Source organism: Clarias gariepinus, chromosome 13, assembly GCF_024256425.1.
Source record: "Clarias gariepinus isolate MV-2021 ecotype Netherlands chromosome 13, CGAR_prim_01v2, whole genome shotgun sequence".
NCBI lineage: Eukaryota > Metazoa > Chordata > Actinopteri > Siluriformes > Clariidae > Clarias > Clarias gariepinus.
Window position 1 is genome coordinate 12,303,847 of NC_071112.1, and position 104,815 is coordinate 12,408,661.

The 104,815-nt window shown below is 40.9% G+C and overlaps 1 protein-coding gene across 10 annotated transcripts; it reads left to right on the forward strand.

The window, feature by feature from the left end:
• The first annotated feature begins 24,585 nt into the window (after positions 1-24,585).
• Positions 24,586-94,521, forward strand: meis2a (Meis homeobox 2a). 10 transcript variants are annotated; one of them, XM_053509439.1, is made up of 14 exons: positions 24,586-24,738; positions 27,673-28,131; positions 28,617-28,849; positions 29,573-29,714; positions 30,083-30,133; positions 30,676-30,726; positions 31,276-31,425; positions 38,118-38,274; positions 54,490-54,635; positions 72,412-72,488; positions 88,245-88,303; positions 89,511-89,621; positions 89,944-90,041; positions 92,718-92,857. In XM_053509439.1, exons 2-13 carry the CDS (start codon positions 28,120-28,122, stop codon positions 90,000-90,002), a joined length of 1,248 nt encoding a protein of 415 aa, XP_053365414.1. In that variant the 5' UTR covers positions 24,586-24,738; positions 27,673-28,119; the 3' UTR covers positions 90,003-90,041; positions 92,718-92,857. The 10 variants fall into 10 exon arrangements, with proteins under 10 accessions (XP_053365414.1, XP_053365413.1, XP_053365415.1 ...); XM_053509438.1 differs by lacking the exon at positions 24,586-24,738 and adding an exon at positions 26,856-27,028 and having other exon boundaries at positions 27,313-28,131; XM_053509440.1 differs by lacking the exon at positions 24,586-24,738 and adding an exon at positions 26,856-27,028.
• Positions 94,522-104,815: the final 10,294 nt, after the last annotated feature.

Genomic DNA, 104,815 nt, shown 5'->3' on the forward strand with positions numbered 1-104,815 from the left:
TGGCAGACATTTATCCAAATTGACTTTGCTTGTAACCTCTATCAAAAACACATTCTCATCTTAGTTCACTAGAACAGACTTTAAGAGCACTATCAGTCTAGGAGAAGAATTCTTGGAGATTAATACAGTATGAAAAACACATAATAGTATTAGTGTTAAAAAGTGTTTTCATTGCAATGCTTGATAAAGGGGCAGTCAAGCAAAAAAATAAAAAATTAAAAGGATATTAAAAACTCAGTGCTGCTAACCATAAACCTTATAACTTCATACAGTTATACATACAGTACGCAAATCTTATCTAAACATTTGTACTCAATTTTCATTTTAGTTTCCCGGATAGAGTCAGCAATGAAATGTCTATTCCATAACTCACGTTCATCGAGATGGCTAAGTGAACACAGCATGAGCAAATTTGAACAACTTTCCTATAATCCGAATACAGATGTTTGAGTGACATTGAGGTATGATTATATATCATACATTTATTCTATAAAAACTACAAACATTATGGGTAGTTTTTTTCTACTTGGTTTTATTCTTAGCTTGTTGTTTGTTCGCAGTTTCCCATGTTCTCCATATGTCCACTTTCCTCTTCGTTCTACGGTTTCCTCTCACCTCACAGGTAGTCAAATTGTCTACTCTAAATTGCCCCAAGGTGTGAATCAATGTGTGAACGTGTGTCTAATGGTGATGCTGTACCTAAGATATGTTCATATCCGCAGCCATTGTTCCAGACATAGGCTTTTATAAAGATAAAACTTAAACAATTTGAAACAGCTGTAGCAGTCATTATAATAGAAGTATAATTACATCAGTATGTAAGACAGCACATTTTGTTTTACTTTCTTTCGCTTTGAGTTCAGTAACAGCTTATTTAGGAGATGTAAACTAAAATAATTTAGTCATCATTCAGAAAGCTGGAAGTATGTTAAATACACAACAGATAATAAGAAGTAAAGAAATAAAAAAAGTGTGTGCTAATCACTGAGTATGCCGTTTCTACCTTTTTAATATTTTGGTTTGCCATCTAATTAAGTTAATGAAATCAAGAAAAGAAATCAAGTAGCATGCCAATTTATCATCAGTAGTGACTTCCTCGGGCTACGTGATGTACAGAAGTTAGCACCTTAGTTATCCATGTGCACCAGACTGTAATATGAAACTTAAAAATGAGCCCTACCTCAGTGAAATTTCCCAAAATTCATCATATAAAATGATATGTCTCCTGTGTGTCCCTAGTAAACACAAATTCCATCTTAAACATGTTAAGGTAAGCTTTGCTAATTCACTTATGTTGATTGGTTAAACTTAGCCTGTTTTCTTTGCCAGCTTAGATTAGCATTACTTTTAGTAACATAACCACTTCAAGCTAATAGTTATTTATTAGCAAGCTAATTAGCTAATTCCAGCAAATAGTAAATATATGTTAATTAAAGAACATTTTATTTCTAGTTAATTAGCTAGCAAAATACTTGATCAGCAAACTTGCAAAGATTTTTTGTGGCTCATAACAGTTTTTGTTTTTCTTGTGAAAAGATAACAGTATTCATTTCATCAGATGAACAGGTACAGTACATGCCACTTTTTACTTCTTGTGTAGGTTTAAAAGAAGTTACTTTTTAAAATTAGCTTGAGTACATTTTTGGCAGCACACCTCCTTGTTTACTCTCTTTGATTTTGACATATTTCCTTATGCTTTAAATAAGTAAAAGTCATTTTCCACCCTTGTTTGTCTCAGGATGGATGACTGTCATCAGTTTTGGTTATCCTATTAAAATATGGTCACATCATATCCTAAATGGCTTTGACCATTATAAATATAAATGCCTGAAACGACAAGGGGATTACATTCTCTATTCAGTATGGTCTTATTACAGTAGCTTATTATTAGCTACTGTAGTTTATTAGCTGTTTATAGACTATCATATGAAAGAATCCTAGTATCTATCTACTATTGTAATTAGGCTGAATGAAACTATGATTAAGGGATATTGTTTGTTCCACATATTCACAATTGTGCCACATATTCGTAGCATCTCCCTAACACAAATCTTATACAATATTCCAGAAACCTTTACTCTCTCTCTCTCTCTCTCTCTTTCTCTCTCCATTAGTCCAGTTTAGTGTCCTGCAGCGCCATGGCAGAGTTGTCAAAAAGCGAAATAACGTACTTCACCCCAAAGTATTGTAAAGTGTACTCCTGCCTATAATAGCAGTGAAAATAATGGCAGTTTTCCTCGCTGCACAGTTTGCAACAGTGATTTTTCTATTGGTCATTGTGGGCTTAACAGTGAGTTTAACAGCCTCATTTGTTCATTAGTATTTGATAGCCGAAATTATTTGAACTAACTGGATAGCTGCTTCTTGAGACCCTATGTGATGAGGTCAAACTTCCTTTATACTCGGTTAAAGTTTTAATAGAATATAAAAATGACCCCATGAGTGGACTGATGTTAAGAATAGACTAGCCTAGGCTAGAACAGAACAGAACAGAAAAAAAATAGAATAGAATAGAATAGATTTTTTTTTTTTTACATTTTCTGCCTATAACCAAAGGAGTTTACATATTATTATCACAAAAAAAGATCATGCAATAGTATAAAGATAACATCAGTAAACACCATACTGTATGTGTTTATTTCTTTTAGGAAGTGTTTTACAAAACAAACTGTTCAGGAGGTTCATCACAGGAAAAGCTGCTAATTTTTTTTTTTTTTTTTTTTTTTTAAAAGCTCTTTTCAACCGATGGGCAAAAGCTTCACCGACAGGTCTCAACAGCTGATGTGTGCTTTCGTTCCTTTAATGTAGAACACAACCTGCCATTCCAGGTGTTTAACTTATACAACTATTAAGGATATCGATTTCTGTATTCTGATGGATGTCTATGATCATGACAGATTGAAGACTAAGCCTTTATATGAACTTATATAATTATTATAAAGATTCAGTTGCAGTACTGAAGCTCACTCTTAAGCTTGCTTGTGTACAAATTAAAGAAGTTTTGTGCCTTGTGCTTGCGCACTGTTGTATACAATGCTATATATACATCATCTAGAGAGAAGAAATTGCATTAAATGATTGCTTGACTGTGGTTCATGCTTTTGAACAATGTTCACCATAAACACACAAAAAAATATGAAATTTAAGCTCTTTTTAATATTTTTACAATCCACCAGAAATGAGAATGGCTCATTAGACAAGAAAAATAAAACAGCAAAATAAATAATTTAACCTGACTAATTATGTTTAATGAAAAAGAAAGTGTCACACAAGTCATTGTGGTGCACAGGCATTTAGAAAGGTTGTTGCTACCCAATTTAAATAACCAAAAATTTGTAAATTGTGAATTTGCAAGATTAGAAAAATGCTTAGTGAGCGTTTAACACATTATTGTTAATATATTTTTTGTACACTAGTTTAAGCAGCAATGTAATGTTGTGTCTTAAGCTTAACAGTGCCATCTTTCAATTTAATTGTGAAAGATTGGTAGTTGTGTGGTAAGCACACTGTTTCCACAAGGCACAATGCTCCTGTAAAAAATCACTTGTTATAAAGTACAAAAGCTCTGTGAGGCAGTTAGACTTTAAGAATACATTTTTTTATTAAATAAAATAAAGTAAAGAAATACATCAAACATTGCATACATCATGAAACCTGATGTTTAAATAAAAAGCAGTTTACTTATGTAAAATGACTGAAAAACAGGACAAACTCTGCATTGTTCAGATGCATATGTGCAAGTTTTTATTAACAGAGAATTACACAGGATATACCGTTTATCATGAATTATTTCCATAACTTCCCTAAACTCTCACCAAACACTGATGCTGAGGTGTCATGTGATGTCATGGCCTCAGTTTTCATGCCTGTCAAAATATAATACAAATTTGGATGATGTGACAATTTTATTTGGTTTAACTGTAGAAAATATGGAGTGCTTTACTGTAAACAATTTTTATTTTTTAAAATTATTTTTCCTCTTGAGGCAAAAGAGGGCGACTTTATACCTGCCCGGTGCATGTCCATGGTCTGAGGAAATTTCCTGGGGTAAATTCAGTCAACTTTTAAAAAATGGAATTTTATTTATTTTTTCATTTATTAATTTATTTTTATGTCAACACCATTGGTGGGATCATCATTTATTATATTATATTATTTCCTGAGCATTGCAAGTGATTAACTAAAAAAAAAAGACAACAATAACAATGTACTTTGTTAATGTTTGACAACTATGTTGTGCTTGTAATGTTAATATATTCAGTAATGCATTCTTATGTAAGTAGTCTTAGTTGGTGTACCTCCTAGTAGGATGTACACTGGGTGTAGGAATAGTGAATGATAGTGAGAAACTATTAAAGAGTGGCAAACATTGGTTATCATACATATCAATCATCGGTTTACTCAAATCATTGATCAATTATGGAATGGTAACTGACTCCCATCAGTAGTAAACACTATCCTCAAAACATCTGGTAGATGAATATACTGAGAAAGATATCTATTTTAGATATAATTGCATTTACACACACACACACACAAATACATTTGTCTGGTACTCTCAGGCTGTCGTCTTTTTTCTTAAACAAACAATAACATTTTATTGGACAAATTGCACATCCTGCCATACTCATTCACTTGTAACAAACAGACGACAAATTCTAAATTAATTAATTATATAATTTTTATTAATGAATTATAAAAAAAATTTCCTGAGCTCTAGATGTAAATCAGGTTAAATTGACCTTGCTGATTGTTGCTGAATATTTAAAAAAAATGTGTTAAGCCAGTTATGGCAGGATATGTGGCAGCAATGTTTCATCTGAGTGATGCCCAGACTGGAGGATGGAATGGATATAGGCATGAAAAGATACTGAGAGAACAGAGAAGAAGTGAGGCACAGATGTGGCTGAGCCCCAGGCGAAAAGAGTCATTATTGGGCAAATTGCTCCAGTGGATATGTAGGGAGAGGGGTCCTTATGCTGGGGTGTCACTGATATCCTGAAAAAAGAAAGGAGAACATCTGGATATGTGCCACTCTCTTCCTCGACAACAACCCACCCAAGCTGGGCTTCGCCTTTAACTAACTAGCTTCGGCACACTCCATTCTGCACTGTTGAGGAAGATAAAGAGGGATAAGGCATGCTCTCTAAATTATGCTCTCTGTAGGATTAAGTGCTTAAGTAAACAGTGAATATGCAGAGTTAAAACAGAGGCTGCTAAATGCACACGGCTCATCTTTATTCTCCCTATCATTGCCTCACAGTTGCTGGATTTACCGAACAGTGAACAAATTGGAGGATTTCATGCAACTTTGCAGTGACAAAACAAACAAAATCAGTAGCATGCCACCCTTTCTGTGTCAGCGGTTATTTAAAGAATATTTTGGGCAGTCTCTTTTTAAGCTTCTTCATATAATGTGAAATATAAAATTGCGGAGTAACTGAAGCTTAACAAGAACTTAAAAGTAAAAGCAAAGGGCTACAATTAGGGGCTGAGGATTTAGATTGCCGAATACATGGTAGAATTTCTTGCTGACATTTAGCATTAAAAAACAATTAACAACAAATCAACGAAGAACAATCAGGAAATGCAAATGTCTAATCTGAATTTATTGTACATGAAGGCAAAAGCAGTGCTTTGGAATTGGTCTCTATCATACATTAATGGTTATTATCTGTTATGAGGGGGAAAAAAATTGTGGGTGCTAAGTATCAACCATCTGGCACCAACCCAAGCTAGCGTGCCACAGAACAAATGCATTCATTAGGTTAATTTATCATGGTGGTAAGCTCAATTTACTTTTGCCTCTGTGAGACTAACTCATTAAGATTCTGCGCGGCATTTCCTCAGGCCCACTTGTGATCATTCACACTAAGTTCAAGCTTAAGGATCCATAGATAGGAGGCAGTCAGTGGGTTATCTGCCTGTTCTAAACTCTCTAAATGGAGGAAGCAAAAAAAAAAAATGGGACGGATTACAGCAGTAAATGAGTGAGAACAAGAGATTTTAAAATGCCCTTGGAGGAAGAGAGGAGAAAGAGAGAGTAAAAGAGAGAGAGGAGCAGGCTCCCAGCTGACATAATAGAGGAGCAGGGGCCGAGCCGAGGGGCACGTGACTAAATGTATTCTGATAACAGAGCAGCAGATGTCTTGCACGGAGGCCCTTTGTTGCCTGAGCAGCAGGAACCTGCACTTCTGTGGGTTCACTTCACACTGAATTCATTTGCCTGCCAGCTGCCAATTTAGACAGAGCGCACAGCGACTTCCCGGCCGCTCCTTCGGCATGTCTCGGAAAATCCCAGGAAAGGCTGTAGTCTTCGCGCTGCACAACTCATCTTAAAGTAAATAGGGAAGGGACTAAAAGTTCACCAATTGTCTTTTCCAGGTTAAAATAACCTGCAGTTATGAGTCTCATACAATAATGGTTTATAAAGTTCATATAAAAGCAAGTGTAGATTAAATGCTGGAAAATGTGCGACTTTTGCTTCAGAAAATGCTTTTTTTTTTGCATAGTCTTAAAGTTTGGCTTGTTTTATCATTTTATATAATGATAGTAAAGTTACTGACACGCATCCCTTTTTATTTTAGTGATTTTAACCTACACACCTCTTAGTATAGTCTGATATTCTGCTCTTTTCTATTATTCTTCTGATATTAGTCCAAAATATGACAGATTCATTGCGATCAATAGCAGTCATATAGGGCCAAAATTAAAATTTTTTGCAATCATTTTTTGGCATTCAACCATGTTTGGCAGAAAAACAACTTAAAGTGTAGCTCATACAGTCATGCATATTGGACAGCCCCTGTCTTTGCATCAAGTTGAGCTCTGAACTCGCTGCCATCGTTTCATTAACACCTTAATGGAAATAAATTCCCACCCCAGTGGTAGTCTGTTAGCTGGCTTAACATAGCATGCTGAATCTATAAACGTCCTCCTGTAGCTCAACTCTGCCCTAATATTCACAATAAAACGATAACAACAAGCTTAGATTGGAAGATATATCAGACATATCAGGACTAGAGAACAGAAACAAACACACACTAATAAAGTTCATAAAGTTCAGTAAACACTTGACTTGGGTCAACTTATTTTGCATTCTTTAACAATTGCGAAAAGGCCCTACATTGACATTGCAGACTCTTTACCCAGTGAAAAAGTTTTGTTTAATTTTTTTAGCATGTTTCTTCAATTAGCCCAATTTCTCACAGCATGCTGGGAAAATTGACTGGAGTGTAAGGGCATTTGCGAGGAGTCAGGAGCTCATTACTGTGCTTGTGTAACACATCAAGATGGGGGCTTTGTTCGTTTCAGAAGGAGAGGATAATACTTGTAACGGCAGAGATGAGCTGACTTTGCTAAATTGTTCTGGTTTTTCCAGAACAAAAGCAAAAGCATACCCCTCCATCTCATTTTGACATGCAAGCAGAGAATATGAATATCCCATTTTGCAAGTTGGTGAATGATAAAAAAAGTTTTTGATTAAGGCGAGGGATGTTCTATTTCTCACACATGCGAAAGCAGTGCATGGAGGGCAATGGGATTAATCTTAAGGCATTCTTTTTACTGCCGCTCAGTGCTGCTGTCTTCCTCGCGCCTTGTGAATAAGTGGTGCCCTGTGAATAATGGTGTGTCCATCAGACAGGAGCCCAGATGCAGATTGGGATTTTCGTGGGGGATAATGCAAGCAAGGGACAATGGATGATTCATAATGTACAGTTTTAGCCAAGCAATTTTAGTTCTTGTAAGACGATGGGTATTAGAGCAATCCCGTACCGCAGCACAGGGACATGACAGCAGCCATTGTCACACCGAGTCTCTGAGGAGAGCTATCCTCAGGTTATAAATAAACGCACAATGACTTTGAGACGCCTTATGTTCAAACACTTACATCAGGATTTCAGAAGTAGTTTTCATGCCATGAATTACATATTTGACTAAATTTCCATTTTGTTAACATATTGCTGGAATTTTTTGTTCATGTACGGTAAATTGTCTGACTGTGTCTGGAGTTCTTCTTAGTCAGGGATTCTGTGTTTTAGTGTCTGTGTGTATGTGGTTTTGTGATAGCATAACTGTGCTGAACAGATAACACCGCCACTGACAGAGTTGTCTGGTTTGCAGTCATGTGAGCAGCGTTTGTCTGTGTGGAATCTTGGGATTTAATGTTGGGCGTCATCCATCAATGGTTCAATTTGATATTTAATTTAGACTTTTATGGGCTTTGGTGTGACTGATACCGGTTCTCAGTCTACCATCAGTCCATAGGGAAGAAGCATAAATTCTCCCTGATTGTAGCGCAGGAATAATCTGGATCTAGAGAGCATACTGGACACTGGGCTTAATCCTGACTTGGCCTATGTTGACAGCTCAGTTTTCATTCAAATATCAACTTGTCTTTTTGGCATATAATGAAACTTGATTAAAAAAGCTCCAAGGTATGTCTGGCTTGAGAGATATTTCCTTCATTTAACAACTAGTCCTAAAACTTACCACAGGTTATAGTGTGTTTAGGGCTGAACTCATAAACACCATCCTCATGAATGTCATCATGAATAACAAAAAGTTAGCTCAATCAATTAACCTGAACTTAATCATACGCTCCGGAAATATTATGCGAAATCATTTTGATGTCCATAATTTATAGTTATAGAAAGATCTGCAATATTCACTAAGGGTAATTTTCAAAGATCAGCACATAGCTTTATAAACTAATAATCTCCTAATAGTACCTTTTAGTGTAATTTATAGGCTCTTGCATTAGCCTTTTTGTATTAGTAATTATTTCTAAAATACCAAAGAGCCATCTTTTCCTTCTTGGTCTTTCTTTACTGCTGATTTATAGCTCGTTTTTTGGCCTGGTACTGTCTTGTCGAGGTGTGACATTTCGAAATATTTATAGCGCTGGAACATTAAAGGCCTGACTCTGAAGGTGACCGGCTCCTCTTTCTTGGCTCCTTAATTAATGGAATCCACTGCTTGCGCTTCCTGCCTTATTTACCCGCTCACAACTATTAGATGGGGTGACAGACTTGCTGTTAGCCACAGATGCCTCAAAAACACACAAGTTTGCCATGCAGCAGGCTACTAGAGCCGATTCCACACTGAAGTACCCGAGCTTTAATATTTTATTGATCCGAACTAAGGCTTCTGCCCAAAGTGGCAATTAAATTTCAATTAAACTGACTGAAAGCATCATATTAAATTTTAGCTCTTTACGAGCTCCCAGAAAAATGCTGCAGGACAAATTTCAAATATAATCACACCCTTTTCAAATGACATCTTTCCAGTTCAGTCTCCATAAAAGTGACACATTTAGGTATACTTCCAATATTTTTAAGTATAACCTTCTAATGAACAAAGTTTATAGCCTTTAAATCAATTATTATTGAATTTTTAGCACAAGCCTTTGCTTTACATACTGGAATAGGATTTATTAATATTTTGTGCCTTCACTCATTTCCTATTCACAGAAAACTACACTCTCATGAAGAGTTGGCACGGACTGTACTTGCAGTGGCACAACTTACTGTAGGTACTCAAACTGTGTAAAGAAAGTGACTATTAATATTTACCTTTGCTTGGGGATATTTCAGTATATTCTGTTTCACCTGTGTATCCAGTAAATTAAATCTACACTCGAGTGTCTTCATTAAAGTGTCAGGTTACAATCTGATATTAATATGAAAATGATATACAATCACTGATTCGTTTTCAAAGCCTGTGAGTCACTGAGGTTAATGCACCTTTCAGGTTTTCTCAAAACTCATTTTCAGTGGTCTGTAGAGGCCTGTGTTAATTTTGTGTAATTACAAAATAATTCATGAAGCTCTTGATATTTCCTTTACCAAGGGGCAGCATGAACGCGAATGTATAATCATAATATTCCAAACATGACATATAATCATGCTCTGATAACATGTTTTGACAGATGATGTCAAAATTTGATGTTTATTTCTCCAGGTCAATACCCTGTTCAAACCAAGTGATCAAAACAGTATCGGAATTCTAAAGGTGTTTGTATTGTATCCCTGCTGCTACTCTCCATTCTGGAGTTATATGTAGTGTATATTCTACTTAACATGTTAAGGTGAGAGGTCATAATTAAGAACCACTCTCTCAGTGTTCCAGATCCATATGTAATACCCAGTCATTTTCCAGCTCCTCCAGCAGTTCATGGCACCATAAACACATCCATTTATTTTATATACAAATATGGCAGCCTTGTTTAACTTGGTGTCTAGTAATTTATTGCAGAACATGGGACGTTTGAACAGAAAACTAACAGATATATTATATCTGAGTGCTACTGAAATATCAAATCTGATTAGTCAGAAGGTGTGCATAATTTTTTGTGTGACCATCTGGCTCGGACTGTAAATCCAGTTGTATATGAAGGACAGTTTTATGTTTATGTGCTTGCTCCAATACAGTATTATTTCTATAGTAACAGCTCATACACAGGGGCTTGTATGCCAAACACACCACCTAAGCAAAGACTGATAATTAACTCATTAAATTCTCTTGATTAATAATAAAAAAAAAAAAATAGATTGTTAATGTGGGGAAGATTTTTTTGTTAGGAGACATTTTTCTTAAAACATTTTATAAAAGGAGCCTCAGGTGTCAGAGAATTGTTATAGACATGATTTTCACTGTGGTATAAATGGATTCCACATTTTTTTTGTGCTGGGCTTTTTATCTAGTCAAAGAAAGTGTTTATTGTTTATTATCCTACTATGTATGGTGTTATTTATAGTCTGACACTCTTTTGGTTTTCAAGTCATTGTAGTGTTCATTTATCCACCCATTCTTCCTTCCACCGACTCGGGCACAAGGCAGGGTACACCATGGATGAGTGTGTAGTGTTAATCATTTACAGTATCTAAATGCACAATGTTTAATGTTCTCATGTATGACAAAGTTGTTTTAATGTCATTATAGTCATCATATTATCAGTTTGTGCTACCTGTAACTGAAACAAACCATATTTGCACTGAACAGTAGCATGGTGGCATAGTGGTTATCACTGTGGCTTTGCACCTCCACTGTCGAGGGTTTGTCTCTCGCCTTGGGTCTGTGTTCGTAGAGTTTGCGTGTTCTTCCCATGCTTGGTTTGTTACTTCTGGGTACTCTGGTTTTCTCCTATAGTTCAAAGACAAACAGGTAGGCTAATTGGCATTTCCACGTTGCCTGTAGTGTGAGAGTATGAGTGCTGTTAAAATCAATTTCAATCAACAAATGAACATTGCTTAAGTCTGTGAACAGTTCATCTTAAATTTAATGACAACTAACTGGATCAGCTCACATTAACATTGTCATGAACAACAAGTGGGCAGGGTAGCTTAGTGGTTAAGGTGTTGGCTAAGGTCTCAGGTTCAAACCCCAGCAGCGCCCAACTACCACCATTGGGCCCTTAACTCACAAATGCTCAGATGTACAGTATAATGAGATGAAATCGTAAGTTGCTCTGGATGAAGGCGTTTGCCAAATGGCGTAAATGTAAGTGTCACTTAGGAAAATAAATATTATTTCATTATTGCATTTCATGCCTAAACTTGATATCTAGTAAAGTTGAAGTTTGGTGGTTTGTCTTTCAGTGTAATGAGTCTAGGCATTTATATTAAGTCATTGTAGTAACGTAATTAATTACCAGCTTCAACTGGAGCAGTTTTTTCTTTTTTTTGTTTTTACAGTTTGGGTTTTACAAGTATCTAAAACATACAAAGAATCTAATAATCTTTTATTTTATTTTACTCACAGAGGTTTTTTTTTTCAGTAGTACACACTGGTGGAATAATCAGGACTTGACTTTAGAGAGGTGTGTATAAAAAGCTTGGCATGGAACATTATCACAGCCTTCCTTTAGGCAGCCAGGCTTTGGCACCTCCTCTCAGGCATCTTAATGGTTAAAAGGGTGAAATGAGATGTGTGCAGCTTCTTGTTCCCCTCGTCACATATCTAGCCCTGTCTCTATCTCCTCTCCCTTTAATTTTGTTTGAGTATATGGCTCAGTCATCTTGGGTTTTATTGACTCAATCTCAGGGAGCACTGTCGCTCTCTATAATGCAGTCACCGCGGCTGCACATCAGGCGAGTTCTTGATTCTGTACTCAGTAATTTAAAGCCTTTATGGAATTGCAATTTCAGGGCTCAGTGCTTGTTTTTCTAAAATGTACGCAAGGAATTAGTTAGTCCAGCCACAAATCAGCTGAATTTATGCACAGTTGTAACACAGACTATGGCCTTGTGGTACATCGCTTCAAAAACAGCAGATGTGAAATTATGATAAATATAACGAGGGATTTTTTTCCCCTCTTCCTGGATGATCTGGTGAAGTAGAAAGGGTCATGGAGCGTGTTTACTTACCCTGTACAATACATTTAATGTCTCAGTCAGGGCCGCTGACAAAACCTGATTAATGCCTTTCTCCCTTTCATTACAGATAAGAGTGGGACTGGAGTCAGGAGATAGAAAGCATGCCATAAATCTTGGCTAAAATGAGCAGTCAAATGATCACTCATCAGAAATGAAATCTACATACATTAACACTAACAGCCAGCCTGGTGTGGTCATAAACACGAGAGGTGAGTCTAATGTAGCGGGTGTGTGTATGGGGAGGGGGGGTGTTCTAGCATGTTGGAGGAGAGGTGGGGGCATTTTCAGATGTGTGCATGTGTGTGTGTTGGGGGGGGGGGTCTCCTTTAACCTGGGGAGGGCATGCACATGTTCCCTGCTCACCAGACGGCCCATCATTACTATAAGAACGATGAGCTGGGTGGAGGGGCAAAGACAATTAAGAGGCACCATGGAAGGACATAATGTTGATCCATTCGTACAATTAATCAATGCATGTATTAGACAGCGGTGGCTGAAAACCACGTGTCTCTGACAAAATGATATTTCATTGCGTGTTTGGGAGCAGTAATATGCCTCAGAGGCTGTGCCTCAGAACCCTGTCATTTATTCTGTCTGGGGATTTGACAGCCTCCAACCTGGCCTCAGTGAAGCAGGAACATTATCTGTGCTCCTGAGTCGTTTTGCACCAGGGCTAAGCTTATGAATGACGATAATAGGCAGGCAGAAATGTAAGACTATGATAATGTTCTTGGTCTCTCTCTCTCTCTCTCTCTCTCTCTTTCTCTCCATCTTACTCTCTCAGCAACAGCATCCCTTTCTTTTTCTTCTCCATTCTTATGAAAGCATATGCTGAGATAAAAACATGCATGGGAAATTAAAAATAAACACATAGTTTGATTGCTCTTTGTTTTGGAGCTAAGGGGGAACAATTATATCTTCATAATGCAATGAAGCATTTTAAACAGATTTTTTTCCTGTTTCTCTCTTCCTCTCACAGCTTGGCATATGGCAAGAACAGGATGAGCAGTCATCTTTGAAACGGAAATGAGACAGGATTTGAATTCTCTATAAAAATACACATTTATACCACACTCAAGATGGACGAGCCTTCAACTACCAGAAAGACAAAAAAAGCACAAAGATTTCAGCTCTATTTTGTCCTTTCTTTCATTTTTTCATCTTTTTTTCAGATGTAGACTAATTTAAAAATGAGAGTATATAAATTCATGCAATTTATGTTCATTTCGTGAGATCACTGTTTCTTACACACGAGGTCCAAATGCAATACACGCTCCACCTCTGCAGTCAGTCTGTCATTAAGACGTCTGATCCAGCTGTGCTGTGTCCAGTTGCACGGAAGAGGTACTACTGTCCTGATTTTGAGTGAAGGCACAATATGTTCACTGTTATTCTGGGATCATTTGCATGCAGACCTTCGCAATGAAATCACCAGCTTTGGCTAAAGCTCATTTGCTCTCAATATGCTCTCATATTCTTTCTGATCACAACCAGAAACTATAGCAAAGTAATGATTATTATGGACACCTTATGGAGAAACGAGTCATTAGTAGATTTGTCTCAATAACATTTTTGGGCTTTTTAAACACAGGACTCATAGAAGTTTGAAAATTGAATGGGGAAATTGGCTCTACGCCTCATCGAAAATAGAAGGTGCTGGATGATCCTATGATTCCGAAGCAGCAGTGATTTTACGCTGCGTTGATTCTGAGGAAAAATACATGAATAAAAGTGGGGAAATGCCTTGCTCTGTTACTTGGCTGCTATGACAGAAAATTAATTTACAAATGCATAGCACATCTTTAGTTGATGGTTATTATATGAAGATTGGCTGTGGGACTATGGGACAATTTTGACTAGAGTTCCAGGAAGCAGGAAAATGAATGTACTGAAGATAAAAGTGCAACATGGGAAAACAGTAAAGGTGATAGAGAGCAAAACATTTCACATAGTACTGATGGAGTTGATCATGTTTACGTCCTCTGACCCAAACTCTAACATTGTTGGGCAGGGTAGCTCAGTGGTTAAGATGTTAGACGACTGGTCCCAAGTTCAAACCCCAGTGCCATTAAGTTGCCACTGTTGGGTCCTTGAACAAGCCCCTTAAGCTTTAAATGTGAAACGAGATAAAATGTAAGTTGCTTTGGATAAGAGTGGCTGGCAAATTCCATAATGTAAATGTTGTGAACCTAGTAATTTCCGCTCACTGTTTCTGTTTATCAGCACATGATAACTATTGAATTTGACATTATGACTTTAAACTGAAAGATGTTTGGCAAGAGTAATATACATTGATCCTCAAATAAGGACCTTGTAAGGATGTTCTTATTTAAAGATAATGGGGTCACAAAAGATTAATGTAGGAGCTTAATATACAGCTATATTTGTCAACTGTATAAGTGTCAACTTTTATTAAACTATTTTTTTTGCTTTTCCCCCAGAGTTGAGGACCTGAAATACATACAAACTATTATATAATTATATATTATATCATAAAAAGATTTCTTAAGATATCATTTAAACTACTGTATTTTGCATTAAAACGTTAAATAAACTGTGGACTTCAATGATTTGCTCAGTGTCTTCCAAACTAGTGCACAAATTATGTTTTTATGTCATTCCCTGATTTGGGACCACTAAACAGTGTTATGGGAAATTACATATGATTATGAGATTTGTAAAGTAAATCAAGTGCATATTTGCAATGCTGTTCTTTACTATGAGTGCGCAAAAATTGTCAAGCATGCCCAGGAAAATGTATAATTTTATTTGTTTGTTTGTTTGTTTTTTTGTTTGTTTAATTAGTATCCTGGTGTTAGAGACAAGGAGTACATAAATTGTTAATATTGCTCTCACATATATTGATGCTAATAATGCAAATATGAATATTAAGGTATTTTTATAGATGATCACTGGTAGCATTTCCCAACAGCAGCAATTAAAATTGTGGCTGATAAAACAGATCTGGTTCCTCAAACTTAGTCTATTCACATGCATGCATTTCCCTCGTTTCAAGATAGTGTTACCTGACCTAAATGACTAAATTTGTCATCTTTGTATAGATTGCAAGACAGAGCTGAGAAAGAGAGAGAGAAGAAGAGAAATCTTTGAGGTTCAAGGGAGTTACGTCACGCCACTAAAGCACCTTGAGGAAAGACATGTTGTCAGAGTGCATTAATCTTTCCACCATCTAATAGAGTTTCCTTTCATAAGCAATTTCACTCATTAGGGAGAGTGTGCACACAGAGAGGCAACCACAAATTAACAAGGTGAAAATATTCAAAGTTCATAGTAGATTAAAGACAGACACCTCCATCCTACTTTACACCACACTGCACCCGAGTGAGTGTTTACATCACCTGTAGATTATATCACATTAGATTACATGTTTATAACATATTATATATTTATAATTTATTTTTTGCTCCTAATGAATTTGCCATGCTTGCTAGCTGACTGTAAATGTGAATATCTTAATCATTTCGTACAAATAGCCTAAAGGATGAGCTATTCTCTGTCACAGAGAGGTTGAAATACTGCTGCATTATTTACTTGCAGTATTTTAACCTCTATGTCTATTTATTTATCATAATATTTGTCAATATAACCGTTGTAACAGTATTTGAAAATACAAATTTGCAAAAATCAAAATGATTAACAAACATACTATCAATGACTTTTGGTTAAAACTAATGCTAACTTTCAAATAATATATTATAATTACATTTATGCCACTTTTATAATTTACTTATTTTTTGTATTTTTACTTTTATGTAGATTTTTATTTGGTACCAATTGCTATTTTCCTATTTAATTTTTGTTTTGTTTGTTTGTTTTGCATGAACGATCTTACATTACTATTCAATACTTAGATTAGATTCATTATGTACATATTTATATTTATAAATTCAAATTATTCTGCAGATTTCTGATAAACCTTTCTTCATCTTGTAGATTAAAAAATCTACAAGATGAAGCCTTCATGGTATTTTTCTATTCTTATTTTTATTCTTCTTGTTATTATTAAATATTCTATTTTCTGAATATAATAGATTTATTTATTCAAAATGTATTTGTATTTTTTGCCTTTTTTAGAACATTACCAGAAACCTGGTATTATGAAACAATAAAAGGCTCAAGGTTCTTCTGTCTATCATAACTGTATAACCTGAGCAGGAGGTCAGCATGCTCTGTGGTTTCTTATAAAGGCCAGGTGTGTGTTGGGGTTACTCCAAGGGACTCGTTAGATCACCTAGGCATTTGAAGCCATTTATTCTGCCGCTGGCTGTGCCCTTTTTGAAGAGAGGTGCAGGCCAGTGGAGGGTCACAAACAAAACATTTTACACCTTCAGTGTTGAAGAAATGCAGCACACTGAAGAAACAGGGCCTGCCTCTGAAAGCAGTTCCATGACCACAGAGGAAGTATCAAGGTTAGTGTCTGGTTTACAGCGTTTGCTCAAAGCAAAACCAGTGTCTCTGTGGAGAAATTGAGAAACTGACTACATGTGCATGATCCTTTTTTTTTCTTGTGCCATCTCCTCTCCGCAGATTTCCCCAACCTGCTCACCCACGAGAAGTCATTTTGCAGTTCAATCAGGCTTTCTAATAAACTGACCTGTGCTTTAATGACTAATTCATTGTCTCCTTTATTACCTTCATGGGCATAAACTGGATTAATGGCTTGAGCAAGGTTAAAAACAGAACCACTCTGCTTTTTCTCCATCCATTATCAATCATTCTTTAGCTTCTTCAAAGGAAAAGAGCAGCAGAAATTGAAAGAAAATTATTCAGCTCCTTGATAGAGTTAGGTGTGTGAATATCCTGTAGATATAGAGAATATACCCATGGGTTTTACCATGGATTAAGCCAATAAGCAGCTTTTTTTTTTTTTTTTTTTTTTTCAGAATATTGAGCTTGTAACTGCAGGTCAGAAAGAGATTATCAATGTACAATGGCCATTTTAAAACCTGCCACATGTGACAAAAAATGTATTTGGAATAGCTATACAATCTTCAAATTCTCATTCAATGTCAGCAAATGACAATTAGAATATGCCTGTTCAGTACTGTTTAGCTGAATATATGACATGCAGGACATCAAACCTTTCCAAGAGCAGACCAAAAAAAGCAAAAACTTTTTTAAAGCTAGAATTTCATTCCAACCTGAAAGGAATGCCAGCTTGCAAGAGCACAAAGTTTTCTTCTCTTTAAATCCACAACAAGACAGGGATAGAGACCTGAATTTAATATTTCATCTCAACTTTTTATCTCAGTGTTTGACAGTTACTGTAGTGTCCTCTCAGTATCTGGCAACTCTAGTATTTTATTCATCAATTCCTAGGAGGGAGCGAGGCACAGGAAGAGGAGAGAAGTAAGGAGAGAGAAGTGAAAAAGGCTAAGCCCAACTTCTTTGTTTACAATTTTGTGCACTTCCCCGACATACACACCTCACACTGACTTGTATGCACTATATATATATATATATATATATATATATATATACAGTGTATACTGCACAATCCATGGGCTTCATCACTACGCACAGTCAATTCTGACACAGTTAATGATTTACTGTACGGCATGCCATGCCAGATGATTGGTGACAAGTAGGATGGCTGAATAGGGGAGCACCAGGCAGCTTTCTGAGGGGAGTGTCTGGGATTCCGCAACGCCTTGAAGATAGAAATTCATTATATTTAAGACAGGTATGACATCCTTCTTCAAGGAAACAGCACCCATACGTATCGAAACAGGGTGATTTTTTGTGGTCATAGCAAGGAGGTAGGGGAGTACAAAGGAATGCCTGGCTGTTTTTTGGAGATGACATAAAGATAGGAAGGCAGGGAAATGGTGGCGGGAGGCTGCAAAATAATGGGTAATGGAAGAATTTAGCCTGAGGCTATATGCCTGCTTTGCCTACTTCTGTATAACTAGTATATTTATAATTCAAATACATACCTTTAATAATTAACAAACCATTGAATATTAAAGGAGAATACAAGATATCACGAAGAGACATAGTTGGGAGAGAATGCATTAAATTTAAATTCGGACTGCATGAAGGAACAAAGAGATAACGGGGCGCAAAAGTTGACAACTGTTTTCGCCAATTTTACACTCTCAGGCAGGACGGACAAGCAGAAAATCATATGGCCTACAATTATTCTGAGCTATGCCATTTAAAATGAGGATTCACTATCATGGCACTATGCGATATGACAGCACACTGACATGCTTGTTTAATTTTGCACCATTTTTATGGCGCTATTAGCATTCGCTGGACACTGTATTTCTGATGAGTGGTATGCTTGAGCTCAGCTTGCTACACAATGGATAAGCAACAAATCGACATTAAATAAAGTTTTTATTTTAGCTCAATATTTAAAAAAAATGTTTCATTATTTATTTCTTAGTCCATAAATCACTCAGTGTTCATAGCTTCCCAAGAGGCCTGGTCTACACTGGATTCATGATCTTATAACATTTCTAAGATGTGAAAGTTAGTAATGAACGGGTGTTAACTGAGTGTTTGCTATCCGTACAGGTAACAGTTTACTAAGTCAAAGTAATTGAACAATTTTTCTAACCATGACTTTTTTTGTTTTACCCAAAAAAAGGTGATGTATTTTAAATCTGATATTTTAGGATATAATCTGATGCAATCCACACAAAGCCTATCTGTCAGACATGAGTGGTTTAGGGTTGCTAATTCTTTCCAATCCCACGTGCTTCCTGCGGGTTTTGCAAATGAATTTAAATTGAAGAGACAGTGAAATTTTGAGCATGCAGTGAGAAAGACATGGATATGTTTCCCTGTAAGAAGGAATCATATAGATCATGTTTACTTTTTTTTTTTCAAAACCAATGTCTAAATTTTACCTTGTACTAGTTTTCTTGACATGTAATTATATCTACAGTTTAGTGTAGGCTTTGCACATATCTTATCCTTCCAGATTGCTTCTCACAACAAAATAAACTTTCACTTATTAATCCAGATGCAGCATATTCCATTTCTAAATCTGTGATATGGAAAAACTGAGAATGACTTCTACAATATGTTTTCATTTGCTTAGTACAGGACCATACTTTTTACTGTGTGTAGAAGGCTCTGATTTTAAAAAGGCTTTTTACGAACGGTCCCAAGATGATACTACAAACTGCAGAATCTTCATTACAAAATTCATTTTCCATGATCAAATGATTTCAGACTGCATCAATTGTCATATGGTTAATAAAAAAGCAAAGCATGTCTGTATAGGCTACATGGCATGCTCATCTTTTTTCTGAAAAATCATGATAATTGTTTGTTCCATATAGAGTCCACATTTGTTTTACATCTTTCAGTGTAGTTTTGTATGCCATTTTGATATATGGTATTTCTTTTTTTCTTAGCATATGTCAAAAAATCTCCTACTTTTTTGTACATATATAATGAAAAATTCATCAACATAATATCATTCATAAAGTGAATACACAGATACATTTAATGCATAAAAATGTTTTATTTTATTTTGAACATGCATCCATTTTTGTCCAGGGCAATCATTTAATTTGCATTTAGATTATGAGCCTACCTGTATCAAGACTCTTAGAAACTTTGCATTCAATAATTTGGTTAAAAAAGGAAAGTAAAAAAAAAAACGTACACTTCAGGGGAATTTTTTTTGCATGAGATTCCACATTTCTTAGTTCTTGCCAGCCAGTTCTTTCATTTGTCGGCATTGTTACATCTAAAGCACAGCTCTCATTTACGGGACATTCCATTCACACCAGTGCATGAGTGCACTCCTTCAAGGGCTGATCCACTGTCAGGCTCCACGGCACACCCGGAAGTCAAACTTCTTGTGCTCTTAAGTGCCACCTTTCTAGTGTCTCCACTTGAGTCCTATCACCTTGTGACAACCTGTCAAGAGCTCAGCCACAGGCCATAATGTAACAAAGACGATGGGTGCCAGAATGCTGCCTGGCTGGCCAAACATGGGGAAAGTTCAGCTCTAAACTTTTGACAAGTATGAAAGATTATCAAGTATTTTGGCCATATAGATTCATATATCCCATAGATACATATAGACGTCAATGCCAGGCTTTAGTCTCTGAATACTCAATGTCATCCATTGAAGTAAATGTTTTATTCATGTTCACTCTTGTTATGTCTGTAATACCAATATTAACAGGTATTTCAAGTCCACCTTAAACATTAATACATTTTATTTTTTAATCAGTCAAGGCACAGTTTTCAAAATGCATAGTAGTATTTGGTAGAAAGAACAAAATGAAATGTTGTGTGTGTGTGTGTATATATATATATATATATATATATATATATAATATTTAACAAATGATGATTAATAAACAAATAAAAAAATATCATGGTTTAGGAGAATTGACATATAGAAGAAAAAATATATTTTATGTTTTAATTATCATTATCATCATCAACAACAACAATAATAACATCGATGCTGTGACCTTTTTATAGACAGAATCCATTTTGTTAAGACTAGTAAATAGGTGAAAAAATGTGTGACAAAATGCTAACAATATGTGCAAATCTACGTCTGGCTATCAGAACAAATTTCCACCTCTCGTTAAAGTGTGACCTTGATCAAAACTGATCTTTAGTCTAGCACTAACCCTGATCTGTGATCAGAAAACCAGAAACACAAATGATATTCCGCTGACTATCCACCATTTTGTTTCCTCCTAGCTAATTTCCAGACCATCTGAAGAATAGATTTCCGCCTTCGAGTTCATCCTCAGCCTCATCTAATGAGATATCAGATGCATGTTTAACACTGAAGTATTACACTTCTTTATGACTTTCAATAATTCATGATCTGGCTATTTCTAAGAGAATATTTACATGTAAAATAGTCCGTGGAGCTGTCTGTAAGCTTGAGGAAGGGGAAATTGTATTTATAATGCTAAATTCTTACACATTTTTGGAGGCCAAATTTTGCCTCCAACCATTTCACACACCAACGGCGAGTGTATTTCTTTCGTTGCATCATTATCTTACATCTTATCTAAAGATCAACAAGATCAACCTAGTTATAGCTCATATTTCTGCATCTAAGTAAATATTTTAAATTTAGATAGTGGAAATAATGATGTGTCTTCATTCCCCCCCCAAAAGAAGTAGATCTTTGAGGAAATTAAACTCAGCAAAGAATGATAAATTTCCAATTTCTTCAAGAATACATTTTACTCTATCATAAGATATCAGGGAGAAAACTATTAACAGGAAAAAGGCATCAAAATGGGTGCATAATCCTGAACATCATACTTAGTGCCATATACTCACTTCAATTCTAGTATAATAGTTTGGTAAGTTTTCGTAGCGGTCTTCATCTGAAAATATGACTAATTTTAATAATCACAACACACTACTTTTAAATTAGAACATAGCCGATGTCTTTTCCTTAACTGCTTTATGTGCAATATATGAATACATTTTATTCATCAGTATTTTTTTTCCCAATGCTGTATACAAGCTGAGGTGAGACATTGAGCCTGTGTAAGTGTGGTGCAATGCTTCTGTGTGCAAAATATTGTGGCGTGTAATATACGTAGTAAGAAGTCTGAGCGTGTTGTTATCAGAGGCTGTGTGAGTGTCCCTGTGGCAGTCGTCTCGTTGCTGTCTCCTGTGTGGATAAGTGCCAGGCTGCAATGGGAGCCCTTTTCTTTGATATTTCACTCCTCATTTAAATCAGTAGTCCCTTTATTGTGCCTTTATTTGACAATGTACAGTAATTACCTGGGTACCTTGCTTGATCGTGCGAAAACTTCCAGAACCGAGGGGGAAATGCTGAGACAGGAAGAAACAGGGAAAACAAAACACAAACAAACATAGCAACAGCATTTGTTTGGATAAATTTCAAATGAGCGTGTGGGACTGGAGCCTTTATTTTGATCTGTATGAAACAAAGACAATCACATGTGTTCAGATGTTAAAATGTGACTTGAAATCTTGCACTAAGGGCTGTTTGTTTAATAAATAGGGAGGTCAGGAAACATAATGGGAGGTGATGGGAGTCAGGCTCTTGTATTGACTGACCAGATCTGGATGTTGCAAATGAAATTTCTGTCCATTAAAAAGTGAGGGGATGTAATATAATACTTGATCTTCTTCTTGGTCTTTTTATATGATTTTGTTCTGCATTTTGCATTGGCTTTTGTCATACTATTTTGTATAGGCTACTAACGGTTTTCTATTATACTATTTAAATGCGGTACTTCAGGTGATTATATTCGGTAAACATTTTCTTAGACCCCACGTTTTCATTTTTTCCCTTCTTTTTTTTCTTTTACAGTTGCCAAAACAAAACCACTTTTCTTAGCAGTAAATGACCTGGAAAAGCAAAAAAAAAAAAAATCTGTCTATCTAAAGAACTTTTTATTGATAAAACATGTTTAAATATAATTTGCAAATGTAAATGTTTATTATAATCTAATACTACTTATATAATCTATTAAACAGAGAATATAATCTCAGAATGTCGCATAGCGATGCCTGTGCGGATCCTCACGTGCACGCTCGTGTTTCGAAAAGAAAAAAATAATTTCAATAGTGTCCATTTCGAGTGTAAGAGGAGAGCGCAGTTAACAGGGCGCACTGAGCCGCTGATGAAAAGGCTTTAAGCGCACACGGGCTCAGTGTTTTGCTCTGATCAGCGGGGGAGGAACACTTTACCGAGTCGGAATTCTGACGCAAAAAAAAATCCGCATTAAGGTCACCGATGCGCAGCTCAGTTCTAATGTGGGCTAGATAAGGAGCAAGGTGCTGTGGAATAATCGCGGGCTGATATTGCTGCTTTAAACACCGTCAGCTCAGTAAATGCTGGGCGACAGAAAGGGTCACCGCTGTGATGTGCTCCCTATCCCGACCCCGCTCACACACTCCGGCCAATTACACGCAGTAAAGAGGGAATGCGCTCAGACAAAATGCCTGATAATACTCCATCCAGCCCAATAAGGGGTTTATAGCCACTTGTTTTCACAAATCATCTAATATTTATTTACAGATGGTTCAGCTATTACAAAAACTTATTATGCGCAACATATCTGACCAAATTGCGCTAAAATCACCAAATGAACATTAGATTTTCAAATCAAAAGCTGATTGTGTGCGATTATCGCCACTGAAGTTCGTTTGCTTGCCATTTTTCCTGAACCCTAAGGACCAAATAAATGTAATCCATTAAACGGTTTAAAGCGCTTTATAGAAATTCACTAAGCGTGGCCTAATTTAAATCAATTTTTTGCTTCCACCGTGAGAATTTAGCTCATTTTTGGTTAAGAAAGAAACATTACAATATTAAAAAAGATTTTAGAATGTTTTTAATTTAAAAATTAAAATGTATTTACAAAATCAATGTATTTATTATTGTTATTGTTATTTATAATAATAATAATAATGTGTTTTATAATACTACTGCTAATAATAATAATAATAATAATAATAATAATAATAATAATCGCTTGTGATTTTGTGAGCACTAGTGTAAAACAGATGCACTAAATTCAGAAACACTTATTTACTTTTAAAGAATTTAAATAAAATGTATTCCCCTCCAAATTGTAAAATTATCTTAGGTTTAAAATAGTACAATCAAAGTGTTATATTTAGTATTTCTGCAAAAGGAAATGTACGGTTTCTAGGAGAAGTTTAATTATGCGCTTCGTTTTCTTATAAAATAACTAAAACTAAGGAATTCTTGAGCGCAGCTATTGTACATTTTTATTGTACAAAATAACAAACAACAGAAGCGGTTTTTGCCGGCCCTCACGATTTAAAGAATTCTTCGTGAATATCACGTAGAGATTTATTATTGCAATATCCCTTGGACAATGAAAAGGATTTTCATTTTTTATGTTGCTTACATTTATATTACTTAATTATTTAATTAAGTATTTTATCGTCTCAATCTGACTGGAACTTATGATGAAGAATTAGATTAAACTCTGATTTTAAACGTTTGCAAATAAACCAGTCGGGTATATGGAGGCCGCTGCAAACCGCCAGATGGCGCTAACGAGTTGCATATTTTAGACAGCAGGCCAGGCAAAAGACAAAAAGATCTTTAACATTTCCATGGGAATGCCTAGGTTACAGTTTTCGCCCCATCCTACCTCAGACCCCCCCCCCCCCCCCCCCCCCCCCACACACACACACACACACACACACAGACACACACATACTTTACCAATCCATACAGGACGAGAGAAGGGAAAATACTCCATTCAGGCTGAAGAATTTACAGTTAGCCGCGAAACTTTTACAAGTATTTGAGTTGCACAGTCTACTTGCAGAGAAACGAGCCACATTTCACTTGAGGTCAGAGAAAGTTCAGCTTAATGAGGTAATTTAGATTATTGCATGATGTAAAATTAAACACTAAATAAAAACAATAAATACAAATAATAATAAAATAATAAAGTCATTTGTAGATTTATAATACTTCATAAATGTTTGATACTTTGATACACTATATCTATCGATCTATCTATTTACATATATAATACTGCGGATATACTGCGAATCCCGCTTAATCTATGTGTATCCCTATATTTGAGCAGTACAGATTATCAAATAAAAAGTTCTCAGATTTAAATGTTACTGACAAATCATCTGATATCTAAATTAATTGATTAAACTAATTGTGGTTATAATTAACACACTTTGACTAGCCTATATTTATCTCCAAAAGTTCAATCATATGACTGGAATTATTGAAAAAGTTTTTAAAACAAAATATCTGATCGTGAAGTTGTGACTTTGAGGCTTATTGGGAAGTACAGTTGTTTGTTAGAATCGGGAACACATGCAGGATATGAGCGGTTCCGTAGGCTTGTGATTGTCTTACTGTTTTGCTTGAAATGGATCCCATGCCCCTTAATGAATCCAAACGCAGCTGGCCATGTCCCACACGGACACCGATAGCTTTAACCCTAAACTGACCTCAATTTGACACCACGAGATGAACATTTACCGCCCGGTAATGTCCTCTTCTGCAGGCTTACAATCTGCATGTTTTCCCGTCAAACTGCACATGTTTGTTTTAGCTCTCTCAAGTGTTTTACTCTACTGTAGCTCAGAAAGACAGCATAAATAACAAATTCGTGGTGATCTCCAAAAAACTTGAAAAATCACCTTGCAACAGTATGACAATTATTGCAATTGAAAACTATTTTGTCTAAGACTATATGAAAATAAAAATCACTTTTATCCTTAATTATTATTATTATTATTATTATTATTTCTATGTTGTTTAGGAAGTACCTATTATAATCTATTTGACCCAGATGATTTGTTTAGAAAGTTAAAATACCGTATATAGTTTCGTTTTTAATTGCTTCCAGGAGACAAGTTCTAAACAAAATCTTAACAGGCTAATTTAATTATCCGTATATTTTCTACATTTACCTATTTAGGGTGGAGAGAATATTGTGTGCAGTCTGAGTCTGTAAACGCTTTAAAATAATTTAAGTAAAAGTCATCAAATCAGCAAGCATCCCAAAAATGTTCTGCATGCTCACATCCGATCAAAGTAGGTTTTCAATTGTTTAGCAAACAAATAGTGTTGTGACTTGGCTCGCCTCACCTGGCATCGAACGCGCTGATCATCCTAATCTCACGCTTTCCTCCTGTGGTACGCTAGCATAAGCGAAGAGAAGGGATATGCACTCACCAAATGTGTCTCCGGGAAAAGCCCGACAGGCGTGTGTGAGCGAGTGAGGAGAGAGTGGGGAGAGAGTGGGAGTCGGCATGCTGCCCGCTGTGTGCGCTGCACTGCTCTGAGCGCGGTGTGCAGGCAGAGGGCTGGTCGCTGGAGTTTTCCCCTGCCTTTGAGATCCACACAGCCGACCAGCTTCCACTTTTCTCCTTGCTCTTCTCTCATCTTTATATTTCAAACATTTTTTTTTTTTTGGTTTAGTTTTGTCGAGAAAACTTAGCTCTCTGGCAGTCCCACAGCAAATGAAAAGCACACAACTGATGCGTCTTTGGGGTATTTTATTGACGGTTGTTAACTGAATTCATCCTACACTCCTAGATGTGTGTCTCTCTCTAGAAGCGGTGAAATTGTTAATTCAGAAACAAAACAGGTCACGGAGCTTTAAATGTAGCCGCTTAGATGCAAAAGCCCCTATCAATAAGGCGATGATGTCACGCGCGCGGCGGTGTGTAGGCTATTGTCACTGATGTGGCTAAATATTAAAAAGGGATGGATGACCTCTTTGGGTTTTGAGCTTGGCATTAGGGAAAAGGGCCAGCAGTATTGCAATCGATGGCCCAGTCATTGCTCCTCCTCTAAACTTTCAAGCTTGCCTCGTGATTGATGATCTTTGGGGCGCTTTGATAATTGACTACTCCGAGGTAAGGCACAGATTTCTATCTTGAGATGTGATTGGACGAAAGACACATTTAAACACTTTCCCTATAAAAACATTTTTTTCCTGCTTGGGAAAGTTCATTTTACTCAAAAAGGGGTGCTCAGTGTGTCCTAACAAACAAATACCTCATACTTAGGAGAGTAACTGTATATTAGGCATTGCAACAAAGTCATTTACATTGACTGGACAACAGAAGTTATTTTGGAAGAAACCTGGCGGATAGACTCGGCATTAGAGGGCAATGTTTGCGTTGGATTTGTAAGTTACATTTTTAATTTTTAGTTTTCTTTAATGCAACTTGGATAATTAAACTGGATATGGACGGCTGTGTAGTCAAATGCACAGCGTTTATTAATACGTTAAATAAATAAAAATATTTTATCATTAGTGCAACACGTCTTTTGGCCTATAATGATAATCTTCTAATTTCACATTTCTATTCTGTAGTCTAACCAGATGCCAGAGAAGTGTGGGTAAAATGCAATGCAGATTAACGCGCAAAACGAGTTTGAGTGCTTTTTTCTTCTTTCTTTTCTTCCCAGATACTTCAGTCCTGTGTGACTGTGTGCGTGTGTGCTGTTGTTGTTTGGCTCCCCCCGTGCGGAGTTGAAGCCGTCCTCTCTTGCGCGCGCTGCGTAGTGCAGGGTTTGGTCTGTTCTCTGTGTGCGCCGCGGGACTGGCTGTGGCCGCGCTACTTCCGGGTTCCGTCATTCCACTGCGCGCCGCTCAGCGCTGTGAACTCACTCTGTTCTATAAGCGCGCCAGCAGCCAACCTGCCAACACTCGCTGACACTCACTCATCTCAGACCGCGCCATAGACGAATACCTGCCGGGGAAGGGGAGATCTGCAATGGCAATCTTTTAATTTTGTCGCTGTTTTCCGTCTTCCCTTTTTTCCACAGCACTCATAAAACAAGAAAACGAAGCGGAGGCGTGGAGGAGACGCGGAGTTGCTGGATGAAAACGGACTAAAAAAGATTTCGTCCTCTCTTGAACATCATCACCGACCATCATTCATTCATTACCTTGACAACCTCTGGCTTTGATTGACAGCCGGAGTGGCAAAAAGCCATGAGACACGACAGTTTAGTTACATGCAGGTTGTTGATGGGCCGATTGTAACCTTCAGTTTGCTTCTTGACATTTTTTATACTTTTGGGGGGCAAGGAGGAAAACAAGAAAAATTGCCAAACTCTTCCCGATGCCTGTGCTCGGTCTGAACTATATTGGAGAATAGGCGAATTTCCGAAGTTGGTCTAAAAAAAGGAATCTTACCACTAAATCACGTTCTTACAGGACTGGGATATTAAATATACGACACGTCCCGGAGTTTATTGGAGCGCAGCCTGATGGCGCAGAGGGTAGGTTTTAAATCTCTAACACTTACCTATACACATTCACTACAGTAAGGGCCGCGTGTATCGCTCTCTTCGCAACTCTGACGGTTAATTTACAAACTGCTGCTATATAAGGACACATATTTGACATTTTCCCCGAATCTCTACTACTCTCCCGGTGTGCCAGCCCCGCGGTGTAGCTGCGAGCTCGCGAGCTTTCTGCAGCGGTTGTGAAGTCAGCTTTAACCCAAAGCTTCTACCACAAAGAGGCTCGACAACACTGAACTTTAGCATGTTTTTGGTAATTTACTTATAATTTTAGCAGCATTTTACACTATGGGCGCAATCTCTACAAAACACTTTTTCCAACAACACTCAGCAATACGAGCAGAAATTCTTCTAGAACAGGCGTTCTTTCACTTTGCTCTTATATTTACACATTCTTGTTTTGCTTTAAGTTGTGTATTTGCATATTCTTTGCACATGACTATCTTATGTTTTCATTGTAGTACGATGAGGTGGCCCATTACGGCGGCATGGACGGGGTCGGAGTTCCGGCGTCCATGTACGTGGACCCGCACGCGCCTCGGCCGCTGACCCAGGTGCACCATCTGAACCACGGGCCGCCGCTGCATGCGAGCCAGCACTACGGCGCACATGCCCCGCATCCCAACGTAATGCCCACCAGCATGGGCTCAGCTGTCAACGACGTTTTAAAGCGGGATAAAGATCAAATTTATGGGTGAGTGAAATATTATGATCACACATTAGCCGGTGATTATTTGGCTGCTGCTGATCGGAGTTAATAAAGCAAAGTCGTTGTATTTTAGTCAAATGTGCTAAACAACGAAACTTGAACAGGCACATATTACTATCGCCTTTACTTCAGTTTAAGGCAGAATTGACTGTAAGATATATTTAAATAATAATAAAATTTTAATGTATGTATTATTTTGCCTAAATGTAAAACAAACTAATGACAATAATTACAACCGCGATAAAAAAATAAAATTTAAAAGTTGCTAAAATTACATTTCGATATTTTATGTAGTAATGATTACTTTTGTACTTAATAAAATGAACTCTGGCTAAAATAACATAAAAAACTAAATAAAATATTTTTTTAAAGTTTCAAAACTCATGAACATTATATCGTGGATTATAGATGAACAAAACACTCGACAGTACAAAGATATAAACAAAGAAGCGCACTGGTGAAGAACAGATTAACTTCGGCGTCTGTTTGTATCTTTGCACAATCCTGACAAGAGTTTATAGGCTATTGCTCACCAGCGCGCTTCATAGCAAACCTTAAAGGCCGAATAATAGCTACAAGTACACGTTTAAGCGCCAGTGTAAACAGCCAGGAAAACACGGGGAAAACTTTATCACAGCCGGTTGCGGGCAGTTACTTTGAGGGATTCTGTTTAGACTTGTATTTACGCTCGTTTTCCCCTCTTGGCAGTCACCCGCTTTTCCCTCTGCTCGCGCTGGTGTTTGAGAAGTGCGAGCTCGCGACGTGCACGCCCAGAGAGCCCGGGGTGGCGGGAGGCGATGTGTGCTCCTCCGACTCCTTCAACGAGGACATTGCCGTCTTCGCCAAACAGGTCACTCATCAACACCCGTATCTAACCGGTTTCTTTACTTTGTCTCACCTGTCAATGAGTTTAAAAATAATGTAAAAGAAAAAAAAATATCCCCGACTAAAAGGTAACACGGGATAGAACTGAATTAATCATGGAGCAAGTGTAGAACCATATGATATTTTTTCTTTATTATATTGCATGGATTTGCACCGCACTGGTGAACCAGTTTTACAATAAAATAGTGCATGTTATGTGATCATGATCTTGTAAAATAATTAACAGTCGACAGCTGGCAACTTGGTGTCTACTATGAAAATTAGTGTTTAATATGTTTATTTATTTTAAAGTCAACGCTGGCATGCAATTAATTGTGATTCTAATGATTATAGGTTCGCGCGGAAAAACCTTTATTTTCTTCAAATCCAGAGCTGGACAATTTGGTAAGCTCGTCTCGTGAACTGTTATTGTTTTCTAGTTAGCCGTTTGTTTGCTGATGTGGTGAAGAGTCCCCTAGCTATTTATGTGCAGGTTAGCAAAGTAAATACGAGGGGGATTTTGATTCAAAAGCACAACCCTGATGCTGGACAGCTTTCTTTGAAGTGAATAAGAGGGAAGCTCCAAGAGGTCTCGAGTGGCAGAGCATTAGGCTACCACAGGAGGCCGTGAAGGAAATCACTGATTATGCGCCACGACTCCACACTGATTCTACCAAAAGCCTAATCACGATTATCTGAAGTGGAGTGTAATTTGCTGCTATAGACTGTTGCCCTCATATCAAGAACTCAGACGTTTAACAGTGAACGAGGGCATAGCACAGCATACTCATGCATTTGGAATTATTATCTTTAATTTATTAGGACTTTATTAAGATTATTGTGTTAGTATAATTTTCGCACAGTTAGCCTAATAAAATTGTTATTATTAAAACAATAATGCATATTTAGTTTAGAGAAAAACATAATATATTTTTCTATTTTCGCAGATGATACAGGCTATCCAAGTTTTACGGTTTCATCTTTTGGAGTTAGAAAAGGTAATTTCTGCTTTTTTAAATGCATTTGCATTTATAAGCTGACTTCTGATTCGAGCGTTTAATTTAATGTAAATTATTAATTTAGTTTGGTGGACAGTTTTTTTGTTGTTGTTTTTTGTGAGAAAAATATGGTTGTGTCCATACTAAAAAGGCGCAATGTCATATAATAATAATGCTCTATATTATGTTATTTGCAACTTTTAGATGATAAAAAATAATGCACGGCGGCAGATCAAATTCATATTTTAGTCTACAGCCCATATGTTCCTTCTTTTATTAATGCATTTGTTATATTATATTATATTATATTATATTATATTATATTATATTATATTATATTATATTATATTATTTTAACTTGTTGCTGTGGTCCCCATGAGAATAATAAGCGCTGCAACAATATTTCACTATTGTTTCCTTGTCTTGGCGCGAGCGTTGCCCTTACTGGAAGTTATTTTTATATTGCCTGTTAAGTTTTCTCATTCTATTATAAAGGAGAAAAAACGACATTTAAACACTAAAAAATATATCGGTTCCTCTCTGCTTTAGGTGCATGAGCTCTGCGACAATTTTTGCCATCGGTACATCAGTTGCTTGAAAGGAAAAATGCCCATAGATTTGGTCATAGACGAGCGGGACGGCAGCTCAAAATCGGACCACGAGGAGCTTTCGGGATCTTCCACCAATTTAGCCGATCATGTAAGTAACATGGTTTTTATTTTGCCCTCGTCGGTGTTACCGCGTAGGGATAAAGCGCTGGAGTGCCCTTCACTGCCCTGTCCCTATAAAACGGTGCTGTCTAAGCCCAACCGGCTGCTCGAAAATGCCCTGAACTAATATGGAGCCAAGTTGTTATTGTCTGACGCGGTGTCTGAACTTTCCTTCACCTTTTCCTGTGAATAATAGTACGGTCAGAACATAGAGATATTTTCTTGACGCTGGAGTGTTCGTTAGAGTAATGCGCGTATGTACAGCCTATATTTTATATGGAAGGAAGTTTGCTTGGGCCTGCTTGAAGAATCCTGCTGGCCAAAGGGAAGCTGTGTTGTGCATTGTTAGTGTTATTATTTGGATAGTAATGTTGCATGGTTAAATGACATGCGCGGTTGCACAGATAGAGAAATTATTTTTAAACATCGCGCGTGCTTGCCCGAATTATTGCATGATCCAAGAGGGCAAAGTTTAAAAAAAAAAAAAATTGTGTGTGAGTGTGTGTGAACGAGTACATGTTCCCATGGCCACACTGCCCATCAGGTTCATAATGTTTGATCTGCTTCATGGTTTGGCAGCGCTCTTGATGGTAATGTCTTTAATTGTTTTTTATTGATCGCCTTGTGGTTTCCTCTCACGCTCGCGCCCAGTTTACGGCCTTTAGGCTGCGCTATATCCTGACTCCATTTACGTGCACCTGAAGTGTAGTAGCTTTGAATTTGGAAATCGATGTCGTGGTTTAAGCGCGTTTATTTGGCTGTAATAAACGCAGCGCGGTGAGAAATGGTTCGTGGTGTTTGAATGCACCCGCGTTAATGCGTTTTATGCCTTCAGTACAATGAAGCAAAGTAAAGTTGCCGCATCGAGGGAATGCTTAATATGTAGCTATCAGCAGCACCGGCACAAGCCTATTAGCAGCTAAAGCAGATTGTGTGTGTGTGTGTGTGTGTGTGTGTGTGTTGTAAAGTCAGTGCACTGCATCTGTCGGGGTTCAGCGTCATTTCTTTAAATATACTATACACCGCTTACTCGCGGTTGTCTGAGGGAAAAGTCGGAAGAATAGTGAGAGTTCTGGGATGCGATTAAAAAAAAAGCACGATTTGTAAAACTTACTTGGAGAAGAAGAAGAAGAAGTGCAGAAATGAGGCATGCTGCTGTTTAGACTGAGGAGATTAGATAAACTAGCCGCTTTAGCTTCACGGCGGCAGATGGCTGATATACACACACACACTCTCTCTCTCACACACACACACACACACTCACACACGCAGCCTGTGGCACTGGACTACTTATTAAGGATATACTTTTATAATTAGGAACATAGGTTTATAAGACAGATCACTCAGTCTGTGGTCATTTACACCGACCACCTCATTAGCTGTTTTAGTTCTGAGCGATTTATTTCTTTCCTTTGGCACAAGTGACATTTTACAACTCCTAAATTGACCGCTTGGTACTATTAAATCTGAAGTTTTCATTGTGTTAATAAGTTCTTTTTTTTTCTAAGACAGTCATAATACTATAAAACTAGTATATAAGTTCGGTTCGTTTTATAACACGTTCTAATTCTATGTGTAATCTAGGCCTATTTTGGTATGCTAATATAAACACTGATTAGCATGCATAATTTGTGAGTAAGATATAATTCTTTAATCTGAGCACAATTATATATATATATATATATATATATATATATATATATATAAAACAAAATTAATAGTTAATTAATAATAATAATAATAATAATAATAACAACACGCGGACCATTTTAAATAAACTTAAAAAAAAGTACCTAATTTTTTTCTTTATTTATTAAGTTTATTTAAAATGGTCCGCGTGTTATTATTATTATTATTATTATTATTATTCACCTCTTTTTTTAACTGATAATTTTATAGTTAGATATGCTAATTTATTTAGGTAGGATCTCTCACGTCCATTTTTCTTTGCTTTGCTATGCATTTTTAATACGTAGCCCAAGGCTACATCTCATTTGGCAAAAGCTGGTTGCTGGGGATGATGAGGCTCTTCACCATGAAGAAGACAGCCCGTTCTATTAGTCGCACGCCTTCTGCAGCTCTCTCGCTCTCCCATCTACCTGACACAGGCACTAATAAGCACACTATTTTTCACACCGCAGCCCTGCACTATTGTTCTGCTCAGTGAATTGTAGTGTTGTTAGCACAGATAAGGGCCCATGTTAATTTCTTCAGCTTGCTTTCTGTTACTGTCCACTCTCTAAACCACCCTGAGCTACCTTCCTAGTGCCCGAACTTGGTTTCGCACAAGAAAAAGTAATGTAGTCTGTTCTACAGCGTACGTGAAAAGCAAATCCCCGTGAAAGGGGTAAGCCGTCTCCATCAGTATTCTGACTGCTGCTATCAGTCACCAGACTTTGTGTTTTAATTAATACAATGTAATTCCACTCTTCTGTATAATACGTCTAATTAATATGGATGAAATGCACTAATGCTTGCTAAGTATAATCTGTGCTAATTAATTTGTCTTTCTGTCTGCTGCTAAAATTTCTTTATTATTATTATTAGTAGTAGTAGTAGTAGTATTTTCCATTGCTCCTGAATTTATTTCATTACTAGTGTGTAGTTAGAGATTGCTGTATAGAAAAATATTTTGTTAAAGTGTTTTTTTGCCACTTAGATATTCACTTGTGCTTGTCAGTTCCTCTGTGGTCGTAGTATGTCTCAACCCTGAAAACAACTCCTTTCACATTCCTTAACATCTGCATTTTCCTCATGTGTACTGGAGTGAATTATGTGTGGAGCAATAATATTTCAGCTTATCTCATGCAGTGAATTCCAATCAATTCATAAATCAATTAAAAGTGCCATACCTCTCTTTTATGGATGCTATTTACATGGTCCTTGCTCTGTGATCGACTACTTCAGGCCTCTGTGTTTGCATACATATAGCCTACAGGGCTTCTAAAGCCACTGAACCGTGCATTTACTTAGTTCTGGGGGTCTCCTAAATTAAGCAGCACGCGCAGACGTACTCCGATAGGATTTCCCCTTTCAAGTAACATGTTGCACGATAGCATTCACCACCCCTCACAATTGTTTTGTGATGGGATGATGTCTGGCTCTACATATCCTATTTGATTAGTGTTAGAGAGCTCAGGCCTGTTGGCAGGCCTCCCCTATGAGAAGAGAGGGTTGCGTTTAACTTGTTGCTGTGTAACCTAGAATGCTACAGTCTCCTGCTTTTCAAAGAGCTGTGTGTGTGTGCAGTATAAACAATTTCTACAGGATTGCAAATCACTCCCTAAACTGTTGTTTTAAAATTCATGCTTATTATTGTGTAATTTAAAATTGCTTCTGTTAATGAGTATGGCTTTTGGTTTGGTGTTTGCACATTTAGCTTCAAATCACTGAATCTGTAGACTTGATCTAACGTTTATAGTCGAGTTTATCGATGGCTCAGATGAAGACCATGCAAATAGTCTCTAATGAACTATTAGCTGTCAATTATTTGATGTTGAATTGATACTTTATTTTTATATGTGGCAGATAATTGATGGTCTTGTAAATACACCATGGTTGCAGTCAACCAGTTCTTTAACATCTTTTAAAGCACCTATGTAATTATGTGTTAAATTCTACAAAAGCTTGCTAGGGGTTTTATGCGTAAGATGCATTTGGAAATGTCAGGACCGGAGGATTTATGGGGTGATATGTTTCGTGTGTGTCAGCATGCTCGGTGATGTAGTTGTGATTTCTTTCAGCAATAGCGTGCGTCCTTTAACATAGCACTCGCGGTTCTCAGCCTGTCTCCTGTCTCTACATGCATTTTTCTGTAAGTACACCAGGTTTCCTAGGAATCGCCTCACAGTCCAGTGACAGTGCTAAATCATTTTTATTTGAAATTTTAAGGGATATTGGGAGAAAATGGTGGGGGAAAGCCTGCAGAGTGAGTTGATAGGCAGGGCAGGTGTGTGTCAGGGAAAAACAGCAGATAGCGACGGTATCAGACGTTCTCCTGCGGCCTGTGCCTCTACAAGCTTTCCCCCATATTGTCTCCAGCTTTTATATTAATTACATGTTGCATTATCAGCTATGAGTCGGTAACCCTGGCAAATAGAAAAGGCCGCCCCCAGAGACGGGCCGTCCTTGTATCTTATTTTCCATCTACTCCTATTGTGCTGCACCTCTGTGTTTGCTGGCTGCTGCACTTCTCCTCCTGGTAACAGTGATCTTTAACACAATTAGGGAAAAGCATGGAGTGAACCACGTTTGACTCCTAATTATCCCAAACTACAGGGAATAGTCACATGAGCAGATTTTTTTTCTCTAAAAGATGGAGGGGTGGGGGTGGGGGGTGTACCGTAGTGAGATTGACGAGGGCCGTTTGGGTGATGCTTTCACTCTCTCTTGCTCTCTCTTCTTTTTTTTTTTTTTTACAGCTTGTTTGAACTTTAATGGACTCTGGGGAGTCCTGACAACTGTTTTGTTGTGTTTCGAAGCCTGTATCTGTCGAGCAGCCCTCTGACTGTGGCACAAACAGAGAGAGAGAGAGAGAGAGAGAGAGACCACTGCATTATTTATACCAGGGGAAAAAGACTGTTGCTTTAGTTCCAGAGATGAATGAAGAAAGTTAACGCTGCTTTGTATGACTGTTGTGATATTGGTTGTGTTTTTCAGGACACGCATGGAGGAAATGTGTCTGTCTTGTTTGTTTGGGTAAAAGACCATGTGCTGTCTGTGTATTGAAAACTGTTTCGTGCGCTGCTTGTTGTCTTCCTTAATTTAGTGATTTAAAACAGGACCAAGATCCTCGACTCTGTTGAACTCTTAATTATGAAAGCATCATGATGCACAATTTAGCAAAGTGTGCTTGTTGAACTCTTTAGTTATTTAGAAAATGTAACGTCTCAGTTGTTTATGCAACTGACGTTGCATGGTTTGGAGCGTATTTTTGAGGCCTGTCTTGCCGACAGTGGGTGTTTCACCATGAGGAAGTGGAACCCAGTCATTTTCTTTCCTTAAAACAACAAGGTCCATTCTAAGTACATAAGTCTGGCTCAGCTGAACTACGTTGATTTTTTTTTTCAGCCTTTACTGTCTCTCCCTTTTTTTTTTTCCATTTTATGGGATTTGCTCTTGAGACATGATGGAAATATTATGACCAAATGAATGCCATTTTTCCTGCTGGGATGTTGCTGAGAATGTCTGAAAGGGTGACTTAGAATAAAGCCAACAATTGTAGAACAGTTGCATAAAGAAAATTATGAGAATTAGATAGAATTTTAGTTTTTTGTCTTTTATGAGCAAAATGCGGCTGCAATAGATGGTTTCGCGTCTTTTGTAAAAGTCTGAGCACTTCCAGGCTAACAGCCGATGTGCCAAAACCCTGGCATGCACAGGGTGATGTACAGTGCAGCTAGAAAACAACATGAGGAACTGCTGGTCAAACAAACACCTTAGCTCTTCTCTCTGTATGTGTTTCACATTTGTGCAGTCAGCTAGACACACGCTTGATCACTCTCAGATTAAGAGTTCAGCTGCGACTATAATGAGCTTACACCACATGGCAGCTCTGTATCTGCAGACACTTTACAGAAATGTTTTTATTGCTGAAGAGTATGTATCTCTAGGGCTGCGTGTGCATGCAAAGGAGTGACACATGGGATAAAAGCGAGCAGAAGAGTGGGCTGAGGTTTGCGGGAAGCCTTGATGCAGGCCCGAGTTTGTTTGGCTTGGGTTCTTTTCAAGCGGGCTGCTCTGTGGCGCGCAGAAACGAAGTCAGACTAGCTCTCTGACTGTTTAGTTCATGCACTGCAGGTGATGTGTTGGCTGCAAATTAATCCGTGTGATGTTTTTGTGTGTGTGTGTGTGCGTGTGTGTATAGTGTCGGTGTATGTGTGTGTGGATGGGGTGACGTGGTCAGCTAGTCCTTCCCCGGTTTGAGTGGCAGAGGAAATTCCACCTCTGGCCTGCCTTCGTTTTTGTACAGATAAAGCTTTTCCTGTACAGTACAAATCCTGTTTCCCTGTGCCGAGCACTCAGGCAATGAGAACGACCAGGAAGGGTGAGAAGGAGAGGCCACTCAGAAATGACAAACTCGCCATTTTACTCATTCCTCCACCTCTCACTGTGTGTATGTGTCTGTGCATCTTTGTCCAGTCTTGGCAGATTAGAGAAAGACCTCCTCTCATATCTTATTTTCGCTTCTGTCAGTGCTAAAGATAGATGACGCTCGTGGTGTACATTGACTTTTTAGCCCTATATATTTCTCACTTGACACGGAAGTCTCAATTGATTACGGTATAAACTAACTTGACATTTTTCCGCCACATGTGTTTAGACAGTTCTTCTGAGCTTGCTCAGGCTACGACGCTACATTAAATACAGTAGTGATGGACTCTTAGGCTGTAATTAAGCTGTTAGGCTTGTAGTGTTTGGAGTGTGTGCCTGCCAGGGTAGGACAGAAGTAAATATCAGCACGGAGCTGTCGTTTTGGCGCGTTTGTCTGAGCTCGGTGCTTGTCGAGAGCAAAGGAGAGCTAAAACAGGCAGACCAGAGATCCGTACAGCACTCCAGAGTCTCACTCATGTCCCTCTCACATTTCCAGTGTGTTCATGTGGTTTTTCTCTCTCCCTCTCTCTCTCTCTCTTCTTTCCTTCTCCATTCATTCCTGTGCTCTGCTCCTGGTTTGCGGTTTGGATGGGGAACGTGGATGGATGGATCCCTTCTCTCGGACCCCAGAACCCAGCTTCCTGGAGAGACCACGATGACGCCACCTCTACACACTCGGCAGGCACGCCAGGGCCCTCCAGCGGAGGACATGCCTCACAGAGCGGAGACAACAGCAGCGAACAAGGTGTGCAGCACATCAATGTATATATATATATATATATATATATAGTGTGAAGGATAAACACAAATACATAACAGCATGCATATAGGCTTGTTAATTAGTTATTAAAAAATATATATGGATATACTTTATATAACTAATTAAACACAATCACATGTATATGCTATTTACACAAATACAAAGCTGTTAATTTACAAGCTGTTTTTTTTTATATTAATAAATAAGTGAAAGGTGATTAATCCTAAACAGTTTAAAATAAGGCCAGAGTATTAATTTGATTTCCTCATGATGAATTTTTTAGCGTTTTAAAGGATCACGTTCATTCTGGATTTTATTTACTTCGACTGCTTTAATAATTTATATTCATAATTATGGGATTTACTAGAAAATAAATTTTAACACTTAGCATTTACACCCACTCAGCCGCACAGCAACAGTACACATCCACGAACTAGAGCGTGTAAGAAGCTTGAACCTGTAACTGTTCTGAAGCACAGTGTAACCCTTATGATTAATTGCATTTTTCTGCCAGCTCTTAGTAACGTGTAAAACATATTAACTCTGCTTAGCTCAGGAGGAGTAACAGACACGCTTGTGTTTTCATTAAGCACTGGACTGCCAGAGTCAGAGCGAGCATTCAGATGACTTTATAGCTGCTCTTTCCTCCTGTCTTACACATTGCACTCAACCTAAACGCCAGCACTAACTGGATATAAACAGTTCTCTTTTCGTCTGTTCTTCATCTTAAAAAGTGTTTTTTTAAAAACTCTTTCTAGAAACTTCTAGCAATTTAATGTTTTAAACAACCAATCACTCCTTGTCAGCGTTGGTCAGCTGTCTGGCGTTCACACAGAATTTTATCACACACGTCCGAGATCTTTACGGAGCCCGACACCAATTTCACATCCGATCACAGTCAGTGACAGGTGGGCACGATATTGATAGACTTCTTCTACTTCTTCAGTACAGTGTAGTGTCCGGAGGGATGACCGGTTTAAAATCGACCCCAAACCACAGTGCCATGTTCACTACAGCTCTTTGTGGTTCTCCCGTGTCAGGAGCTGTTTCATCACTCCTTAACCGTCTTGCTCATCAATGATGCAGCTTTAACATGTTTACCACATACTTCTGGAGGAACGGCTAATACTGCACCACCATCAGGAGTTAATCAGATATGTCTAAACATTGCACTTTTATATATACCGTCATATGGCTAAGTGTTCAGCACAGGTCTTGTAAGCTAATAAGCGAATATATCAGAATGCAAATAGCATAGTGCTGTAATGTAAGAGCAAATATTGGTCTTCCTATTTTTTTTTTTTCTCAGGCAGGGCAGGGAAGGGAGCAGGGAAAGGAAAAGCAAAGAGGAGGAGAGAAATGCACTGCCTATTGATTATCTTACACACATAAGTACAAGTGACCTGTAATCCACAGAGCACTTATCGACTCTCGTGCACCAGATCCAGTAACGGCTGATCGATAAAGGCCAAGATGGCTGCAGTACAGTGTAAAGTGCTCAGGCCAGACTCGACCCAGCCGAGCCCAAAGGCACTTCAGCATGAAAGCACACCTTCTTTTCTTCTGAATAATAGAAAAAAAGGAGAAAAAGAGAGCGAGGGGGGGGTGGGTGAGAGAGGAGAGGGCAGCTGATTTACTGCTCTAATGAGGCTGTCCCTGCAGCCAGTTGTTTTGTGTGAGGCTCGCTATGACCTTTCGCTCTGCTCAGGAGCCCTGCCGCCTCATTTTTCACATTCTTGCAATTACGTTAACGCTTGAAGCACTCACTGACTCCCAGCTCCTGCCCGGGCCTGGCTGGACGTAGCTCCACTGCACTAAACGGCTCCGGCTGCTTCCCAACGGCCCGTGCTGCTCATCAGTGAACTGAAGAGTTTCCACACTCCACTGAAAACAGGCCGATTGTGGATTAGCAGAATGAAAGTAAAGAGAAATAGAGAGGAGAAAAAAAAAAGAAATGAAATATGTTCATTTAAAAAAAAAAGGCTGTAAAACTGTAAAAAAAAAAGCACTTAGTTCTTAGGAATGGGTAAAGATGATACTGTAGAGGCTGACAAGTAGATGCTCCAATGCTTCTTTGACATCTGGATTATTTCCATCAAACATTCGTCAATTTAATGAAGAGTGTATATTTCAGTTTAGACACAGTTCACACAATAATGGGCAAAAAATTTAGGGATTACAATAAAAAAAAAAAGACATTTTAGATTTCCAACAAAACTAATTGTTACAGAAAAAAACTGTTAGTGAGTTAGTAAAAATAGAAAAAATTTAATATTCACTAAAAAGAAGGATGCTTGCTGTTAGGGATTACTTGCTGAATCAGAGGCGAGTGTGACAGTTAAAATAGTAAGTAGTAATGCTTACAGAAGCTTACAGGAAAGCTAAAAATGCACCTGAGCCTACTGATCATTTTTTAAAGATAATCGTGAATCGTTCTGTTTTAGTTTAATGGCATTTACTGCTTTTTATAGAAGTTTTTTTTAATAGAATTTTTTATTGCATTATTTGTCATGGAGTCTTTACTTTTGCACAGTACTGTATAATTCATACACACACACACACACACACACACACACTATGCATGTCCATGAAGGAGGATAGCTAACGAATTTGATATTCTCTGGTTGTAATCAGTTCCTCTGTGTGCTATACAATATTTTAAACATAATTTCATTATTTTTTTTTTAAAGAAAAAAATGATAATAACTTGATTTTAGGGCCACCCGCTGACTCGCTTGCTTTCTGCTCGCTCTCCTGAGCAGGGAAAGATATGAAACAGATTAAAGTAGCCTAAAAGTTTAGTTTTTCTATTCAGAGTAATTGCCATTAACTCGTTCATTCGTTCTGAACATTTCTGGGAAAAGTTACCAGAAATTTACTTTTCCTTTAGTTCAGATCTTCACTTTGCTGTAGCAGGAAATCAGTTTATAGCCTCAACCTCTTGAAAGCACCAGCCAGCCAGTTTCTACTGTAGTTTTTAGATATAAATAAATAAACATAAATAGAAGCACACTTTGCTGATTTCTTTTCAGCAATTGTGCATCCCTGATGACACGGCGAGAGCACGGAGTGTAGAAGCGATGTGTGGGTGCACGATTCCACTTGGGCCACTGAGTGCGTGGCAGGCCTCTCCTGGCCTAAGGCCCCTCTCAGCAGGGTCAAAGTTTCTTATAAGTTGTTATTCCTGATGAGGGCACAACTCCCAGCGTGAAAAGGGCCTGTTGACTCGGCCTGTTTCTGGATATAGAGTGCACTTGCCCTGTTTTCTTTCGCATCGTGCATACAGGGTCTGTGCCACAGAATGTAAGAGGGCAGAAAAAGAAGAGGAAAACACAGAAAGGATTCCAGCTTCATTAAAAATCAAGATGGAGACCGTGTTGTGTGTTTGTTGTTGCCCCTGGCTCACAGTGAAATCTGTTAGGTGTGTGTGTGTGTGTGTGTGTGTGTGTGTGTAGAGGTGGTGGGGGGGGGCGGGATTGGGAGTTGCTGTCTGTCTCTCCTTGCTTGTTAGGAGTATAATTTAGAGGAATAATTAAAACCGAATACTGCCCCATAAACAAAAGATAAACTATAAAGTGGCAACATTGCCTGCTGTTTCATGGCCGTCACTCCCAGCTGTTGGAGGACTGATGGTTTTTACACAGTGCCCAGGCTCAGTACAGCCCAGTGGTCCAGCAAAGACAACAGCCCTGATCATGGTGTGCAATACCCTGCTAGGGCAATAGACACTCTCTTCTGCACAAAAGGGCTTTAGATGGAACAGGTGACTGGAGAACAGCTTACATTTGAGATTCCTGGCCGTTGAGTTGTATGTCCATAAGCAAGACAGTGTCCTGAAGAACAATGAGTATGGATGGGCTGGTGGTGGTGGTGGTGGTGCTGGGGGAAACAACATAGCGGATACTTTCAGACTCCCATTAGCATAAAACTGAGTAAATTATTCATGATGAATGCTTAATCTTAAGGGAAAGCTCTAGTTAATGTAGATAGTGCTCTGAGAGTGTGTTTCTTGCTGGATTCAGCATTCACAGGCGCTTACGGGAAAAGGCCTCGCCACTCAGTCCTCTCTGTTCCGAGCCGTTTCAAGGGGTTGTGTTCTGAGGCTCTCTCTCCTGTTCCCACTTACACTCTCTAATCTGTTTCTTCTTTTCTTCTCTCTCTCTCTCTCTCTCCCTCTCTCTCTAATAGACTCTGGCCTTTTTCCAGAGAGCGATTAAATGGAATGATCATCTCTCTCTCTGTCTTTCTCTCTCTCTGTCTCTCTCTCTTGCTCACTCTACATGTATGTCTGATTAGTGTATTAGAAGAAAAACACATTAAAGGCAAAGAAAGCAGAGCACTGTTAATGCTATCCAGTAAGTTAGTGAGAGTATTTCTTCTCCACCCACTTTACCTTTGTCACACCCTGCCTTGTCTTTTTTTTTTTACCCTCAGGCTCTCTCACGTTCTCACCATCTCTCTCTCTTTCTCTCACTCTCACTGTGTTTGGAAGATCCTAATCATGGCCTGATCAGTCCAGAGTGCATGAAAAAGTAGCTGAATTATTTATAGCTATGCATGAATGATTGTTCTGCAATATTAGAAAGTTTTCATCCCGACGTTTTTAAAATGTAAAGATTTGTCAGGGCAGGATAACAATCATGAACTACACACAGCTAAGTGATTTTGAGAAGAGGACAAGAAGAACGTAAATGGAAAAACAAGGGAAAAAAAGTGTAACTGAACAAGGAGAGCGGAGAGCTGGTATATGAAGAGCTTGCACTCTTTAACCCCTTTCATGTCCTGCTGGTGAATTTGAACATACAGGACCTGATGTAATATGGCTAAGAGGGATTTGAGACACCCCCCCCCCCCTCCTCCCGGGGGCTCCGTGTGCTCCTTTAAAGCCACTGTATTTTTACAAGCATGACAATGCGCTGGCCCTTTAAAAAGACACCAGTTTGCACTGGAATTTTTTCAGTCTTGTTTTGGCAAGCCATGCCTGAGGGGGTCAGCTAAGAAGTCATTCGTAAGGGGTAATAATCCGATCACTCCTGTCTCAACCAGATTTTGTTTCTCGCTGACTGCAGGTGTTTTGTTTTTTTTCTTTCTCTTGCTGCTCTGTGTAAGTTTTCATCAAAAGTAGGGCCGAGAAGAGACAAGGGAAGAGACAGAAGTCGCTGCAGTTGTTTTGGTTTCGACCCGGGTTTGTTGCTGCGTTTCCATTAGAGGTTAGAGGGGCCATTGAACTCAAAGACACACCTGCAGGGAAACTGCAAAGCTGTGCCTAACTGCTCATCCAGGCCATTTAAGGTGGACTTATTTGGGAATTAAGACTGACTCCACAGCCCCCTCCCAACAACACTATTGTGTTTGTCCGATGGGCCTTACTCTCATTCCACTTTCTTCTTTTTTTCTGCCTCCCTTGGCTTTCTAATCCACCCAGACCTCTTTCCCCTATGCCTCTGCCGACTGTCCCAGTCGCAGGCTGGCTTCCTGTAAGAAAGTGAAAGTTGTTGTCGGTAAAGGGATGGTGTGGAGGAGCTAGTGCTAAGCGGAACAGCCATACCCTACAGGTGCCTGTCAAACTGAACAGCTCACGTCCAAGAGAGTGGGAGGATAAGAACGAGAGCATGGGCAGATTTGAGTTTTGTCTCTCCCCCGCCTGCTTCCATCGGCACAGCTAACACATTTATGCAAATCTTTTTGGGCATTATTACAGATAAGCTCATTTTATAGCCTGATTTCCACTCTCCTGTGTGCTATAATGAGTCTCTGAGCGTGGGGGTGCTTGTTTGGGGAAGAATACCGGCCTCGTGCCCTGCAGTCTGCACACAGTGGAGAGCTTTTGTTTTTCCATTTGAAGAGAGAGGGACGGAGGAGGTGTTGAATTTGACAGTAGTTAGTGCCATTAGCTCTTGTTATTGGAGGCAGCAGTCTAATAATTTCTAATTACCCCAAGGAGGTATTAGGAGTGTTAGGAAGCAAGGATAATTTCTTATTTACACGCCTCAAGCAGTGAGCACTCTTAAAGAACGGAGGGTAATGTGAAACAAAACAAATCAACATGCCAAACAGGGCTACAGCCTGGGGGGAGATAATGTTCATTATGCATTACGATAATTCATTTAGAAGGTTATCAATTTCAGAATAGAGGGGGCTGTTTTGAGGAGTGGAAAAAGCACACACATGCACGCATGATTTCAAAGAAAAGAGATGAAGAAAACAGAAGGATAGTATTCAGAAATGGCCTGGCTGCTGAATTTCTAAAGGCTTGTTGCAATTACAGTTTCCATGTTTCCAGGCAAAACATGTTTCTTTAAATGCACCCAGTCTTTTCTGCGTTTTTATCCCTGGCATTGTTTTACTGACTCAACATACAGAAGCTTGATTTGCCTTTAATGAAAGCCGCTTGGCTAAAGAATAAGCTTTTGATGCCATTTGTTCTGACTTAACCTAGACGTAGCAATGTTCTTTTTAAAACGCTGTAACTGCTGGTAAAGTGGCTTCAGCAATAAACTGGATATCGCGTGTTCTACAAGTGCCATGTTTTGACTTTAGGGTCCTGAGAATGTATGTTACCGCTATCCCTTTTTCCAAACCCATCTTTCCTTGGACAGTGAAACAGGAATGAGTAAGGCTCTATTGGAACAATTGCAGGAAGCTTAGGAAAAGATGAGTAGTAAAGAAAGACAGAAACGAATGCCTGGAGCTAACCATCTCCACAAGTCTCCTCTGTCGATTCCACAAAGCAAAACAAACATATTAAGATACTTTATTTAATTGTAGATACTGAAAAGGAAAGCAGACAAAAATCTCTCTTACTCAGGGTAGAACTGCATTGTTTGGGCCGAATACTTACTCTCTGGGATGCAGTCCTCAGACAACTGCCTGTCTGGTGGAGACATCTGTGGAGGCTGACCCCCTGACCCCAAAAAAGAATGCTGTGAAGGTGGGGGAATGCTGACTTTACCCCTCACATGGCCCGGAGGACAGCCGAGCGGCGCATGAGAACAAACTCCGCAACTATTAAAAACTACACAAAGAAAAACTGAGGGAGAGAGAAAGAGCGAGAGAGAGGGAGATAACAAAAAAAGAAAAGGCTAGATCAGGCCAAAGCATATAGGACTGGTCTTTTTTTCTGCCCCAAAGGCCTCGCTGCTACTGCTCCTCCTTGGACCCCCATGAGATCATTTTCATCCTTTATGAGTAAAGATGAGCCGGGTGGAGACGGAGAGCAGGAGAGGTTATGTAGCCAAAGAGCTCCGGTTTGGTGGGGAGCTACTCCCTGCTGCCATGGCCGCCCGCTATTCAGTGCACCTGCCATTGTGTGGGCATCCATCCAGCTCCATTGTTGTAACAGAAAATGAGTCGTGCTCCCTGTGGCTCTGGAGGCATGCAGGAGCAGTTACGGCCACCGCTGCTCTCATTCCCACAATCCGCCACATCTGTACTCGTCTTCCTCCCCATTTCATGCGCTGCTCACTTTTTTGCTCACTCTTGGATATTGGCTCTGAGATAAGTGTTTGTCAGGCTGTCTTCCTGTCTGTCTCTCTGTCTGGATCAAGGAACATTCAGAGGTACACTCTCTGCGCATGAGCTTCAGGCGACTTCCTCAGCTCCTGCTTCAGAGGTCTGATGGGAAAGGAAAAATTAGAAAGTCAATAGTCAGGACGAGAAAAAGGAAGAAAGAACCAGAACATACACAAAAGAAGAAAGGAAGAAAAAAAGATTAAAGCAAAGAAAATAATGGTATCGAAGAGTTATAATAGTGGTGAATCATATGTTTTCTGAACATGCTAGTATTTTATAGATGCCTGTTAATGTCATCGTTAACAACGTGGCCCATTATAATGATATCTTAGGGAACAGGTTCAAGATATTATAGCCAATTCTCCATAAGTTACAGTGCCAAAGCACACTTACGATCTGACTGTCATCATCCACAACTCCATTTTTAATACAGACTCTTTTTTTTTTTTCTCCCTGAGGAAAAGCCTGGGTTCTCCAACTCTTAATGTCAGGCAGCTAATTAAGGAAACACGCAAGTAATGTGTGGGATAATTCATTTGGGCAGGTCAAGGTGTTAGAGTGGCAATAATTGGAGCCCTGGACTTCCAAACTCTTATTTCTCACCGTGGTAATAAGCACCTCGCCATCTTAGCTATGGCCCGAGTGCAATTTTTACTGTCAAGAGCTTTCAAGGCTCTAAAGTCAGACAGAGTGCCAGCACTGGACTGTAATGAAATGACCTGCTGATCTTACCTTGCGGACTATAGATGCTGGGAGCTCATCAAAAGCTGGCAGCTGCCTCCATTAAAACATGAAAATTGTCTTATGTCGAGGCATTAAGCCAACTGTGTTACATGGTTCTGTTGTGATATTTCCATCTTAATGAATTCATTTACAGTTTAAATTCCTGTTATGTTCTTCTTATATTTAAGCATTCCTGAGAGCAGTGAGGGAATTCTGGAGAGGGTTTTCCCTTTAAGTAAAAAGAGAATAAAAGAGTACAGCCTTTTTTTTTGGAAATGATAATTACAGGCAGGAATGTCTATGGGGAGGACAGCAGGCCATGGTTATTGACTTGTAAAGGAGCCGGTAGGTGAGTCTTGACAAGACGCGAGCAGACCCGAATCTTGTAAAGAAGTATCTGATTTCTCTGCTAGTTGGGTCCCTAGAGAGGCCGCCGTTCTGTATCTCGCTGTGTTGATCGTGTGCTCACTGCTGTATGGTTAAAAAAAAAGGGCAGATGAAAAGGAATGCAAAGTGACTTTTTTTTGGGAGAGAAGTGTTCTTCTCTTCTACAAGGTATGTTGAGGTGAAGAAGGGAAAGTCACTGTATGTCTGCGAATGTGTTAGTGAGACAGCAGAAAAGGTCAAGCGGTAAAGAGAAGCGAGTCAGCAAGAGGGAAGACAAAAGTGGTGATCCGCTAACATGGCTGCTCACAGGCCTGACTAATTTATGAAGGCAAACTGTGCAAGAGAGGCAGGTGGAATTGAAAGAAGAAGTTTATACTGACTCCGTTGAGCAGACACGGCCCTGACCCAGGGGGGGACTCTTCTCGGTTTGAACTTTATCAGGGGCTACGCTTAATCAATAAACTATTGGAAAAAGAATTAATTACTAAAGCAGAATAAAACAGCTGCATTTTAAACCGAGGATTCATCAATTCAGTAATCTCTCAGTTTCAACTCGGGTGCCAGGAGGATCATTCTGACTTCATGTAATGAGGAACAGTGGGAGTTTAGCTCCTCTGCAACACCCTTTTTTCTCAAACACACACACATACACACACTCCCACCATGCTGTCTTCCTTTCCTCCCGCCATGCCTGATGGTTGAGGAATTCACAGTCGTTTTTCCCTCAGCTGTTTGTCATCACTGTCGAATCTTCCTGACTGAGAGAACCTCCTCTCCCTGTCCTTGCCTCCATTTGGTGTCCAGTGGCTCCCACTCCCCCGCCTGCTCTTCTGCCACATTCCCTTCCTACCAAATTCCTGTCTTCCCAGGGATGGCGAAAGGGTATTAATCTGAAAGGCTCTGACGCTGGGGCCAGCGGAGCGCGTTTGTCCCTCCGAGGGAGAAGCGGACATTCCTGAACGCAGGGACACCCCCGCCCGTCACCCCAGCAGGACCCACCTCTCTTCTGAACCCAGTGTAGTGAATTTCAAGGAGGGTTGAAAAAGGGTTATGGGTGATGAATTGGGTTTTTAGTGAGCTCATTAGGAAGCCAAACAGAGTTTAGCCGGTGGAGCGGAGTGGAGTGGGGCCGCGGCGCAGTAATCAGTTCTGCTCGCTTTGTTCCCTGCCTCCAGGACATTTTCAGAGCAAAAACTTCATGGCAGTGAGCTGATGAGAGGGTCGACCAAGCAGAGGCTACAATCTGATGGTTGACTTGTTGATTTATAAACCTTTTAATTCATTTACTCTCCCGTCTCTTTCGTCTTGTGCGTCACAACGTGCAAGGCAAAAAGAAATCTTGCCTCCGTGAGCACCTTTTTTGATGGAAATGTCCGGTGCCGTGTCATGGACTTGCCTTTAAAAACCACAAGGTTTCGCATGTATTTGTTTTAGTTTGATGTGTAATTCAGGGTTTAAAAAAAATCACCATAAACAACATTATTTGCTGGAGCGATGTGTAAAGTCTGAGTCTTAGCACTGAAATGAGGAAGCCTCTCTCTCTCTCTACTCTCTCTCTCTCTCTCCCTTTGCAGCTTTTCTTCCTTTTCTGAAGAGGACTTTGATATTCCCTTACCAGGAATTAATAAAGCCATATTGCCGTTAGCAGCCAAATCCACACTTCTTTTCTCTCCTCCTCTGTTTTCTTTCAAATCACACTCTCTCTTGCTCTCTTGGCTCTTGGTGTTTTTCACAGTTTTCCCCCTCAGCATTTGCGCAGCATATGAATCCTGTTTTGGTGAGAATTTATGTAATTTGCTCTGCTAATTATTGCCGTAATTAACACTTTAATTACTGCAGTGTGAAACTGCTCTGCTCCGCAGGTCTCCGCCTCCACCGACAGCAAGAGCTTCAGACACAGGCAATCAGGCACGCAGGCTCAGTCGTTATTTGTTTTCCATAATAATGCAGCCATCAGAGTATACAGGGACAGAAAGCTAAAGATGGAGAGGTAGAGAGAGAGAGAGAGAGGGAGAGAGAGAGCGAGCTGAGAGGCTGGGTGCACCTCGATAACCTCTGGGACCAATTAGTACAATTTGATTTAGAAAAAAAACGGGGAGGAAGAGGCTTGGGCTGTGTGCTTGGTTTAGGGAATGGGGAATGGGGTGGAGTTGTCAGAGAGTCAGTGAGTGTGAAATCTTTGGTCTAGACCCAAGGCCCTTCATTAGGCTCTGATCCCTGTCTCTGGAGCGAGAGGCAGTCATGGGCATCACAGCGCCTTTTAGTTCTTCCCAAAAGGAGTGTGAGAGGAGGTGGGGTGTGTGTGTGTGTGTGTGTATGTATGTGTGTGTGTGTGTCTATATACTGTATACTGTTGCTCTCTCATCCTCAGCAATTTATCCTTTTACAATTCATGCAAATTGGAGCCTGACATCTGCAACAGCCTGATTGTTTCCTAGTGTCTCTCACTCTCTTTCTCTCTCACACATCTTTATTGCGTTTCTTTGTCTTTTTTGAACTCATCTAAATGAACTTTCCTGTTTCGCTGCACCCCTCCTTTCCTCCACAGACACTCCTCAGCGCCTTACACAGTTCTGCTGAAGGCGACGTTCCGTATACTTCGCGCACATGTTTGCTATCTCGGTCAATGCAGATCATTTTTTGGCATCTTAAAATAAAACATTTTAGTGTCATTTTAGTTTCCTCACGAAAAACCCTTGCGGCAGTCGCGAGGACTTCTGCGCTCGGAGACCGGTAATTTAAGCACGCGTGTAGCGATGATCTAAATGAAAGGTTTCGTGACTTATGAAATCATCAGCGGTGCTGAGTGATTAACAGGCTAATGAGTGGCAGAAGGGAGGGGAAGGGGGGGTGGAAAATCAGGGGCGCAATCAGAGGCCGGGAGCAGCCATTGTGGGCCTCTCAAAGGCCCTATTTATGATGTAATTAGATAATTGTTGTTACAGGTAGCAGGTTAATTACACTTGTAATTATCCAGCCCAGAGCCTTTGATAATATACATAGCTGGGCTTCGCCAAACATCAAGGTTATTGGCGGATGATTATCACTTTGAACTAATGACGAGAATGATGCTGCCTTTCTGATTCCTTCTCCCGTTTCTGAGTATTAAAGTAAGAAAGAAAGGATGGGTGTAAAGATAAGACAGATATGATTGTGAGCTGCACTGGCTCAGCTTTTCCCCTTGTCCTGGGTTTGAGAGATTTCGTGCTGCAGGGTTACGGCAGTGCCTGAGCAGAGAGGTGATAGTTATCTACAGCATTCCTGGGATGTTAGAAAGTTATCTTTCTGATGGCAGGCCTTTGGGGCCTCTGGTATGTATGTGTGCTCATACCCCCCTTAAACACACTGCATCCTCTGAGTGCAAAAGAGACATCTCATTAAACCTCTTATTCCACTTCATTTACGAGCAGGCCTAACTATGTGTTCTTCAGCACAAACAACCACAAATTAGTGCTGCAGTTAAAAAAAAAAACAATGCACAGATAGAGATTAACGCTGAGAGAGGATGCAGCTGTGTGTAAAGGCAACACAAGTTTCTGTAGAGTTCTGTGTGTGTGTGTGTGTAGGGGAAGTGTTCTCCTAGTTTACACTAAATTGCCTGTGTGCGAAAAAACGGGGAAGAAAAAAGTTTCATAGAGCTGCTAATGGCTTGCAGTGTCTCTCTTCTAATTTGTTAGCACAGTGCAGTGTTTACCAAGCTGTTGTTTTACAGGCTAGCATGCACACTGCTGCTCAGGAAATAATTGCCATAAAACATCGGTCCTCTGGGGCAATCCTATCCCGCGCTCTGTATTCTTTTCACCTGAGCCGGACTGAACCGTGGCCTGCACCAGCGAGCACAGTCAAATCCAGCCTTTAGAGAGTGCTAAACTGCCGATGCAGCAGTGGACGAGTGTGTGTTTTGTGAGTGCGCGCCTGTTGGAGTGTGAATGGAAGTGCTCTGTGTCAGGACCATGTGGCCCTGGTGCAAGTGAGGGTCCCTGCATGAATCCTGAGTAAATAAAAAAAAAATAAAAAAAAGAGGAGGAGGAGGGGGACAGTGGACAAAGAAAGCAGAGCCCCTGCTACAGCCCACATTGGCAGCCATTTGGGCTCTTGAATGTGCTAAATGCCGCTTATGCCGACTGAAAGGTTCTGGAGAAAAGGAGGGAAAAATAGGCTTAAAAATCCCTCCCTTTTTTCCTCCCTTTCTCAGTGAGGGAGCCTTGAAGGAGAATCAGCAAAAGGGAGGAGGGAGCTGTAGGGGCAGCGCTACAGGCTGAGGTGAAGAGATGGCGTAACAAGACGGGGCCCTGTGTTGTTCCCTCTGCCTTTGAGGGCTCGAGGGTGAGCACTACGGCTTGGGTCACTGCTCTCTAGCATGCACACCTCTGCTTCCCTGTTTAAAACACAGAGGCCGAGGCATCACGCATTTGCTTTCCTGCGGAATATATCGGCGTCTTCTTGAACGTGGCTGAGCACCATAACCCAGCGGTGAGGTGGGGCTTTAGCTCTAGTGGGGTCTAAATTAGACACTTTAAGCACAGCCTCTGGAAGGCACTGCCTCCACATTCATGCTCCATTACCCTGAAACAAATGCCCAAGCCAAGCGAAACTAAGCTATATATATACAGCATGCATTTATATATATATATATATATATATATATATATATATATATAGGAAGTTTTTCCATCCCTTCCAAAGTGCCAAAACAACTTCACATTTTACTTTTAAATGTCGTTTGCATTTGGAAACAATCCATTTTTGTCATATTTGCATGACATAACTATGAATGTTGTTTGGCAGTCGGTCTTTAAAAAATTTCCGAAAAAAGTTCAGTTCGATGGCCTTAGCGTCAACCGTGGAGTGTTTTATGCCCCCTAGCCATGTAACCAACACATTCATATCCGCAGGACTTATTTGTCCTGTGCATCCTGCAGGCAAACATAGTCTCTATACACTTCTCTTACGATCGAGGACACACTAACATCACTGGTCGGTATGTCCACAGGCAGACAACATCAATGACAAATCTATTAAAATTCCGTAATCATGAGAGGACAATATTTACTGACGTTCCAGACTTTTAATGAGGCATAAGTATAATTACACATGCAAATATGAGGGCAAAAGATTAAAATCTCATTAATAATCTATTTTTTGGGGAGGAAAATTAGGGTTATAGGATCAGCTTTACTGTGCATACATGCGTGCTTACATCATGGACACATTTCGTTGAGATGACACAAAGAGGGATGGAGTGAGGAGAAATAGGGAATAAAGAAGAAGGGCAATAGGGCCTGGCTTTTTTCATCCTTCAAGGGCATTGCTTTTCCACAAGTGCCTGAGGCTACACTCCAGCACCTCTCCTCCCCGAGGCCTTTCGCCTGCCTCCTAATAGCCATCCCCATCTGTGTCACACAGGCAGATGATGGGATGCTTCCCCTTCCCTTTTTTTCCGCTCTCTCCCTCTCTCTCTCCGTCTCTCTTTTTTAGCAGATTGCACATCCACACAGGTTAAAATGCCAGAGTTGCCAGGGAACAGTCAGAAGCCATTAGTGTTTGGGACAATTTGCCCTGCAGCACTTCTTCTTTGGCTCATAAGAAAGGAGTGGGGGCGGATGTAAATCAGCAACTCGCCTTTAGATGTAATGAGGGTGTGCAAGTTTGTCCTCCTTTACTTTTCTTTTTTCTTTCTTTCCTTCTTTCTTTCTCTCTTTTTTTCTTCGCACATTGGTATCACTTGGACTGCATGCAAATGCACACTCGTTTTCTCCCATACATATAGCTGTAGCTGAGACGCAGTTTGCATCATACTGTGTAAAGTGCAGGAAGACATGCACGTGTGTTTGTGTGCGAGTTGAGATAGAGACTTGGTGAAAGCCTGGGAGTCTGATTTCACCCTGCTGGGGAGGCAGGCTGAGCCTACTGGAGCGGCCAGAGCTGGAGGGTAATGAAGTGACAGGTCAGTCTGTAAATACGCATGGGTCGGCCCGGCCCCAGCGAGGGGGAGGCTATCGCGTTGCAGTGAAAATGGAAACGTCAATAAAATTAATCTGCCATCCTTTTGGCCAGGGCCACTCAGCCTTTCTGTGTCTGGACTCAACCAAGTGGCCGTGTGGCCAACAGCAGGCGCAGCTTATGACACCACCACAACAACACAAGTTTGTATTGCTACACCCAAAAACGACATGTGTAAACCCCCCCAAACACCCCCTCCTCTCCACACACACACACACACACACACACACACACACACAAGCTTCTCCTCTCCTTGGGTGATGTTATTATTATTGAAGTGGAGAGCAAACTGCAGAATTAGCACGCCGTCTGGGTCGCATTTCTCAGGAAGCCACACACGGTCAGGCTGAGGCTACGGCTTGGCTCCAGTTTATTGTTTTAGGCTTTCCTGAACAAGGGTTTTTACTTAGCTTGGGATTTATGGCATTTGCCGCTAATGAATGCCCATTCTACAATTACAACGCTCACAGACCCCGTACGCAATTCCCACGTGTGGGTCTGCCGCGGCAGTTTCTGTAAACCCGGGCATAGAGCACAGGCTCCGTGTGCCCTCTGTTTCACTCTCGTGTGTCTTTGCACTAATGATATGAAAGGGATATACAGCACTCAGTAGAGAAAAGGGGAAAGAGAGTAAAGAAGAAGAAAGATGTTGAGACGGGGGGGACGTCTGCACTGTCCTTGTACACTTCATGTATTTTGCATGTGATTACTCCTCCAGTCGGATCCTTTTTCTTTCCCCGGTTTTAATGTTATTACTTCAAATATTTATGTGAGATTATGGCTTGTGTAGGTGCATGTGATTGATGTTTCCCCAAAAACAGGAAGACATACAAGTCTGGATTTGGAGAATGTCGGGGTCCTGCTATGCCATAGCGGAGAACTTTTTCAGATACATAATTTAGATGCCCTCAAGGAAGGCTTTCAAGGCATTTTCGCCCGAGGGCAAGAAAAAATAACCACGAGTGCTAAAAGTAAATCATTTTTGCTAATGCACAGTTAATGGTGCAGAGGAGGAGAAAGAAGGCGAGAGCTTGGGATTAGAACTCGGGTTTAAAGGAAGCCAGGCTGCCTTGATATGCGCATGTTTCCTGCCCAAATCAAACGCCGACAGGCATTAATGCAGCACAAAGCTGCCGTGCCCCTGTCATGCAAATGAGCGGGCGGGAGGGGGAGGGACCAAGGGGAGATGGACTCCACTCTATTATGTGCGTCCAAGTGCAACAATGAAACCCCACTCCATACTTCCTACTTATTTTCAAAACTACTCAGAAAAAAACGTTTGTTAGTTTTTTTGCTTTTAATTTCTATGTTTAAATCGCATACTAACAACACTAACCGTTGCCTCTCCAGTTTATGCCATGAGCTCCAGTCGAAAAAGACTTGCTTTCGCACTCATTGGTTTCCCGTGTGTTCTACTTCATTTTTTTCCCCTAGTTTTTTTGTTGATGATTTCAGTCAATCAGAAGTCAGATAATAATAATCTCTGATATGTATAAGGGAGAGGTTACGTTAGAAAAAGTGCATGAGGCTGTAGGAGATTGTGTTCCAATTCTAAAAAGCTCTCGTTTTGATCAGGAGACGGCTTAGACAACAGCGTGGCCTCGCCTGGCACAGGTGACGACGACGACCCGGACAAAGACAAAAAGCGGCAGAAAAAGCGCGGCATCTTCCCCAAGGTGGCTACCAACATCATGCGAGCGTGGCTTTTCCAGCACCTCACAGTAAGTGCTCCGTTACTCGCTTTCTTTTGCACACTTGATAGCACACTTACAATAATACACACAAACCACATTCACAAACAAAATGCCTGTACACTCACCTGAATGTGCACAAATCAAAGTCGGATTGATTTACATTTGTATTGATTTATGTAGGTATTTTACTGCTGTAAACTCAACTCAATCGGCTCGCCCGCTTTCCTCTGCTGAAAGTGGACTTAAACCACTGAGACATGTAGCCTGAGCTTGCACAATACTCTCCACATTCTTCCCCTCCAACCACAAAGAGGCTTCCTAAAACCACAACAATTTTCTAGTATCTCATTACCTTTCACTCCAAAGTCTGTGGCTGACAAGAACTAAATACTCATTATAGGTTTGTCGGTGAAAAATTAAACAACGCTTTGCTTATTTATCTTAATTATTCGTTTCTCTCATACATACCCTCAGTGCAGCGATCACGCTTATTCTTCATCCGATTAAATATTTAAAGGATGCATTATAGAAATTGTGTGTTGTGAACAAGGAGGGCACATAAAATCCTGACTTGTGTTTGGTGTATCTGTGTGCGGGATGCCTGGGTATCCTGGGTGAGAGTAAGCCGGAGGGGGTCAGGCTGGAGGGGGTGAGTGAGGGGCCAGAGACGGTCATGTTCCATTGCCCTCTCTGATGTCAGGACATGATCGGAGACTAGAAGCCGTATTGATCTGAACCCAGAAGGTCAGGTTACATGCTACTCTCTTCCTGAGCACGTGGCTATATAGGAGGCTATGCAGGAAGTTGAGCCATGTGTATCTATGTCTGCCTGTCTGTGTGTGAATATGAAGGCAGCCGGCATCTGTATGCATCACAAGGTCACATGGCCCTCGGTGGCCATGCTGGCAGCAGCACCCCCAACGCAGAAACGCGAACCCCAGCCCTGATTGCCTAAGCAAAGGCCAAATAATGAGGTCCTGCAAATACAGCTTAATTGAAAGGCCTGTAAATCCATTACATATTGGTCGGGGATAATCAGGAGCTGTTTAATCACTTTTCCCTATTCAGGAGCAGTGAAGCTTCAACAGCCAAGCCCTGAACCTTGCCATGTGCTTATTATTCCCATCATTATCAAAATGACTTCACAGCTGTTCATGGCTACATCTCCTCTGCTGGAAATTTTCAGCAAATTGGTAAAACATCTTTCATTTGAGAATGAGTATTGGGGAGAGATAACATCACAGGCGTTTTTTTTTTCCCTTTATTCGCGCTCTACCTTCTTCAAGCTTCAAGTTGGTTGATGAGTGGGAAGAAAAATTTTGAGGCCTCCTTTGAGCCACCTACCACAGTGTTTTTTTTTTTTTTAACACACGCCTCCTGGTTAATTTACTTGGCTCACACCATGCAGAAATTTCTTGCTTTATTGAGGGATCATTAGGCGTCTTTCCTGGCGACTCAAGGAATGCCTATTGTGGGCTCCTGCGATTGCACTGCAAAATGAAGGCTGATTCACAGAGAGCTATACAACCTTTTCCACCAATTTTCTTTAGAATTGTTTTAAAATAGTGAATGAGAAGAGGGGAGAGAGAGAGACAAAAAGAAGAAAGGGGGAGAAAGAATAAAGCCTGATAGATTAAGCCTCTGAGTATTTTTTTAATTCATGGAAGTACAGCTTTCAAGACCCCATTTTCCTCTTCTTTTGGTAGCTCTCTTGCTTTTTACATGTTTTCTCCCATCTTTTTTGGACCCTTTTGTGAAAGCCCCTGGTTGGATTTGTACAAGCAATAATCCTTTCCTTTTAACCTACCTTTTTAGTTTTTTCCCTGTGAAAAAAAGCCCTAATTGAATTATCCTCTACTACTCACTGCAGCCCCTATACAATTTCTTATTGGTCACACACATACGCATCCCACACACTAACACATCCAACTCTTTTACTTTTTTACTTTACTTTGTTAAGCAAATGTATTTTCTATTTCAGGATGGGTTTGTGATAGAGAGAATTCTTGGGGACTTTGGCCCCTGAATGGCCTATTGGGGCATTCTGGCATTCAGGCATTCATTAGAGAGGGCAGAATGAAAGGAGTAGGGTTGTATTTTCTCAAATGCTCAGGCCAGCATGGAACTACTCTTCCATGAGCTCCAGGGGTCTCTCTACATATGTTCTCAACATCCAGCCATTGTCACCTTTTCTGAAAAGCTCAAAAGGACAGCCCCCCTGCCCGTGTGCAGAAAAACAACACAGGCCAACAGTAACAATTGTTGGCTTTTGGATTCAATATAACAAAATCGATGGCCCTCCCCTCTCTTGCCTCCCTTGCACACTTTGACCCCACACTTTCATGGGAGAAATCTCACTGAGCTTTTCGCCATTACAATTGTTTCTGCTTAAAAGAGCCGCTTCAATTGGCACCCACCAACAGCTTCCTAAGGGATGGGAAAGGTGCCTGGTCCCACACCATCCTCTCTGAAGAATGCAAGCCCAAAATGCGCTAGTGTTTGGTTTAATGCAATCTCATGCAGCACGCAGTAGCACACAATCTAGAGTCTTTCAGCAGACTAGAGCTGAGATCAGCTGGCGTGAAAACTGGCCTTGAACACTCAGTGGCTGTCTGTCTTTTCTCCCTGCTTTTCTGGATGATTTCCAGTACCATTAGGAAAGGGGAAATCCCAGTGTGTTGCTATAAGCTTTCTCATAGTGCACCAAGCTTATGTTATCAGGAAGGTAAACTTCTCAGCAGGCTAGATTTCTCTACTAGGCTTTACATGTTAGAAGTAGAAAAGGAAGGAAGGATTGGGGGACAATAAAAAAATATATACACAATAAGCAATGTATACCAGATTTGACGAAAGAAATTGTGAGGGCACTTTTTAAAACTACTCTGAATTCTCATAGCCTGTTGATGCCCGGGCCTCCCTCCTCTAGAGTAGCACTCGCGCCCCTGCAAAGACAAGGGTCGGCTTTGCAATAAAAACAGGAAGCACTCAGATACAAAGATACCACTCCAGGCCTGGCCTGTCTTTTCACTAACGTAAACCTTCAAACACCAATGAATATAAATAGGCCCCTTTGAGCAGGCTACGAACAAGGCTGAGTGGATTTCTACAAGAGTCTAGAGCTGGTCAGATGGTGAAACGGTTGCATGCTTTCTTTCGTAGTCTCTCTCTCTCTCTCTCTCTCTCTCTCTCTCTGAGATCAAGCCTCTCAGGTTCTGTGTGATTCTGCCTCCTGACCGGCCTTTTTGGGAAGTACTGCTAAGCTGCAAAGCCAGGTGTATTGCTCCCCTGGGGTCACTAAAGGAGAAGTGATAGATCCCATGACCATTTCGAAGGTCTGAGAAAAAAAAAAAACGTAGTAGCACATTAGCACGTCTTTATAAGGGCTCGTGTTATAAGGTTTGTTTTCGACCTGTAACTTTCATCTTATGGCGTGAGGGTGGTTGTAGCAGATGGAGATCATCTGCGCTGAAATCTGGTTCTTTGAGAATGAATTACTGATAGTTTTAACATTAGCTTTTAGACACAGATTATTGGAATACATTTTAAAAACCTGAGTTTTGGGAACGGTGTTGGTTTCTCTGTTTTTGTTGAAATGGGTTTAACAAAACATCCATAAGGAGTTTATTCTGACTATTACCTGATCCTGGACACACTGGAATACAGCATTCACTGGCCCCTAAGGAATAGTAATTGCCATAGTAACCCAGTGTCACCTCTAGGTCACTCCCTTAGAGACGTGATTTTAAAACCCTTTAGGAAATGAACCGATAAACAAATAAACAGGTTAAGCCAATAATATGTGTGCCCAGGTCTGCTAAGGATGCTTGTCCCAGATGACAGTAGCAGACTAACCAGTTATGTTATTTTCCCTCCATTTCTAAATATTCTTGATCCACTTGTATATTTATGTAATTTTGCTTTGAAGCCGCTAGAGAACATCTGTGAACATTTTTATAGATTGGCCACATGTGCAGATACACACATCTACAAACACATGGGTATATATATATATTATGGTATGAATGTTCTACTTCTTTCCAATGAGCTTATTCTATACATTCCTCTTTTATCACCTTTGTTTTAACATGTCCATGCGGCCTTGCTGTGAGGGCTAATACTGGCCATTCAGACGATGCGATTTCATTTAGTGCCCGGTTAGTGCCTGTTTTGTGTTTGGTTAGAGGTGGGGTGAGGTGGCCGTTGTGGTGCCATGGGGTCAGAGGGGTGCAGGGCTCAGGGAGGCCCACACACTAATCTGTCATGTGCTCGTTTGCTCCCAAAACCAGAAGTCACCTCTCCAGTCACCCATGGCAACCCATGCAACAGTTCGGTTCAGCGCCTAAGTTGCATGTGTGTGTGTGAGTGTGTCTCTGTATAAATATGGCTGTTTATGTTTGTGGCGTTCTACCAGGAAACCCAATTATGTATATATATGTGTTTATGAGTTGCTTATGAGAGGCTTTTGTGCTGCAAAACTAATTGTCAGCAGGGGGGTTGCAGAGTAGCTGTGTTTGAAGTTGCTGAAGTAGGAGTAATTACCAAAGGAGCAGGCCTGGCCTTTGCTTTTGTCAGAAAGTGTGTTCTAGTGTGGACTGTTCAATAGACCCATAACGATGATGCAAGTCATCCCTGTCTGCCATCTGTTCTCTGATTCCCTTGTTCTCACATAGAGCTGTAAACCTGGGGGCCATGACTAGGCTGACTGTAAAAAAAAACTTTTATGAATTGAAGAGCCATGACAATCAAAACACAGGCTTTGCACGTGCGGTATAAATTATGGAAAACATTTGTTTCCTAGACATGCGCTGTCTGTCTTGTTTGGCGTTATACAAGAGTGCAGTTTAATTTCATTAGAAGTGAAAGAAAAACTGAAAGTTTTCAACATTCATATCAAGTTCCTGGGCTTTCTGTGGGCTCTATAATTATAAGAAAAGCCACACCAGTGTCTGCGTTTCATGTCAACAGCTTTAACGTTAATTCCTGGCTCTGTGCGTCTGAGGGACTGACAAAGCCTTGTTTACAGTACACCTATCATAAGCCTCCAGCAGCTCCAAGTGCTACAACAGTATTAAAGCAGAGGAATCTGGAATTGTTTCTCAGTGAAAGATCAAATCTGTTGACTTTGCTTTCTAATCCCGCTGTCATAGTCTCTCTTTAAATGGTTGATTTCTCTGTGGGACTTGAACATGCTTAAACATCCCTAAGTGTGGTTAAGAGAAGTGAGTAAAACTAAATGACTAGTTCCTCATGCCTGTGACACGCTGGAATTTGTCTGAGTAATATTCCTTTTTTCTTTATATACACACATTTTTTTTCTTTACTTGTAAGAGAGCAGGTGTAATTGCATGTGTAATTTGCAGCTGGTGGTTACTTTGCTCTGTGTGATTTCTCCACTGCTGTTGTGAATGCCTGGCTATTATTAATGAAAGATTTCACTAGAGGATAGAAGTTTCAAAATGTATGCAGATGATTGAGATTTCTCAGATTCCAACCCAGTAGCTTAGCAGAGAATAACCTATGCTTTTAAACGATGCTTCTCGCAGTGCTTCATTCCCAGATGATAGTGCTCAATGTTAGAATGTGGCAGTGCTATTTTTTATTTTTATTTTTTTTTTAAACCATGCATGGTTAGTGAAGCGTGCCACAGGGGCCGCATAGATGGGCGATTTGGCATACAGAGGTGACTGCACCTCCTCTGACCTGAAGAGAAGCCAAACGGAGCAGAGAGCACGCAGAGCATTGCAGTCAGATTTATAAACTCCAGACCCCATTAGAGTCTCCTCCTACAGCCCACGCTTCAGCAGCAGGAGGCCCCAAACGTCCAACCCTCAGTCAACCATCCACAGCAATAACACTGGTGTGCGCACTAGGAAAAAGACCTGGCCCTCTACTTCTCCAAACATCACAGTGATGTAATGGGCCGTGGGGGCAAGACGAGATAAACACTCATGTGGAAAAGCTAAAGCTGACTGAAGACTTCAGGGGCCAGATGCGCATGTTCTTAACCATGCCATTTTTTTTTTGGTATATGTGTGTGTGTGGATTTTCTCCTCATGGCTAAATGGGGAACATGGTAGAGTTTAAAACCTCCTTCCTCTCCCCTAGTCCCTATCCTTTCCACCAGTCAGTGCCAGAGGTGTTAGAAGGCCCGGACCCTGACTGGTCAGGGGCAGGCTGTGGCATTAATCAGCATGGTGGCTTTGGATCTGAGAAGGGTCCTGGGAGATGGCTTTATGTGCTGCAGGCCTCTGTGCAGCCGCTTTGATATTCAGCTCACACCAGGAGAGGGGAAATGCATGGGGAAAAGAAACAGCACAAACATGGAAGTAGCAAAAAGCAGGCAAAGGGGGAGTTTAGAAAGGGGAGTGGAATTGTAATCAAAAACTGTCTCAGTTTGTCCGTTTGGTTTGCCATAAGTGCCCTTCCCCTTCCCCAAATAATAATAATAAAAAAAACTTACTGTTGCGAGATTTCAACGCTTTTTCTTTGATGCTGGTGTTTTGAATTTTGCTGATTCAAGGTGAGAATGTTAAGGCGTGATAGTTAGCTTATATAATATATCCACACATCATGACAATTGCACCTCTAATCTTTCCCCACCCATAATTTTCGAAGCTGCCACCCAAGATGTGTCCACACCCCCTACACCACATGGCACTGCCCTGATCGAATGGCTGAGAAACCATGTGGTGTTTTGGCCCTGGTCCTCTCAAGTACCACTATGCGCAAATGCATACCAGCACTTCCCTGGTAGTTGTAATTCGTGGAAGCATGCATGGCTACACAGAGCAGCACATATCACAAACTGCCCATTATCAAAAGGAATGGCATGTAGGGTACAAGGAACATGGCACCAAAAAAAAAATGCAAATCTAACTACAGCAGGCTTTGGCTCCATATGTAAAACTTGTGTGAATATTGATCATTGTGTACTAGTCCCTGTATCCCCAGGGCTTCCAAGTTTCACACACAAAAGCTTGCTCTAAAGCTCACAAACTGAGCTGCTACACTGATTTAGATTTAAAATAAATAAATAAATAAATAAATAAAGACCTGGCACGATGTGGCATGCTTCTGCAGCCAGAACCACCTCCTTGCTTCTCCTCCTCTTCCTCCTCTTCTTCCAAGAAGCACAAGAAAAAGGGGGGGAAACCTACAATTATCCACACTTTTACGAATCCCCTTTAATGTTCATTATTTAAAACCAGCAGCAATTACAAGTTCAAAGGGGTTTAGAGGGCCAGCAACCCGCATAATCACCAGCAAATGAAGTGCAGCTCATTCGTCACAGGAGAGTGCACTGGCAGGGGTGAATCATACACATAGTGACAGCAGTGATTTCCACACAGGCACAAAATCTCTGCCACCTCAGGGCTACAGCATGTTCTATCCCTGCCTGCAATCCTCTTAGGCATGCTGCATTGTGTCTGTCGCCCCCCCAAAGCTACAACCCCCCGCCCCATGAAAAATATATCAAACTTCACCCTGCTTATTCCGACGATCATCTGCTTGTTGTTCCTGTGTTGGTGGTTGCCAGGCCGCCCACCAGCTTCTCTAGATCTCCAGAAAATGTCTCCCACTGCTCTTTTTCTCTCTTTGCATCCTATCTCCCAGACATTCATCATAGTTTCTCACCTCCACTGTGCCTGAACCTTATTCTGGTTTCATTGTGTAAAAAATTTGCTATGAGGTTTGAATCCACCGGTGTGCATCTCTGTTACTTTTGTGAATGGGTCAAAACGGTTAATCCGGTCTTCAGGTGGCTGTTTAGCACATTGAGATGAAGTCACAGAGAACCAGCAGTTAGCTCCAGTTACACACACCCTGAGTGAAGGTCACTATGTACAAATCTCTGTGTAAAAACACACCTCACCTGCTCCACAACAGACCCAGGTGGTGGGCATTTCTTCTTTTTTTCTTTCCCTGCCTCTGTTTCACTGGCTGTCTCTCTATCCTTTTCATATCCTGTCTCTCATATCATCTTTCCCTCTCTCGCTCTATCTCTACCCCATTTTCCCTTTCCCCTCGTTCTCTGCCCTCCCCATATCCCTATCTCTGTCTTTCCCTGGCTATCTATCTGTCCTTCAGCCTTGCTTCATTACTGCAGGTCACCTTTCCTTCCCTGCCCTGTCTTTGTGTCCTACTCCCAGATCAGCTGAACTCTTGTTCACATTAGGGATCCTTGATAAAATCTCCATGGGGACTTGCTCCAGTTCTCCCACTGTTTCCGGCCTGCTGCTCACATTGTGCTGCTCGCTCGCATGGGGCATACTTGAGTCTCCGCTGAATTCAATGTGTTGTTTCCATCTCTTCCTTTGCCTCTGTGATGCACTGAAAATGCTGGATAACTCATTTTTCACAGAGAGGAAACTCCTCTGAGGAGGCAAGAGTTTGCTGTTTCATTAAGTCACCCATCCAGGCAGACATGTGCATTCAACGGAGCCTATGTTTGCCCATGCAAGTGTGTGTATTAGAATGGAATCCATTGGGAGATTAATGGCCTACTGCTTCTATACCATTGATTATCTCCACGCCATTTTCCCTCTTCCTGCACAGATATTAAAAAGTAATGAAGCCTATGGAGAAAAAGGAAGGCAAGCCTTCACGCATCATTTTAAGTTATTTGGACTCAAACTGAGAGGGATCACTTTAAGGCACAGTTTGAGTGGAATTAAGTAAATAAATGCGGGGAGTGACATTGAAGGAAAGTGCTGTGAGTGAAAAAGATATGTGTTTAAGCAAAGACAACCTCTGATACATGGAACAAGCTTTGCAGATGTTAACAATTCTTCCTCGTAGCATTCCTAGTGTTGAAACCTGCTTGTAATTGCTATAATAGATGTGGTAACCACTGACAGTAATGGAATTGTGGAGAGCCATCTCAAAGCCCCAGAATTAGAGCGATCTGCAAAGCTGTTTCAAGATGTCTGCAGTATGTTTTTTACCACAACAGCCAAATACGCTCCATTCTGGCTTTCTTGGCACAGGCTTCCTCATTGGTTTGCCCAATGGGTGACTGGATCTTTTGTCCTCTATGTTCTATAGCCTGCTAACCACCTCCACCCCCGGCCCCAGACTGGTCAGACATATTTAAAGTTCCCTTCCATAGTTGCCCTGGTATAAGCCAGCAGGGTTCACTCAGAAAAATGACTTCCTGAGACATTAATGACAATCAGCAGATTGAATGAGCCTCCAGGTCCTGGCCATTGGGACAGTCTAAAATTTGTAGGTAAATATGAAGTGTGTTATTGTAAACCTAATGGGAAAAGATTTTTTTTTCCTCCCTGGCCTTGCTCTAAGCTCTGGCATTGGATAATGACTTGGGTGATTTTTTTTTTCCCCAAAAAGAAAGCAAGCCTTCATTCCTTTACAATAGAGCTGCACTATCAATAGTGCAAGCATTACTGAAGCACTTTCATACTCCATTATAGTAGTATGGACTCTGATTACTGCTGATCAAAGTCTACTGTACTTTCCCTCGCCTGATTGCATCATGAAGCATTAGTGAAGGCAATGGCTGGGTGACGGAGTGTGAAATGTAAGTGCATTAAAAAAATTCAACAACAGCTGTCTTACACCTCACATCAGTGTGATGCAGTAGTGGAAGGCCTTGGGTTACGAGTTAGAGGTTGTGTTACATTCCTGAAGAGGGAAGGGGCAGTGCTGGTGGTGGGGGTAGCTCAATAAGTTGTTGAAAAGAACACAGATGCTTGTCAACGGTTTCTGAGCTGGGGAGCCATCAGAGTGCATTTTAGCCCTAGAGGTTAATAGCCTTCCCCTGTATTCCTAACCTGCTATAGTCCTGAAGACCTCTGCATTCTCAGGCCTAGACTCTCTGCTGCAGAGAAAGCACTGAGCTTGATCTCAGGGTCTTCTCTCTGTGGCTTGGGTCAGTCCAAAAAGCTCTTAGTGGATCTGCAAATCTCCCTTTATCTTTCCTTCTAAGACAGCACGTGAGCTTTGTGAGTAGAGGCTATGTTTGGATTACTCGAGCTCCCTTTGATGCCTCAGTATGAGGTATAGGCTAGGGAGAGGAAGAAAGAGCCTGATATTTCTGGGAAATTTACTAGATTTAAGGCTGACGTGTTTTTTTATTAACTTCATTAGAGGCCAGTAAATTATGATGTAAATTAAGAATTAAAAAAGTAAAGTTTGAATATATATGAGAGATATTTATAATATTTTGGTGTGCTTTGTTACACACAATAGTCAGACTCTCTATCAGGACCTTGGACCACTGCCTGATAGGCGCTAACACGCGTTGCTGATCGGGTTAGCGGGAGACAGGAACATTTGTGGCTTCCAGGGTTTTTTCACGTTTCATTAGTTAGAAAAACTGTCGGCAAGGAAAAAAAAGGTCAGCCACGTTTCTGATTCAGCCCCCGCAACAGTCCCATCCCCCTCCCCTCCCTTCCTCTAATAAGTGGTAAGCTGAGCAAGCTGATGGTCATCCTCCCATGGGGCTGTTGGGCAGTTGCCAGCTTCCTGCCTGCTTTGTCAGTGGATAAAACCAGTAACAAACGAGGAGTCTATAGCCAAGCCGACCGACCAGGTCAGGGGTCAGCAGGCCTAGGGGCAGGATTGAGCAGAAGAGCACTACAGGGTAAAGGGGCTACTGGAATGCTCTTAAAGTTGGCTGACATGGCAGTGCTTAAATCCCTGCAGTCCTCTATCTGCCCTGTGCCTCTAAGAGCCATTTAAACTCCGCTTCCATCTCAACTCTGAAACATGGAGATTGTCGAAGCCTCCCAGGCACTTCAATTAACAGCAAATACACTGCCTGGATGCTCTCAAATTGCAGAATTGTTCTCCTGTAAAGCTAACAGAGAAGATGAGAAGTTTTTAAAGGTCCATGTAGCATTCCTGAACGCAATATTGCACAGGTACCGCTGAAGGATTGAGGTTTGGCTCAGCTCCGTCTGTCATCAAGGAGCATTCCAGCAAAAAATGCTAATGGAGTGGCCTTTAGCTATGTGCAGTTATTCTTTTCTGTTTCTGCTGGCTCAAGTGTCTGCACTTTTACAAGAATGAATGTGTGTATGTGCGAGTAGTGGGTTTGGCCTCTCTGCTGAGATGTTGTTTAGTCCTCTCTCAGAGCCAGCTAAATGGACGCCATGCTTGACTTCTACACTTTTAGCATCATTAACCTACAGGAAGTGGCCCCTGCAGCTGTTTGCAGCCTGCCCCACATTCCCAGCTAATGGCTAAATGTTGGGCTTATTCTTCGGAGAGTTTTGACCTTAAACCGAGTTTGACATCACAGATTTGCTCTTGTTCTTTTGACATTATGCTCTAGCCTTTAAGGTTTTTGTTTGTCCTGCTGGTGTTACAGCGGAAATTTGCTAAGTTTAGCCATTTTTCGGTTAATCTCCCTAAACAAATCTCTTCCTCAGAAAAAAAGAGATCTGTTGTCTGAGTAAATACTCATTCACATTAGCTTTGTACTTAAAAAAAAAAAAGAGAGAAACCTGCAAGTGCCACTTCTAGCAGTGAGCTTTGGGTTCTAAACACACAGCATTTTTCTTTCTATAGATAAGCCCCTACTTTAGTCTTAGATCAGACTCTTGTCCCATTCTGGTCTCAATCTCAAAGCAAAGCAGCACCACAATAGGAAGTAAAGCTTGAGATCAGCTGCACACTCCGGAGACCCTCTGAGACATGGGGATGGCTGACTGAAGGACTCTAGGTTCTGTGATTAGGGTGATTAGTGTTGTTTTTTTTTCAACCACTAAGTTATGCTATATAGGAGAATCCAGTTCTTTTCAGCATTCACAAGTGAACAATAACCCCCTTTACTTGCGCTAGTGCAATCAATGTATAAGAAAGAATGAAAGAAAAGACTCGCAGCCTTGGGGATCTTGGAACTGGGGAGATCGGGATTGTGCTGAAGCAGTAGTTGGGGGTAGTTAGATGCCTAATGGTCTAATGCCTGTGCCATGAGGAATCCAGAGTCTGTTGCTTATTGGTGCCATCCAGACCGATAAAGTCATTACAGAGTCTGGTAAAACAGAACAGGGGACATTGCTCAAGGGAGGGGGTGTTTAGTGGGGGCAGGGTATGTCTTGAGCTCTTTATAGTGACCAAATGTCTACATAATGAGGAATACACAAACATTGTAGAGACATTGGGAAGAAAGGTCCATAGGAACACCTTGACAAAATTACATTACAAGATTGTGGTATGAATGAGAGAGAAAGTATTACAGTTTTCAGAAAGCAAGGCGTGTGAAACAAGGCATATAGTGTATGTATGAATATTTAATTTGTGTTAGCAAGTTCTTAGCAGGCCCCATGTCTTCTGCTCGGGTCTGTCCATTCCATTTGCTGCTTTACAGTTGTGTTCTCAGGCCATTAAATTGGTGTTGATGTTTATGCACTAGACTGACCCAATTTGGCTTCAAGCATGAATAGTCACATCACTTTATGACAGGCAATAGTGACAAGTGGCTAGGCTTTGCCAAACCTCCTGACCCAGCTGTAAGCCTTTCCCTTTCACTTTTACACCCCTGGCCTGGGTTTGACCACACTGTTCAACAATGGACAGCCCTCAGCTGTTATCCCATTACTGCTCCCATAAACAGTGGTGAGTCCCTCCTTCAAAAGGATAATATATGAATAAATATTGAATGAAAGCCATTGTCAGGGGTTTCTGACACTGAGGCTTGGCCTGATGTGTGTAGAGTATTGGGAAGCACGATTAACCAGTTAACTCAACAAAGAGAAACACCTAGCTCTAATAAACTAGGTTAAACTCTTAGGGTGTAGATTGAGTCTAGGAAAGACAACTGAATTAGGTTGAATGGGTCAAATCCCATGTCTGAATGGATGAGAGGCAGAGTCAACCTCTCTTCTTGCTCCTTATTCCTCTCTCCCCCTGCAAGGACATGCAGATCAGGTTGCTCCCCTTGAAAGGACTGGCCGGCCATGGTGGAAAGGGAAGCCACGAACTTGATCTGATGATTAAACAGCCTCATCACTATGGCTGCAGGCCATGGCGCAAGTTGGCAGCAAAAGAAACAAAGAGGGGCTTTTGTCCCCAAGTCATACGGTCCTCCCTCATCCCTACTATTACCGTTGGACCCCACCCTCCTCACAAACACACACACACAAACACACACACACATACGGACTGTCTTGTGAGGGTAGATTAGGCTGCATAGAGGCTATAGAGTATATGAGATGCGTATTTTTCGACTGGGGTGATTTGTGCTCGCACTTAGTAATACAGCTTGTTAATTTTCAGGTTCTTTAGTGGAAAATCAATATCAAAGTGGAGGAAGCCCAGTTCACTTAATAACTTTGGATTTGAGGGCAGCCCCTACTATGAACCAAAGTTAAAGACTAAACATTCTGCTAACTGTCCGCCGGGTGTTTCTTGGCACTGAGCACTGTGCGTGTATGTTGCCCTCAGATAGCCTTGGGAAAGAGTGTGGGAGTGATTGCTTTTTAGCCCTAATGCATGTTTGCCCTCAGCAGCCCTGTTCTAGGACATCCTCAGGGGCTGACTCACCCCTCCTTATTACCCCTCCCCATCATGCCATGCGTTTACACTCTCTCTCTCTGCTTTTTTTTTTTTTTTTTTTTTTTTTGCAAGGCAACAGTTTGCTTGGCAAGCGAACTGATAGCCAAAGTTGTTGAAGAACCTTGCACCTCTTTAGTGAACATAAATTAACAATGTAGAGCAAAACAGGGGACTGGCACAAAGCCAACAGTGCAGTGCATAAGAGTGGAGACAGTGATTTTTCAAGGGGTACGGCAAGGGAAGGAAAGAAAGAGGCGGACTAAGCATCCCTTAGATAACTGTTTTATGTCCAAAGAAACAAGCAGTAGTTCGCCATGAAGCCACCGTCCTGCGGTCCATCACAATGCAGAATCCCAGTGACGTGAGTTTGTGTTTGAAGGCACTGATGGACCATGATAGTGCTACTGGGACACACGTTTGGCTTTGGAGGGCATGTATGTGATAGCTTGTACTGTATCATAAAACACAGCAGTGTGTGTGTGTGTGTGTGTGTGTGTGTGTGTTTCCAGGGGCTGGGTGTGGCAGTTCAGTTGGCAGTCTGACTCATTGAGTCTCGTTGCATTCTTGCCCGTTTTCACCCTGTTGTCAGGAAGCAGCTTACTCCCAATGAAAATAAAACAAACACAAAACACTAACCTCTCTTTAACTTGCACAATGCACACACACATACACTGAAGACAGACAAATTGCTAAAATGTCTTCTTTCAGTTTTAACAATGCTCCCTTTAACAGTTCTTTATGTAAATAAAAAATGTCACATCTAAGCGTCAGCTCATACAGCTCTGGGTCGCGCTTTCAGCTGAGACATAAATGCAAGAATCTACAGTTTTTATTCAAATCTAGCAATACCCTGATTCCAAAAAGAGAAGGATGCAATATTATGATGTAAATAAACAACATGATTAGTCATATTATTGTTTATGCGTAAGGAATGGTATTACTAATTAATTATTGTTAGTTAATTGATAAATAATTAATTGTAAGTATTGATAAAATTGGCCTATATGCATGTTATGCATACTCCATAACTATTATTATTATCATTATTATCATTATTATTATTGTTGTTGTGGTTAATTAATAAGCTTAAATAATATTTGCCTTATAACCCGGGTATGCTATTGCTGGTGACCGATAAAGCTTCATTTAATGGGGGAGGGGGAGGTGAGATATATAAATTGTGTATAGTCAAGGGAAGGCTATAGGGTCTTGTGTGTAAAAGTAAAAAAAAAAAAAAACATGTGATTTGCAGAGCTTCATTAGCATGAAGAAAACGACAGGATTCCTTTTCCTACTGACCTGCAGCCTGCTTCTCTACTGATGAAGTCATCCATCAGCAGCATGGTCAGCCCCCTGCTCTGGGAGTGGTGTGTGTGTGTGTCTTGGGGGGATTGCACTGTATTAGTGCGGGTACATGGATGTCGTCGGAGGTGATGTTGGGGGGCTGATGCTACAGCGGCCATTACGTTCAACCGCAGCACTCTGTAATTTAACCGATAGACTGCAAGCGCTCACACCCGCATGAACAAGAGCGTACGCGCACACACGCACGCACACACTATATGCACTCTGGGAAATAAAAACCCCAACATGTACTTGCAGTGGGCTGCATGATCCAATGGTGTATCCCATGAGGCACTTACAGAATGAGTGAGTGTGAATGAGGACGTGTGTGTATCTGAGAGTGAGAGAGAGAGAGAGACAGACAGAGTGTTGCTGGGGAAAGCAAAGCGCCAGTGCCATTAACAGGCCGCAGCATAATTAACAGAGTTGTTTCGATCGGAGGCGAGCGCTGGCCTCTGCAATAAAATAACCTGCTCATTTCTCTGCCTAATTATTTATAGACTGCACTTCTTCACATTTTGTGGTCAATCAGTTTCTCAGGATATTGGACTGGGAGTTTGTAATTCGCTCTATTGATTGGATTTGAAGCGAGCAAGGAGATTTTCAATCATTTCTCTGATCTTCTGTAGCAAGTTTGCATTTCAGCCATTAAGTAAGCATGTTCTTCAGGGGCACTGAGGGAGAAGGCCAAAAAAAAAAAAAAAGAGTTGTTGTTTTTTTAACCTCTTGTCTTTTTACAAACAATACATGTTAGCCCTTAACGCTTAACATATTTAGTGCTTGTGCAATTTGATGGGGTGTGTGTTCGAAGGGGGTGTGTGTTCAACCGGTTGTGACAAAGCAGGCGTGGAAATAAGAGTGAGACAGGTGAGGAGTAGGAGTTATTTGCAGAGTGGTGGAAGATGCAAGCCTGCATTCAGTGCAGCGTGCAGAACGAAGCCTATGAAGTCACGCTAAATGAAACGGGATTTTTTTAGTGTCATGTCTCTGTGGTCACAGAAAATCTCCTTACTCAGGGTTTTTTTCCCCATCCTCTTTTCTTTTTTTTTGTCCACTTGGGGTTTTAATATCTCCACTCTCCTTGATGAGACATCTTTCTTGTTTGTTCAAACCATTCATTTTGTTGCAGGCAGAGAAGCATGCATTTATCACCAGGCTGTGCTGTGCTCCAGCCTGCCACGGGCCGATTGATGACCCGTGCCGGGCCCAAGCGGCCCAGGAAGCCTTAATACAATGTAAATGACTGAGGACCACATCCAATCTGCTGTTGTCCTCTCTCTGTCTCACACACACACACACACACACACACTCTCTCTCTGTCTCCCTCACCCCGTGCAGTATCATTACTGCCTCTCCGCCGTATCATGGCTCAACCCAGTTAATACGAGGAGGCTAAAGCAGAGCGTCCAGACAGTCAGCTCTGGTTATGCATTGTTGATCACTGATGAAAGGGTAAAGGAAAACACACGCACACACACCACAAAACCTCTCATACACAATCACACATGTGTCTGTGCAGGAAGGAGGAAAAAAAAATTAAGCTCCTTTTGCCAAAGAGATGTCATCACCTAGCAATCACAAAATGCATTTTTATGCAAGCATTATCATATTTCTTTTTTACCAATTTTCGAATATTAAAAGCTAGCTTATACACAAGCAGAAAGCTTATTAAACATTCTTTTATAACCAGTTAAATCCGTTAAATTTCGAGTTGTTTTTTTTTTTCTCGTACTAATTATAAGCTTTCTGTATTAATCAATAATCAAATCAAATTACAGAGTATATCCGTTCTTTTTCATTCATGTATGCGGACAATATTCTACAGTAGTTCTCAAAGGTTTATAATAACATCAACAGCAAACAATATTGCACACACCCTCGTGTTACTAAATACAAAATGTTCCTCAGCTCATTGCAGCGAACGTGCGTACGTGAGCGCTGTGCTTGTGCAAGTGCTTGTGTTCTGGTGTTGAATATAAAAGTGAGGTATGATGTTTGTTCTGTTGTGAGCTTTGAGCCCTAATCTGGCTCTTAAAGACATCTGTCACTACAGATCTGGGTTGTTTTGTCATGCTTCACAGCACAGACAAGCGAGAGAAGGAAAAAAAAAAACAAAAAAAAAAATCCCGGCCTGTCATTTCTGTTGTCTTGTATTTGGCATATTGAAGCTGACACAAATTGTGTCATTGCATCCGTGGCTGGGGAATTACATTTTCAGGTAGAACTTGCAGCAACGGGAGATCTTTCAGAGAAACGTCTTGCTCTACTGATTTGGCCAGCCTTCAGGAGCGGTGGATGAAAAGACACCAGGGATGAGAGAAATTAGCCTCATATGTTTTCCCCGTCGTAGCAGTCTAGGAACGGAAGATTTATTCTGTCCTTATTCACTCAGGCCTGGGCTTCATTCAGCAGGGGAGTTCAGCGGAGTTCAGAGGAAGTGCCAAGTGGAATGATCAGCATGTTACAAACAATCTGTAGCTGTAAAAAGTGGAAGTGTGCGGTGTGTGGATTTGTGGTTATCTCCTGTGGGGGGGGTGGGGTGGGGTGTGTGTGTGTTTGTGGGGGGGTGGGGGTGTGTGTGGATGGAGTAGCATTGCTGCTACTGACAAACTTGTTTTACTGCCCCTAACAGGCATACGTGTGTGTGTGTGTGTGTGTGTGTGTGTGTGTGTGTGTACACATCAGCATAGCATTTGAGTAGGGTGGAGGTCATGACTAAACACGCACACTATTCTGTTAGTGTAACCAAAGTAAAGACTTTGTGTTACACAACTCACTTGGCATGAACACATGTTGAACACATTAACACTAAAAGTGATGTGGGTGACAACAATAAGGTACACATTCCTGTTTAAGCCATGAGTCTTTAAAAAAAGAAGAAAAAAAAACCTAAATCCTTTTTTTTTCTCTCTCTCCCTCTTTCTCACTTTTTCCCCAGCACCCGTACCCATCAGAAGAACAGAAAAAGCAGCTAGCTCAAGACACAGGCCTAACCATCTTACAAGTAAACAACTGGTAAGTCAAGTCTCAACGTCGCTTGCTATCTCTGTCACCAGCATAGCCCGGGCTTTCATTTTTAAAAGCCTTCACATGCACCTGCCTTCCAGCCAAATCTATTATAATGCTCATAAACTCTGAAAAGCATTTTATTTACACTCCTTCCCTTTTTTCCCCTCATCCTTTTCAACCTCCTGAGCCTCCGTGGCTAGCAAGCCACCAAGCTATCAGTCAGTACAGCATTTAGCACCGAGTCACCACTCTGTGTTTGATATATATTTATTCACTTTGATATGTTTAAGCCAGAAAAGCGAGATCCTACGCCTCCGCCTGTGCTCCCGACCGTGATCCTGCTTCCTCTATCGCTCGCGGTGCCGACAACGTCGCCTGTCCCCCACCACCACCACCCGCCACCCTAAAACCCTTTCCCATTTTACACATGCTATATGGTGGATTAAGGCTCCGGTGGCTTGGCCAGCACTGCCTTTGTACATGGCTTAGCACATAACTGGGGGTGGTGGATTAAATAAAATGATCACAGAAGCAAAGAAATGATACAGGAATTACTTATCAAAATGCTATGCCCGGTTTTATCTGCAGCTTCATTTTGTTCGCTACATTTTGTCGGTGATGTTCAGATTAATCGGACTGACAGCTCCTTTTCACGATTCCGGGAAAGGTATTTGCACGGATTTCGGGTTTTTACACAAACTTAATTACACGGAACCCCCATTTTATCATTCTAATTCCATGTACGGGGTTTTCTATTTACAAATGAGAAGTCCCTGCCTTTTACTTGCCGCATTTCTTAATATATTTATCAAAGCTGGTTCATTTACAGAGTGCTCTATCTGTTCTATACAGACAGGCTGACATTAACCAAGCTTTTAGGTTTATCTGCCTTGCAGGCTCACAAGCCACCCGAGGGTCAATTGATTTTTTTTTTTTTTTTTTGGTTCTGTGATTCATTTTTTTTTTTTAAACTTCATTTTTCCTGGATCACAATGAAGGACATGCCTGGAGAATTAGCCTGGTTTGTCTGCCTTATCTGGCAGCCAATTTTTTTTTTCCTGGGGGAAGTCAAGCTACTTAAATTGACCACAGGAACTGCCGTTATCTGCCTTTAATGCACCCTACAGTGTGGATAGCATTTCAATTACACTAGTAACTAAAGATTAGCCCCCGCTTGGCTGTTTCATGCCTCTTGCTGCCGTTTCAGTGCGCCATGCACCTTAGCTATAGGAGCAGAAAATTGAGTTGCCTTGCCTGTGTCATGGTGATTAATGCAGAAATAGGCTGCTAAACTCAGAGGGGCTGGAAATAGACAGACAGAAAAGAGAGACAGACAGACAGACGGACGGACAAAATGCAAGTAGGCCCTGAAATCTTCAAAACACAGCACGTTGGTACTGCTTAAGAAGAGGCTGTAGAAATCTGAAGGATGGAAGCATCCTCATTTCGGGAGGAGAGAGAGAGAGAGACCAACATGAAATACTCTGTTCCTTCCCCAGAACTCGTACCCATATGAAATAGATCTTCCAGGCTCACAGTGTACGCTAACAGCAACATGTTTCTGAGGCTGCGAAAGATGAGCCACAGACAGGATCCTTTTTTTTTCCACCAGTCAGGTAGAGACATTGAGTTAAACATGCCTTTGTTCAGACAACCCCCTCCTCCTCCTCCTTCACCCCAGTGTCTTCTTGTCCTGCTGGAGGTAGTGTAGAGTTTAGGATATGACAGACCTCTGCCATATGAAATTCCTGTTGATAGGCCAAAAAGCCTCTGAATTCCTGCTCTAAACAGGCATTGTGTATGGCCTTGCTTTGATATCGGGCACTGGCGTGGATCTAGCCGGCAGCACAAAGAGATAGCAGTAAAGAGAGAGAGAGAGAGAGACAGGGAGAGGGCAAGAAAGAAGGTGGGGAGGGGTTGGGGTTAGGGCAACGTCTTCAGTTTCCAGTTGTCCCTTAGGGGAGGATGTGCTGAATCACCGCTTTGTCCTAAGGCACAATTGGCCCTGGAGGATGGCACAAGGGTGCTCTGTGTGAACGTCAGTAGACGGCGCATATCTCTCTTTCTCTCTTTCTTTCTTTCCATCCCGCGTCTCGCTTTGCCAGCAAATCCTTCCTTCCTTACCTGTGCATGTACCTCCTCTCACCTATGCTGCCCTTATACCAATTCCAGCTGTGTGCTGATGTGTGTATCTGTTACGTAGACCTTATACTGTTCCTAATCATTTTACAACTTCTTATTGCTTCCAATGCCTAAACTCACCTGCATTAGAAAGCAAGAGCGATCACAAGAGTAATACTTATTGTAAGACACTCCCACGGCGCAGGTTAAAGTACAGTGTGCCTGCAGATGTTTGTGTGTAAAGGTGGGGCATTAATAGCTTCTCAAACAATAACTTGGTTTGATTGCTGAAATGACACAGCATCCTCAGAGATAAAGGCTGCACTGAGGTGGCTATTAGTCAGCCTTTAAACCACCTATTCTTATTTACATTTTGCGGGGTTTTAAAGTCAGGCAAGCATAACCAAAGTGTGGCTTGTTTGCATTTGCACATGATAGCACGCTGTTCTGTCCTGAGGTAAAGAGAAGCCAGGAAGCGAACAACTGCACGCGCGCGCGAGCGAGAGAGAGAGAGTAAAATGGGATGCTCCAGCTGCAGTTGTCATTCTCAAAGCCTGTGTGTTATTCTATCAGTCTGGGCTAAATGGGGCCTGACCGCATCCTTTCATGTCTCAGCATCAGGCTCAGCACGACATGCCTCTGCTTTACTCCCTAAACACACCGACCAAGCATTAGTTACCCCCTCCTTTTCCCCAGCATAGTCTGCCTGGCACACCGCTGTTCCACAGTCTGAAAGATGAGTCCGATGACAGACGAACACAGAGAGGGATACTAAAAAAAGGAAGGAAATCAGCCCTTGTTGGGTTGTCGCCTAGTGTGCAAGTGCTGGACCATTTCCCTGCCACCAGAGTCATCACTGCTGCCACGGCTGTGGATCACCAATAACAATAAAGAGGGCACTGTGCCACTTTCTATTTTTACTTACTCTTCCCTTTGTGCCTCGATTATTTCTGGAGGAACAAGCAGACATGGATATGGAAATAAGAGTGTGAAATAGATGAGCCTGCTAAGGCTGAAGAAGCCAGATTTGACCTCAACATGCTCAAATGCCTAGATACCACATCCGAACGCCGGTCTTAATGCAGTGTCTGAGCTGATTTTCATCTTGCAATGGCATGCACAAATTGAAACTGCCAACATTGCCAAGTTAGAGCTGAACTGCCCTCCAAGGCCTCTCTCACCCCTCAAGCCTGTGCCAGTCTGGACCAGCACAAGTGTTCCCTGCACTGTCAGCTTTGTTAATGGCTTGGTAACTCCTGTTCCCCTTAAACACTCGTGAGACATGCAGAAACAGAGCTGCTTTATAATATTTTTATGATTTTTTTATGACCAGCTTACTTGGCACTCCCAGCTGTTATGAAATGCAAAATAATAACTAACATTTTCCAAATCTAATGTAAAAAAATACAAATTGGCAGGCTTACATTGCTTTTTAACTCCTGATCAAGAGCATGGGATTTCTTTCCTTTTTTTTTTTCTTGAAAGCAAAGGCTTTTAAATTTTTGAGGCACACCGCTTTTCTTGCTTCTGGCTCTCTCTTTTGCACGCACATATGTAGTGTATATTAGAAATATACACATGCACTGTCTTGACTGGGCAGTTGACTAAAGTTGCTGGTTATCTGTTTAACATTGACCCACATGGAAATGTCAGGCCTTTTTTAGGATGCCACCTGGGAGTCCCAGCAGAAGCCATGATGCACCATGCTCTTTCTAAATATACAGCTGCAGAATGAAGTGGATGAGAAGAGATGAGTAGAGGCCTGGCTAGGGAGAGGCTGTGGCTGGCTGGCAGAGCAGCCACATCATCATCATCCCCCTCATTTAGGACCCGCTAATTGGCAGTTAATTAGCAGAATTGACTCTGTTGTCAGATCCCAAGTGCCTCACCACCCCACCACCACCACCACCACCATCACCCCACACACTCCCTTCTCTCTAAGATCATTTGATCTGGATATCCCCCATAGTGCCACAGTGATAATCCGATTTCATTGTGCAGTGAGTCTCCAGCACTTACGTATCTCACATTTTGGCACGAATACCAGCCCTATCCTGTCAACACAACATGTATGTATCAAATATACTCTGTCTCCATGTCTACATGTTTCCCACACTGTGGGAACACATTTATATGAGTGTAAATATATATATTAGCGTGCATGCAGCAGTGCCAATGATAGGTGCTGAGCAGTTGGGTGTCGTTAACAGGACAGGCCCACCTGTTAAAATGGGTGGGTGGTAGCTTGGCAAGGTCTTTATACAACTTCCTGCGAGTGCTGCCACTCAACTCTGACCACCAGCTTAGCGTTTGCTGGCTAATATTGCCACATCGTTCGCTTCTAATTTTAATTGTAATTGTATTTAACTACACAGTAAAAGGATAATCTTACTATTTGGAGAATCAATTTGGAACACTATAGTGAAGAGGATGTGTGTGAAGAAAGCTGTGGATGCGGGTAAAGAGCGCGGTATGTGTGTCACAGGATTTGGTTAGTTTCTGTTCCTCGATGGTTTGCTTTTAATAATGAGTCGGTTCATAACAAGAGTTGTGCACTTCAGAGGTGTGTGGGGGTGAACAGCCTTTTTTTTCTGTAATAGTAATTCCTGTTTGATGGGAGAAAGCACTGGAAAGGGCAGGAGGCCAGGAGGGAGAAAAGGAAAGAGAAGGAAAATACAAGGGCAAATAAGTGGGCTAATTTATTTGATTCGCAGGTATGTAGTGTAAAACAGAGAGAGAGAGAGAGAGTGTGTGTGTATGAGAGGGAGAGAGAGAGGGAGTCTAGGAGCAGAGGATTGCAGTTTTCATGAATAAGCAGCTTAATGCGCGTTGGCACCCTGAGTGAGCCTCGCCGAGTCTCCATGCGCCTCAGGCCATCTGTGAGCAGAATAGCAATTTTATTACGTTGTCATTAAACCAATTTCACAGCAGTATTGTTTGTTAATGAGCAGCCGCAAACGAGCGGAGATGTCACGTACTGGAATAGCAGCAAGATTTGTGGCCTCTCCTCTCTCCTTTCCTCTCTGTTCGTTTCTTTTTCCTTTATCTCTGCCGGTCTTGTTCTTACTTACATTCTCTCTCTCTCTCTCTCTGTCTCTCTCTCTCTCTTGCTTTCTGGATTAGACGGAGCAAAGGCCCATAAAAGGGAAAGTGCTTAAAGATAAAATGTAAAGTCTATACAGTCAAGGCTCTGTTTATGAGGTTCCATTTCACTTTAGTGCTCATTGGATGGAATGGTTTCTCCATGGTTCTCCTCACTGTACAGCTGTAAGGGATGCGATATTGGCCTTGATTTGTGCCGCTAACGTCAGCCCCACTTTGTTTCTCAGAGATAATAGATATCTGCTTGCTTCATTGAAAATAAGGGGCAGAACATTTTAAATGCTCTCCGAACAAGAGAGTAAAGTTTAAGCGTGTAACCATAGTTTGATTCACATTGTCGTTAGGTTAAACATGGAAGCACATTAATCAATGAACCTTCAGTTACACCACAAAAGGTCCTCATTGGCTATGCAAGCAGCCTGGTAGTGCTGGGATGTATGGGTCTTGTCACTGCGGAGCTTCCTGTCTGTGTACTCTGGCAGTGCTACTGAGGGGGAAAGTCGCACACAGATCAATTGGCTTTTTCCGCAGCTGACATTATTTATAGAGAGCCGTATATCAGTTCTTCCTCCCAGCCCAAGCATGGGGTAAATACAGCCCACATTCGAGAAATAAAGCCTACAGTGTAGGAAAGCAGTAAGAGAGAGAAAGAAAAAAAAAGAAGGGTGGGATTGAGGGAGAGTAGTGTTGTGTGGTGCATTCCTCCTGCTGACATTGCAACGGAATAAAAGGGCGTTAAAGAAAAAGAGAGTGACCGAGCAAGGGTATGGGCCTACGGACTGAAGTATGAGCAGTGAATTAAGGAGTTTATCAATATAAAATTGTGGCAGGAAGGTGAGTGTGGATTTGACAGGTGCATATGGCTCAGCCCGGGGGTGTGAAGGGAGTAAGAAGGGGTGTGGGTCATGGGAGGCAGTTCCTGACATGACTGAACCAAAATAAGCTCCTCCAGTCTGGCCATCCGGCATTCTCACCTTGTTCAGACACGCTTTTTCTCTCTCTGGATGCTTATTCCTTCCTTGCTTATTCACTCACTCAACCTCATAATCACATCTGCAAACAAGGCACTAATGTATTTCTAGAACCTGTTTGCTGCTTTCTTTAGAGCCGGAATTTTATTGCGAGTGCCCTGTGGTGTAGAGGTGCATGCCAATAACCCCATCATGGAAGACACAATAAATCAATAGTCTGTTTTTGTTTCTGTAAGCACCTCATGCCAAAGAGCAAGGCTGTTACGGATGAGGTACCATCACAGCGAGTGCCAGAACACTACATAGATGTCCCCAAGCCCTGGGAAACAATTCACACATTGGACCGCATCCCAAATTTGCATGGATACCAGCGCAGTAATTTGCGATTTTGCCGAGATGCTGAAAGAGAGAAAAAAATCAAACGAGCACCTTTGCTCTTTACTCAATGGAGTTATCAAAGCAGGCAGGCCGATATCGCGACCATTCAGCACACCAGCGCTTAGAAACACAATAGAGCGTCATCGCCCACCTCATTCCCCACACTTGGCCTTATGAATATTTATTAAGCCATCACAAAGGTGATGTTTCAATTTGAGCATGTACAGAACAACTGTCCTACATCAAAAAGCTGGTGCACGCAAAGGGTCAGAAATCTTTTCACTGGGCGAGAAACAGCAATTTGGAAGATCTGCACTGAGCACAAGGTGTTCCTGGCTTTCACTTTTTTGTTTATCGTCTAAATAGTCTCTTGTCGGCCGGCACGGCCTTATTAAAAGAGGAGAAAAGCTATCTCTCTTCCTATTTCTCATTCTCTGTGCTCCTTATGGCCTTGATATAAAGACTGGTTCAATGGTTTGCTGCAGGATTTTCATTAGTGAGAGTAGAACTGTGTTTCAGGAAAGGAATGGAAACTCTCGCTCACAGCACCACTTCTAGTCTCCACCTTACAATCTATCCTGTAGGTCCATAGGTCCTACCGCGGAAGAGCGAGATAGAAGCAGAAATAAGAATTATTTTTTGGAGGTCACCTAGCAGATTCATCCTACTACAACTGGCTTAATAACGATGCTTGAACGTAAGCTAATAAAAACAGAGCTGTTCTTGAGGAAGTGGTCTAGATGGACACATGCTATACTGAAGCGTCTCGATGATACGTTTGTGGTGTAAGGAGGACATACACTCCCCATATGTACAGCTTCAGGGCTGGACTAGTACTCGTGGGGGTCATGGGGTCAATCCTTCCAGCACAGTGGACTGTTTATGTTGGTGATGTGTTGTTTAGCTTGTCACCCCCAAACATGCCTGGAGGTTTAGCTTGTGTGCGTGTGTGTACTGAGCCGCGTGCCACATCAATTATTCAAAGGGAGGGTCCAGAAAAGCAAGATGTTTAACTGCTGGACGTTACTGTCTCTCATTTACAGGGCTGATGTAGAGCTCATAAACGTACCTAAAAATGCACAAACGCACACTGGCTATGTAGTATCCCAAGAGAGGAAGTAGTATTAGGAACCTCATATCCATTTGTTTTACTGTTTCTATGCCAAGGGTGGTAGCAACCATGCTTCATTCATACATCCATATTTTACTCTCTCTCTCTCTCCCTATCTGATGCTTAAGGTGGCTTTTTCTAATTGCTGAGATGTTGCATTTTCACTGCCCTACATTCACCACTCCCTCATAAGCCAAAGGGGAAAAGGAAAAATGGGGGCAGCCTTCTGCCAACTTTGTGTTCTCTCTGTCTCTTCGAAACCCTCATGTGCAATTCAGCGGTATTTGTGTTATGTAAGAAGAACATTTGAAGTCCCTCTATACAGGCCTCCCTCTCTCGTGGCAGCAGCCCATTATATTCCCCACTAGAAGCTCAGTGAAAAAGGCGTTTGATATGAGGCAAAGGAAATAGATTGGCCTTATTTCCTGTCTGACTGTAGCCGCGCAGGCACTCGTGTTGCCAAGATGATGCAGTCAATTGACGCTCAATTTTGTTTGAAATCTCATGCCTCCGTAGCGTCATTATCAGGTTCCCCTGGTAATCCACAAAGCCGTCTGTTTGGTTCCTGACAATACGAGGAGTCGTGGAGTCTGTTACTCGATTACCAAGGCTTGCAGGAACGGGAGGGAGAGCAGAAAGAGAGTAGGAGGAATGAAAGCAGCAAAGAGAAAAAAGGAGCCCATATTTCTGATAGCATAAAGAAAATGTGAGGTGAGGGTGCAGGGAAACAGAGATTATACCTGCCCTCCCTGCTGCGTTGCACAAAAGACTCAAACACGGCTCAGTTGTAAGAGAAAACAAGGGTGAGGGGTGATCAGGGACAGGCTCCAGGCCTTTCTACACTGAATAGAATGGGACCACCGACCCCAATGCATGACCTTCTCATTTCCAGGAGGTGGTGTAATGATAGAGACTTGCTACCTCTCCCTGCCTGTGGTCAATAAGAGGAAGATAATTGAGAGCATTACGCCTGAACTGAATGACTGGGCAGGACTGCGGGACCCTTGAAGCCCCCCTGCAGAAAGGTCCTGGGCAACACCTTCCCCTTAACATTTACCCTCAAACACTCATGTTTCGGTGTGTGTGTGTGTGTGTGTGTGTATGCTTTTGGCATGTGTTGGTCTGCTCATTGTTCTGTGTTATTCCCATATGAGATAACCTGAGCAAGAAAGGTGAGTTGAGATTCTTTGAGGAATGAGACTACCTTACAGCACTGGCCACCTCTGTCAGTCTCCATATGTGCGAAGCAGACACACAGCTATGTCGACACACACAGGATGTTTCGAAACTCACTTCAAAAGGTGAAAAAATACCCCAAAATATATATATCTATTTCTCTCTAGTACATGAAGTGTAGGGAAAAGAAAGAGAATGGATTATGTACCCCCATATACCCTCATCACAGGTTTTTTTTCCATGTGTAAAGGCATTGTGGTGATGGAGGGTGGTGTTGGGGAGGTAAGAGAATGTGGACGGACTCCTAATACTTCTTCTGGCAGTGATGATCAAAAATAATAGCACTGGTACAAAACATTCCAGAGCAAAGGTGTCTGCGTAGAGAAGAAAGGGGATTAACGAGGGGGAAAGATTAGGTGCTGCCTGAAAGTGAAAGCACCAGAGAGTGAGAGAGAAGAAAAAAAAGGTATATCCTTCTCTCTAAGGATCTGAAAACTGGTGGTGCTAGTGTTGGTTAGCTTCGCTCGGTTGCTACAAGAAGAAGGCCTCGTTCACACAGGTGTGTTGACGCCTGGGGCTGCCTTGGCCTCAGCCCATTCCATTCATAGACTGATTTGAACAATAACTACCGTATATCTTAAAGCAGGGAGTGGGGGAGCGTCAAAAGGAGATGCCTGTGAGCTGTGTTGGGGCCAAGAAAAACCTCGGCGCAGTTGTCAGAGCTTGTTGATATAGCAAGAAAAAGAAGAAGAGTTTTTTTTATATATTTTTTTCACGTTCAGCCCCTTCCTTTCTGCCCCTCACCCCCATCAACTCGTCTCCAACAGATTCGGCTGGTTTTGTGCCGCAGGACAGAATGGGGAGAGCAGAATTGGAAGAACAAAGTCGTGCTGTACGAACCAGCAGCTGCTGCTCACAGGATCAAAGGCGCGACAACCCGGGCTTCCTGGCCTACGCCACCACACAAGGTGTTTGACAGACAGTTAACAGCTGGGCCTGCTCCTTCAACACAGGGGTAGATTTGGACTGTCCAGCAAACTGGGGGGTGACATCCCTCAGTGGGGTGTTCCCTGCATGTGCATGAGTTTGTATCTAAGTGAGAACGTGCCACAGGTGCTGCAGCTCCACATTGCCTCCTAGTAACGTTTAGATCTGTGCCATTAAAGGAAGAGTTGTAGAGGCGCATCAGTTCTCTTTTCTACAGTTCTGCTCTGGGATGCCAAAGCTCATGGACGAGTGGAAAAGTTCCAGTGCTTTTTTTTTTTCTTTTTTTTTACATGGAGCTTGACTGCTCTGATAGACGCCAATCTGGAATCTCTGAAATGGATTCAGCCATCACAGCATGTCTGGAGACAGAGCCAGAATTATTGCTTTGCTCTGACTGCAGCATGATGCTTCAGAGAGAGAGAGAGAAACAGACAGAATGAGACAGAGAGAGTGCTGCAGTGCTATTGATTTATTTTAATTAGCAGCTCATTAAATCGTGTCAGTTTGCAAAACAAATATATAATTCTTTGTCTGATTTTCCACTTGGATCTTAATGACTCCTGCTGACGAGAAACTGGCGCAGGAAAATAGCTGGGAGAGACAGAGAGCGAGAGAACCAGTACAAATTCTCTTCATATGTGACAGAGAGGAATGCAGCAGGAGTTGGGGGGAGAGCTGAAGCCTGTGGAAAGAAAAGAAAACGGGGGAGAGAGAGAGAGAGAGAGGAATGGTAGGGCCAGGGGAGGAAATGAAGCAGTGAAATCTGCCAAGGTAAGAAAAGGTGAAGCACTTTTTCTTTCTAAGAGGAGCAGCAGAGAACTATGTAAACACCACAATGGTCTGAACACAGGCTCCCACAGCCTTCGTCCAAAAGAGACACGCTCACACACACTCACACACACACAGTCCTGCTCAGCTTGCTCTCCCATCTGTACTGAATCAAGCGACAGGCTGAGGTAATGCTTGCCGCGTTATGTCTCCCGACTCCTGTTTTAAGTTAAAGAAGAGAGAAATCTCATGGGCCGGAGGCAGACTCTGCACACTCCTCCCCTCTTTGCCAGCGTCACTCACTTTCTTTTTTTCCCCTCCACCCCTCGTCTATACTGGCTTTGAATAGATCCTCTCAGATAGTTTATGATAAATCCACAGATAGGCACAAGCTGGCAACCAGCTTAAATAGTTACTTTGTCCGTCCAGCAGGCCGATCTGAAATCTGTATTTACCCCGTAGGAGATTAGAAGCTGCCGGTGGCCTGCAGACACACGCCTGACCCTGTTAGTGGGTGATAATTGGGACATGTTTGCTTTTATTAAACCCACGCTTCCCAGGTTTAATCTGTGTACACTTCCCAGGTCAAAGTTGAAACCGAAGCGATTTTCCCCCTCTAGTCATTAAAAAAAATCTTCCTCAAGAGTGTCTTATTTAATTTCGTTTTGAGATTTCCTGTTAGAAGTGAGATTTAATTGATAGCAGACAGCAGTGCTGTCAAAACATAATCAGTAAGTTTAGTCTGACAAAGCTAAATATGGTTGAAGGAAAGAGGAAGATTTTTTTTTTTCTAGCGTACTGACATACTATATCCCTTCTTAGCTGTTTGGCTGAAGTAATCTTTGCATTATGTCACTCCTTTTACACATTCATGCTTGGTTCCAAAAGCTCCTCAGGGTAAGCGCTGCCCAGATTAACCCTCTGATATGCAGTCTTGCATCAAGTATCTCCAGATACCTCCAAGCACTGTGGTCCTTTCTGGGTGTTTAGTTCAGTCATTGCAAACTTGTCAAACAAGTGACCCTGGCGCTGATTAGCTAGGCTTCCAAGATTGCCCACTTTGATTGGTTGGGGCAGATGTCTCTCGGCTAGGCTTCAGGGCAAGGCGGTTTGGCGTGAAGTTTTCCTAGAGAAGGAATGCTCACAGCAAGAGCTAGTTACCAGGCGTGGCCTCAGTACACTATAGATCCTGTCTCTCAGGCTACATTTACATTATCAGCCTAATGTGACTCAACTGCAATATTATTATTTTTTTTTTACCTTAATCCGTTTTTCGAAGGCAAACTAAATCTGAATCACTTTTGTATGTGGTCATAGATCGGATACGTTTTCGATATGTAGTTTTGCGACTTAAATTCTTGCAACTTTTTTGCCTCTGCGCATGCATATGGCGCTCGCTGATGTCATCAGTCAGCACAAGCAGCTCAGGGATTTCATAGCAATACTAGCAATAGGTGATGAATAGCTAAAGTGAGGCGTCTGGTTTTCACTTTAGCTATTCATGAATTGCAAGCATTTTGTTTTTTGTTAAAATTGCATCCATTGTTCGAAATAAATGAGTGGGTGCATGAACTCATGGCGTGTTTTAGCAATGACATATCAATGTGCACGTGTTAGATAAAAGTCACTTAACTATAAATGCGAAGCTTCAAGACATCCGATCTGACCAAAAAAACTGAATCGAGAACCAGAAAACGGAATTAAATACATATCCCGACTTTCTCTATCTTCCTGATAGGAGTAATCTATTCACCGATTTCAGTGATTCAGCAGGGCCACCACTGCTGCCTCCAGAAACTCATCTGTAGGATTACTGCATTACTCCATGTCATGTGACATAGCAAGGCAAAAATGTAGTCGAGAGCGCAGGAGCCTGTTTAACACGCTTGCCGGCACGGCTGTACTGTAGAAGCTCCCCTTGGGCCGTTTGAGTTGAGATTTCTGGTTGGGCAGAGATTGTTGATGCAGCTCCACGGTAGAGTGATGTCAAGTGGACTCCTGCAGCTTTGTCTCCATTATTCCTATTTGCACTGGCCGTGGGTTTTTGTATGCCGCTGCTCTAAATCTTAGTGAAAGTGATCCACTGACAGAGCATCTCATAAAGGCAGGGAAGATCGACGCGGTTTCTCTGTGGGAAGAAGAAATTGAGTTGTTTTCCCCAAAACACACTGGTTAGCTACAACTGTATTTTTTTTTTGGTTTGTTTTATCATTTTACTCTGGCAGGATTTACAATTTTCTTCTACTTTCCTGCGTTTTCGAAAATACTCGTTGTTTTGTTTCCTCGATTGATTTGTAAAAGCTGCCAGCCTACCCATTAAACAGCCAGAGTGCCAGGTTTTTTTTTTTTATCTTCTGCAGTAATGTACACATTCTGTCGAGTATCCAGAGAAATGACCTTTCAGTGACCCCTTCACCTAGCCTTTAATTATTTGTTTGAAGACAGCATGGAGTTCCCATGCTGGGTTTAGGGGACAGGGGGAGGGGTGATAATACAAGTCAGTATGCTCACAGGGGAATGTTCAGCAGTGTATGTGTGTGTATATATATATATATATGTGTGTGAGAGAGAGAGGGGCGTGCGACTCGTATATAATGTTATGCAGGCTCAGGCTATAATAAGTACTCTACCAGATGTAAATAATAAAAATGGTTGTAAGAGTTTGGAAGTACCCTGTCCTCGTGGCCGGACTTGGTACACATTTGGGACTCACACAGGGAGGTAGCGGTTGCGGTTATGTCCCCCTGGTCTGTGTGTGTGTGTGTGTCTTGAGAGTCTTGAGTGTGTTTCGGCAGGCCCCTGCTCCAGTGTGCCAGCTCAAGCTGCTTTTCTCTGGAGGCTTGGCATGGGTGTTGTTCTAAGCACACCCCATTAGCAGCTCATGGGAGGAGGGAAAACAGTGTTATCAAGCCCAGCTCTGATAATCTCAATTGGCTTTACTCAAACTGATAAAAGGCGCTTTGGGGGCAGAAGAGGGCCCTGGTCAGCCCCCGCTGTGTTACTGTGGCAACAGTTTGGAGAAGGAAAACAGGCGCTGCGGTGTTTGTGTGTGTGTGTGTTGTATTGTGCAAAGATGTGTCCAGTGGGGATGGCACGGACATGAAGAGGTCAATCCCGGTGGCAGCTGTTTAAGAAATACATAAATAACTTTGAAAAAAAAACTGTGTGTTTTATGCGGAGCGTGTTTGCTCAAGGACAATTTTATCTAGCTCTCTTTGCCAAAAGGCAGATAATACAATATAATAATATCATAATATAATAATACCCTGCATTACATACTGAATCTGGCTTTATTAAATAAAACGGCATGCTTTCTAGATAAAACCCTGCTAACTGGTGTGTGTAATTATTTCTCTTCCTGGCTGAATATAGTCTAATAGAAAGTGGGCATATTCCTCACCTGTGAGAAACATTCCTAACATTACGTGTTTATGGTCCAGTTCTGGGAGCATGGCAGAGGGGGAGGGTGCACATGGTTCTGATTTGAGCTTTCAAGAGCTTTAAGGCAGCAAGTTAAAGCTATGTAGAGCTTGGCAGCCTTCGTTTTTGCTGTCTGTCCAGAAAATCCTGACAGGGGGGATTTTTTTTTTTTTTTTTTTACCCTGTGTTTACATGCCAGAGATTAAATCTCAACCTCACTACAGGGATAGTGGCATTTTCTGACAACAAAGACAGCCCTTAGAGAGGACATGATGCATGCAAGTTTGATTTCAGTTATCACTGGGGATCATTAAGAAGTCTGTGGTTTAAAATAGATAGAATAAAAATAGAATACCTAATATTAGACACTGACACTGTATAGATAGATAGACAGATAGATAGATAGATAGATAGATAGATAGATAGATAGATAGAAATGATTTGCTCCAATTGCTCTGCCTTAGTACAATGCCCTTTTTTAATACCACCTGATTCTTTCTTTAATTGCCAAAGCCGCTCATCTCTTGAAGTCAGGAAGAAACATTCATTCGGAGCAAATGAGCCGGACTTCTCTTTTCCCAGCTGTGTATTTTGTAAATTTAAGCCTGTCACTTTGAAAGCCCAGATTACAGGCGTTTAAGTTAATAGGAGAAGGTAAGGGCAGGTATCAGGGGTTCATGAGGGATTAGGGGCCCAAATTGATTCCAGTTCTCCTTTGCATCTAATGACCAGCCCTGTAGCATTGCTCTGGGTGCGCTAGGCTACGTCTCCCACCGTTGTTCATTGAGGACAGCCTGGCCCTGATTGTAACCCCTCTCTCTAATATCGAACACATGTTGGTACCTGTAGCCCTAACATCTCGGTGCAATCTGAGTGTGTTAAAAGAGCGCCTTTTCATTCAGCACAGAGTGGCATGTCTTTGACTTGATACGGCCTTGGGCGTCCCATTCTGCCTGAAAGAAAGGGCTTCCCTGGCTGGCACTAACCTTGTGGTGACCCTGCAGGCTTTACAGTGCAAAGCGTCAGAAGAGAGAAGGGCCAGGGTGGCTTTGTGGAACTGCACTTATTTGCCGCTGCGGTGGTGATAAAACTTCAGACAGCCTAATTGATGGGCTTGCTGACATAACAATACCTCGTGAAAGCACAGAGGGGCAGTGCCTGGTCCTCGTTTAAAGACATCTGGGAGGGGAGCAAAAGCCCCCTACAATGCAGCCAGAGAGGGGGGTACGGAGAAGGCCAGTGAAAGACTGAAAGGAACCATTTGTGTCTTGGCCCTCACAAACTTTTAACTTATTCTGAATTTCTAATGAGCGATAACCCACTAAGAGTAACGTTTATGTGCAGGAGAGGACCGGTGTGAAGGTGCAGCACGAAGAGCCCCAGAGTGTCAGATGCACAGTGGCCTCACCACAACTACATGCAATGCTTGTGGAATGTCTTTTGAGTAGCCATAGTTACCAAAAGTAATCAAAAGCTTTATTAAGCTGAAGGAATACATCATAAGGGACATTAAAAGGATACCACTTTGGGCTCCCAAGCCTGAGCACAATCGCTCCTTTGTTTGTTGTTTCTCGGTTTTGATTGCTTTTCGAGGAGCTAGCCACTAATGCAGCCATAAAGTCATGCAAATGGCTTTGTCTTGATTGTGCTCTGTAATGAATATTTGTCTCCTTTAATGGTAGGTGATTTAAAGTCTCTGTTCTTTCCCTCTGTCTTGTCTTTTCCCAGGTTCATTAATGCCAGAAGAAGAATAGTACAGCCCATGATTGACCAGTCAAATCGAGCAGGTAAAGCCATCGCTCTCTGTTTCTCTGCTCCCTTTTCCAATCTGGTCTTTGGCAGATAAACATTCTCACACACACACACACACACACACACACCCGCACTCACACACCCACACAGCCTGCCATTATGGGACGAACTGCAGCTCTTTTCCCATCCTCTGCTTTCCTGCGTCCTCAGTGGGACATGTGCCAATATGACCAAGCATGTTAGCTGATGGCTCTAATTAGATGTTCCCAATCTAGCTTGTTAGAGGTACATTAGCACACATTCTCTGTGAAATGCTAATTGGCCACAAGAGTACTTTAGAGGAATGTGTAGAGCGTTTAACTGTCTCCGTAATATGCTTCATAATATGCTTCTTGTAATTCTTAGTAATTAATTCGTTTTGAAAATATGAAGCAGGAATCCAGAGGGTTTTGTGGTTATTGATTTAGTTCTGATTTCTGCCTCTGGCATACAGGTATAAACAGAGCTGCTATTTTTGTTAAAGGATTAAAGCGATTACGCATTGTATGTTGATTAGACGTTGATTTGCCAGATCTTTTAGATCTTTTAGAAGCCCAGATGATTAAAAAGCACAAGGTGGTAAAACTCCAAAAATGGTATTTATAACTCACAAAATGATCAGTTTAGTCGCAATGACATTTAGGGGTTTTATAGACATAACATTTGGAAGAATTCCCTGAAATTGCGAAGGAAATTGTGTAAACGATGTGAAACTTTTACTGAATTAGGGTGTTTTGAAATTGCTCCTCCTGGCACGGGGGTTGGGATATGTTTTGAATATCTGGATGCATGATGTTGCAATCAGCAAACTTTCCAAATACAGCATGACTAACCGCTTCTCGTAATGTTCTGGAGATAACAGACGAATGCTCATAATAACGTAATAGCGTGATATTTTCGTAATATCACAGGAATTGTTATACATACGTGGGCTAGTTGATCCTGTCTTATTCTTTTCTGTTGTAAAGCATTCAGATGCTTTCTGCTTTCACTTTCCTGGAGAGTTTGTTTAGTTTGTCCTTTTCTTGCGAACATGTGCAAGTGTGTACTGGATTGGCTCTGCAAGATCTCTTTGTAGGTCTTTGACTCATCAATGTATCACAATGTCTTATAGTGTGTTTGGGTTAGAGCTGGGATATTTGCTCATTGTCTGGTATGTCTTCTCTTCTTCTCCCCTCCTGTCCACGTTTTGACTACAATCAGGTTTTCTTCTTGATCCTTCAGTGAGCCAGGGAGCAGCGTACAGTCCAGAGGGTCAACCCATGGGCAGCTTTGTGCTGGATGGCCAGCAACACATGGGAATCCGGCCAGCAGGTAAGCTCATATCTTGCCTCTTCAATGCCCGGGTACTAACCACTGTCTTGACCTGATCAGTACTAACTCCTGGTTTAGATCTGGTTTAGCTCTTGGTCTGCTCTGCTTCTCCAAGCATGCCATTTCAGACTCTCTGTGCCTGCCGCCTGTTTATTCTCATTCATTATTGATCTCAGGCACAAATTTCAGTCAACAGGTGCCTCTCTTGGGTGGTATATCTTTCGCTATCTTTCTGTCACTGTACCTGTCTCTTTCTAGTGGTGGGTTCTGTTCTGACTATCTGTGACTCATATCCCTCTCTGGTGTTTCTCTCCTCTTCCAGGGCCTATGAGCGGAATGGGGATGAATATGGGCATGGATGGGCAATGGCACTACATGTAACCCCCACCTTGTAAAACAAAACTCAATGAAAAGGGGGAAGTAAGTACACCGGTGCTTTTTCTCAGCTTTTTCCTTCCACATTCTTTTTTTCACTCTTTGGATCTCCGTGATACTGACCCTAAATAACGGCAAACACATTCCACGCATAACCTTCAAACCCCTGGTGCATACTGTGTTGGATGAGCCTGCTATGGGTTTAATAGGAGAGAAGGAAGTATTGCAGTGCCCACCCTGGAGGAGCGGACTTTTGGCGCCAGACGCCAGGCGAAGAAAAAGCAAAGGAGAAAAGCACTGGCCACAAATTTATTTAAGAGTGGCATTGCTCTCCCCATCTCCAGCAGCCAATGCAAATGTTGGACATTTAGGGAAAAAATAACATCTCTAGGGGCAGGGGCTGACGGGGAGAAATTAAGCAGGCTCCAGTGAAGCGATAAAGAAGGAGAAGTGAAACTGTCCTCAGAGTGACATAAATCTGTCTGGGGAAGGATTGATGCCCAAATTATCTTATATGCAAAGCCGGGAATGCAGCAGTACATTATGGTCCCTGGGCGAGATATACGGGCCGAGGGTGACACGACCGATCTTTCACTAGGAGGAACCCGTGTGTTTTGATTATTTTTTTTACAGGAGAGAAGGGAGGGGGGGCGCTGAATCCCAAACATAAGACCCAGAGACAGGAGAGATGCCGAGATAAATTCAAAGGGGCTCAGACGTTAAAAAATGCCTGCCTATAAAATGGGGGATTTCTCTTCTCTCGCCCTCTCGCTTTTTCTTTCTCTCCAAGGCTAAATGGCTGTTGCCTGATTAAGACACCCATTATACCTCCCGCCAGCACCGTGGCACTGACATTTGAGAAATCAAGACATATCACATCCCAAAGGCGCCAGGGCAGAGGAAATTTTATTTAACACCTAAACTCCTCTGCTCAATGAGGCACAATATAATAACACTTACCTTGATTAAAAGAACCCTTTATATGTAAATAGGCAGTGGATTTTCCAAAGGGTCACCATGACGATTCTTCTGACAGCCTATTTCAAACACCCCCCCCCCAAAGCAACCAAACGACATCACCACCACCACACTGCTAATGGAGTCAAAAATGCAGAGAGCAATGTTCCCTAAAACAGCCAGAGAGAGACAACATTTGCTCAGCTTGGATAATTCTTAATATAGGCTATATACTTTCTAGACTATTTAATTACACAACATATTTTATGCTTCATGACCAATTACATTAATAGCTTAATACAGAGGAATATTACCCTCTCTTGATTTGATTACGCAGCCACACAATATGGTATATTTGGTAGTTAATTATCATCAGCCATTGAGCAGACTGCTCTGCTGGAGCAGGCAGAGAGAGTAGGCCGGTCCAGGCGGCATTATTGTCCTCAGATGGTTTTACCACTCCTGTTAATAAAGGAGGGGGGGGGTGCACAGATCTACTTAACAGAATGACTGCAGCTTACAAGACTTGAGATTACCAGCTTACAGTGTCAAAAACATCTGCTGGGCCTTTTAACAGGAGCCGATCTAGGTTATACGGAGGTGAGAGCACTCTTGCTGCCCTCCCTGGCGAGATTGATTTACACTTTTTATGGCTGCGATAGCAGGCTTTTAAAAGAGCCCCTTAACAAACATGTGCATTGGAATGAAATAAAGTAAGGTGAAAGAAAGCTAGTACTCAAAATGAAATGTCTTTCGACCAACAAGATCGCTCATTAATTTCACTCTCAGCTGCTCTTCCCCCCCCCCCCCCTGCAAGCCCTCCTGTGTCATTTCTTAATTGCAGGGTACCAAGGTAGAGGAATGCAGAGAGTGAGCATGCTTGGTGACCTTGGGGCGACCCCCTCTTCCCCGCCTCAACTGGCCGTTGCTAATCCCCTAGGGGTTCACATTACAAAGCAGGCCTCCGCTGTCCCCTGGCCTGATCCACGCCCATACCTGAAAACCTGTAGTATTACACAGTGGCACTAGTGACCTCCACAACATATAGCACATTCACACACACACACACACAAGCCTCAACCTCAACGTTTTTTTGTAAACAATTCATAATTTGTTGTGGCGTCTTAACATCCTTTAATCATTACGTTTTTCTCGGAGCCATTTCCACTACCACATTTCCAGTTTTCCTTTGCTTTCTCAAAACGTTCCCTTAAGAGGAAAAACACTATTACGTGCATTTCTCATGTTGTGATAGTTAACTGAAGCCTGAAATTATTTTATACTTTAGTTAAAGGGATTTAAATCAAATTTGACCACTAAACTCAGCAGGGGATTGGATGTATACGCAGGTTTCTTTGCATCTTGCCAGTTTGTGATGTTGGAGGATGGATGTGCAGATCACTTTACAGCATGAGAAGTGAGCAGGAATGTATCGGGCTGACTGTGTCCCACAAGGCCCTGAAATACTGCAGTGTAGTTTTTCATGTGTCCTACACACTCAGTGCGATACATGAGCAAAAAGACTCAGGGATGTGGATTTGCTCTATGTTTAATCAAATATCCGATTCAATGCTTAGTGTGCCGCTCGGTATGGAAAAAAATATTAAAAAATAGAACACAGATCAAACTTCTCCAGGGCCTATTTTATTCTATTCGGAATGAAAATCGTGAAACACTAGCTCACATGCGTAATGTTATAGAGTGTGTACACAGTAGACGTGTAAGCATGATTGCTGACTTTTTGTCTCTGTGTGTTTTTTGCAGGTCTGCAGGGCATGCCAGGGGAGTACGTACCTCAGAGTGGTCCTATGGGCATGAGCATGGCACCGTTACCTTATTCTCCTCCACCTCCTCCTCCTCCACAGATGCCACCACACCTCTCTCAGCTACGACACGGACCCCCGCTGCACTACGTTCCAGGCCACGTGCCTCCTCACCCCGCCATGCTGATGCACGGAGGACCTCCTCCTCATCCCGCCATGAGCATGTCTGCACAGAGCCCCCCTATTCTCACCCCCATCGACCACAGCACTGGTGGACAAGGCCTGGACATCCACGCCCAGTAGTGTAAAGGGAACCAGACAAGAGCAAGCGAGAAATCCACTCCAAACTTCCCCCATCCCTGCACCCCCCCATCCACTCCACTAAAGCGATTTTTTGTGACTATTTTTAAGAACAGAATGAATATGGAACAATTTTGACCAGAATTAGACACTCACAATATGGAATTCCAGATGAGCTGTGATAATTTTTTTAATCTTGTCAAATTTGTTACTTTCATCGATGGAGGACCAAGCTGACAAGAACACTTTGTAAAGTCTTGGGCTTTTGTTAAAGATCAACAGAAGACATTTTGGACTTATTGCACAATAGTGCAAACTGAAATAAACACACACACACACACATACACGTGCGCGCGCACCCACATGTACACGACACTCATTGAAACATGCTCTCATTTGAACCATTTTAAATAAATAATTCTGGAAGATTTAAAAAAAAAAAGACAAAAGAGACTCCAAGAGTTACAACTACTGTAGTATAAAAGTATAGACACTAAGTTAAAACTTGTGCATTTTGGTTGATCACTCGATTTATGTTTCCAGACCTAGTGCTAGAATTCAAGTTTAATCCCTTGCTTTTCACACTGTGCGTGCTGTTCCCTGAGGGAGAGGTGGTCTCATTGCAGCAATAAAAAAATAAAACAAAGAAATAAATATAAGGGAAGAAACATCTATTATCGGCATTAACACCAAGACCCGAGCAGGCAGTGGACCCGTCCCAATAAGGACCAGAAGTAGCACTCTACAGAGAGGCTGCTGAGTAAAGCCTGCTCTCTCTGTCTGATTTAACGCAAACCTTTATTTCAGGCCCCTCTTTGTTTGGTTCATGAATGAATGTTTCCCTGTAGGTAAAGTTCTTAGTTTGAATTGCCCAAGCACTGGATTGTGTTGGTTTTATACATTTTTATTTTATTATTATTATTATGATTTTTTTTTTTTTGTATCATGGACTCTCTATCACGGAAGAGCCTATTGAAGGAAGCATATCCGTTGAAAAGCAACATCCCACACTAGTTTCCATGCCTCTGGATCAACACGCGCACCATATGGACAGCACACACACTATGGTGGATTCCTTGGCACTTAAAGAAGCTATCGGTGGTTGATGCACCCAAAAAAAAAAAACTTTTAAAAAAGAAGAGGAAAAAAAATGAACTTAAATTATGAACTCAAAGCTTGGAGAAGAGCTAAGAGAATATTGTAACAAACTTCGTACAGAGTTCAGTCTATTAATTGTTTCCTGTTAGATATTCTATGTGTTTACCTCAATTGAAAAAAAGAATGTTTTTTGCTAGTTTCAGATCTGCTGTGGCATTGATATTGTATGTCCATGAATTCCTTCCTTTTTCAGCACGTGTTCCTCACTAGATGATAAAGATGCTGTCCCCCCCTTAAGCTTTGTCAAAAAAATACATTAAATACTTGTATGAGGACTGTGACGTAATGTTTCAAAGGTGTTCAGTCACAAATGCTGTAATAAATATTTCATTTTTGATTTTGTTAGATTCCAGTGTTCTCAAACGTGTGTTGAAACTACTGCATGTTTTAAGAGATAATAATTATTATAATAATTATAATTATTACTACTACTACTACTACACTACGACAGACTGCAGATTCTTGTTGTATTTTGGCCATGATGGCTTAAAAACACTTTTGTATTTAAAAATATTTTACGAGCTTACATTTTTGCTGTGATTTATTAATAGTATTGAGACTTTAAAATGTAAATAATTTAGGAAGAGCAGATAGAGTATACGGTTGTGTCCTTAGCATTAGGGTAGTTTGTTTTACCGGCGCTTTAGCGTTAGCCGAAACAATAGCTGTTTTCTCCTGTTGAGTGTCTGTGTGTGCGTTTGAATATGTGCTCTAAGGCGCCCCCTGCTGGCTGTGTGTTCAGTGTGTCCTCAGTTTATGCGCCACTCACACAGCGGCATCTCTCTCTCTCTCTCTCTCTCTCTCTCTCTCTCACACACACACACACACACACACACACCCTTCCTCAATGAAATTCAGCCTTAGTGTTTCTTTACACAAAAAACATATATATATATATATATATATATATATATATATATATATATATATATATATATATATATATATATATATATATACTGTGTGTGTATATATATATATACTGTGTGTGTATATATATATATATATATATATATATATATATATATATATATATATATATATTAGTTAATCTTAACATACACACACAGATAGATAGATAGATATTATTTTTATATTTAAACTAAACTATTTTAACTATATTTTAAATTTAAACTAAACTATTACCTGATAATAATAATAATAATAATAATAATAATAATAATAAAGGCTTGAAGTTAAAAAAAAGTCCACAATTAAAATAGCAAATAATACTAACATAATGTAATAACTAAAATAATATTGCTAATACTAATAATATACAAGACTTCCCTACCAAACCAATCTGTACGCTTTTTCTTCTCTTGTTTTTTTTATCTTTGCATCTGTTCGTTTCGTAATAATACTTTATTATTATTATTATTATTATTATTATTATGCTATTACTATAACATGAACTTATTTTCAGTGCTTAGTAATCATGCACATTTAAACAAACAGAGAAAAGAGCTAATTTTGAGTTTGTTAAACAACACATTGGTCAGGTTGCCCGGACTACTTACACGAATCCTGCTCCCGAATTTTGCTTTAACTGCTATTGATTAATGATTAATGATTAATCGCAAGGCGAATTAAATGAATAAAAAGCGCAATTGTGTGAAACTTCCTGCTATAATTAAGAGCTCAACCAGAAACCGCTGTCGCTTTCGTTCAGACAAATAAGAGCTAATATGTGTTACATGTATTTACTATTATATTTGTTTTAAACGTTACATTCAGGTCTCAGTAAACAACGGAACAAAATGATGTGACTGTAAAATGAACGCGTCCAGTTATTAAACAGGTCTAACAAACAGAAACCTGAGAATGTAAGATGCACTGGGAAAAAAATGGATTATTGCGAGGAGGAGAATTTTAATATTAATAGTTTTTCCCCCTTTCTCCTTTTCTTTTGTGGGCAGACAGGAGGTAGATTGCCTTTGCTGCCTCTCGTTGCCGATTCGGGGTGACAGGGATGATGGATGATCCAGGCGAGCCGAGCAACCCCAGCCCTCCATCTCCTCTGTGGCAGAGCCGCCCCCCCCGCGCACGCGCACGCACGCACGCACACACACAGGCGCGCGCGCCCGCGCGCACACACACAATAAACAAGCGGCACTGGGAGCGCACAAAGCCGGCGCGTTAATCCACTGTTAACCCGGAGTGTGTGAGCGGATCAGCTCTAACATGCGCCATTACATGCGCTCAAACAGGAGGCGAGATGCGATCTCATCTCATTTTTCGATCGAACTAGTTTCATTTGCAATTATTCAGACATGAGAGATGTTGTTTTTATTTACATGTAAACATTTTACGTTCATAAGCAAAAAAAATATATATATATATTGAGGATATTTATAATTAAATAAATGTAAAAAATATATAGCCCTACGTATGGTACATGCATCTAATAAAGTGTGGCATCCTGAACTCGTTTATTTACCCAAGTATTATTGTTGTTTTAAGGAAATTAGTGATTTATTACCTACTAAAATTTATTATTGAACATTCCGAATGTTCCAATAAAACGACTAAATAATTATTTCGTTTTTTTAATTCATTCGTTTAAAAATCACTCTTTCTGCCATGAGGTGTTTCTGTGCCGCCGTGTGTTGTGTGTGTGTGTGTGTGTGTAGAGGGTAGTAGGGTGGGGGGATTCCTTAGAGAAAAGGCCACATTTCGGTGATCATTTATCACTGTCAGCCTCATAATGATTCCCCCTGCACTCCCCTATTGATGAGGATAATTACATTAGCTCAGAGTGACTGATCAATAAAGCGCGGGGGGGAGAAAGAAATGCTTTATTATAAACCAACCTAAAGTCTCTCCACGACGGGAGGTTGTTGCTTTCTTTCTTCTCCCGTTTTCTTTTGTCATTACAAAACGAGCTTGGGGCTGAATTCAGCTCTAGAGTTATACGCTAAACCCAATTTCTTTTTTTTTTTTTTTTTTTTGCTGGTTGTATATGCATTCACCAAGCCAGATGCTGCTGCTGTCCGCTAAAGAGCTCAGCTTTCTCAGCACTAACACAGCCACGGAGCTCAAATCAGCTCACTTTAAATCACTGCAGCTTTCGCTCACACACTCCAGCACTTTCTAAAATGGCTTTCCGTGGTGTCTCCTTTGCAGTCGGTGCTAGACTCATGTTGTTGTTTCCAGTTTAAGACGGAACTATGGGTTATAACGCAACCTGAAGAATTTAATCAGTCTGTAATGAACAGAGTGGAAGATTTGTATAAACTGAGGATGAGTGAGACTCAGCAGAAAACACTTTGTGTACTCATATAATGAGCTCCAAAAATATGAGGTTCACACAACGCAGGCGCGACGTGTGTGTGTGTGTGTGTGTGCGTGTTTTAGTTGTCACTTTATTCCTTGCAGAAATTTAGCTAATGTTACCATCATAATAGTTATTTATGTTATTGCTTATCAGACAAGCGTAAATATTATTATTGTTCGAAAGAAAACGCATTCTTTAATTTGCAACGAATGTATGTATTTGCAATGTAATTTGCAACGAATGTCACCTATCTTTTTCTTCTTCTTTTTCTCATAATAATAATAGTTATTATTATTATTATTATTATTATTATTATTATTATTATTATTATAAAATATTATAACAATAACACAAACGCTAATAATACATATTATTATTATTATTATTATTATTATTGATCACAAGGTGGCCATCTAATTATTATTATTATTATTATTATTATTATTATTATTATTATTAGTTGTAGTAGTAGTATTAGTAGTAGTAACTATAGCATATATGGATAATTATAGGTATTATATGTGAAGGCCTTTTTTTCATTTACTTGCACCAAAAATATGCCCGTGGGTGGAGAAGATAAAACATCTATACTAGAGTTTCTCTGTCTTACAGGTATCAGTAATTGGTAGTTTATAATTATAAGAGTTGTAAGTTTTTTTTATATAAAAATGCTCAGGCGGGGATACGGAGAATACTGAAATTGTGGCTTATTCGTCTTTTTCCTGTAGCTAAACGTCAGCGTGAAAAGCTCCTTTTTCTCAATTCAGCCCGATTTCATCCGTTTATCTTAGTAAAACACTGAGCGAATCCTTTCCTCTCCCCTAAAATAAGATGGAGAAATTTCTCCTGAGCTCGGGCGCGTCGCGGAGATCTTGAGCTCTGAACCCGAGCGAGTGAACACACCAGTTACACACCCGAGCAGCAGCGATCAGCCTGAAAAGCAAATACTGCGCGACTCTAACCAACAGATCTGAGCTGAGTGAAGCCTCGAGGATGGTGAGCGTCAGTCTATAATCTTCTCAGATTAAGGGAATTATCTGATATTCCCTCATTAGGTGCACTCCTTAGGGCGGCTCTTAAATTCCCTTTTAAACTCGATCAACATCCAACAACAGAAAAATAATATTTTCCCTGAGAAATCTGTAATAACCAGTGCCTAATCCGGTGAAACTAACAATCACAAGGTGGCCATCTATTAATAATAATAATAATAATAATAATTTTTTATTATCTTTTTTTTTTTGAAATCTTTTTTTTCCTTCAGATAAATAAAAATGTTTATTTATTTATTTAAACAAACTGACCGAGGTTCAGAAATATGTTGCAGAAAGCGCAGGGGGTAGCAAAGTGAGACATTTCGCAAGAAGTGTAAATAAGAGTAAATGCTGGCAGAAAGAGAGAGAGAGAGACTCAGTAACGTTATGGCGACCCCTCCTGGAGGAGAATATAACTGTGTGCATGCTTCACACCGATTTCCAAGAAATTAACCACAATTGAACAAACATTTTTTCTTCGTTATTGCGAGAAAACATTGTGCTAAATTACCTGCTAGAAATGAATGCCAAATCTTTAGCATTACCATCAGCATGACTGAGTTTCATACTTGTACATGAGGCAACTATCAGGACTTTTCTGCTGTGTATGGAGTTCTAGTTGGCTGTTCAACATGTTTATATATAGGCCTATGTAAAAATAAAAAAAAAGGATATAATCGAGAAACCGGCCTGCCTGATAGGGCATACTGGTGTCAACAAATAAAACATTAAATACTGAGGTATAAATAATATTAAATTCAAAGTTCACTTTTATGCTGTAAATACACGGCTTATAATCAACAAGAGGTTTTAACTAAAGTAAACCAGTTGATAAGTCAAACTATTTCCTAATCATTTTTTATTAACTGATTGTTAATACGGAAATTCTTTTCCACTCGGTGTTTTGCTGTACATTGACGTGTTAAACGTGGAAGAGCGATTTATCGGCCTGGGTTAGAAACACAAGTGTGAGTCATGCAGCAGGCAGCAGGGAGCTACAGTAAGAAGCTGGTCATTAATCTCAGCCCACTTGAACATTATGACTGAAAGAATGGGATCAGTAACCATTATCTTCTCGGATGGCAGGGAACACTACACTACACTCCTGATTTTTCCCAAACAAAATAATGTACAGAGGAATGGCTGCATGCCGCGTTCCTTATTCCTTATAGGCTAACGTGGAGCCAAACACTGGGAATAAAGGGGATAGAAAAGAACTCTAAAAATTATTATTATTATTATTATTATTATTATTATTATTATTATTATACCAACGACAGCAACAATAACAATATAAAAACAGGCTAACTAGAATAATTAATAGAAATATTAATAAATAAATATTAAACAATATATAAAAACAACTATTTAATGCTATTTAAATACTTAATATTTATAATAGCCGAATTAATAGCAAATATAATAACGAGAACAAAGAATAATTGCTAAATTATAGGTCGATGCCAAATAATTAAATGATAGTTTTCATCATTATAAACAACTTTATAAAAAAAATTTCAGAATAAAAAAGATTCAAGATAAAAAAAATCCTAATTTGATATTACATGTCATACCAAAACATGTATACAAACAAAGCAGTTAACAAACCGAATATGGAATAATCTACGCCCTATAGGAAAGGCTCAGAAAATGCTTTATTACTTGGCGGCTCATAATTAATTTAGCTTTTGGAGGAAGTTTTCGATGTTAGAATTAGAAGGAAGTCGGACGGTCCGAGTCTTTCAAAGTTTAGTTTTGTTGATGAAAAAAAAAAAAACTAAAAACAAACAAAAAGAGTCCTTGATTTTACAACGCCGTAATTAGCTTAAATGTATTCCTAGGAATGATACCGAAAACTATTAGGACACGATTGAAAAGTAAACGCGTGTATTGATCTATAAAAAAATTATGTAAGCAGATAATAAATAAATAATGACATTTTTGGTACACTTAATGGTATTTTTACTAAACAGTAAAATTTTCCATAGTGGCCATAAAAAAATACAAATTGCTTTAACACTTAATTAATGTTTAGATGTAAAAGACAGTTTAGTGAATATGCAGAAAGTCCTGGTGAGACTCAACACTCCTTCTCCAGCCTCAGTGAAAACAACAGCATAGAAAACTATTCAGAAGCTATAGAAGAGTATAGTGAAGAAGAGAGCTGCACAGGGCTGTGTGTCACTGTTCCAGCAGCACTGAGGTAGGCACACTGTTAGCAGGTGGGAGTGCTGGTGTTGAAAACCAATAGCTGGTGTCAAGAGCTTTTTTAGCCTATCCGGACAGCTCATGGCAATAAATAGCAACAAGAGATGTCCAAACTATGACATAAGACAGCTCACGAGTTCAGGCAAGAAGTATGGAGCAGATCAGGACTCATCCATTCTGCAAAAACAGACTGAACCACAAATTTAGCAGCTGCTTTCTCAACTATGTGAGCCATCATTAATACTCAGATAAGCTGCCTTTAACTAGTAATAGTGCATATCTTATCTGTAAGCTACGATAAAATGATAAAAAAAAAAATCTGGAGTCTAATGATAAAATGAGGGAGTGGGGTGTCTAGACCAGACACACCTGGAGTCAGGAAGGAATCATAAAAATCAGCTTGTTTAATGTAAAATCTTAATTATACCTTTCTCTTTAGCCTAGTGTGCCAGTTTTAAAGTTTTATCAGTTACAGTCATTTGAAGTTCTGATAAGGAACACTTTGAACACTTTGCAATTTTTATTTTTTATTTAAAGTTTTTCTATAGATGTTTTATATTTTTGTATGTATATGATTAGGAATGTATAAGTAAATAATAAAAACCTACACAATTCATAGTCAAGATCTAACTCCTGCCAACCACTGAAAGCTTTACTTTATTCAAGTTAACCATTTATTTGCTACTGATTCCCCCCCCCTTGTAATAGAACATATTACAAAATATTTACAAGCGCACCTCAAAATAAGAAAAAGAGTAAAAAAGCAGAGACTCGCCACCTACAGCTTCATTCCACTCTCAACAAGCATGCCATCCTTCCCTGGCCATCATCACAGAAAAAAATATTATGTTGCCATTGGCAACTATTTAATGAAATAACTAATCACATCTGCCTTCTAAAACATTTAAACGTTAAACGAGGCATTGGCCACATGTAATTCCACAGTGTCTCATCTCTGCGTTCAGATCCATACATGATTTATTTTATGATGATAAATGATCATTGGCCTTGTTTTGGCCAAAAAGGAGGATCCTTTGAACGTCTGTCTAAGAAGCCTGCAGCGTTGTGATAGCTCTTTGCAATCAGCAGGATTGGTAGCTCTGGCTGTTTTGGAAGAAAGCTGGGGTTAAGTGTGCAGACACACGCAAACACAACATCACTATCGAGCAAGAACATTTGTTTCATAGTAACAAGGCAGTGACAGCTCTCATCAGGAGATCTCACTCACAATTGTGAACTTGCGGCTTGGGCGGGCCACAGTTTGTTTTCCCCCTATCATATTCATCCTCAGTTTCCTTACGAATTACAGAATCATATTTTCCCAAGTCTGTGTTTTAGTCACACATCTTTCTGAATGTCAGCTCATCTCCTGCCTGTCTTCCAGTGTCCAAACCAGTCACTTTGGTCTATGACCTTTAAGACAGTACAGCACAGCGACCTCCCCCACCTGCCAAAGTCTTTTTTTTTTTTCTCCCCCGAAGGTTAAAACAAGGGGCCCTTTATTTGAAGCTTCCCTTCATGTCTCCAAAGTGTTACTGTAAAACAAACAAATGTATGAGAGGGTGAGCTTTGAGAACAATGAGTCCTTATATTCTGCATAAGGCCATATTATAGTTACTTTCTTACCGAAAAGAGCTGCAAATAAGGAAAGAGTTTAATACCATTACACATAAAAAAAACTACATCATGCAAAATATCAGACTTTGTACAAACTGGGAATCGTTTCTACAGCAGACAGCTTGAGGTAGCAGCATGCAATCATATATATTTCTCATGTTATATAGGGCATAATAATAAAAATTAAATTTGACTCTATTCTAAATAACATTCAGCATAAGGCCATATTATATTCCAAATAAGGAAAGGGTTATTAAAATAGAATAAAATAAGTAATAAAAAAATAAGTAATACAAAAAGAAAAAAACTTTTATTTCACAGAGGGATATTACAGGCCAGCAAGGTGACCGGGAAAAAACAAAAATTCACAAAACATACTTGATCTGCAGTCAAATGCTCTACCACTGAGCTATACCCCCAACTCACAAAACATACTGTATGTAACTCAGACCTAAAAGACACAAGAGACTGGAAAACTACCTGGTGAAAAATTTGTAATGCATTCCGATAGTAACGATATTCTTGCACAATTCTCTCAAGCCCTGGAATCAGATCACACAATGATAGCTAATTGTTGCTAAAGAACGATTTGGTCAGATCTCTTTTGCCTGTCTGCGAGCACCCCAGTGGATCCGAACTAAATCTATAGCAGCTCATGATCACACACCTGCTGTGGCAGTGAAAGATAGATATGTTAATGGTGGAGTGCACACAGCTGTGCAGAGTGCTTACAACCTCAGCCAAAGTTAAACAACAGCTGAAATGCCATTTCGTGCCTGCACATACATCCCATCTGATTGTAATAACAATCTGGATCTATTCTCTCCTGAAAGATGTCTTCAAGCTTTTATTCCCTCACGTTTTTTTTTATTTGAAAAGCTGTACTTTGCTTCAAGAAAAAAAAAAGTAGGCTCTATTTTCACATCCAAACTGTAACTGCTTTTATCAAATGACACAGTTGTAGAATTAATAGATCCTCCTGAGCATAACTACACAACTGAGGATCACAGGATGCTTTATAGATGTAGTGTGTAAAGAAAGATGATCTTACTTTTTTTTTGCTGGAAGTGTTTTAATTCTCTCGATAGCATGTAAAATATGAAATCATGAGTCATGAAACACTCTAAAAGAAATTATTACGGTGTCCTTGTCTCTTTAAGATTCTAGAACATGCTTTCCATCGAGTCTTGGCCAGTTTGCGGTGCTGAGCGGTCTCCGCGCTTGGCCAGAGCCAGTAATGGAGAGAGCATGCTGAGCGCTGCTGTAGCCCATTACGTGAACCTCTCTCCCACATTAATAAGCAAGTGCAATCCTCTGTGGATGGCCATTCTTTGGCATATTGTCTGAGTAAAGCTTATAGCCGCATGCATTTGTGGGATGTCTGGCTGTAAGAGCACAACGGACGAATGGACCTGAATTTGATGAGATGTTCATGACGAAACAGAGCAACAGCCTCTATTCTCAGAATATGCAGTGTGCCTTTAGCAACGTACTGTAAGAAATCAACATAAATACACACTTCTACTGCTATGACACTTTTTTGTATTGATCACAATAAGTTATTTTCATGACTATGATGCACATGCATGCACGGTACTTACACTTAACCCTGGAAGAGAACATCTGGACACAAACAACAACATGACCTTATTTGGAAAGCACTTTAACAGGGAGATTGTTGTGACAAGAACAATGAATCTAAAACTGGAGAGTGGAGTCTGCCGAGGAAAAACACAAAAAATAAAGACGCAGTGTACTTCATCATTTATTTGGAACCTGCAGTTGCATCATGGAAATCTCAGCACTCTTGTCTCATCTCTGACCTTCCTTTGTAGTGATGGCAAAAAAAAAATAAAAATAAGCAGCACTATTCGGTTTGCATTGTACGCAGAAACTAATTTATAGAGGTTGACCCGAGCTTCTCTTTTGTGCAACAGCCATCTTGAAAAACAATGGCAGGAAGGCTTGAAAGCTGAGAGGAACTGAATCTGCTGTTTACTATTTTTTTCGTCTTCTTTATTCCACATTGCATTTTGCTCGTGTTTTAATAAAGCTGTTTTTTTTTTCTCCAAAAGGAGCTGTAAACTGATGTCTAAGCATTCCATAGCTGTGCAATAAGCCTCCGTTAACTGGACGCTGGGGGGCCGTTGTTTTGTACCGTTTGGAGGAATGGGCCCGACAGAGGAAATCATGGCCGCCCCGTGACCCTTTTCTGACCCCCGGTACTTGTGGCCTAAACGGAGTGGGGGCGGTTTTAGGGTTAGAGGTTTAAGGGTAACAAATCATGTAACACTTTATTGCCATTGAAAAGTGGAGCGGCGAGGTCCGTGCGGGCCGAAGGAGTCCTGTAAGCTCTGTAGGGCGGATTGGGGGGGACGTCTGGGAGAAAGAAAGAGGGAGAGGTCAGGGATGGGTAAAGCTCCGCTGCACTCCACCCTGAGAGGAGTAGGTCAGAGCAGGTCTGGGCCTGATTAGCACCAAGTACAAAAAGAGAGCGGGGAAGCT

Coding starts and splice junctions, on each gene's coding strand:
- meis2a (XM_053509447.1), top strand. Junction 28,850..29,572: donor GATAAAGATCAAATTTATGG/GTGAGTGAAATA, acceptor CCCTCTTGGCAG/TCACCCGCTTTTCCCTCTGC. Junction 38,275..54,489: donor AGACAACAGCAGCGAACAAG/GTGTGCAGCACA, acceptor CGTTTTGATCAG/GAGACGGCTTAGACAACAGC.